The sequence below is a fragment of the Netta rufina genome (genome assembly GCF_964035555.1).
Source record: "Netta rufina genome assembly, chromosome: Z".
Taxonomy (NCBI): domain Eukaryota; kingdom Metazoa; phylum Chordata; class Aves; order Anseriformes; family Anatidae; genus Netta; species Netta rufina.
In genome coordinates, this window is record NC_140126.1 from 29,830,451 (window position 1) to 29,974,629 (window position 144,179).

At 38.7% G+C, this 144,179-nt stretch overlaps 1 protein-coding gene across 7 annotated transcripts; it reads right to left on the reverse strand.

Annotated features, from left to right (window-relative positions):
• Positions 1-15,390: 15,390 nt before the first annotated feature.
• On the reverse strand, positions 15,391-121,230 carry MPDZ (multiple PDZ domain crumbs cell polarity complex component). Of its 7 annotated transcripts, none has more exons than XM_084305242.1 (47): positions 121,177-121,230; positions 112,991-113,065; positions 112,186-112,352; positions 103,480-103,590; positions 102,444-102,583; positions 100,331-100,544; positions 97,977-98,105; positions 95,761-95,964; positions 92,760-92,874; positions 89,556-89,644; positions 87,743-87,938; positions 86,831-86,920; positions 84,695-84,774; positions 81,514-81,660; positions 80,648-80,815; positions 79,444-79,629; positions 73,138-73,347; positions 68,382-68,540; positions 64,037-64,318; positions 63,077-63,200; positions 57,373-57,571; positions 54,386-54,427; positions 49,634-49,738; positions 48,735-48,830; positions 48,072-48,249; positions 45,798-45,908; positions 45,189-45,272; positions 38,367-38,529; positions 37,557-37,753; positions 35,421-35,512; positions 35,072-35,156; positions 34,218-34,298; positions 32,373-32,465; positions 32,199-32,273; positions 31,108-31,279; positions 28,403-28,548; positions 28,003-28,086; positions 27,701-27,894; positions 27,317-27,464; positions 24,076-24,162; positions 22,480-22,573; positions 21,775-21,815; positions 20,621-20,743; positions 19,584-19,688; positions 19,306-19,418; positions 18,383-18,506; positions 15,391-17,534 (listed from the first exon to the last, which is right to left on the reverse strand). In XM_084305242.1, the coding sequence occupies exons 2-47, from the start codon at positions 113,004-113,006 to the stop codon at positions 17,388-17,390; spliced, it is 6,006 nt and encodes a 2,001-aa protein (XP_084161368.1). In that variant the 5' UTR covers positions 113,007-113,065; positions 121,177-121,230; the 3' UTR covers positions 15,391-17,387. The 7 variants fall into 7 exon arrangements, with proteins under 7 accessions (XP_084161368.1, XP_084161367.1, XP_084161365.1 ...); XM_084305241.1 differs by having other exon boundaries at positions 103,480-103,593; XM_084305239.1 differs by having other exon boundaries at positions 97,977-98,093; positions 103,480-103,701.
• Positions 121,231-144,179: the final 22,949 nt, after the last annotated feature.

Consider the following 144,179-nt stretch of genomic DNA (forward strand, 5'->3'; position numbering starts at 1 on the left):
CTAAAGTGAACTCATTAGTGACCATACCAGTTCATCTCATGTAATGGATCACCCAAACTGGACACCTTCTGAAGGAGAATAAGCCTGAAGCTATGTCACAGTAAAATAATTAATGAAATTCAGCAACTATAGGGCATTCAGCTAAAGGAGACATATGACAATCATTCTGAAACAGCTACATGGAAAAATAAAATGAATATCTGGTCTTCAGGAATGACAGTTCCACACTATAAATTCATTATTTGGAAACACACAACTTCTAAATGCAATCTCCAGTTTACCTCTGGTTAGAGTGCCTTGCCAGCTCTTCTGGAATAATCAAGTCATAACTTGACAGCATTGTGGCAGGTAGATCTCAGCCAAGTCGAGCCATTATAAGTAATCTCAACTGGTAACTTTGCCTGTACACAATTGTTTGACTTTCTCAGGATGATCCTTCCGTCAAAACTGAAATAAAATCCTGAATTTCATCACAGTGTCTTGAATAACAGGCAATCCTTAACATATGCCAAAGGTTTTATAGCAATTTACACCCTATTTTTTCCAGATACATAAAAATATCTAGTAAAATTTTGTTTATTTATTTTATTCTATAAGGATATCTGAACTAGTTTCTTTATAAAGTTCATGAATTGATATTTTTAATGGGTTGAAGCATGTAGCTGGACTTAAGAACTTTGGTTTAAAAATACATATTGGGATGCAACAGGGGCACTAGCTCTTGACCCTTGAAGGCCAAGGAGCTGTGATGCCACCCACTGGACTGACAGTTCCTTAAAGCATTTGGACAGTTTGTCAATAACTTGTCCACAACAGTAGTTTCAGGGGACGCATGCAGCATGATTTCTAGAAGGTTTTACTGAGCAGGTGGTAAGGGGTGTGTTACTTTTAGTTGGTTTGGCTACAAAATTAAATTTGTGCTTTACAAAGGAGATCCAACCTGCTTGATTTAATCAGTAATGCAAAGATAGCTGCTTACTCTAGTTTCCTTAATTCTAGTTACAGGTTTTATCTGCTAAAGTAGTAATTATAGTTCTTTGGGGAAAAAAAACAAACAAACAAACAAACAAAAAAACTACTTTTCCCACATAATTTAGTTTAGAAGCCTATCAATAAAGCATAAATTACAAACTACTTCTCTCTAGAACTGAGCTTGGCTTTAAACATTACCCAACTTTCTGATTAACTGCTTCTTGTTTTCCTTTAGCCCCATCTCATATGAATGCCAAAGCATACCTGGTGACAGTTTTTCTGGGGGGGTAGCTGCATTGTGCAAAAGATACCTCCTTTTGTTTTATTTTAGTGGTGTCCTTGCTTGATTTTAACCATACTTTAGGGATCCAAATGCATAAGTCTGACTCTCTGATGCGTGTGGAAGACTAAGTTTGCTGTTTAGGCAAACCAGAAAGGAGATTACATAGCAGATCTCCTCTCTGATTCTTAAGTGATAGGACATGATTTCCCTAGACGACCTGCTGTTGGCAGAAATACCTAGGCAGGAAATTTCTTTTTGGTTCAGTAGAGACCCTGCATACCACAACTTATGTGGTGTTTCACCACCACTTTCACACACTTTCACCCTGTCTTTTTGTGAGCCACAAGATTTTTTTGACATGGATCCTGTCATTTCCAGCTTCCATCTCTCCCCTGCCAAAAACAATCTTCTAATTAAATAATGCCGGACAGTGTACACAAGCAAATGATTAACCACATAATTTTGGTGCAAGCATGTTTAAGACCACATCCACACTGGTGAGGAAGCCAGGTTTAATCATGACTGCTTAAATGTGAGAAGTGGGGGGTTGAGAATTGTTCTTGGCCAGCAAACCATACAATTATGCTGTGTGGTCAGCTTTTCTGGGCCAGGTCTTTTGCCTAGTTTAAGCTTTAATAAAAGAAACAACATTTATACTAAAATGGAGAACCATATCCTTGTTTCCAACCCTCCTTACCTGCTCTGATCTTTCCTTAACAGATGAAGTTTACATCACCCATAATTTCAAGAATTCAGTGTATTCAATGTAGACACAGTCTCAATGACAGGCTTGTCTGTCTTTGGGGACTGAATTCAATTATCAGTGAGGAAGTGTGACTTCCCAAAGATTCAACAGCAAATGAGGTAAAGAAGATTAGTTTGGACCTCCAGTTCAAGGCCATTTTTTGTTCTGTTGCTTCTTGGTTCTTGCATGTGTGTCATTATCACCTGGCCTTATCAATTCACCCAGCAGCTGGCCACTGCAGCCTACCTAACCTTTAAGCTACAGAAATGTTCCTGGGACTTTGATTGATAGTTAATTCCTGTGGCAATAAGTGAATCAAAGAAAACTTTCCTCATGGCGATTAAAGAAACAGTCCCACGTGTAAGTAAAGTCAGACCCAAGGCTAATGTAACAGTATCTGAACCACAAGCTTCAGGCCATTTTATGATCGCAGCTACCCAGGTGTGAATTTGAAAGGTCTCTGATGTAGATTAATAGGCATCACAGGAATGTAAATGATCTCTAAATTTGACACACTGTAGAAATTACTTGGTTTTAGATCTTAAAATATCCTAAAGTGTAATTTTACAAAACACACACACAAAAAAACTTAATTCCCTTCAAAACTGTGTTCTTTAAAAACAAACAAACAAAGAAATTTAATTAGAAGGGAAAACTCATAAATATTTTTAAATTAATATCAAAGATGAAAGCTTATTTACTTGGAAAAATTCTTGCTTCAGATGTCACTGCATGTAAAGCCACGGAAAGAACCAAAGTACCATCCTGCCTTTTGATTTTTCCTAGGCTACCCTGATGTGTTTCTGAAGGTTGTAGGAGGTAGCCTGGTTTGTCTAAGCACATGTGTTATTACTTGCTTCTCTTCTTGATGTAACTACAGGTACTTTACAAAGAATACCATCCAACAGCATGTGCTTTTAAAAACATCTGGCTGGAATCATAAATGGGCAATTCAACCACATTTTACCATCCATAACAATAAGCTAAATGAATGCTGTCTTTTGCCTGAGTATTTGTGTGGTATCCGTTAGTGTTTACTTAGGAATCTTCCCAGCATGGACAATGCCCACACTTTGGGGCACAACCCCATCATTCCTCTAAACCTACACAAAAAAGGTCCCTGTTGCATTTATGGTAGGTCCCCAAAACAAAATCTCTCCCATAAAAAGCTATTGAATTACTCTCTTTCTGCAAGGCACCATTCCCTTCCCCTCTCACCACATGAGAAAACAAAGCACCAGAACAGCCAAGATGTTACAGAAAGGTTACTGTGTTCCTGTCAGAATGTAGCTAAAAGTTGTTTATACATACGTTTTATATATTTCTTGTTCTATCCACTTTCCTGGTGCAAGTTAATGGGTGTGAGAACAATGTCAATACATGCCACTTTGAGAACAATCTTTTATGTAACCCAGATTAAAATTTAACTTGCCTTCTTCACTATTCAGTATGTGCAGCCCATTCAGCAGGATCTGATAAAGATCAGTTTTGCTGAAACTTGTTTTCAGAGTACTTACAAAAACAGCTTCCCTGCCACGGGCACTTGGAGCAAAACGGAATCACTGAACAAACTCTGTAGATTCAGCTGCTTTTGAAAATGAAGAATAAAAGTGGTCTGGGCATGCCTAGTATAGTTTTATATGTGCAATAAATAAAAAAGGCTAAAAGGAGGCTGAAGGATTTGTGGTACAATGTCAGTCACTCTTCTCGCTTTAGTTGTATTGTAACACTAGCCCTCCTTCCAGTCTTGTAGGTAACTGCTTTGCTAGCCTGTCAGCTGTGAATAGCCATCCACTAGTGATGAATGCCTGAAGTGGGATGCATATGTGACTGACAAACCTTACTCAGCTCCATGTTGACATAATTGCCTCTTATCACCAAGAAAATTCATCCCTCCAAGCTGAACAGCCCCTGCCTTCCCCTGCCCTTGCAGATGGGGAACTGGCATAGGAGGGAAAAGGACTGCAGAATCTTCATTTAAATTGTGGAAAAACATATGATCAGCCTTCAGCACTGTTCAATTTATTACGTTTAAACACACACTCCTCTCACAAACTGATGGGGAAAATTTGAATTTCTGTAGAAAGCTGGTACGTAATGATATTCTGGAAGTGGTGTATGTGTAAGCAAGCCTCAAAGACAGCCCATGCATCTTTTGATAACAGGCTGTCATTTCTGCAAGGAACAGCTTACTGGTCAAAAGAGTTCATATATACATCAGCTTAATCTGCTGGGAGTTCTATCTATGAGCTTCAGTCAGCAAACAGCCAAGACTGCAGTCCTTAAAGGCCACGTACCTAAGATGAAGCAAGCCTACAGCAAATAAGCCCCAGTATAAGTTGCATATTTAGAAATTTAATTTAACTTCAGCACCAAGCCACAAAAGCCAGATGCCTTGAGCTGATTATAAATCTAATTTGTCCTCCAAGATAAGTATTTAGGAGATATTACTCTGTCCAGGAGCTTAACACTTTCAAACTTGCATATTTTAGAACCTTGAGATCCACAAACTCTTGAAACATGTTATCAAAGTAGGATGTGGCATTCGGGTGCACAGACCCTGTTAATGAATAACAGAAGAATCTGCAATCACCTCCAGCACAGCATTTTGAAACTAAAGCCAGAAATCCAGAAGACTATGGAATTTTCTTACTTTTCATGGCACCTTGCTTACCTCTGTACATTCCTCAGGACTGCCAGAAAACCTTTTTATGGATGTGCAGACCAAAAGTACATACATGTATGTAAATACAGTTTACAAGAGGAGTGCAAAACCTAGGAAAATGCATAGCACAAGAAGACAATAACTCATGCCTTTTTTCATGACTTTTTGTTGTTGTTAAAAAAAAGCCTCATATGTGGCTTACTGAAAGGCTATCAATAAGCCAGCAGAAGTTGTATCTTTTCACAGCAGAGATTAAGAACACCAGATCTTAGCTTCTTACAGAGGTAGTCCATAGTGATTTATCCACTACCTTAAATTCTTATGGGAAAGCTAAAAATGACAAATAATTTTGCAAAGGCTAGAGCAAACTTTTAGAAAGTAACAGGCATAGATGACTTTTTACCCTCTCTGAAAACAAGTTCTGTTAAGGATATGTTTTTGAAGGTATATTTTTTTGCAGGTCTATATTCCCATGGGCATGTTTTTTGAGGAGAATTTTTACTTCAACACAATAGCATTCATTTTGTGAAGGCCGATATGAAATTTTACGAATTTAATGCACATTTTTTGAAGTTTATTGCCTTCAACAAAGATTAATAATATTAAAAAGAGAGCTGGAATAGGGTAACTGCTATCATTACTTGTATGTTTCTTTGCTTGGGAATGCATTAGTGCAGACACTTTAAATACACTACAAGTTAAAGTAACTTTCTCCTGATTGAACTACTCCCATTAGGCTGCCGATCAGAGCTTAACAAAAACCACTTACTCCACTGGCTGTTAATTTTGGACTGCTTGAGTTGTTTAAATCTATGCATCCAACACAGTTTGAGACTTGAATCTCTAGTGCTATCTAGTGGCTAATACAGAAAATGATTAATGTGTACAAATACAGCTACATAAATCGCAGCATCTATGGGCAAATATTATTCCTCTTTCCACGTCTACCCTGATTTCAAGGTGTAGATGCAGGCTGGTTACTAAAGATAAACACAAGTTTGTCTCACAAAGTTTCAGCACACCCAAGTTCCCTAGCTAAGTACTTAAATTGAAACCAGCAGCTGACTGCATAAGCATCTGTCTTGAAATGCCCAAGTAGAAACAGTGAGGCAGAAATTGTTATCTTGATAGCTGGTAGCTATCCCCAAACCTGCTTATGTTTAAATTGGTGAGCATTTCTCCGCTCCAATTTCAATTCACTTTTGAAATGGAAGTAAAAAATTACTAGGGTAATTCAAGCCAGCATTCACTCTAGAGAAAATTAAACAGGTTGTCAGATGCATGCAAATACCTTTGTCTCCTTGCTGCCTGGGATTTTTCTTGGTTCATCTTCTACTTGACATTGAGAAAGAAACCAATCAAATTCAGAATGGTTGCAACTTTGGGGCTTGCTTAAAGAGCTTTGCTAGTTTGGCCAACAAATTTAAGGTTTAAGCTCAAATATGGCTGCCAGTAATACGTATAGGTGTGTGTGTGTATATATATATACATATATATATATATGAAAATGCTCAAAATACTAGCTGAGTAAAAATAAATTCTATTCCTTTATGTAAAAGGAACAGTATCATGAACAGATCTTTGACATGGGCCTAAATAAAAAACAGTGAGGAAGTCTGAGGTGTTTTCGTACTTCATAGGGTGCTCTTATTCCCACGAACACTTGCACCAGTAACCCCAGACCCAAACTTTTCTTATTTTCAGATAGGATTGCACTTGCCTAAAAGTGAAAACTGGCCTCCACACTGGGCTTATAGAAAAGATGTACATTGACATTTAAAAAAAGTACATTGGGCACAATATCAACCATAACTTAATTAAGAAGAAACAGATAATATCTATGCTGCATTTTTACCTGATGTGAAAATGTAGCAAATATTTCCTTCCTCTGAAAAATCCTTTGGGGCCTATGGTTTAAAAATAGTGTATTGGGTTTGCATGGCAAGGTTTAGTAGCAGGGGGGCTGCAGGTGTGGCCTCTGTGAGAAGTCCAGAAGCTGTTCCATGTTAGGCAAGGGCCAGTTTCAGCCAGGTCCAAAAGGACCTGCTGCTGTCCAGAGCTGGGCCAATAAGCAATGTTGTTTGTGCCTCTGTGAGAGCAGATTTTAGAAAGGGAAAAACAAACAAACTAACAAACTGCTGCACAACAGGAGCTGGGAGAGAGGAATGCGAAGCAGCCTTCCATATAACAAGGTCAGTGCAGAAGGAGGAGGGCAGGAGGTGCTCCAGGCAGGCAGCAGCAGTTCCCCTGCAGGCTGTGGAGAGGCCTCTGGTGGAGCAGGCTGTCCCCCTGCAGCCCATGGGTCCCACATGGAGCAGATCTCCATGCTGCAGCCCCCCATGGGTGGAGGAGCCCCTGGTGGAGCAGGTGGATGTGGCCTGGAGGAGGCTGCGGCCCATGGAGAGGAGCCCACACAGGAGCAGGGGGTCTGAGGGGAGCTGCTGCCCACCCATGGGGGACCCGTGCTGGAGCAGTTTGCTCCTGGGGGATGGATGGACCCCATGGTATGGAGCCGTGTGGAGCAGTGCTTGAGGAGCTGCTGCCTGTGGGCAGTCCCCACAGGCTCAGTTGGGAAAGGATGGCATCCCGTGGGAGGGACGCCACATGGAGCCGGGGCAGAGAGTGACCGTGAAGGAGCGATAGAGATGAAGTGTCAGGGACTGACCACAGCCCCCATTCCCCTGCCCTGCTCAGGGGCAGGAGGTAGAAGAAGATGCATAGGGAGGAGATTGTTTTTTAGTTTGTTTCTCACTGCTCTAGCTTCTTAATAATAGTTAATAAATCACATTAATCTGTTTTGTCCATGACAGTTAATGGTGAGTGATCTCCCTGTCCTTATCTCAACACTTGATCGCTTTTCATCATATTTTCTCATCCTATATCTTTATGAGGGGGAGTGAGAGAGTGGTTGTGGTGGAGCTCATCTGCCCAGCGGTGTAAAACCACCACAGATGGTTAGAGTACCTGTTCTATGTTTTCATATACGAAGAAAAAGTAAAACAGATATATCTGCAGGCTAATAATTAGCACTTGCACAGTACTATTCCCCAAACCTTTCAGTATATGTGTATATATATATATATCTTAATGTGTGTACACCTATATATTTGTGTATATATATATATACAAATTATGTATACATATGTGTATACACACACACACATACACCAACACAAACATACACAAAGCCTTTGACAACTTCCCCTTACACATTACAAAGTCTCCTCCTACACCCCTTCCTCCCCTCCGTTAAAAGAAATGAGGGAAAAAAGGTATGAAGTGCAGACAGAAATGATGTGGTTGCTGGCAAAAGCTGTGAATGGTCTGATTTTTTATGTTGGAAACAAAAGGACAGCAGGTGATGACAGCCAGTAAACTTCTAATGAGTTATTTCTACTAAATGTAAATATCCAGTAAATCTGCATTTAAAGACAAAAGTCCAGTTCTATTTTTTATTCCAGCCCTGGTACCTAGGAAAAATAGAAAGTTTTTTCTCAGAGGGCAGATATAGTCAGGTGTAGTTTAGCGCTAACACAAGCCAAGTTGTTACTTGGAGATAGGGCACAGATTGAAATAAAAATATACTTAATTTTAACAGGAAGCTCAGCTCAGTCCAGGAGGTTTCCACCTTGTCTGGAACAATTCACTATCCTATCCAGGAGAGATTTACACTTAATGGAAATGCTTTGTTACTCAGGTACAAAACATAACACAAAGGCAATTACTGCTGTCATTCATTGTTGTGAACACCTCTGTAAAATCTCCACAGGAGACTGTGTCCACAAACTTTTTTCTGAAGTAATTAATGCAGATGATGCTGTTACATACTTGATTAGAACAAATTCTGACTCTATATTAACAAGAAAGGTGAGAAGATCGCTACTTAGAAAATTGTAAGTATATGATAGAACTAGAGATAAAGGTGGAACAAATGCAGATTCTCTGCATAATCTTTAAATTGCAGCCAAAATGCTCAACAAACCTTTTAAGACTGCACTTAAAGATGGTCAGATTTATGGCACAAACCTATATGACAATGAAAAATAACTGAGGTCCTGCCATGCAGTGCTGTGGAGCATGCTCTCGCTGGGATTTTTTTCTAACCACCTGTCGTGGTTCCGCTCGAGTGGGCAGCCGAGCTCCACCACAGCCGCTCTCTCACTCCCCCTCCTCAAAGAGGAATGGGGAGAAAATATGTGAAAAGGGCTCAAGGATTGAGATAAGGACGAGAAAATCACGCAATAATTATTGTAACGGGCAAAACAGACTCGGCATAAGGAGATAGTAAGATTTATTGCCTACAACTAACAAGCGAGAGAAGTGAGAAAACAAAGGAAAAAAAAACAAAAGCACCTTCCCCCCATCCACCCTCTTCCACCTCCTCCCCCCGAGCGGCGCAGGGGAACGGGGAATGGGGGTTATGGTCAGTCTACAGCACTTCTTCTCTGCCGCTCCTTCTCGGTCACTCTCGTCCCCTGTGCTGTGGGGTCCCACCCACGGGATGCAGTCCTTGATGAACTGATCCGGCGTGGGCTTCCCACAGGCAGCAGCTCTTCCAGAACTGCTCCAGATATGGGTCCGTACCACGGGGTCCATCCCTCAGGAGAAAACTGCTCCAACCTGGCTCCCCTACGGGCAGCAGCTCCTGCCAGATCACCTGCTCCTGCGTGGGCTCCTCTCCACGGGCTACAGGTCCGGCCCAGAATCTGCTCCGGCAGGGGTCTTCCACAGGCGGCAGCCTCCGTCGGTGCAGGGCCACCTGCTCCACCGTGGTCTCCTCCACGGGCTGCAGCATGGAACCCTGCTCCACCGTGGTACTCCATGGGCTGCAGGGGGACATCCTGCTTCACCATGGTCCTCACCACAGGCCACAGGGGACTTCTGCTCCAGCGCCTGGAGCACCTCTCCCCCTCCCTCTACACTGACCTTGGTGCAAGGCTGTTCTCTCACTCCCTTGATTCTCCCGGCTGCTGTGTGGCGCAGCGTTTTTTCCCTGTCTTAAATATGCTCTCACAGAGGCGAAAAACAACATCGCTTATTGGCTCGGATCTGGAAAACAATGGGGCCCTTCCCAAACATGGGGCAGCTTCTAGATCTTTCTCACAGAAACCACCCCTATGGCTCCCTGCTACCAAAACCTTGCCACGTAAACCCACTACACCACCACAAAGCTCAGAGAGGAGGTCTGGCAGAACAGTACCAGAGTTTTGTCTGCTTGGGTCCTAAAATGCTCAATTTCTCATACAGACAGAAATCTGCAGTTATTCTTCTGAAATGCTGTTGGACCTTATTTTCCATTATAGCATGACTTGCAAGAGAAGTTGTGGAGCCTATGCACACTCATTAAATAATTTATCCACGATACGGGGATTCAAGCAGTGAACTATACAGTTATATGCAAAACGAAGAAGCTGCAGAAGTAGCTGTTTTTATCCAGCATTTAAAATCAGCACAAAATAACACTAATGTACTAGACTAGATGTGTCACTTGTCTAATCTCAGTCCTAAACTACTGAAAATGAAGTCTCTGATCTAGATGCTTTGTCTGGATTTGCTTGTATTCCCTAGGAGAATTTTAGCATTAAGAGCAACACTTTCCTCTGCTACTTGTTTTTGTATGTATCCTGCAAAGTCATTAAAAATGACTTATCTGAAACAATGATCAATTCATTTTTTTCATTAAGAAAACATCAGAGAAATAGCACCTTATTAGGTCTTTGCAGGCACTTTACACTTGGGATAAAGTACAAGATCTGGAGAAAGAGATGGTATGCAGTTAATATAAAAGCTTGACAAAAAAAAAAAAAAAAAAAAAAAAGAACACTATCATCACTAACCATCTTCTGATCTTGGTGATGGTAACAAAGGTTAATGCTCATCTCATGAGGCAATCTTTAGTTACCAGCTCTCCTTGGTAATTCCTATCATAAATAGGACTTGGCAGTTAATGCTTGCTGCTTTAATCATTGGAATTGTACTGATATTGATATAACTGATCTGCAACACTCCCTTTTCTACTTCCATCAGACATATTTTCATATTCACATTAACAGAGTAAAAAACATTTGTTTTCAAGCCAAACTGAAATATGTCTATGTCAGTTTTAGTCAAAGATTCTTGCAGAACAACTAGAGAGTAACTCCTCTCTTCTTTACTGGAGATGCTGCTCCCATTGCATTTTTAATCATGTAAATACTCTTAAGTGTTGGATGTGGTGGCTACAGCAACCCTGTAATGAGAAGGTATTTCAAAGTTACAGTCTGCAAAGACTTTTAATGAGCCCCAGCCTAAATACTCATGCGAAGTGCACAACAGGAAACTCTTATAGGGTCTTTCATACATTGTGGTGCCCAAGCTGCACACAGTACTTGAGGTGAGGCTGCACCAGCACAGCACAGCAGAGCACAGCAGAACAATCCCTTCCCTCAACCAGCTAGCAATGCCATGCCTGATGTACCCCAGGGTATGGTTGGCCCTCCTGGCTGCCAGGGCACACTGTTGGCTCAAGTTCAACTTTCTGTTGACCAAAACCCCCAGATCCTTTTCTGCAGGCTGCTCTCCAGCCTTTCATTCCATAGTTTGTACATATAGCCAGGATTGCCACATTCCAGGTTGTTCAGAATATGGCACTTCCTCTCGTTAAATTTCACACGGTTATGATTGCCCAGCCCTCTAATTTGTCAAAATCTCTCTGCAAGACCTCTCCACACTCAAGGTAGTCAACTGCTCCTCCTAGTCGAGTATCATCTGCAAACTTACTTAGTATGTATTTGAGTCCTGCATCCCAACCATTTATAAAAACATCGATTAGAGCTCATCCTAAAATGGAAGTCTGAGGACCCCCACCAGCAACTGGCTGCCAGCCTGATGCAACCACATTTACAATAACCCTTTGAGCCTGACCCATCAGCCATCTGTTCACCCATCTTATCAGAAGGGTAGTGTGAGAAAGAGTAACAAAATCTAAATAGCTGAAATCCAAAATAAATGCATATACTGTTTTCCCTTGATCAACTAGATGGGTAACCTTACTGGAAAAAGAAACTGAGTTTATTAAGCAGGACTTTCCCCTCATGAACCCATGTTGACTATGACCAATGACTGCATTGTCTGTCAAGTGTTTTTCATTCACTCCCAGAATAATCTCCATAATTTTACCAGGCACTATAATGAGACTGACAGGCCTGTAATTACAGGTGTCTTTTTTTCTTACTTTTCTTGAAAACTGGGACAACATTTGCCGGCTTCCAGTTGACTGGGACCTCTTCAGATTCCCAGGACTGTTGAAAAATAATTAAGAGCTACACTTAATGAAGTGTAGTCAAACTGCCAAATGCTGGAATACCAGAAGACATGAAAAAGTGCTGACAACTTTGAAGCCTTCCATCTTAAAAACCTTTCATCCTTTCATTTTTATATCTATGGGTAAAATGGATATGAACATCTAATAGCAAACACTTAAAATACACAGATGACACTTTCATAGGTGATCCAAACACTACCTGGACATAATCACACACACAAAAAAGAAAAATAAAATTAAATATTTACGTATCTGAAGACCAAAAAAAATGAAGAGATCACAAAGTAATTAGACAAGCCAGATTTTTTTTTTTTCTGAGTCAAGTGAAAACCTGCTTGTTTCAGTTTTTAAAACTGATTTGCTACTGCAACTTAATTAAAAAAATCTCAAGCTAAAAATTAATAAAAATTATATTTCAGATTGGATAATTGTTGTATATTGAACAGCTTTTAGGATCAGTAGCTTATCCAATGTTATTTTCCTCTTCTTTATACCGAAATAAGAGGAGCAACATCTGTTTTTCTCTACCTGTTTAAAGTGATCATTTTTGCTTGAAGAAACTTCAATAACATTGAGGGAGATTTTACCATAAGAAAATTACAACTTATGGCAAAAATTTAAGAAGCTTGATCTACTTAGTATACCTAATAATGGAATATGATGCCGGCTCTCCAGTGTTCAAAATGTATCAGTCTAACCTGCTACTGTCAGCATTTTCTGGAATATCAGCTGCATTAGTTTGTAAGCTAACATATAACCCTACAACAATGTCTATGAACTAAAATGCACTAAAGTCAAGATCTATGCAGCTGTTGTGGAAAAGGCATGGTCTCCAATTCTGAAAGATAAAAAACAATTATATATAATTGGTGTTGAATGTGCTGAGGACAACAGTGTTCACAGTTTCAATAGCATCTGTAAAAAAGTAAAAATTTTTGTCTATTCTTAGCAGTTTCAAATGGTGCCTGAAACAGAAGTGCTCCCTACACATGAATATTTTAGATGCTTCAAAGGATTTATTTTTCAAAAGCAAGAAAAGAGATGGGGAGGTGGGGGAAGGTGAGACCACAACCAGCCTCTTTCCAATGTCACTGTCAATTTGAGACAAGACGTGCCTTGCAAAACAATATTAAAAACAGTGAGCTCCTCCATGTTATTTGCAAGTCTCTGTCACTAAAACAAAGCTTCTTTTTGCCACTCAAGAACATCTTTTTATCTTCTCTTTCCCCCCTTTTTTGGGGGGATGTAGGAGGGGAATAAAAGGGGAAGGGGCAAGTGTAGTAGGTATAAGTGGCAAGGTTGGCAAGGTTTTAGTAGCAGGGGGCTGCATGTGTGGCTCCTGAGAGAAGAGTCCACAAACTGCCCCATATTAAGGGCCAGCTCCACATGGCTCCAAAGGGACCCACTGCTGTCCAGAGCTGGGCCAATAAGCAATGTTGTTTGTGCCTCTGTGAGAGCAGATTTTAGAAAGGGAAAAATAAACAAACTGCTGCACAATAGGAGCTGGGATACAGGAATGAGAAGCAGTCTTCCATATAACAAGGTCAGTGCAGCAGGAGGGCAGGAGGTGCTGCAGGCAGGCAGCAGCAGTTCCTCTGCGGCCTGTGGAGAGGCCTCTGGTAGAGCAGGCTGTCCCCCTGCAGCCCATGGGTCCCACATGGAGCAGATCTCCATGCTGCAGCCCCCCCATGGGTGGAGGAGCCCCCGGTGGAGCAGGTGGATGTGGCCTGGAGGAGGCTGTGCCCCATGGAAAGCCCCCGCAGGAGCAGGCCCCGGGCCGGAGCTGCAGCCCATGGAGAGGAGCCCACGCAGGAGCAGGGGTCTGAGGGGAGCTGCCGCCCACCCATGGGGGACCTGTGCTGGAGCAGTTTGCTCCTGGGGGATGGATGGACCCCGTGGTATGGAGCCGTGTGGGAGCAGTGCTTGAAGAGCTGCTGCCTGTGGGCAGCCCCCACAGGCTCAGCTGGGGAAGGACGGCATCCCATGGGAGGGACGCCACATGGAGCCAGTGCAGAGAGTGACCGTGAAGGAGCGATAGAGATGAAGTGTCAGGGACTGACCGCAGCCTCCATTCCCCATTCCCCTGTGCCACTTAGGGGAGGGGGTGGAAGAGGGTGGATGGGGACAGGTTATTTTTAGTTTGTTTTCTTTGTTTCTCGCCCCTCTAGCTTGTTATAATAGGTAATACATTTCTGCAATCTCCCTATGCTGAGTCTGTTCTGCCTGTGATACTAATCACTGAGTGATCTCCCTGTCCTTATCGCAACCCTTGAGCCCTATCCATCATATTTTCTCTCCCCTTCCCTATGAGGACGGGGAGTGAGAGAGTGGTTGTGGTGGTGCTTGGCTGTCCATCTGGGTAAAACCACCACAGCAAGTCTGAGTTTACAGAACACATATCCATCATATATCATTATTTTTAAAAGAGACTGGATAGGATGAAGGGAACATGATCCTGAACAGTTACTAATTTCTGCCTGTTCTCTCAACTTGCAATTAACATTTCCATTGCTTCCACAAACCTAACTGAGAAATAAAATCCAGCAGGGGAATGGGAAAGTAGCCATGCCAATGATATCTAGTCACTGTCAAGGCATTAAATCTGTGCATTCCCATGAGCCAGCTGTCCTCTGTCCAGATGCACAATTACAAAACATGAGTCTCTTTCATTAATACCACCCTAAGATCACTGGCACTGAATAGCTTAGACTTAAGTTAAAAGAAAAGGATGTGTATTTGAACAGACTAGGGCTTGAGCCCTTAAGAACCCAAGCCTTTTAGCTCCAATCTTGTAAAGTCCCAAAGTTAACACGGTTACTTGAACAAAAAGCTAACATAAACAAAATGAGAACTTAGAACAGTACCAGTACTTAGCAGCTTGCAGAACTAAACCCTGTGATAGAGAAGTTGCACTGAATACCAAATGATGAATACCAAACTAATCACCCTAAGCCTGCTAACTTTATTACACCTCATAATGCATTGCACAGCAGACACTAAGTCATGATCATGAAACAGCTGTCCTGTCACAGGGGCTGGGGGAGATCCTGTGCTCTGAACCAGCACCATGGTCACAGCTAAAAGCAAAATTCCAGGCTACTCAGCTCAATGTTTTGATTGCTCGTGTCAAGAACCATGCCCAACAGATGACTTTTTAAACAGATTGAGAAATTATTAAATACTGTCTGTTTTAAACAAGCAAAGCACTCTCTTACTCCTCTCTAAATAGTTCTGGTATCTTGTCTTATTGATGTGCTAAAAGACTGTGAGTGAAGCTAAAATCTGAAAATACAAATAAAGCAGCTTTTACTAGATGGCTCACAAAAAGAGGAATATCATTAACTTCTTGTTATTAATTAAAAAGTTTGGGTTAATCTTTCACAACAAAATGAACAAAGCCAGCACACACCAGAAACGCACCTGCAACTTTATTTCTTCATCACTGAGAGTTTGCTGTTTATTTAATTAAATCCCCCATTTAGACACAACAGTAATAACAAAATATCTGTACACTACTTCTGTTACAAATATAGATACTATTTAAAGCAACCTTACACACTCTAATGTATGCATCTCTCATTCTAACCAAGGAATGAGCACACAAGAACAATTCAGTAACAACAGTCAGTAATGGTACCATCTGTGTACTTTCATTTTTTGCCAATCACAGTAACTTCTGGAACAGTTAATAAGACAAAGCTGTTTGTTTGTTTGTGTTTGTTTTTGTTTGGTTTTAGTTAACTCGCTTAGATCTAGCTACCAACTTGTTAATACTATTTCACAGATGTTCTTAATACTGTTTTTGTTTCTCACTAACACAAATGCTAGTCTTTCACATCTTCCTCTAGTAACGGCCTGCCCACTGCCTGCATTTTCTATTCAGAGAGTTCTCTTAAATGACAAGTGACACACATATATATATAGCAAGAAGGCCGATATTTTTTTTTTAATTTTTATTTTTTTGCTAATCAACATGAAGGGTCTTGCTGCTAGACTATATGTAGCAGCAAGTATATGGCATGCCAATTAGCTAGGTGTCTTTCACCTTCAACATATTTACTGGCATGCCAAAGGGAGACTACAATCAGCCAGTGGTATCAGTAGATATGATTTTGGGATAAAGTTTTAAAGACTCCTTAGTAAACTGAGGATGTTGATAAATTTATTGACAACTCTGCTATCCAAATAACAGCTCCATGGCTGCATCTTTTTTACCAGAAAATATCTTGCATTTGCACTTTTTAAATTAACAACCCCCAAATAATGTTTGTGATCCTCAGCTGTCCTCTTCAGCTCAATGCCGATGCAAAGACTTCCAGTGCTGTCTCACTGCTCCCCTCTTCTCCACTGGAACTGATCTTCAGCCGTCTAACCACCATCAACCCCTGGTTATAGCTCTCCTCAGTCCAGGAAGGACCTTATCTTTGCTGCTATTTATTTTAGAGTGACAAGCAACATTGTAACACTATCATCTTCTGCATTGTATTAACCTAGGCTGTATATTCAGCTAAGTAAGTATGTCCTGAGTGGTTTGTTCACGGCTTTCATTCAAGCAGCAATCAGAAACTTCTGCACTAAGACAGTATTTAGGCTTCCCCATTGCAAGAGGACAACCTTTGCTTACACACATTTCACGCTAGGGAGATTGCTTTCACTCCCACATAGTCTAGAAAAAACTACTGTTATGAAAGAAAAGTTTAATCCTTCTAATACTGCAGCTGCTGGGCACTCTCTCACCAGGATAAGTCTCCACTAGCAAATAATTTTTCCAGCCTGAGAACAAATCCCCACCATCCAAAACACAATTCAAACACAAGCAAAAAACAAAGCTAAACGCAACAAAAAATCCCCTCCCAACTCCTTCTACTTGGTCATTGTAGAGTAATATAAAAAAAAAAACAAAACAAAAAAATACACAAGTAAGTCCATTAATTATGTGCCTCCACATTACATGCTTTTCCTCCCATTCCCTAAATTCCATATTTTGTTAATACTTTCTTTCTCCAATAATCTTATTTCTGTTTTCTGACTCTACCATGCCATCCTGTTGTTGATTCAGTGACTTTATTGTTCTCACATATTTGAAATATTCAAAGCCTCTTAGCAAAGCATTTAAATTTTGTTGTGAGGTTATTAATGAAAACATTTTTTTAGTGGCTTACAAGTATTCATTACAATATTACTAGGAAAAATATTATGTCTTTTCCATAGGTGATGTAACTCCATCTTCAGTGTTTTGACAGAGGGAGAAATATTTCTATTGCATACAAAAATATGGTTAAATGTTATTTTTCTTCAGTGATGTAACATGGTCCTGTGAATCAGGAAGAGCAAGAAGGCTATACAAATTTCAATTCTCTTTTCTAAGCAGAGTGTAAATAATATAGTCTTGTCAATCCTACCCCTTTCAGCAGCTAGTTCATGACAAAACAGTCAAAGTGACTGTTCCTTTCGTCCTTTTCAAAATAGCAACCGCTTCCTCATGGGTCACCCCTTCTAAACTCTGCCCGTTCACAGCAATGATTTGATCTCCCCTCTTCAGGCGTCCATCTTCTGCAGCTGCACCCTGAAACAATACAACATGTAATTGCAGACTCATGCATTTCTTTTTCTCCTTGCCGCACCATCCCAATGGTCTGAATAAGATGGGTATAGTACACAAAACCCCTTAAACATTTTTTGATTGAGAGTGATTTGACTAGAGTCTATCATAGAACAGTCTGCCAGTGCTGCAGTATGTCCTGCATTCTCTAACTTTCACAACACTTAGATCTGGAGGATGGATCTAGAGGATTTTTATTGTACTTTAATCTTGTTGGTCTAGCTAGTGTAACTTCTAGTCTCTGGTACCATAACAGCAAGATTTTCATGACCTGAAATAGCTTCCAGAAACTGGAAATCCAGTAATCAAAACCCACGTATGAACTTTGACTTACAACAAACATTTGGTATTCTTCATTACATTTTTTTTTTAGTCTAACTCAGGGCTGCTCCCTGAGTTAGTAAATTCAGTATGGATTCAGTTCCACCTGAATTTCTCCAAAGGTCCAGATGAGTTCAGTTATTTTATGCTGGTCTACCTTTCAGACTGTAATAAATTGGTCCCTTCTATTACTTGAAGAAAATGAATTCTAAACATAAGGTAGGGGGGCTGTTTTTCGAAGTATGTAAACATTTCCAGTTTTGAGAGTTGAAAAAGACTCTGCCATATGCAAAGTCTCATGCATTTGAAAATTCTAAATCTTCCTGAAACTATATCGTTCAAATGTTGCAAGCACATTTTGATCAGAACTTGCACTGGGCAAGAAAAGCTGTGAGAAATCACTCATCATTTGGCATTGAACTCAGGCCATGCTTTAAGAAAGTGGCTGCTGTGAACTAATAGATGAATTGACTGAACAAATTTACACTTACCTTTGCAAATACTGTCTTCACATAAATTGGTAAGTCTCCATGAGGACTGCCATATCCCCCCACAATACTAAAGCCTAGGCCATCTGGTCCTCTGTCTAGAGTAATGGTCTTGTACTGAGGAGGCCTAATGAAAGGGAAAAAGAGCATTGATATATTGTCTGAACTTATGATTTAACATGTATAACGTTCAACCAAAAACATTTTTCTTTCTAGCTAAGCAATGCACTTCCATTTCCTCTATAACTACAAATGTACCTCAAGTCTCCCTAGCAAACACCTTTAAAAATCCTGGAACCCCTTATGCCTCCTAAAAAAAAAGTCCAAAATTAGCAGCCAATCACTTTGTTGCAAGATTTAATTGTTTCTCTCCTACTCTGAGTTATGATTGTTAATTTGCACGTATGTGTTTATACAGATAACTCATAGATGTATCTCCACACATAAACTTTGACCACATGAATTTTGAAGTTCTATCTTTTAATGTGGGTTTGTGTGCCTAAAGAACCCCATTCCTTCTTTCCCTGTTCCTGGAAAAATGCCTCAGATTTATAACATAATTTGAGGCAATACTTGTTTACGTAGCTGTTCCTTGTAGTATACCAGAAGTGGTAACAATTGTATACCCCAAAAGTTAAATATTTTTGATAGCCTAGAGTTAAAAAAAATACATCACAGAAACCAAAGTACCACTGTGGAAAGAACCTTGCTATGTAAGTCTGAGAACAGCAATTTGGGGTGTATCAACTAATCTCAGGTACCTAGGCTCAGTGAAATGAAGAAAGCTGTATTTAAAATGAAATCAAATAACATTTTAATTCTACTGAAGAGAAAACAAAACAAAACAAAACAATTTGTAAGCATTTTAGATTGAGTTCCACCTTAAGTAACCGGCTACAGAAGCCAGTTATTATGTATTTACTGACCCTAAATCATCCTGAAAAATGCTGGTTGAAGTTAGTCCTGCAAATGTAAGACTGGACGTAGGTGGCTCCTGCTGCTGACCAGTTATGACACTCACATCTCCTCCAGCTACAACCTAAGAACAGAGTTCAGTAAAATGAGTTTAAAAAAAAAAAAAAAAAAAAAAGCCAGTAAAATAAGAACACTGATACTAAAACAATACAACATAGCAACTAATGTTCAGAAAATATTCCCAATGTCACTGGAGGATTTATTTTTTTATTTTTTTATTTTTTTTTACCTGCAACTCAATAGTGCCTGAAGCATTTTTTAAGACACTAACAGCTTGGGAGTGAGTCATGCCCTCAGTAGATGTTCCACATATGCTAACAATCCTGTCCCCGACCTGCAGAAGAAAATGTAGAAAACATAACTATCAATACAAGTTTAGTTACATAGATTTATTTGGCATTTTCTTTCAATAAGTGCAGGTTTGAGTACTTGGAGTTACCTACAATGTATCAGTGACAAAGGGCAGAAAGAAAGAAATTAGGAAGAGTGCATGGTACACTTCTCTCAAAGGTACAACATCATTGTGAACACAAGATAACATCACAACAACATAGTGAAGTGATGGAAAAGTAGAAAATCTGACCTCAAAATCAGCAGATCAATGTTTAAGTTTAGTGTATTCAGTGTAAAAAAATACTTGTTCTTTACAGAATTAATATTCTAGAAGGATATGGAAAATCATCTGAATACAGACAGGTCGAAGTAGTACATTTTCTTAAGAGATTATATATTTAAATTAATCCTGAAATAACACTGTCTATTTTCCAAGGAACATTAGTCAAATTCAACAACCTCTGATATAGATTGAATACAGTACACATGTAAGTGCTCTGTGAGTTAAGACTGCCTACTTTGACTTGGAACCTAAAAAAGAATTTTTCTATCCTAAGACAGGTAAGCACAGAGAACATGAGATATGAAACAGACTGCACATACAGGAATGACCACGAGACTCACCAGTGTAGCTCACTTAAATAATCCATCATTCTGAACTAGCCTTCCTACTTTGAATTTTCACAAGTTTATCAGCTCTATGACCCAAGATTTCTTTAGGACTTCCTTCCCAAGTTAATATACCTTTCAGCAATTACCTTTTACCATGTCACCAATCTGAGTTACTTTATTGTCAATCCAAATAGTAAAAATTCTTGTCACAGCCAGAAGCAATCATGACTGCATCATTAAATCGGTACCTTATTACCTGTCTAGAGTAATTATTGTGCAGAACCCATGCAATCTTTATAACCTTCTTAACGATTAACTTACTCTGAGTTTCTGAGTCTGAGCTGCAACTCCATTTGGATGCATCATGGCGATAAATATAGGAACATCTCCAAGGGGACTTCCTACACCTCCAGCAATGCTCACTCCTAGTGAATCTGCAGGGCCCTATTATTGTCATGAAAAAAAAGATTATTTTTTTTTTTTCTGGAAAGAAAAATACGTATAGAATTGTAGGCTTACCTTGAAAATTAATAAAAATCCTATCGTATGAAAATCAGAATATGCTTGTCTCAAGCCATTTTTAAAAGTTAATATATTTTGGGAAAGCACAGAGTGTACAATACATTGTTCTTCCCATCAGTGAAGGGTGACAATTTACTGACTCAGTTATATGTTTTTTCGTAACCAAACTGAACACTTACAGAAGTCAACATCAAACCCTTAATGTCAGTATATGCCTGGCAAGAAAAACTGTAGAGATGGGATTGATTGTCCTTTATTATCAGTCTCCTACTAAGAACCTCCTACAGATGAGAATTAATCTTTATGCTCCCCCTAGCGTCCCACAACAAAACTAGTTATTCACTGCTGTGCAATGCTCAACTACCTAACCACCAAAATTGCTATCTTAAATCGGTATTCATAGATTCAATGTTAAAAAGAGAATAGTTAAACATAATCTGCGTAATCAAGGAAACTGGATACCAGGCAAAGTCAAATAAATATACGCGCTTTAGACAATCAGAAGCAGTCTGTAACTTAGATCTTATGCTCCTGTTAATGAGAAAGGCAATTGAAACCCAGTTGAAAACCTGGCAGCTGTCATATAAAGGCCTATCCACTAAAAACACATGTCAAACAAATGTGAAATACAAAATAATGGACTTGCAAGTTTAGTACAGTTCCCTTGGCTTCACTACAACTGTGCCTGCATTTAACTCTGTTTGGTAACAGTTACTAATTCTCTCTCCATTTGCTTTAAAAACATGTCACAAAATGTGATGGTGGAAGTCATGTTATTTTACCTAAAAATATGGGTAGTGGAGATCAGTAGAACCAGTAGACAAATAACTTAACAATTGCTACATCGGTTCCTCCCTCTAAATGATTAACTGGGTGGCCAGACTTCTTCCTTTACATACACATAACATTTACAGAACCTTTCTTGATACATATCACTTTATACTATAACTTACCTTTTTTATCTCAACTGTTCTTAATCCCTGTATTTCAGAAGCTGTTGTCAGATAAATTTAAAAAGTTAAATCAGTATAGAAAAGAAACTTTTTCATTAAAGTCATCCAAGCCACTGTGATGATTCTAGCTTTCTACTGTTTCATTACAGACATACATTTTAAAACAGATTTTGAAAGCAGCTGTCATTAAATTAATAGCATTGAAATACTTCTAGAATGGGTGATACAGTCATTCATTCTTTCAATTTAAACAACCGTTGGAGTAAATGCTAAGCAATGCTCATGTAGAATAGAAACTATTTGATAGCGATACTTGGGTCACAAGTAACTGGTGTAAATCTGAGCACTGGAGAGCTATTACACAGCTATTCTAATGTAACGTAGTATCCAGAATTGACCACATACTTTCCAAGAATGAGTAAGACAGCTTGACTGAAGACATACTAAGATAAAACAGAAAATAATTCTCACTCAACTTAGATTCTCAGCATCTAAACTGCTGATGTAACACCTGCTAGTTTATTTTATAAAAAGTGATTCAAAGAGATATATGATGTACTGTATAATAACCACCAGCCCTGCAACAATTTAATGACTAAGGAATCACTTTCAGGCATATAGTATACTATGACTATGTGTTAGAGAAAGCAGATCTCAGCTACCAATACACAGATATAAACTACTGAAAGGGTCAAAAAAACTTACAGATTTTCTTCAGACCACTTTCAAAGACCTCAGGTGCACTTGAACCAGAAGCTGGAAAGCTGAAGGATGAGAGACTGCCACTTCCTTCACTGACCTAAATACAGTATTACACTGGGATTAGAAAGCAGCTTCAGATACCCAATTTGATAAAATTATAACCCATTGTATTCAGTCTATTTTACTGTATCTTGTTACTTTTTCTGTGCCCAGTTAAAGCTGATACACTGAATTTCTATATGTTTCCTGGACACTCTAGAGGGCTCCTTGTTTGAAACATGTCATTAGACTAACAGAGATTGCGTAATTACAGACCCGTGCAACACTTTGCTTCTGACTGTCCCCTTATTTCTAGATATTTCTACATATTTTGTCACTTGAAAGACCTTCTGGTGAGTAAGACAGTCACCATTACCAAGGTAGGGACACAATACAAAAGATAAATCTTTACACATCCCCACATGCATCCTCACATTCATCCAGACACTCCATAAGCGAAAACGAAGATTGGACTCTCCACTCAGTTTCACCTACACAATTTCCAGCTTCCCCTAAACAATTTCCAGAATTTTCACTACAGCCTCAGGACAATGTAAAGGAACAACATAGCTCACAGTGGTTTTAGTTCATTAACTCTTACAGACTCTTCTAAACATTCAACACTGTGAACTTGTTACTTAGTAGCTTAGATTAATATCACACAGAGCTTGTGTATTTTTGTCTGGACTGGCATTATCCTTTTCTGAAGGGATACTGACACTTAGTCCTTAACCAGTCTTAACCTATTCACTTCAAATTTCAGAAAGAAAAAGTCCCAGTTTAATTAGGATTCACCTTAAACTACTTACATCTACGTTCAATCACTGACGATAGTGATGGTGATGTATATCTGGTTTGTAACTACAAAAAGTTCTAAGGTAAGTTGTGAGCTCTCTCATTTCAATAGCTCCTATTGGAAATCCCAATACATACATTGGCACAGAATCACAATGAGAGCTGCTACCACATCAAGGATGCATTCAAATGCAGCAACTGATGTGAGTTATAACATTAAACAATATTAAAACAACAATAAAACAAATAAACTTAGGAAAAGCCTGACCGAAAGGGTAAAGGTTTCCTGTTTCTTGTGACCAAGATTATGTTAAGAGTATGAAAGGTACAGAGAAATTCAGTAAGATTACTGAAACAATACCCTACTGCACTCAGCTCTCTCCAGGTAACAGGTTTAAACTGTACATCAACTTGTTCCGGTAATGAAGACAATCAGCTCTCCCTACTTCGCATGCAAGAGCTCTAAAAGTCATACTAGACAACATAGTAGAGCTTGAAATCTAATCTATTATTTCTACTATCTACTCTACTATAGCTGGAATGAACTCTTGGCTGGATCATGTCTTTAACTGATACAACTAGCTAAAATGAACATGTAAAATGACTACCAAAAAGCTGCAAAGTGCATAAAAGCTCCTACTTCTATTCATCTTGGATCAGGTGCATGGAAAATCACTTTAATGACAAAATTAACTATTTTTATTTGCTTCCACTGTTTAACCACATTTTTTTTCTTCCAGACTAAACAGTTTTACAGTTACAAACCTGGCTGCTCTGGGATGTTCTCCTCTCAGAGTGGAACGGACCAGCTTTTATTCTTCCAACCTCTAGCCTTACCGTACCTAATGAACACTAAAGAAAGAGTCATTTTTAATATATCTCTTGTATCTACAACATTAAAGCCAACAACAATATTTAAGTAACTTATTAGATGGTAGAAGAAGAAGGAAGTATGAACAGAGGGCAAAATATAGCACTAACAACCTTCCAATGAGAACTGAAAAAGACAGAATTCACGGCAGGTCCAGAACCATACCAACTATGATTGAATGATACTATTGAATGATATTCAATACAGAGCTGAGAACTTTTTGGATTAAACAGTATTCTAATACAGATGTGAGGACTACATATGAAGCCTAATTTCATTATCTTTTCTTTAAAGAGTAGTGGTTTTGGCTTCTAAATAGTAATGTCAACATGTACTTTCAAGATGGCATTTTTCAAAGAATAGTAAAAGGGGAGTATTTTCACAATAAGCACTAAAACAGTACAAGACCTCCAAGTATTACTTAGTATTTCTGTTGATATAGCTGACAGTGTGGTATTTAAAGTGGTAGTTGGCAATCTCTCTCCCACTCTTGAAATTAACTGTTAATATGGATCCATACTGATGTAACTAAAGAGATTTTGAGTGGGAGGTTTTCCAAACATCTATCTGTAGTTTAAGTGACTTTTCTGTATCTGACTCACAAGAGGAACTTGGGTGATATGGATTGATTGCACATTGGAATATCTGTTCCAATGTTTCCATTAAGCATTGAGGCATTTCATGTATAGATACCTACCTCAGATGAAAATTCACCATGCAATCAAACATTTAGAAACCAAGATGTTAGGCTTATTTTGATAACAGATAGGTAAGGTGTTATCACAAGAACACTTCAGAAAACTAGAATTCCAAAATGATACAAAAAGAACATCTATCTATTTGCAACATATTTAAATACAGAAATTTCTAAGTATTGTTGCTATTTTGCTTTTCCCTTTTTTCCACTGGGAAGTTGTTACTATGATCTCTGGTACCTACGCAACTAAAGAATTTACTGTTACAGATGTCTGCCTTTATTTATCATACCTTAGCTGTATTACCTTAAGAGAGGTTCAAAAATTTATCAGAAAATTCACAGTAAGAAACAGACCAATATATCAAACTCAACAACATAATATACCCATTCAAACAGGGTTTCTAAACCTTTGTAGCTAGCATATACTAGCATATACTATTGATATTCTCTTAGAGCTAAGAGAGATTTACTACTAAATTACTTTTTATTTTTTTAAATAATACTGACTTCTTCTTGTCCTGGAAAAGACTTGATCAGGGCTCAGACATTAACAGTCTTTCCTGCTGCTTTCCTCCTGTAAAATTACCACATCCTCACATAAAATGCAAGCCCACAAATGAGATTTTAAAGTTATTATATGTGAAAGTGGGAGGTAATACTTTCCATCTGAACTTGTGAGTAAATCACTTCACATTCTGCCTTCTTACTTTTTTTTTTTTTCCTGGAGTCTCCTATTTGATAAATCTAAAGTCAAATGAGGGCGAAAAAAACATATCAACTTTTCACGTATTTGGGGGATACGTAACAAGAAACACTGCAAGAACGGGAGGAATTTTCACACATTCTTGTGGTTTTATGGCAGTTTAAATACATTTGGATTTTACAAAGATTGTAAATAACTTTTTAACAAAATACATTTTAGGCAATTCAAGACAACTCGCTGTAGATCATTCACTCGTGAGTGAAAACCTGAACTAAAAATGATGACTGCCTGTGTGTGAGTGATCATGCTTTTATCCATTTTTACTGTGTGAAAGAAACAGAACCATTAATAATATCTGAGGTCTTTTAGACACCACATTTCTCAGGGCCAGGACAATTATTTAGAAGTACCACTGAGTGGGATGAAGTATCAAAAACTTAAATATACAAATAATAAGTGAGACTATTAATTAAGTATACTTAATTGTATACTCCAAAATTCTTGCCAGCTAACAAAAATGATACAAACTTTCCAAATGAAACGGTGTTTTAGTGATGTTTTAATGGTGTTTTAAGAGGAGATGTAGAAGTGCAGCATATGAGGAAGAAATACTTCATACAAAGTGCAGTATTGAAGAAGAAACCCATTGTCCTTATACAAAATAAAGTATCAGGTAAGAACTGGAAAGTACTATTACGCCAAAGGAGCACATCAACAAGTTCACTATCAGAACACAGATGCAGTTGTGACATTTTCAATTATGGTCACACACTGAAAATATTAAAAAAAAAAAAAAAAAAAAAAAGTGCTCACCCTAGGCAAATAAAAAAATAAAAAAAATAAAAAAAAAAAAAAAGGCTGGAGGAACTATTTAAGACCTGGAAAAATATACCTTTTAAAATAATGCAAAGAAGAATGATTATGTCTACATACCCAAGAGTCAGCAATCAATAAAGGCTGTCAAATTTTTTCCAGTGGAAGGTTTTCATTGGAAAATGCTGACTCAACAGAATCCTGACATGCAACAGAGTATTTCAAAACTCTGTATGGAAAACAGACAAACTGGCTGACCAGTTGGACTTCCTGCCAGACCACAGAAAATGTTGTAGGTATGACTTCATTCTGATTTGGAAATGGAGGAGATCAGATACACAACGTTTACTGAGAACAGGAATTCTCGTTCTGAGAACAGCAGCCAGGAGGTTACTTCAGTTATCTTTGTGAGAAAGTGATTTCTTACCTTAGATGCCTTGCTCACTGAGAAAGGCATTATAAAATCTAATGGATGTAACGTGACACAAGGTAAACACAGAAAAAAAAAAAAAAAAAGAAAAGATGAACACTAATAACTGTTAAAGCAATCACTTTCTGGCACAACTACACTGATGAGCTCTGTATAATTTAAAGGCAATTCTACGTATCTTTCTAAAAATATGAGATAGTTAAACAAATAGGCATTTGTTGCATAAAACACAGTATTAAGTTCTAGGTTGCTCTAGGTATTGGTCTTTTATTATATAAAGATATGGCAGTTTGTGCTACCTCTATTCTCACTTTTATCAGGCAAAATATGAAAATCTGAATGCTCTAGCCTTCAGAAATTTAAATTCAGATCCAAAGCTTGTTCTCCCTGACATCTCAACAACAGTCTGAACACAGGCTGAATAAAACTTAAGCTTTCAAAAATCTGGATCTCATTCTCTTCACTTTTAACCATCTCCTGTTTTCCTGATACCTTTAGCAAAGCTGCAACAGCCTCCTGGTTAGCATTTCGAACATCTTCTCCATTCACAGTCAGTATCTGATCTCCTTGCATCAATCTCCCATCTGTATCTGCTATTCCTCCTTTGACGATGTCTGACACAAACACCCCCGTATCATTTCTGTAAACACACACATGAATTTTGAATTACAATATTGTTTAAGGGTCACTTTTATGGCTTGCAGTTGGGAACCCAATAAATATTGTCTCATTTTCTGATGAGTCATGTTGGGCTAGTTCCTCTAGGAATGGCACAAGAATGACACGTATTGCCTTTACAGGATTTGAGCACAGCACTGCAACAGAAACACATGCATGCCCAAGTCCCAGACATAGACTGTCCATGTATGTTCATACCTTTTCCCAACGATACTCAGGCCAAGGCCTTTACCAGGCTTCTTTTGGAGCTCTATAATGAGTACATCATACATATCTTCCTCCTTGTATTGGGCCTCATCTCTGTACACCGTCAGACGAACTTTTTGGGGAGTCTGTCGGAGAACATTTATTGCTTCATCATGTGTGGCATTCCTGAGGTCAATCCCATTCACCTACAATGAAAGCATACATAGATGAAATGTACAGGACTTTCCAACAGACAAATGAAAGATGTCTAGCTAGCACATGAAAATAAACATTGACCAAAGAAGTAAGTGCACCTCTAATATCTGATCTCCAGCCCACAGTCTCCCATCTTTTGATGCTGCTCCTTCTTCATATACTTCATGGATAATGATTGCTCCCTGTGGGTACACAACAAAAATAAATTGCATACTGAAAGAAAATGCCCCAATCTTTGAAGCAAGAGCTACAGAAAATTCCTGCTAAAATTCATTGTTAACAAAAAGTCAGAATAATGACAAATTACCAAAATATTTAAGAAGTTCACTTACACTTTCAATATCAAAAGTGCTTTTATATTTTTTCTTTTTTTTTCCTGATCTTCAGTAACTTTCTATAAAACTGCCAAAGAACAAATGAAGACAAAATCTCTTCTAACAGATATTTTCATTCCTATACTATTATTTCATGTGAGTAACAGGTATTTTTCCAACCAACCAGCAAAGTGTCTGCTCCTCCAACAATGCTCAGACCAAGACCTGTCCGTCCTTTGGAGATATCAATGGTTGTTTCACAGCCAGGAATAATGGGACAAGTAGCGGGGTCAGAAGCTAGTGTGGCTGGAGTTGAAGATCTGCTTGTATCTAAAACAAAAATTAAACATCCTAGTTACAGGATTAACTAAACATCCTAGGTAAGACAGCTTACTATCAAAAAAGTGACTTTAAAATATTGTTTTGAGGGACCATACTCTACAGTAAGAGCTCAACAATCAACCTACAGGAAACATTTCTAAATTTCCACGTAATACCACTCTCCCTTGCCCTTAGTCAAGTACTGTCCTGTGGTTTTAATAGCAGTTGTCCTGCTTCTAGGTCAACAAGCACCTGGATCACAGTTTTAAGTTTACTGAGATAGTATCACATACAACATGCTGTATTTGTACAACCTACAAACTCTTTTTTTGGATAGCCACAGAAGCTATTGTACACAACAAATGCTATTTCAGAGATAATTTAAATATCTGTACCAGTAACCCTGCAACACAGATCACAGATAAATGAAGTGCATACAATGTATTACATACATGGATGCAAGGATGTCAGTCCTACGCTTTTGTAATGGGCTAAGTCAAGGTCCAGCTACCTAAATATTCTGTCTCAGACTCAGATTTGTACCATGAGAAAGAATGTGAAATACAGTGATGTATTCCAAGTCTACCAGTACTTGGTCAAACAAAGGTTGTACACACACGTCATTATATCTAGGAGCCCTCAACAAGAACTTCTATACACCGCTCATACTTTTAACTGACCATTGACACAGCTTTAGGAAGCCATATGTCTCATGGTATAAATATCATAGAATCGTAGAATGTCTTGGATTGGAAGTGACACAACAATCATCTTATTCCAACCTCTGTGCCATAGGCAGGGATACCTCCCACTAGACCAGCTTGCTCAAAGCCCCACCCAGCCTGGTCTTGAACACTCCCAGGGATAGGACATCCACATCTTCTCTGGGCAACCTTTTCCAGTGCCTTATCACTCTCATACCAACGAATTTCTTCCATATAGCTGATCTACCCTCTTTTAGTTTGAAGGTGTTACTATGTATAAATAATATATATAAAGTTAAAGCCACAATTAATGTAAGTTCCTACAGTGTATACAGTGTTAAAAAGTTCCTTACAACTTACATCCTTATGTATTGATTTATCTGTGATCACAGATAAATTTTTTGAGTAAAAGTTTGCAAATCGTACTAAACTGCTAAGAGCTGTAGACTTCCTCGAGAGTGGAGAGGCCTTGCAGAGACATTAGAGACAAATTATAAGGGCTGGGCAATCACTAACAATATGAAGTTCAACAAGAGCAAGTGACAGATTCTATACCTGGGAATGGACAACCATCACTGTATGCACAGCATGGGGGATGGGAGGCTGGAGAGCAGCCCTGCGGAAAGGGATCTGGAGGCTCCGTTGCACGGTAGGTTGAATATGCACCAGCAGTGTGCCCTTGCAGCCAGGAGGGCCAACCTTAGCCTGGGGTGCATCAAGTATATCATTCCTAGCTGGTCGAGGGAAGAGACTGTCCTGCTGTGCTCTGGCACAGCTTCCCCTCAAATACTGTGCACAGTTTGGGGCACTACAGTACAAAAAGGATGTAAAACTATTAGTATCCAAAGGAAGGCTACAACGATGGTGAAGGGTCTAGAGGGGAAGATGTATGAAGAGCAGATGAAGTTGCCTGGTTTGTTCAGCCTAGAAAAAAATTGTTGGAAGGCTTAATGGTGGCCTACAGTTTCCTCACTGGGGGAAGGCAGAGACAGGTCCTGATTTGTTCTCTCTGGTGACCAGTGGTAAGACCTGAGGGAACGGTGTGAAGCTGTGACAGGGGAGGTTCAGGCTGGGTGTTAGGGAAAGGTTCTTCACAGAGAGGGCGGCTGCACTCTGGTCAGGATACCAAGGCTATTAAAGTTCAAAAAGCATTTGGACAACGCTCTCAGACATATGATCTGATTTTTCGATGGTTCTTTGCAGACCCAGGAGTTGTAGTTGATGTTCTTTTTGGGTCCCTTACATCTCAGGACATTCTATGATATTATGAACTTAGTAGTGATATAATTGTGTATCAATACTACTACTAATAATAGTCAATAGAAACATGACTCAGCAATCCTTGCAGTGATGTACATACGAATTAATTGTGAGGTTTCCATTAGTCAATTAAGCTATTAACTTCTCAGTGGTGTGTTGCTTAACCAATAACTATCATCAATCACTTGCATCTCAAGTCTTCATTGAAAGGGGGAGACTGAAATTCAGCTAGTTCTGAACAGTGAGACCGCCTCATTCATTCTTCTGCTCTAGCAAATATGAGGTGAGTTTTCTCTCTGCTTTAAAGGAAATGGCTCCCACTTCTAGACATCCATGATACAAGCACTTGCTACACACCTTTGGGACGCAAGAGGAAATCCCTCCACCCTTCCAACTCTACTACTGGCCAGTGGGAAAGCAAGAGTCAGGTCTTCAGTTTGGAGCCTTACTGCTTTATTTAGATGGATCTGTAATCTGGAAGTACTAGAAACTGAAGTTCAGGAAACAGTTGAGTGTATACAAAAAGAAATAATTTGTTTACAGGCTAGGTCTATATTTTTATCTCATAGCTCTAGTGAAGCTAGACAAACAAGGAGAACCTTACTTTTGACCGCTTCTGGTTCGGGTGAGCTGGAAGGGGGGGCAGTTGCTGGTGGTTGGATATTCCTCCTCTCTGCTGGGGTAGTGCTGACTGATGCTGTAGTCAGGCTACCTGCCTCTGCTGAGTTGATTGTAAGCCTCACCATGGTTTTGGATGTCTTCAGAAGACTGATAAACTGAAAGATTAAGAGAAAATCTGATGAAGAATATATATAAATACATGTATATATTTGTGTATATGTATGTGCATATGTATGTATGTGTATGTGTATATACACATACATATACATATATATATATGCATGCATATATATGTGTGTGTGTATATATATATATACACGTATATACAGAACATAGCTGGAGTATCACTTATAAAACAAAACTACAGAAAAATAACGGTTCTACAAACTGGAGCTAGAAGTCACCATCCTGCAGGTTTTCTTCACAATGAACAAGGCCAAACATTTATGCTTTGATAATAAACAGTGTCAGAGTTAACTGTGGGACAGATCTGGCTGAAGTTATTCAATTAGCTTCCCTGAAACTCTGTCAAGTTGTTATTTAGAAAGGGAAATAGCGTTCTCCAAAGGGTTGAAGTATCAGGCTTGGAATGTAACACATTGATTGTTACAGACCCTCCCCATGTATAAGCACAGTAAATGACCTAATTTACCACTGATGCAACTTAACATGCATAATACAGACATTTAAATTTTACTGTTTCTCATACTTTTAAAGTGTTACATATGAAAATACATTATTCAGAAATAGTTCATGCCTTTTATCCCACATCTAAGTGCCTCTGATTCATCAGATCTGAACCACAGGGAAAAAACAGCCACATGCAGAGAAATGCACAGAAAGACTATTTATGTAGTGCATTAATACAAAATAGCAACTGAGCTCTAAATGCAGGATTTATCTTATTCTACAGTAGTTTCCTTATCCAGACAAAGCCTCTAGATATTTGGTTCATTAGACAGCTTTGAAAACGAAATCAGAGTACAGTCACAAAAACCTTAGTGGTTCTAGACATATTCATCTCCTATATTTAGTGGTGTGATTTCTATGCTATTCTTGACACTTCAGAAGCACCTTTTCTACTGGATAGCCCACAACAATTTCATCATCCACTGCCAGGATCTGGTCCCCAACTTTGATTCTTCCATCCTGGAAACAAAATAGAAAAAAAAACAGACTATGAGTACTACAGATGCTACTCCAAAAAACGTTTTTCATTCCCTATATGGATTTAAAATGTTCTCACACCTTTGCTGCTGCACCATGATCTGTTAAGCTCTTAATAACTACTCCATTAATTGTGTCTTCTTCACTAATGGCAATTCCCAAACCTCCTTGATCCTGGGATAAATAGAAATATGCAAATGGTTAGGTACTGCATTTACCAAAACGCTAGAATACATTCAGAAATAACTAGTGAAGCTTGCAGACGTAACAAAAGTTTTCATAATGCATCAATGTTTTCCTTTTAAACTAATTATTTCTGAAATAGCAGATTTTTCCAACCTACAAATAGTGCATTGACTACCAAGATAGTTAGCAAGACAAATCTGAAGCAAATCTAAATTCAAACTTATTCTTCTTGAAACTTTGTAGGTCAACTGTGATTCAGTTGTTAAATTCATAAACAGACATAAGAATTACAGTAAATCACAGAATGGCTAAGGTTGGAAGGGACCTCTAGAGGTCATCTGGTCCAAACCTCTGTGCTTAAGTAGGGACACCTAAAGCAGGTTGCCACAACCACGTCCAAGCAGCTTTTGAAGATCTTCAAGAAAGGAGACTCTACAACCTTGCTGGGAAACCTGTACCAGTGCTCCATCACCAGTACAGTAGAGAATTGTATCCTGACATTTAGACTGAATCTCTTGTGTTCCAGTTTGTGCCCAGTGCCTCTACTCTTGGCACTGGGCACCACTGAAAATACCATCGGTCTGTCCTCTTTGCACTCTCACTTCAGGCATTAGTACAAATCAGTAAGATCCTCCCTTCAAGCCTTCTCTTCTGCAGGCTGGACAGTCCTAACTCTTTTAGCCTCTCCTCATAGGAGATGTGCTCCAGTCCTTTGATAATCTTGGTGGCCCTCTGTTGGACTCCTTCCAGTATGTCCAGGTCTCTTGCACTGGGGGACCAAGAACTGGACACAGTGCTGCTGGTACAGCCTCACCAATGCTGAATAGAGGTGAAGAATCACCCATCTTGACCTGCTAGTGGTATTTTGTCTAATACAGCCAAGAATATGGTTAGTTTTCCTAGCAGGAACTCAGAACATTTGGAAACTATAGACTAAGGTAAATAAAACTTCATGATATAGCTTAAATTCTCTATTTGAAACCACAGAAGAAATACGTACAGCAATGGAAAATACAGAGGATGGAAAAATGCATGCTTATCCCTTGAAATTAGCAAATGTTTGGGACAGAGTGAAATTTCCCCAGTGTTTTTAGCTAGAATTAAATCATCTGGATACCATCATTTCTAAGATACTGTGCTGGTTGACAAGGGAAGGCTAGGTGCCTTCCAAGGAGACAAACTTGTGAACCTTAGTGAAGTCTAGTCTCACGTCCACTGAATGCGACTCTTCTTCCCCATGCCAATAAGCAGGAGCTTATTTTTTCTACCCTCATGTGGCAGCTTCACAGTTATGTAACACTTGGCCATTTTTTCTCAGCTGCACAGTTTCAGAAAAATATATATATTATTTTCAGGGGATTTGCTGCTTATACTCTAATGCTAATTAATTTACTTGGAACAATGCAGGCAATGTTTTACCTTAGGCAGCAAACAAACAAACTCTCTGTTCAACTATAGCAACTAGTTACTGAAAATTTTGTCATTAGGTCAAGAGATGACTTATTTCAGAGATACAGATCACGTAGAGAATTTATGTGAAGTTTAAAAGGCAGTCATTACATCAGCAAAGTTTTTGGTTCACTCACAAAAACAAAGAACAAAAGACCCCTAGAAATCTCTATTGTTACTTCTAGTAAGCAAGGGACAAAGTTTGTTTCCCATTAAGTGGGACTCTGTTACAAAAAAATCAAGCTGGTGAACACAAATGTGGCTGGTGTAAATTTAATTTTCAGCACATACCTTAGGGAGTTCCACATACTGAATATTTTTATACGAACTGAAGTCAGAACTAACACTGGAGTTTCCAGCACTGGGATCAATCTGATAATGAAAACACAACTGTGAGCAGCTATTTTCAGCATTTTTCATCAAAATGAACTAGCATGCATACATTTAAAGCGGGACTGGTCATTTTATGGATCCATTTAAACTGCTATAACCCTATTCATGGCAATATTAGATTTACTTCTCAGATAGGTGAACATAAAGTAAAAAAGAAATAGGAACAGTAAATCACAGAATCACAGAATTTCTAGGTTGGAAGAGACCTCAAGATCACCTAGTCCAACCTCTGACCTAACGCTAACAGTCCCCACTAAACCATATCCCTAAGCTCTACATCTAAACGTCTTTTAAAGACTTCAGGGAAGTGGTGGAGTCACCATCCCTGGGGCAGCCTGTTCCAATGTCTAACAACCCTTTCGGTAAAGAAGTTCTTCCTAACATCCAATCTAAAACTCCCCTGGCGCAACAAGGGAGTTTTCTTTAGTAAAAAAAAAAATGCTTATAGTTTAGTTTCAGTCTAACACTGTCACATAGCTAAAAATGTCATTCTCTGGGTTGTACAGTATTGACTTAGCACATTGTCTATTTCCTTTTTGTGACTGATGGAGCAACAAAGCAGGGCCATGTAAAATTCTAACCAAAACAAATAAATACATACATTCAGCAAATGTAGCAGCTGCACTAAAATCTCTTTGTTTTTCCATTGGATTTCTTCTTTTTTTGTAGTATTTGCTAAGTAGACAGAGTACCCCTGTATCTAGAACAGTGTCAGTATCTCAGTCAAACGAAGAAACAAATATTTACTTTACCTCTTGGTTTTGAAGAGTCCCTGAAGTACAAGCCTCTATTGACTTTGTAGGGCAAACGGCCATCTGATTTACTGCATCTTTATTTCTAAAATAGATTCAGTTACAGCATACGGTAAAGCAATGCCATGTTTCTTAGACATGTTCAAGTCTAGCTCTTTTTTCTGCTTTATTTGTGGCAGTGCCAACACAAATATGAAAACAGAAAACTCAAAACATATTAAAAATCTACAAAGAACTGGGTACAAAAGCATACCTATCTCACCAAAATTAAAAAACAGAAACAATCCCTGTGCAAGAACTTGAGCATATTAAACATGTTTTTTTAATAAAACTTTTAAAGACAACTTACCTGATAAAGATTATTTTTACTTTAGATGGTGCACATTTGATTATTGATGAAGCATTCTGGTGAGTCCTTCCATAGAGCATTTGCCCATTTATCTATGTAAAAGAAAGTAGAAATTATTTCTGCAAATATTCCAATTCCCTTAATCTTTTGATCAGGCTTAAAAAATCCACTATCCCACATCAGTGGCTAAAACAGGAAATGTATTAAAATTAAGGAATATGGTGTGTCCAGCTTTTACTTACTTTCTTTAGTAAAAAAAATCCTTATAGTTTAGTTTCAGTCTAACACTGTCACATAGCTAAAAATGTCATTCTCTGGGTTGTACAGTATTGACTTAGCACATCGTCTATTTCCTTTTTGTGACTGATGGAGCAACAAAGCAGGGCCATGTAAAATTCTAACCAAAACAAATAAATACATACATTCAGCAACAAGATTACTACTCTTTATTGAATCACGACTGTGAGCAATGCACTTTATGCAAAGGAGTCTGAATGTTGCTGCATTTACAATCTGAAGATTTGACCTTAGAATCATTGTCTTCATTTAGCTGAGCAGACTCACTGAAAGCCCCTGAAACTCACATGATTCAGATATGGCTGGAGATATCAGTGTGAACTTGCAGAATATGCAAAGCCATAACTGGCTTACATTTTATTATGTTTGTTCCTGCAAATGGAAAGCCACAGTGGATAAGTCCATTTTAAGAATGGGGAAATTATTTGAAAAGGACTGCTTGGACCCACACAAAGGGTAAATAGTACAACATACACCAAGGTAGTACAAACAGAAGCAGAGACGCAGCAAACAGGAAGCAACAGAAGCAAGACACTGAACTGAGTGTTGAGTTTAACAGCAAACCCTCAGCTCCCATGCAAGCTGTACCTACTAGGCACTGTCACAAGATTACTGAGCCCTACCATTTACACTTGAAATGACAATCCAGACACAGTAGTGCTTCCAGTGTTTACCCTGCACTTATGAAGAAACATAGTCAATCTGTCAGCTGGGGGATGAGACATGATCCACCACAGCTGATGAGCAGCAACTCTGGAACCTGAGGAGCAAGCTTAGATGCCCCTTTCAGAAGATCCTAAGAGGATCTCTTAGCATTAGGTTTCAGGTTCACAGTAAGTTTATATGAGAACTGGCTCAGATAGATGTGTTTCAATGTGTTCTAAGGATATTCAGCATCTGCAATAGTAAGGTTTTTGAACTTTAAAGCTTTAACTGAATCAAGAGAACCACCTAGCATATAACATTGGACTCTGCAGATAGCAGGCATGAGGCTAGGTACCTCAAAAAACAGTAACGCAAAACCGCTGACAGGCTGTAGGAGTTCAGTATCACCCTCATGCTTTATTCAGTCCCACCATTCCTTTTCAACTACAGTGCATTATTAGACCTCAACATACAGTTCTGAGGTTACAGAAAAGCAGTTCTGTGATGGCAATGTTAATTACCATAACTACTGCTGCTGGACTGGTGAATGCTGTAACAGAATACATCTGCAAGAACATCAGTTGAACTGTAGCAATATAAAAATAAACATTATGCTCTTAAACATATTGAGAATGTTAGTTGCATAGTCAGTGGTTGTGTTCCTTCGAAAAGCCACTAGAGAACAGCTCAAATTTGTCATGAGATGACAGTCCTTGATACAAATGGATCTGCTCCTATTTCCCCTATTTAATTTCCATTTCATATGTAACACAACGTTAACAGCATTCTTATATTACCACACTTCCACTAGACAAAGAAGTAATTAGAAAGTCTGAAGCACTCCACAGATGGATGGAGTACAGGACTTCAGTGTTTTCATGGTCCACAATGCATTGCTCTTCCATATATCTCCATGACACAGAAACTGCTGGATCCCATCATTTTTATCCACTTTAAACACACAAGCACATGCACTTTTACTCCATACTACTGTAACCAGGAAGAAGAAAAAAATCCCAGCTGCAACTATTTCCCATATACCAGCATATATATTTGGTAGCCAGTGTTGTCAATGTGGGTACCTTGGGAATTTCAAGATCTACTGAAAAACACCTATTTTGCAGCAAGAATCTTATTTTTGTATATATTTTAAGTCAGTATGTTTTGTTGTCAGTATAAATTGCAAGAACTCACCTCTAGCAACTCATCTGCAATCTGTAACCTGCCATCTTTGCCAGCTGCTCCATTTGGATCAATTCCCACTATAAAGACACTCATCCTGGATCGGTCTTTGTTACCAGCAAGACTAAGTCCCAGACCTGTCCTTCCTTTTTCCAGCTCAATCATGTGTAGCTCCCCTGGTAGATTTCCATAGCGCTGCATGATCTTTTCTAAATGTAAAGGTGTGGGCAGCAGAGGTTGGATTTATATTAGAAAGTCTCACAAACCACCCAGACAGTCATGAGCAATGTCCAACAGTATCTGATAGCACAATTCCAAACTAGATGAGAAATTTTTAACTATACACCACACTTTCATTTCAGCTAAGTCTTAGGTGATTTCTAGTTCTATGTTTTCTTTCCAACTTTGGAAAACAATAAATCTTTTCTTAAAAAAAAAAAAAAAAGACTTTTAATGTATAAAAGCAATAATTTTAACTCTCTTTACTCCAAAAACACTTCAAGGAACAGGAATTATGAGATTATATATCACTGCCATCAGTTCCCTAGATTACACTGAAATTCTGCAAATAGTCCTGAGTGAGAAATAGTCTAGACAATGGAGGAACACAGAGATCGAAATGCAATTTAGAAGAACAAATTACTTTTGTATTTTACTTTGTTCCTCTAATCAACCACAACTGAAAGCTGACAACAAAGCTTAACACCCAAACCACAAAACACACAAGAACAAAGTAGTTCAAACTGGACATCCTGTGTCTTCTGCTACAATGTTATTTCAACAATGAATATTTGAAAAAATGATCATCAAGGATAAACTTACTCCAGCTGTAACCGAACTCATCCTCTTTTTCCACATCTTCTTGGACTTTGCTGGAAGATGACTGTGTAACATCACAGCTCATTCCTGAAAATGCTGGAGGAGGGGGCAGAGGCAAGTTACAAAATGAAGTCTTTTCTGGCTCTGAATCTGACTGACTGAATGCCTGTGGAGAATAAGAAAAATACAGTGGCTAAGCAAATGCAGACTCTGCGTAAGGCAACCTAGTATACAAAAATGTCAAAATGTCAAGGACTATAGCTTTGAAGTTTAAATACCAAGCAGCTGGAATTCTAAATGAGTAACACGGCACAGAAAAGCTGCAAGAGATCAAAGATGGAAACAAACGCTATGCGAGGTAAGAGAGAACTTCACTCCAAAATGTGTTGAGAAGCATACAGAACCGACAAGAAAAGCCCAATTCAGTAAAGTTTTATGTGCCACTTCACATGTCAGAAAAAAGTCTCTTGTGAAGACTCAACTTATTTTTTACAATATGCCGTATTTGTAAAAGAATTCTATTGTATTTTATTTTTAAAAGCTGCCACGTGTATTTTTTCTTCTGATATGCTTGGGAAGCCAAATAGGAGAAAAGGGAGCTGAAACAGAGAACTTAGTGTTTTCAATGGAAAGGACAATTTAAAAACAAAATTAAACAGATAACTGAAAAAAATCCACAGTAACTGGACTTTCTCAGTTCTATTTACTGATTTCCTGTAAGTTACATGACGGAGATCACGTAAAGTAAGATAGAAATTAAACCACAAAGAAGAAAGATACTTTTGGCCTTGATGTATGTCATAGATTCATGTTCACAAAAAATTAAAAGTATAAACTACTGCAACATAATGTTCAAATGCCATAAACTAATCTAGCAATCCTCCATTCCTACCAAATGAATACGGGAACATGGACTCTGGTCAGGGATTTGGCTAGGCGTTTTAATTCATACCATTTCACCTGCTCAGGCAAACACACAGGCAAGGAATTCATGCCTGAATATCATCATTCTGAAGCTTATCTACGCCCTAAAGATTTTGTTATTTAGCAAATTGTCTGGTGATAAACAAGAATTTTTTTCAAGAACTAAGGCATTCCAAGTGTTGCACTAGCTTCATAGCCCTGTTCTTATCATTTCAGTTTTCACCTGAAATATTAAATCACCTCTCCTACAAAAAATTTGAGTACAACATCTCAGATGTTGTCTCTGGGAGCCAAAAACACTGAGATGCTTTCCTTATCAGATGCAACAGCACACAGAATAACAGTATACACCTTGGAAGACTTCAATCCTCTTTCAACTGAAGATGTTGAAAAAAACTACAAAGTTAACAACTTTGTGGCACTGAGATTTAAGGAAGTTCCAATTTCACAGGAAAAATTAGTTCTTTTCATTCTCTTTTTACTACAAAGATCTAACAAAAATGAAAATGCCATATTTTGGTTCCCTCATGCTGCTTCTGCTTGAAAAAAAAATATTCTCCTTTCATTCATAAAGTTTGCTCGGAGCTTGATGAAGAAGTCTTTAAATGTCAAATGCCTGGAAAGTATTAATATGGCACACAAGCCAATGATTTACATTAAAATTTCTGATAAATGCCATGTGTGTTTTTTTTGTATCATTGTATCAGCTACGCCGGTCTGTGCTTGAAATCTAAGGCAATGCATATGTTATGTCACTGAACAACTTACAGTTCATGCAAATTATACTCTAAAACAAAAACCTCAATTGAAGCAACAAAATTACAGCAAAGAAATTTTATCCATCAGAATCTGAGAAGGGTGGAAACACCAGTTAATAGCAGAGCAATTATTTTTTCATAATAAAAAGTTCATGTATTCAACATGGAGAAAACTTGGTGGCAGACCTCTGCATTGAGCATGGATAAAAGGGAAAGTAGTTCTAGAAGCACTATGATTTTTCAGAGTGCTTTCTAGAGGTTTAACTAGAAAGCTACATACAGAAAAAACGAGGAAACAGTGTGTGAGCAGACCAGATTGCTAGATCTTACTGTAGTCTCTGTGTTTGAAATAAAAATCAGCATATAAATTTACTGATGTTCTCGGTAAATGACAGTGCTTCCAAGAACTTTGCAGAAATAAAGAAATGACAAAATATGACAAAACCAAACCAACTAACCAACCACCCAACCAACAAACAAAACAAAACAAAAAACCCACTGCTGTCAAGGTCTTCTGGAAGAAGATATATGTGTGGACATATGGCTGTATCCTGATGAGTACTTAGGAACTGCAGCTGCAGCCACTGTGATCTGACTGACAGAAAAAGTTCTTGTTTCTGTATCTGTATGAATGTATACATACATCTGAGTATATCTGATTTTTAGGAAAATGCTGAAATGAAAGTAAAAGCAAGGCTCCCTTGTGAAGAGGGTGAGGAGGGTGTTCCTATGCAATTCAGACGCTGGGGACCAGGTTCTGCCTTCAGGACTCAGCCTGTCACATGTGCATGTCTATCAACAGGAGCTGGCCCCTCAGTTTATGCACACATAAGACTTTTGCTCCCTGAATCAGGCCATACACACACAAAAAAACAAACCTAAAATGCTTTAACTCATGAAATACTTGCAATATGCCATGGCACAGTATTTCATATTACGTTATTTAAAACACAAAGCATCATACAGTGCATGAACCCATTTTGCTATCAGGGTCACTGATCACAGCCAAGCAAATATTAAAAGTGGCAGCAAACTTGGAGCAAGTATCGCACTATCACTTTCAACATAGGAGGCACAGATAAAGAAGAAGCAGTACTTCAGGAGGTATCACAGGCCATGTACAAACACACAGAACACATACAGTATGACCTGCTCACTAGAATCAAAACAAACCTTGAATGGTGTGGGAGCAAAAGGGTTAGTTGGGGAACAACGGAAGGTAACCCTAATTGGATTCGATATCTCCTACAGCAACAGAAAACAGCAATCCGTATGTTACAGTACCTTTGGCAATACGCAGCATTATTAATGACAACTCGATTTCATTTTATTAACTGCAGTAGATTTATTAAGTCCATTTAAAAATGGACAAAATTATGTGGGGGGTTAAGGACCCTGATGCAGCAAGGTTTCTTACTGTACATGAACCTTATTTCACTACTAAGGAAGCTAACAGACATGGCAAAGACCATTATCTCAATGTAGAAACTGCAAAATCTTTTTTTTTTTTCCTCTAAAAATATGTGCAATTTTTTTGCAAATAATTTTGAAAATATAGAAAATACAAGCCATTGCTTATGTTATGTTACTACTCCCTTTCTTTGTAACTGTAACAAAGAGAGATTTCAAAAACATACATGCAATTATATACCAAATATTGTAAAAGTTCAGTGTACATTTGAGATATCTGACAGACTACAACATGGAAAAGAGAGAGGTTACAATCACTCCCAAAATGTATAGCCGGAGAGAACTTCTATTAAATCAGAAATGCATGCACAAAAGAATTAAGCCTTTATTTATTATCGTTAGAGGTTAATTCTGTCCCCAATATAAGTAACATGCAGTAAGCACTAATCACAAAAAAATAGAATCTAACTTTTTTTTCAGATTTCCAAAGATGCAAGTATTATGTTCATGGTGCATTAAAAGAATTTTCAAGAAGCACATTTTCAGCATCATAAAGCAAAAGCAGTCAATGTTTGTTGGTTTTTCACGGAGGGGGCAAAAAAAGTGATATCAAAACTGTAAAGTTTGAACCACATAAAAAGAAAACAAAGTAAATAGAAGCAAAACACCTCAAACTGATGAGAGATTTATACCCAGGTGGATAATTTAATAGATACCACATGGACTGATTTTGTAATTGATAATCCACTTCTTTGGCAGCTCTCATTAACTCAGCTTCAGCGTTTAGGATTAACAGAGCTGACATTTCGTAACTTCTTTAAAACTTTTTTTCTACGTGCACGCATGTGTGTCTTTGCCTTCTTAATTCACTACACCGAATTCCAATCCTTGTTAGCACAGTATTTTACCCAAATTTCTTACAGTAGAACTTAAAAACAGAGACACTAATAGCAAAGAAGCACACATATAATGTTTGGTGAGTTAAAACCAGACAATGAGTCATCATCCAACCTTGTTAGTGTTGAACTGAGAAGAATCAGCAAATGGGTTAGTGCTGCTGAAGACAGCTGGCCTACTGAAAAGATTGTTCTGCGGGAAAGGCAGGGAAGGGTTCTAAAAGGAAAACATAACAGAAACTGAGCAAAATTTTTTTAAATGAAAGCTCTGTGACTCATGAAACAAAATGTGTTAATTTACTAGTTTGTGCTAGCCAAGCACAAGATATCCATTTCATATATTTTGGTGCAGTCAGTTAAAGATAGTATTTGCTCTGTACTTCTAGGGTGTACACCCAAGTATATCAGCTACATTTAGCAGAAAGTAGATGAAAAGCATGAATCTATCTGTTCTAGCCCACAAAATGCTTAAGTGCATTATTCAGCATTATGATCAACATAAAATTTACTTACTGTGATATATGTACAATTTTGCACAAGTATCTCAGTGTATGGGACACTCCTACCAATTAGCTAACTAAAATAGAATTGTGCATTTCTAGATCAGAATGAATGCAATTCTTAGTCATAATGCAGTACAAATTTAGGTTTAGTTTTATTTTGAAAACCACAGATGAGTTCTCATCATCTGATTTATGTCTTGTGGTAACACGTTCAGTGTCCTTTTCAAAATAGAAGGTTGAATAATTTTAGACATCTCTAAACAGAGTTAATAATACAGCTCACTTTTGCAAAAATGTGTGATTTCTTGAATTTAATAAAATGAAATTCTTTGGTCTTCTCATTAAACAATGTGAGGTAGTTCCTCTCATTATTTAATGCAAAAAGTTTTCATATTTAGATGAAATCAAAGGGTGTATTTTGGTCATTTATATTCCTTAAGTAGTTTTTGTATTGTACTCTGTTTTCAGATCAGAAACTTTTTAATAAAGAGGGAACAACTCTGACATTACATAGTATGTTGGAAACATTGTCAAATATATACTTAAAAATAATTTCTATATTACTTGTATCTATGTAGCTATGGCCTAAATGTTTGATGTCTGTACGCTTCATGCTACTGGAAAATAAGAAGCATCCTAAATGGAAAGGAATGTGAAAGGCTTGCAGCATCAACTAGTACATTTACATCATGGTAATTTAGTCCAGATATATGTTGCAGTTTAAAAACTTTCTTAAACTGCTTTTTTCTTTTAAACATTCCTGGAAATGTAAAATGCATTCCTACAGATTTATTCTCAAATATTTTGCAAAGCAAAATGCAATGCAATTTAGTAAGACAACACATTTTGGTTCTACAGTGTCTTCAGAACTGAGGAGGTAGAGTTCTGTATTAACAAGATTTCTTCATTGACAAGCCACTCATTATCAACAGGCAGTTTCCCTACAGTACAAGATTTTCCGTTTACACATGTAATTCACATTTGATGTCACGTTTTGTAAAGAGAAGGTTGGGAAATGTAATTTACCATTGTAATGATCCTATTACACTAACAGTACATTAAGCCACTGCATAAAGTTATAAACTGTATTTTGATTAACTTTATGCAGCTAAAATAAGCATCACAAACATTTTATATACAAGCAGTGAAGTCCTAGTAAAAGAGGAAACACGGGATCAGCCACAGTAATTCAAAATCTTGCCTTTTACCATCTGTATTGATAGCATAACACCTAAAATATAACTGCCAGTTCAAATTATAATCCATGCAACTGCATCACATTATTTTGGTCTGCTTACCAGGACAGAATATGGGGCACTTATTTTTGTCTGAACAGGTATGTTTTAAACAATGTGCATAAAGCATGTCTTCTTCTACAGTCTACAGCAAGCAAAACAAGTGCTAAAATAAACAGTACTTTTCCTTTCACTTCTTTTTGCAAAATAAAACAAGAAGTAACAGAATAATTTTACTTTTTTTTTATTATTATTGTATAACTTGTGTTCAGCAATTTATTAATGTGTCCAGGATACGGAGGTATTGGGAAGCAACCTAGCATCTTGTAAAGCATAATGCTGTAACATAGATTGTCTGGGGCCATAACATGGTGACAGAGTAATTCTTACATGTACTCAGAGGTACACAGAATAGAGCAAGTATGAAACACAGATTTGATAGGTAACTGTTTACTAGGAAAATTATTGAACTAGTTTCTCACAACTTCTCTGCATTATTTGGGCTATTCTGGAATACACTTAGGAACTCTTTAACTACTACAGCAGCCCAAATGAAGTAAAAAAAAAATGGGGAAAGAAACGGACTCATTAGCCACATCACTTGAAAATGACTGCCATGCAGAACCATATTAAGTACAGCTATTGTGTGCAGGCAGTTAACTATTTGGGTGACTGCACATGCATGAAGACAGGAAATTCCCTTATAAGATCTTACTATGAAGTACAGATGCAAGTTTCAAATATGAACACAATAAATATAATGCCATTTACAAAGATCACAATGAAAAGCATGGGTATAGCAAGAGCATATGCAATGTTTCTGCTCACAAATAAACAGAAGTTTGTTAATAAACATTCAAAAATAATGCACAAACTTAATAATAGGAAAGAAAGAGAACAAAGAACTGCAATTAAAAAAGGAGCATTCTCTAAATATGAAAAGTTGTGATAAAGTAATGGTGTAACATCCATCCCAAACAGTGTTCTGAACATTCAGCAGAGGCAATATTGTTCACATCACAGCAAATGCAAAAGCATTACTTTAGTAACTTGAGTATCAATAACCAACATTCAACAGAGCTTTTTCATGCAACTTTACCTTTGACGACTGATGATAAAATGGGTTAGTAGTTTTCTGCCCACAGGGAGCAGAAGCTGATGAAGGGCTATAAAGAGACTCTGGCTAGGGAACAAGAGTTATGAGACAACTAGTAAATAAACATGCAATGTACACCGACTACAATGAGGAAGTTTAGTTTCTAGTGAATGCAAGCAACTATATTAAAGCTCATCAGCTTTTGTCTGCAACGTCCATGCAGCTTAGTGACAGAAAACTTCCGCGTACTTCTAGGTCCTTTCATTAATGTCCAATGAACATTTTAACAGGTGTTGTATTTCTGCATGCGCTCCTCAGACATGCTGTCAATCTCTAAGAGTTGATTTTAATTAGACTCCTACTCTGCCCCCCAACAAATTATCATTCTTGAGTCTTTTCAAAATAGTTTGAGAACGGCGTGCTGGAGGGTAAATCCAAATCCAAATCGATTTCATTCTAAACGGAAATAATACTTAAATCAAATCTTTGTTCCTGAAATAGCTGAGATGGAACTTTCAGGCTTAAATATCCCATTCCCAAACACCACCACGTTGAACATTCCATTCATCTATTACTACACAATATGTCTCTTTTCATATTTTTTATGCTTACCCTTGGTCTGCTTATAATGCTCTGTACCATAAAGACTACAGGATTGCCTGCCTTCCGTATGGCTTCCACAGCTTGTTCATGGCTGGCATCTCTGAGATCAATTCCATCCACCTGTAATTGGAAGGCCTCATCTTAACATTACAAGAAGCTACAAGAATCATGAATCAGCTTTGGGTTTTGGACAGGAAACCTCGTATAAAACCTAAGCCCAAACCTGTTGGTGGAAAAGCTTCCAATGACTTGGCCTTGTTTATGTCCCTCACACACAGGTTTGAGACTTCAAAGAACACTGAAAGGACATGAAATAAATGTCCATGATTTTAAATACAGAGTTTTCAACATTCCTGGTTCAGGTGCCATATTTTTTCCCCACAGGCAATGTAATACAAGAGACATGATAATATGAACAAGTTGCAGCATTTGCCAAATACTGCTGCCTATAAAACCTATCTCAGACTAACCTACCTCCCCAAGATCTTAAATTTCCAAACTGAAACTGGTTAAGCGCTAGAAGGTCTTTCATTATGAGTTATGATGTCTGTACTTTTTTTTTCTTTCTTTCTTTTCTTTTTTTTTTTTATTACTAAAAATACCAATAATGTAAAGCCAGATTCAGCTATTAGATGCAATCCCCAGAAGACAAATTTTCAGGTCAGAATCCATGAGCTTTCTCTCTTCTAAAATAAAACATTTACAAAGGATGGCTAAGGACAAATTTTTGCTTGGTTGCTCCATATCATGCTTTCATATATATCAGTGTCTTGTTATCCAGGTAAAAACCATGTTATGGTGAAATTAGCATCAGTGAAGCATTCTCACAATGACCACAATAAAAGCTAGAAGCTAACACAGAAAGGTTATTTGTTAGTGGTAATTCTTGCACACAGAGTTATAAAATGAGGATTACCCCTACCTCTTTAACTGTCTAACATAATCTTAAACTTAACTATCAAATGTAAAATACAGAGAGAAAGAAAAAGCAGTTGTGAGAGGGTTCTAAACCTACAAGGGACTGAACAATAACACTGCTTCTCTGCAACCTTCCATGTCTGAAATACTGTATGCGCTGGTAGAAAGAAAAGCCAAGAAAACCCTAAATATGCCACAACTTGAGAAACTGAAACCATCCAGTTAGTTAGTCATATTAACAAGACTTTAGTTACATAATTTTGATCACCCACTTTATCTTCTGCAAGCACCATTCTCAGAGACAATCACTGCATTCTTACAAAACCAAGCATTCAGCAATAATGAATAATTATTAACTTTGTAGCCATCAAGCAAAATTTCACCTCCCCATTTGTCGTCCATTGGAAAAATCTTCTATTTTGTCCAAGTAAGTGCTGCCTGCATTAATGTATTATTTCAAGGTCCTATATTTAGATCGTGCAGCAGCCACTTATCTCCAGTTTTAGTATCACTAGGTAAAGAATGTGCAGTCTGACCCAGGGATAGTATTAACATCTCCATCACTCTGCTCATTACGTTCTTACTTATGGACAATCAGATAAAAACATTCAGCAGGATGAAAAGAAGTACAGTTCCTGTGACATGGCATGACAACAGAAACAGGGTCATGTCTTATTTATTGATAACCATCACAGGAAAGACATCCCTTTCAGTACATCCATCCACCCTTAAACATCTTTGAACTAGAATGCAGAAATTGCTGCATAAGCACAGGATTGGATAAGCAGAAGATGATGAATCTAGATCATTTCTTCCCTGCAGCACCACCGGTTACACTATCTTCAGGTATGAACGCAATGCTCTCAACTTCCTTGCAACACCTCCGTATCAAATCCACCTTTCTATATGTCATAAGGAAAAAAAATAGTATCTTCCTTAATTCCTGAAGTGCACAAGAATGATGTGGCCCGAGTACAAATTAAAAGGGAAATAAGCGTAGCATTTATTTGCATGATGTCCTGTTCTCTGGCCATTTCTGTTGCTATCCAGTATGCAAAGGTAAAACTTTTTAGCTTCACCAAACTTAAGCTTTTTCCTACACATGCTGGTTTTATGAGAGGCAGGTAGAACTACTGTTTTTGTAGATCCCTTCTCCCATATCTATGCTTCAGGTTGTAAAATCAACTTAAAACTGCACACAGACATCAGTAGATGGTACTACTGTGTTTGTAACACAGTAGTACACTATGGCTCACGTGGTGACAGCTGTAGCAATTGCAGAGCTGTCTGCCCAAGACCAAACATCCATCTCAGCAACTCCTGAGATGCTGGGGGTACTAGATCCAAAAGGCACTCAGCTGGTACCTCCACAATCCGATCTCCCGTTTTCAGCGTTCCATTTTTGCCAGCTGGGCTGTCCTCCAGGATGTGTTTGATAAAGATCCCTCTCATCACTTCCCCATTACTCAGGCGGCTTCCCATCCCTCGTCCTCCAACAATGCTGATCCCCAGTGACTTGCTAGGCTCTCTCCAAAGTTCAACCCTGTTGTGACAAAACAAGGAGCAAAATAAATGATCTATTGTGATTGTGACGGTGCCAACTGAAGACTCCTGGATTTACAAGATGGTTTAAGAACATTCAGTAATAATTTCTCCTTGCCTAGATTTTTGTCTTTCAGTGAGTGAATCTATTAGATTGCTCAGAAAGTCTGTAATTGTGCCTGCTGTTGTTCACTTTATTTTGGCTTCTAATTAAAACTTTGTATCCTTCTCTTCATCTTTTCTTATTGGCTCCCAGACAGTAAGCCTGTCTGGGCTTACCAAAAATACATAAATAAATAGATAAATAAATAAATAAATAAATTACCAAAGCAATCAAGGAAAGTGTTAGATTGCAGGGATTTAGCCCACCAGCAGTAAAAATCAACAGTGAATTACTCTTGCAATGCACAATATATGCAACAGGTTTCAATTTTTTTGAATTTCAGATTAGATTTAGATTTTATAGTGTACAAGATCTGCACTTACTTTCTGGGCTGGTTCCAGTTACTGAAAGTTGCATTTTGAAGTTCACTTTCTTCTCCCTCCCCCTCTTCACGTTCTGGAAGCTCTGGGATTTCCCTGCTGATGAACATGAGCATGCAATTCATTTAAAAAAAATCCCATATAATCACTGTATTTCTCTGCAAAATTTCACATACAGGATCAGCATTGTATTTGTACACAGAATTCATATCAGTACAGAGATCTGCCTTATGAGAAAACTGTTAGAACACATACTGCATTCAGGGATTCCCCATCCATTTGTCTCTGATTTTACGTTGCCAACAACTGACAGCTACAGAACAAAGACCTGTATTTCAGAACTACAACCAAATGTATTTGCTTATTGTTTCCAAAATGGAAGAAATAACAACATAAAAATTCAAGGACAGTTATTGTTGTTGGACTTTAAGTTAAAGAAGAGAAAAATCGTTAGATGCTGAATATTTTGGCCTGTAAGTAATGAATTTTTGAAGGCAAGGAAGAAGATGGCAAAATTCATTCCTTGCAGTATACATTCAGGATAGACTATCAATACTAAATTCTCATGGTTGAAGCACAGAATATTTGTGGCAATACATAAATCAAATTGCATGGTATTTAAGAGGAATTTTGGATGAGACAGCATGCAATCTCCTCAGTGGAGAGAACAAACACCTATAAAATAGCCTAGTAAAAATGTCAGAAAAAAATTATTAACCAAAGCAAAAACTGTATTTTAAATAGACTTTTTTTTTTTTTTCTTAATGGAGGCTAGCCTGAGGAAAAGTAACCATTTATCAGCTCTTCTAAAAAAAAAAAAAAATTGCCATCCTGAACTATGCGAAGTGTATGCAAAAAGCTAAATCTAAGAGTCCTATGGGATAAAAACTCTTTTGACTCACCTGACTGTATGGGAAGGAAAAAGTTCAATGGGCACAGTTTCCTCTGTCTGTTGTTCCAAACTGGCTCTGTACTCTTCTAAATTTTCTGCTGGCACATATGTAATACTGCAATAAAATGGAACATGATTAAAGTAGTATGAGCACTGGTGGACATACCCTTCATGGGTGTGAGGAATGGATATGAGGATGTCACTCAAGACTACTTCATAACAGGCACTGCCTTCGGAATAAGGAGTTATATACAACCTTTGTGACTTTACAGCAAATAAGCATTTATGCTCAAATTAGACAGCTGAACAGCACTTGATTTTTTGAGAGTTGGCCTCAATATTTTAAGTACATGGTGCTTTAAGAGTGACTAGAGTGTAATAGAGACAATCCTGCTTCAGTCAAAACAGATTCCCCGTGCAAAGACAAACACTGGAAGATCAGCAAAATGTGAAGCACCATTACCATCCTAAAAGCTGGCTGAATATGCTTCTGGAAGTTGGTTTGCAGGTTTTGTGCTTTCTATAGAGGTTTCGTATCTGTTTTAGGTTTCCATGCTTTTGGTTAAAAATACTGCATGGCTTTGGACTCACAAACTTGTTATAGCAAACCAGTTAAGCTGCAGGGAGCAATCCTCTGCTCAGCTCCTTCCTCCCCATCACCATGCACTTCCAGCCAGCTTGGGACAGACAGACAGTTGTGTTTCACCAGCCAAATGACATGCTCCTGAAGCACTGGTGTAACTCAATCATGTGTGAATGCCAGAAACAGAAATGGCACAACAGACTGGGGAGAGAGGAACAAAGAAAAGGAAAAACATTAAGGCATGAAAAGTATTTCTTAAAAAACCTCCTTCTACTTCCAGAAACGACGCTATGAACTAAAAACACAAATAAAAGACATGGCCCTACTTTAGGCTTTTTTGAGTCAAAAACCTTTGACTGTCCCACATGCAGCTTAGCTATCAAAATGTGGTAACAATTAAGACTGTCAGAAAAAGAACACAAAAAACGTGTGTCCTATCATCCATCACCTAGATGCTGAACAGGAGAAACTCTCCGGTTATTTTGAAAGAAATTTCTAAATCATCTATACTGTCACCTGCTTATTTTTCTTTTCCTTGAGATCTGTTTTTCTGCCTTCAATTTTTTTTTTTTAAATACTCAAGTGTTACGTGCTTGACACAAAGTGTTCTCATTCTGAAATGCTGTGGAGTATACACTAGTGAACAAACACACAGCATAAGGTCAATGACCTAATATCTGTGTTTGCTGAGATCATTCCAGGACCAAGAAGTGCGCAAGACATGCAGCAGTTATTCTGAGAAGCCTAGCAGTGAAATGGAGAATGGCAAGAGGGAAGAAAAAAGAGTAATGATGCTTTTAGAAGTTCTTTAGTTTTTGCAAATAATCCCAACTACTTCTCAGCCATCTCCAATTCTAAATGTGGTAAGTTACAGCAAAGTCCTAGTATTATGGTCACAAAATTTTCACAGGGGCAAATGTTACTGGGGAACCACCACCCAGTAACCCCATAAAACTGCCACTATAAAAGCCAAAACACGTGCAAGCCGTGTTTCAAAGAAAGAAAATGCAGTTACAGCCATCAATTCCACTTCAATCAAATTCATTAACTTTTACCCCATAAAAGTAAGCAGAAAATAACATATTTTCCCTTGAAAGGCAGCTGCACTTAAAGAAACCAGAGTTGCCAGCAATGTTTCTGTTGGCTAGATGATCTCAACAGTCTCCTTTATGCTAAAATGTAGCAAGAAGCTGCTGTTCATAGCACAGATAAGAGAATGGCAAATGCCTTAATAGGAAATATATGTGCCCAGACCGCGCCCAGATGCAGAGAGGGATCGCTGACAGCAGAGTCCCCAACATCTTTCATCTCTTGTCCTATCCTTTTGAACAGGGAGCACTGGAAACTAAGAAGGGTTCTAAGGTCCAAGGGTAATGGTAGTCCTTACCTCATCCTGCTTTGCAACGCCAGCATTACCAATCAGCTAAGGGTGGGGCAAACCAGATGTGCTACAGGTTTCTGGGATACCATGCAGATTTTAATTATATGAATGAGTAACTGACATTGTGCTAGGACATTCAAAAGGTGCAGCTCAAATGATGCCTTCCATGCTACTTACAAACATCTCCTGAAAACTGTGTTATGAAGGTAAGCTTCCATTTCTGTGCTCAGCAGAGGAACCAAGAAGGAAAGAGGTTCACTCCACCATTTTAAGATTGTGTGTCTAAAACTGAAAGACTATCACCTAACTGATGCAGACGAATTTATCACTTGGCAGCTCCTTTATCTCTTTGGAAAAATTACATTATTCCTATTCTAGTGCTTAACTATGGTTCTAACTGCTTAATTCTAAGAACTCTAAGGAATATTAAATATGTATTTTTTCTCTTTGTTCTTATCTACAACTAAACACCAATAATTCCAATAATTCCAATAATTCCAATAATAGCCATTTCACAAATATAAGCAAGAACATCTACTTGCATTTTGAAAACAAAAAAGTGAGGGAAAGAAAACCAAATTGCATGGATCAAATGTATGAAAAGATATATTCTGTGTTGGAGTTCATCTTTTTTCTTGCTTGCTAATTTCTGAAGTTCAGTGAGCTGCAAAGCTTTCCTTAACTGCTCCTATAAGCTAAGCTATGTTATTGATGTGACTGTCCATGAGAATCCTTCTCCCCTCTCCATGCTATTGCTTTTAGCAATCCCAAGCACAAATACAGCCTGGGGAGAGAATTGATTGAGAGTAGCCCTAAAGAGATGGATGTGTTGGTTGATGAGAAACTTAACATGAGTCAGCAATGAGTGCTTGTAGTCCAGAAAGCCAACTGTATCCTGGGCTGCATCAAAACCAGTGTGGCCAGCAGGGCGAGAGAGGTGATTCTCCCTTTCTGCTCTGCTCTCGTGAGACTCGATGATCACAAAGCTGGAGCACTTCTCTTCTGAGGACAAGCTGAGGAAATTGGGGTTGTTCAGCCTGGAGAAGAGAAGGCTCTGGAGAGACCTTATAGCAGCCTTCTTGTACCTAAAGGGGGCCTACAGGAAAGCTGGGGAGGGACTCTTTGTCAGGGAGTGTAATAATAGTACAAGGAAGAATGTCTTTAAACTAAAGAGGGGTATATTTACATTAGATATTATGAAGAACTTCTTCACTCAGAGGGTGGTGAGGTGCTGGAACAGGTTGCCCAGAGAAGCTGTGGATGCCCCATCCCTGGAGGTGTTCAAGGCCAGACTGGATGGGGCTTTGAGCAACCAGGTGTAACAGAAGGGGCCCCTGCCCATGGGAGAGGTGTTGGAATTAGATCATCTTTAAGGTCTCTTCCAATCCAAATCATTCTAGGATTCTATGATTATTACTGAAATGAGAAGGAACATGCATCACCCAGCTCTGCTTAAAATTAGAGTTTTAGGGAGTATGTTTGTTAGAATTTCATTTTTGCTAAGTCTCTCTCTTTCCTGGTCCTTTCTTCTGTGAGACATGGCAAGGTCAGATTGCACTAACTGCATTATATTCCACATCTGCCAAGAATCTGTTCTCAGTTTAGTAGTTCATGGGCTGAAAGCCCACAGTGAATCAAATCCATCATTTGCTGGATTGCTATTGCAGCTCGGTTTTTGGAGGTCACAGCAAGGTCTGAAGATATCCATCACCATCCTGAATGCCTCATCATGTGCCAGGAACCAGACTGAGGTGACAAGAGTGCCAGAACATGAAAGGTCCTGGGAGACTCTGGTCAACTATGTTGACCCTTGTGCTTTAAGGTAGAAATAAAAATTCATCAAGGCATCTGAATGGCTCATCCCCAGAAAGGACTAACATCTGCCTTATTAAGTCACTGGGAAGGTAGTAAGAGAAACAATTGCTAAGAAATATGGATGAAGACACAGAAGAGAGGAAACAGGTGAATTGTCTACTATACGCAGGGCTTAATCATTCCCTCTTTTTCATAGCTGCACAGCTTGAAGGAGAAAGTACTCTGGTTTCCTTTTTTGGGAGCTACCACCCCCTCACCAAGATATGTGCTAGCAAAGAAAGCAGCGACAATGGAAACACCATGGTGTACATATGAAAACATCTGTAAACACAAGAATGCATGCAGTACATAGGAACATTTATCACATGCTTGACTGAACAGCCACACAAAACCTTGAAACACCAACAAACCAAGTAACAATGTATGGAGAATGTTCAGCAGAAATAACTGTCATTAATAATTAAGTTCTAATTTGAACCTTTTTATACATGAAGAAAGTAAAATATAAGTGCCACAGAAAATTTGACATTGATTAATCCAGATATCAGTACATTGTACTCAGGACAACTCTAACAGTGAAGCCCTGTAAAAGCACACACTCCCCCCACACACACATGCTCTGAACACATCTGGGGTGGCTGTCATTAGCAGTAATTGTTTTGAATGAAAACGTTTGTATTCTGGTTTTAGAAAATATGCTATAATCTTCAAGTTTTAAACCATTATACACATATATATATATTTATGTGTATATATTATATGTATAAAAAAAAAACAAACACAAAAGCACAAGTATACACACACATTTTTTTATATATACATCCATACATGCACATGCACACACAAAGACAGAGAGAGTATGTACCTATATCTGGATATATCCCTGACATTATTACAGATGTAATAAAAGCATGGCATGGAATGATTTTACAGACAAGTTGCAACACAGAGCCATAATGAGTTTCTGAATCGCCAATACTCACACATAAAAGAGGGCCTGATCATCAGCAGGTGCTGGAGAAGATCTAGAATGTGAAGCATACGATGCAGCATCTTTTTACAACGGTGTTAACAAATGTCACTGTCTCATGCTGAATGTGAGAGGCATACTTATGTAGTTAAAAGTGTGAGCTGCCATTTTTTTTTTTTTTTAACTTTCTCTTTTCTCTTTTTTACCATCTCTACTTCACCTATACTTCCCCCAGAAAGGATCTTTATTACTGTCTACAGCAGTGATTATTAACAAGCATGCAAAATAGAATTGCAATCTGTCTTCTCTTCCTTGATCAGGAAATCATCCCCACACTTTAGGTTAAGGCAGGTGAATTCTAATTCAGATTGGTGATTATCTGACAGATATTAGAAGCAGCTGCCTCTGAGCAGAAAACCTTGTCTATTATTACAGAAATATAAGAACTCCTGGAACGGTGGAGTATATGAAACAGAATGCATTCTGGTAAGGCCACACATCTGGTTTTCCACAAGCAAAGGGAAAAAGAAAAAGAATACATGAAATGGAACTACAGATTGTTGGCTCCTAAACTATAAAAAATTGGATTTCCTTGAATAAAATAAAAAAGCCTTTACACAGCAAGTAAGAATGGCTTCCTGTGCTTTTAGTAAACAACGTTTGCCACTGAAAGACAGGTTTGAAATTAAAATGTTCCTGCTTAATCACTTTTTGGGGTCAACCTGGTACCCCCAAAAAGTTCAGCTTAATAGTTAAGGTGTCAGCTTAATAGTTAAGGTGTCAGGCAGCCCTGTATGGATAAAGGAATAATACAACCACATCTGAGTGGTTGTACACCCTTGTTTCCCTAGCATCACACCAAAAAGATTAAATGCTTGGTTATTAGAAAGGTTGTCCCTTAGATCATGAATCACATTAACTGTGAAACAGTGTTTATATAGCTCTGGACCCCTCTTAGAAAACAGGAATAACTGTCATGAGATAGTGCTCTGTACCCCTGAATTCCTGATTTGGGACACATTTACCCACGCATTTGCATCACAGTATTTTTTCGGAATCTTGTACTTCTCCTAAAAGTGCGAATTACTGAAACGTTTATTTATGGTGATAAAGTAGATTTGTATCAAAACTATGTAGGCCAAAAAATATTGTCCTTATTCTTGCAAGATTCCTTTAGAAGCTAATAAAAGATTTGGAATTTTATTTGTCCGACAGACAAAAGATGGCTTCACTCTAAACTCTTATCATGGGAATGCACCGAAGAACATTAAACGTAAAATGAAAGCTAAAACTCTTAAGTCAGAATGTGAATACCTCAGCTTCTTACAGAAGGAGGTGATGAACTTATCTTTTGGACATCTGAATGTTCACATCTCATGAGATTTTGATATTTCCAATGTATCTGGAAAAAGACTAAGACTATAAAGCAAAACTTATATTCACATAGCACAAATAAAGAGCTATAAAAGGATAATCACAAAAAATGAACACATCTGTGTTGGATCACTTGACTATGGCACTAATAAAAGACTTTGCAGAAAAAATCGTGCTGTGGCATATGCGTATCTAAGCAGATGTACAAACATATTCGTGTGTACATACCAACTGATTTCAGTCATGGAAGTTGGAATTACAATACAGTTTGAAATCTTACAAGAATAATCAATATCAAGTTTTATCAACATTGACTTGCTCATATTCACAAAAGCATTGTCTATAAATGTAATCAGTTGTATGCGCAGAACCCACCATTCAAACAAGCTTGTATGAAGTCCTGATCTTACAAATATGACAGCTATATAGGTTGTATTAAACCTACAACCCACAGTGAAGATACCTTGCCCACCGGTTCTCAGAATGCCAGGTCTCTTCAAAGGTAGTGTATGACTGAGGAAGAAGCAAATGCCCTGCAGTCTGTTTTTAACAGATAGAAACTACACTGTTACACTGGGACTGAACTGACCATTTCCAAGGACACGTTCTTAAAAAAAAAAAAAAAAAAAAAAAAAAGATGTTTTTATTAACAACATCTCTGGTAATTCCATTAGCAGACCTGACCCAGTCCATACTAACATGGGTTTCAGAAAAACAGCTATTAGGTCTTTTTTTTTTTTTTTTTTTTTTTTTAATGCTGTAAACCCAGCACTGACAGGTCTGGAGCACTGGCCACAAGCTCAGGAACACCTCATTTCTAGATTGTGGATATATGGAAAAAGTTAACTCTACAACCATGACAGTTAGAAAGAACTGTACTTTGATGGAAAGTTGAATTTCTGTAAACTGAACTTGAGAAGAAGAAACTTTCTCATTGAACAAGTGGATTTTTCAAGACTCACATTAAATAGGTTTAAAGTATAATAACAATAGGTCTCCAAAGTATAGACATCTATGTACTATGTATGAAGACATCTATGTATGAAGGAGCAAAAGCTCCTTCATACGTATTAATGAAAACCTGGAAGTGTCTTCACAGAACAGCCCATTTCTGCTGTTTATTATAGATGTACTGACATTTTTTAAATATTACTTTTCTGCATTAACATCAGGTATCATACTTTCTGTCTGGCAGTCAAAGAAAAAATCCGTAAGAAAGGTCTCCATCAGATGAAATCACTTGTGCAACTGCCAGACAGTTAACCTTTCAGAAGCACAAATACCTTGAGGAAATCCTTACTTTGTTTAGCAGAATCATACTGTAAATGCAGAACTCTAACAAATCCTATACTTTCAATATGGACAGATAGGGCAGTAATGACGATGGAAACTAATCACAGCAATAAGTTTTCTAAGAACACCCAGAGCCTCCCACACAAGTGATTTTATCTTTCAGACTTACGAAGCTGTAATTCAATAGTGAATTATTTATCTGAAAGGGTAATTTAAAGATAAATCCACACTGTGAAAACAAACAAAATTCTGAATTAAAAAATCTGCATAAGTCTCATCAGATTTTGATTATTAGCCTTTTCCTACCACAACTAATGTTTGAGGTGTACCTACTTGATATCTGGTCCAATAAGCGAATGCCTTCTTAACATAGCTCGGGCCTGTGCATTGGTCAAGTTAGTGGTTGACTCTTCATTAATGGACAGGATGCAGTCTCCCACACCAATCCGTCCATCGCGACTTATCGAGCCTCCATGGATGACACTACGGACTATCATTCCTGAGCCATCTTTATTGGAACTTACTGTCATCCCTACAGTGAAAAAGGCATGAAACATGTAAGAGTTAATATAGTCTCTGAGCCCCAGTTCTGAATGACAAGACAAAGAAATATAACAAGAAGCTGGGAAGGCAGAATACAGCCACTCGACCTGCCAACGTCAGCAAGCCTGAATATTGCCCTTATTCTCCTGGAGTTTCTTTCTTCTAACAGGAGAAAGGAGTTACAAATCACAATCACAGTATCTTGACTTTATCTTATGTTATTTCATGTATCAAGCTCAATATAAGAAAACAAAGAGCAGCGGAAATTCAAAGCAGAAAATAAGCCAACAATCAAATAAGATCTCAACCAAAAAGGTAACAGAATGGCTTCAAAAAACCTGAATTTGTAATTCTGAGTAGTTCAGTGAGTTCATCTGCCACATGTCAGTTTTGTTTATGATGGTTCTTTTTAGGAAAAGAATTAAAATGATTAAAGGATTAACTAGAAGTACAAGGATAATATCAAATATTCTTAATCTTCTGTACAAAATTACGGCAGCCCATTGATTGGGCCCAGAAGAGAATCCTGACTTCTGCAAGAGCATGTGCACTACTGACAAATCTAATCCATTATTTGATTTACACAACAATCCTACCAGTGGTAAAGCAGGACAATACTTCTTGAGGCTTATATGCACCATTTAACTCCTTCTTTTCATGAATGGGAAATGAGACAGAAATGGTCTTCCCCCTACTCATCCATGGGGTATCCACTGGCACTTAGTTGCGCTGCTTGGTTTCATGTCATAGTGATTGTTTTTATATACATGGGTTCTCAGTATAATTTTCAGGGCAGCAATGCTCATGATAACAACACTGTTGACACTTCTAAGAAAAACTGTTCTTCACAAAGGCAAATGAAAGGTACCTGCAGGCCCAACAGAGTTTTCCCCTCAACATCTTTGCTGTGCCAAACTTGTTTTCACTACTTTTTGTGCACTGACCAACAAGAATGTTTTCCCTAACAAGTGGAAGCAACTGAAGCAAGACTGCCTTATACAGGAAGATTTACTAGAGAAAGAAGCAGTGAACACCCCACTTGTGTTTTCCTGGTTTTGCATGTAAACTTCAAGATAGTAAGCAATGGGAGTGAAGTTCTGTCTTCATCATCTCTTACATTCTTTTCCAGACTGAGCAGAAGAAGATGATCTTTAAGGTGAAAGCTACCCAGAGCAAAGCCTTCAAAGATACTGATTATAAGAAAATTCTAACCATTTATATATAAATATGACTACAGAAGACAAAGACTGAACACATTACTCTATGAACTAAAGACTGGGGGAGACAGGCTGAACAACAGAAACTGGCTGAACAGAGTTTAAAAAGCAGCTGTAACCCACAGGCTACCCAGATTCAGCCAAACACATAAACATCTGCCTATGTATCTATATAAGAGAAAAGAAATACTTAAAGAACAACAGTAATAGAGACACTAAACTTGTGGTTTATCAAATTCCTTACAGAAATCCTTACAAAAATCTCTTAGAAATCTCTTAGTGATCTTAGTTCCTCACATTCACTTGCAGTTGAAATCAACACAGTTGTCTAAGGTGTAAGAAGACGACCCTGACTAACTAGGAACTGTCCAATATGTGGACAAAAAGCTTGATATTGGCCAGCAGTGCACACCTGCAACCCGCAAGGGCAACTGCATCCTGGGATTTACCAAAAGAAGTGTGGCCAGTAAGGCGAGGAACATGATTGTCCCCCCTGTTCTGCTCTCATGGAGTACTGCATCCAGGTCTGGGGCCCCCAGCAAAAGAGGGATGTGGACCTGTTAGAGAAAGTCTAGAGGAGGTCACGAAGATGATCAGATGGCTGGAGCACCACTGCTGTGAAGACAGGCAGAGGGAGTTGGGGTTGCTCAGACTGGAGAAGAGAAAGCTCTGGAGAGATGTAATTGTGGTCTTTCAGTGCTAAAAAGGGGTTTATAAAACAAGATGGAGAGAAACTTTTTGCTTCAGCAGATAATGATCAGACAAAGGGAAATGGTTTTAAACCAAAAACGGAGATTTAGATTAGAGGTTAGGAGGAAATTCTTGACACAGAGTCTGGTGAGAAACTGGGACAGGTTGCCAAGAGAAGTTATGGATGCCCCATCACTGGAAATGTTCAAGTCCAAGCTGGATGGGGACCTGGGCAACCTGATCTAGTGATCTAGTTGGTGGCATCCCTGCGCACGTCAGGGCGGTTGGAACTAGGTGATCTTTAAGATCCCTTCCAACCCAGGTCTTTCTATGATTTTATGAATAAGCTTCTTAGACATAGGAATGTAAGCACGGGACTTCACCTGTAGCGCTACATTCAGCTCTGTGGCCCCCAGCACAAGAAGGATATGGAAGTATTAGAACAAGTTCAGAAGACTGCCAAAAGGATGATCAGAGGGCTCAGGGAGCACCTCTCCTTTCAGGACAGGCTAAGGGAGTTGCGGTTACTCAGCGTGGTTAAGAAAAGGTTCCAGCGAGATCTTAAAGCAGCCTTCCAGTCAGGGAAAGTATCGAAAGAACAAGGAGGAATGGTTTAAAAATAAAAAAGGGTATTTTAGATATTATGAAGAAATTCTTTAATCAGAGGGTGGTGAAGCACTGAAACAGGCTGCCCAGAGAAGCTGTGGATGCCCCATCCCTGGGCAAGGCCAGGTTGGATGGGGCTCTGAGTAAGCTGGTCTAGTGGGAGGTGTCCATGCCCATGGGAGGGTGTTGGAATTAGATGATCTTTAAGGTCCTTTCCAATTCAAACCATTCTATGATTCTATGACTTGAAGAGGACAAGGAGTTCTCCAGCCTGTTGTGCCTGTTAATGCCACAATGCACCTCTAGTCAGATGTTAGCCGATCCTGAGCTTAGTTTTTGCAATATGTATGAGTTGATTATGTTCGAACTAGATAAAAGGCGACTGAGCTATCCATTAAAGTTGAAGTTCACTGTTCACTCATATTGAGCGTATGTGTCTTCCTTCCGTCGACAACAAATTGGCGCCCGAACAGGGACCAGTCTGAATGGGATTTGGACACTGCTGGCAGTGATCCTGGGCCACGGTTGGATGGAATAAGGGAGGATCCGGTCCTGCAACGCAGCCCAGGAGGTGGAAGGGACAAGAATCCCCACACCCGCGTCGGGAAGGTGAAAGGGACGTGGAGTCCCCGCACCCGGGAGAGGATCCCGCCGGTCACGCGTCGCCGAGGTCTGAAAGGTGAAAGGGACCAGAGTCCCCGCACCTGCAGCTCGGAAGGTAGAAGGGAGTCCCCGCACTCGGGATGAGCCTATAAAGGGTCCCGCCGGAGAAGCGCCGCCAAGGTCTTTGCAAAGGCTGCAACTGTATATATAAAGGTATGAAAGACAAGCGGCGTATGATTTGCTCAAATGCTTTTTAGAAAAGCGGAGCATTTTAGATATAGATTGTAGGAAAAGATTTGCCAGGGTTATTAGCATATGCAGTAGCGCAGGATTGTTTTATCAATCCTGATACAGTTTTTGAACAAACAGAGTGGCGTAAATTTGGGGACAAATTGTTTGATGAAGTTATTAATGAAAATAAGGCTGCTAAAAAATTATTGAAGCCTTGGAGAACAGTCACTAACGCTTTAGCTACACATCAGGCTGAGCAGAGAGTCACTGCTGCCGCTACAGAGCGACTGGGATTGCCGGGAAGTGCTGGAGATAACGCTGCCTCGGGGCTACGGGGCAATGGGAGCCTCCCCCCCCTCAGTCACCGCCACGAGCAGCGCTGCGCTTGGAGTTCACCGTGTGGCGAGTCGGCACAGAGCAGAGGGACGGACATCAGGACCCTGCAGCCTGTCTGACGTAACCATGGAAGCAGCGGCGGCTGTGCTGCTTCTCTCTGGCATGTTTTTGATCTGTGGAGACCGTGCATGGCAAGGAGTACCAGCCAATGCTTTTGGAGGACCGTGTTACCTAGGGCGACTCACACTTTTCGCTCCAGATTTACACTCGTGGCAGAACTCGACAAGGAGCAGAAGAATTAAACGAGAACTAAAAACTTTGGGTTCTGACTGTAATGATGATGTAGAATTGTGGGGTCCAGCAGAAAGATTCTTTGCTTCTTTAGTGCCTGGTGTGGGAACTGCACACGCTTTGACTAACATTAATAAGCTTGCTTGTTGGGCTGTTAAACAATCAAATGTAACAACACAAGTTCTTTCTGAAATGTCACAAGATATGGAGAGTCTAAGACATGCTGTATTGCAAAATAGGGCCGCTATTGATTTCTTGTTGCTGGCTCAGGGACATGGGTGTGAAGATGTAGAAGGAATGTGTGGCTTTAATCTTTCCGACCATGGTTAGTCAATTCACGACCAGTTGAAATGGTTAAGGGATCATACACAAAAAATTGTAGTACAAGATAGTTGGTTTGAAGGTTGGCTTAAATCTGTTTTTGGGAACATGGGTGGATGGGTTTTGTTAGTTAAAGAGGGACTTCGCTTTCTACTTATAATTATATTGATTATAGTTGCTGCACGTATAATCTTTAACTGCCTAACTAAGAAACTGGAGCAACTCACAGAGAAGGTATTTGTAGCGCAAAATAAAAACGGGGGAATTGTGGAGGAATGGTTAAGTGAAATAGGACATGTGGATGTTGGGCAGTTAGGAGGCAATGGGCTAGTGAAGTACCGTACTCAACTCACATGAGTCTGGGCACGCACGCAGCTGGCTGAGAGCCAATCAGGCTCAAGGACACGATGCCCTTGAGCGATTGGGAAAGTCCCTAAGGCGGGACAGTGGCTAAAAGAAGAAGGAACTAACTGAAAAGAGCGGGAAGTGTTAGCCAATCCTGAGCTTAGTTTTTGCAATATGTATGAGTTGATTATGTTCGAACTAGATAAAAGGCGACTGAGCTATCCATTAAAGTTGAAGTTCACTGTTCACTCATATTGAGCATATGTGTCTTCCTTCCGTCGACAATAGTCAGAATGCTCAGGATGTTGCAGATTGAAGGTCTTTAAAAACCTGAAATTCTCTAGAAAATGATGACATCTTTAAGTCACAAATACTACCTATTAAATTAATTAATTATCTGATTTGCAAAAATACTGGAATTCATGATACATGTAAAAATCAGTATCAAGGAAGTGAATGGCTTGTTTAGATCCTTTTGACTAGCTTCAGAAAACAAGACGATTTCACTTTTACATGTATTTGAATCTGCAACTCTTTGACCACAGGTGGTTTTTTTGTTTTGTTTTGTTTTGTTTTAATCTCAAAACACAGCACTTGTTGGCCCTATCTTGTTTTTCCACTGCATTATGCACAGAAAATAAAAAAAACAATGTATGAAAACTGTACTGTTAACATTTAGGATTGACTAACTTCCTTTATAGAAAAAATCCTTAGTGAGAGTGGGCACCTTATTTGCTGTTAAAGGTGACAGACAGCAACTGGATTGACTAATCTTCACTGGTAGAACAGGAAACACAGCAGAAAAACAGAAAGGACGTTCCCGAACAATTTACAAAAAATATTAGGTACTTTACCTAGACTTGAATTGCCTTTTGCAATAGTGATGGTCTTCTCATATATATTTTTGACTGAATTTGGGGTTGTGGAACTTCCCTCCACAGATACTGAGCAGCTCTTTTCCATTGAGAGTACTTGATCCTAACACAAAGGAAAATAACATCAGTTCAGAATGCCAATATAGAAATATGACTAGACACAGACCTTAACTCATCTTACCTTTTACCAAGCTATAATTAATACAGATTCCTTATACAGTCACTAGAAAAGTCAGATCAAAGATCAAACTCATACATGTGCATTCACTATGTAACTTAGAATATATTGCAAAATACATTGTTAATTTAGGGACACCAGTTACACTCTTAAAATAGGTGGGATGAATTCAAGGGCTCACTGACTCATTCACCAGAGATGCCTCTCAATTTGCCAATACTAAAGTAACAAAGCTAATATAAAATTGCAACTCTTTTAAGAATTTCTTAAGTAATCACTGAATTGAAGGAAGTCATAGCAACTGTCATATAAAGAAAAACTGTATTTGCACACACTGGCACCACAGGCTAGTATGAAAGTTGAACTGTGCAATCTTGCATGAGCACCGGCATATAACTTCTTCCATATGTCCAGATCTGCAGAAGTTAACAGAAAAGCCTTGCTCTAGACCTCTGGTCTGCCCAATGAGTATACCATGCTCCAGCAGCGTCTTGTACTGTGAGTATGAGCACAATTTTAAACACCCACTGCATCTCCAGTCTCTGGGAGATTACTATCTTGAAGCTATAAATTATCTCCTGTTTTGGCTACGTTGACTAAATTCTAAAGTTTGATGTCAGCACACATTTATTTGACTTTCAGCATTACAAGCAAAGAACTATATGTGGGTGTTAGCCAGCATCAACCTCAGCAGAAGATTCTATCATTTAATAATGCCTTTACACGGCTTGTTTGTTTTTCATTATTAAAAAAATATTTACTTTTCCAGTGCCATCAAGCTGCATGGTAGTAGCAAGGCCTGTACTTTGTGCAAATTCTGTTGTCTGAGATGCAGCCCAAGCTTCTGTGTTTTCATTTTCATTTTGGTTGATAACCGAAACATCCAGAGGCAGATCCTTTTTAGTAAACGCAGCTGCAGTTTCCAGGTTTTTGCCTGAAACAGATTTTTGCTCTCTCACTCTTTCACTCAGATCCATGTTGTACAGATTCTTGTTGGATATATGGTAATCAGCTGCCACATTTAAAAATTCGTCTCCAACAGCCTGTTAAAAACAGGAGACAATAAACAACCATTATTATTTTGTAGTATAATTAAAATGTATATTTCATGCTAAAATCTTTAAGTAGAAATTAATGTCATGGAACTGTTGTGGTTTTGGCTGGAATAGAATTAACGTTCTTTGTAGTGGTTCACATAATGCTGCGTTTTGGATTTTTAATGAAAATAGTGGTGATAACCCTCTCATCTTTTAGCTGCTGCAGAGCAGTGCTCACACAGAGCCAAGGCCTTTTCAGCTCCTTGTGCTGCCCTGCCACCAAGGAGTCTGGGGACACACCAGGAGCTGGGAGGGGACAGAGCTGACCAAAGACATATTCCATACCACATTATATCATGCTCAGCAATAAAAGAGGTAAAGAGGAAGGAAGAGGGGTGGGAGGGGATGTTCGCAGTGATGGTGTTTGACTTCCCAAGAAACTGTAACGGAGGCCGCATCTGGAGTACTAAGCCCAGCTCTAGGCTCCCCAGTAAAACAGGGACATGGAACTACTGGAGCGAGTCCAGAGCAGGGCTACTAAGATGACAGGGGACCAGAGCACCTGTCATATGAGGATAGGCTGAGAGAACTGGGCTTGTTTAGCTTGGAAAAGAGAAAGCTGAGGGGAGATCTCATCAATGCATATAAATATTTGAAGAGAGAGCGTCAAGAGGATGGAACTAGACAGTTTTCAGTTGTGCCCACGCAAAAGGACGAGGGGCAGTGGGCACAAACTGAAGCATATGGAGTTCCAGCTGAATATGAGAGGGCATTTCTTTACTGTGAGGGTGACAGAACATGGGAACGGGTTCTCCAGAGAGGTTGTGAAGTCTCCTTCTCTGTAGGTATTCAAAACCCGCCTGTATGCCATCCTGAGCTACATGGTGTAGGTGGTCCTGTTTGGCAGGGGGATTGGACTAGATGATCTTCAGAGGTCCTTTCCAGCCTCAGCCGTTCTGTGAAATTGTGTGATGAGCCCTTCTTTCCTGGAAGTGACTGAACACCTGCCTGCCAATGGGAAGAGGAGAATGAATTTCTTATTTGAGTTCTCACAATTTTTGCCTTTCCAATTCTCTCCCCCATTCCACCTGGGGACAGTGAGCAATCAACTGCATGGTGCTGAGCAGCCTGCTAGGGTTAAACCATACCAAGAATTCAAGAATTTCAAAGTATTTGTTGTTACATCATTATCTTCAGTAGAATGCTACAGGCATTCTTCTACAGAATTTACTTGATTCTTCAGACTTCTATTTTATAACAGAAATCAATGAATATGAAGTTACTGCTGAGGGCCAAATTCTAATACTGTATCATTCAGGAAATCTTCACTAACTTCAGCAGAGTGGTGTCCACTCAGACATCCTCAAATCAGACACAAGCACTACCATCAACTTACTAGAACTAAAGCATACAATTGTCTTCCTAAGGTGGAAGAAATTCGCAAGATTGAAGTCTTTATTTTCAAATCACTTTGCACACTACAAGTAACTTCAAGCAGCTTATAAAATAATCACACAATCTGATTATCTGTTTAACTGAGAAGAAACATATATCTATGCCCCTTCCATACAAAGAAGAAATAGTAAAAACTTAGTCAAATCTCAGCAAATAAATGAACATGGAAGTTTCATAGTGTGACAGCTCTGCAATACAATGATGCAGTTACAGAAGTTTAGCAATCAGTACTTATTGCTGGTGCTTTATTCAAAGCATCATTAAAGGACAAATTTCTTTATATGAAATTTATTTAGATTTCCAAGATCCCAAGGTCTCCCATGGCAAATATTTTTAAGGGATTTCAACAATCACTAGCTTCTGGAAAAATATCCAAACATTCTCTAGACCAGCTTTCAAAGTAATTAATTTTAGAAACATGTAGGCCATTAGATATTAAGGAGATATATCAAACACTAAGAGGTTGGATGTACAGGTTCTTTATCAATATTAGGGAATTTTCTCTTAAATGCAGTAAATGTAGTCACGAGAATTTCTACCTCTATCTGTTTCAGTTTTTATCTACTGGTCCTATTAATCTTCTACTTTTTCATAAAGTGGGAATAAAAACATGATTCACCAATTTATTTTGGAGTACATATTCACACGATTTCAAGAGGTTTTGCAACATTTTGTATCAACAGTCTTAAAACTGTTTTTTTTCCCCCTCATTATTTACGAGGTGCATACATGCTTGTTTTGTACCCAGACATCATCAAAAAAGGTTCACCTGTAAACAATTGGTTTAAGTGACATCTGAGAAGATAATTGAGCAAGGCCTAAATACAGCTAATCTGCATGATGTAATCAATGAAATAATTTCCTACCTTTTGGAGAACAGAACACCAAGACTATAATCTATTTAAATGGTTTCATAAGGTTACAAAGAGACCTGTGACACCTACTTTTAACTATGTTTTGTATTAATTTCCAAATCAGTGAGATGTATTCATTACAAAGACCCATACAGTGTTTAACATTTACTCCGTATGCCATGCATGTGTATTAAAGTAGCAGTATATGCACGTTTATAATTTGTTCATTTAAGGAAAGCCAACGCTTTGATTTTTGAAGACAAAATTTCAGGAATTTTTAACAACATCTATGTGGTACATCTTTAGAGCATTTTGATTAGTTTGACTTAGAATATCTTTTCATCACTTATTTTTGACATAATTTGACAGCGAAGGCATTCAGAATCAGCATTTCAACTGTCCTTGTAGTCAGAAATAAGTGAAATACCTCTGCATTCCTTGTTACACCTAATAGCACTTTTTTCATTTTTACTGCATTTCAATTGCTTCTGAAGTTTTCTTTTACCAACCAGTGTCCTTGCAATGTTAACTTTGTGAAGCCATTCATAATCGCACAGTGTAAAATATTACTTGTAGAGAACTTAACACTCCCTTCATACTTGTGCATGAAGAAGAGCAGTGAAATGTCATGACCATAATGTTTAAAAATGAACAAACAAACAAACAAAAAAAGAAAATAAAGCCATCTTTAAGTTAAAACCAAAAATAACTTAATGATTCCTAGAGCAGCAACATGAAATATAATGTAAATCTAACCTTTGTCTCATAAAATGCTTCTCAGCATGCAAAATGCATAATCCATTTAAGTAACAATTACGGAGTTAAACAATGCAATCTGTCCCATGGGGACAGCAGCGATGTGCTCTTCTGTGGATTGGGAGAAGCCATTAGAAGATGAATTTAGCTTTCCAAAACAATGCCTTGTATGGGCCAAATATAAAATGGATAAAGAGACCGTGGCTCAGGCATGAAGAAAAAAGCAGAAGCTACTCTTTTGAAGATCAGAGATTGTAAGCCTGGGAAGAAATCCCTACAATGTTTGGTTCAAAAACGGTGAGTGCTAGGAGAAATGACTCTAAAGACTCTGGATTAGTGAAATACATCTATGGATTGACAAGATAAAGGATAATGAAAAAACATGGAGAGAAACAAAGCCAACTTTGATTCAATCATAAGGGTATGTGACCAGCAAGAATTAAGATACTGGTCTTTGTAATATTCTTGAGAAATTTAAAAAAGAAATTAGTAGCAACCAGAAGTTTGATATGCTTCATATTTAATTACAGTATAATTATGAACAATTTATGCAAGAACAAAGTAATCTGATTAACAAGTACTCTAACTACAAAGAAATAAAAATACAAAGCTTAGGATGAAAACTTACTAAATCTAGAATTTTGTAGAACGATGCAGTTATTTTGTGTTACCACTCTTTAATATGTTCTGAAGTATTACCGGTTACGTTTTTTTTTTGTAGTAGACTGTTCACCACAGCTTTAACATTACAAGTATCTCACAGTATTCTACCTGGCTATACAAAACGTAGCCCAAGTTTTCAATCTTCCACCTGCCTCTCTCTTCCACACAGACAACTGGAAGACAACAGCATTATCTTAAATAAAACTGTAATTTAAAATGGTAACAAATGGTTGTGCAGATGGAACGAGGACAACATCTAGTAATACAGCTGCATACAGAACACTGAGCCTTTTCACATTCATAAGCAAGTTTTATTATCAATAAAATCATCCTTATTTTACCTTGGGAGTTGACGAGGGAAGGGAGAGACTGTAGTTCAGCTCATCACTACAGGCGCTGCCATGCAGAGCTAACATTGAAGCCTGGAAGGTGTCACTCTCTGGAGAATACTGAGATTCAAAGGTGGATTCATCCGCTAGATCTGCCTCTCCAGAGTCCACCTAACAACAGAAGCAATTTAATCAGCCAGGCTGTCTGTAACCTTCACGCAACATAAGCCCCAAACACATGTACCTCAGTCGCCTCTGACTGACTGACACTTCGCTTTTTTTCCCCTCTGAGTTTTACAGTGAAGTTAGATTTGTACAGCACAGTAGGAAAAACTTCTTCTTCCAGTTACAAGAGATGTTACTTCATCTTCAGAGATGGCAAGGAACATCTGAATTAAAATTGGAGTCTGAACTGGAACAAATTGTAGGGCTGAAATAGGCTAGTGCCTGCTAATAGAAATATGAGGTGTTGGCAACTACTATTTTCTTTTAGATTAATTCTTTTACAATAATTAAGGCTGTAAAAAAAATGAGCTTGACTAAGTGACACAAAAGACAAGAAACTGCAACTCTTTCCAAAACATTTATAAAAAGTCAGATGTCATATTTCTTATAATTTTAAAAATATTTTTTATTATCTTACATATGAAATAAGATTTTAAAAAGAGTTCCAAACTTGAGTAGTCTTTTTCTTTTAGGGGTATTCTTGTTCTTCAATGCAATATAATACACAAGTCTTGAAAAGAATTTTCAAATACTATAATAAAATTAGGTCCTAAAGAACTCAGTTCATGGTGCTTCATATTCTATACTGTGACTATACTTTTATCTCCCTTGGCAGAGCTCAAGGGAACATTGTATGCTAACAAAAATAGCCAGTGGAGTTCATAACCATGACCATACTGTAAACTTATATGAAGCAACTAAGTGTAAACATCCATCTGCAGAGATAGGATCTAAGTGTTGTTTTGCAGCTTTTGAGGTTAATCACGAAATGAATTTATTCATTGTCAGATGGACAACAACAATAGCAAAACTCTACAGTGACTTCAAAAGATTGATTCTTTTCTTAGGTACAAATGATCTGGTTTTTACTGTCTCAACCCCTAAAGGCTTAACAAATAATTCAAACTATTCCTTTGGTGTAATTCACTCTCAGCCCATCTTTTGGAAAATACACATCAGTGATACTAAAGCTAAGCTCTAAATAAGGATTGTGTAAAAAGGGGAAAGACTAGAAGAATCTGAGCATAGATTTATCTATTAAAACCAGTTCCTTGTGAATGCACTCTGCAAACATTTTGACTTGATGATTGCATATTCATTTTCATATTTTGCATATTTCACTGTCAGTTGACATAGCTGACAATTTTAACCGTATAATTATCTGCTATATTCATTCAGCTCACTTTTAAGTTGTTTTTTTTTTTTTTTATATGAATCACACATAGAAGTCAAAAAGTTAAGTCCTTAAGATTTAGTCTGATCTTTTCTACCCATCTTTAATTAAAGGATATTTTCAATACATAACCTTGTTTCTTCATACTTCTTTCTCCTTTATAAATAAAGTAAGGCAAATCCTATTATATTGAAATAACTAGCAGTTTAACTAGTTCATCAAGATAACAAACTGAAGAAAAAAAAAGTATTGTTAAAAAGCATATTATTAAAAACAATTTGTCATTTGCAAACGTGAAAAAATATCAAACACACTGCAATCAGTAATTCAGAGATTTTTCCTTGGAAGGGTCCATTTCAGGTTTTTGTTTTGTTTAATTTGTTCCTTAAATTAATTAAGTTATGGTGTTTAGTGTTTACCTACTCATATCCCCAGAAAATGGGGGCCAAACAATTAAAAACAACATAAGTCCCAGATCAGTATGAATAATCATGAGAACGTATGTTTGGATATTTTTTTTTCTGTTTGTTTATTTGTTCTAGATTCCTATTTCCTTTGACATTTTTCTTTAAATTCTTAATTGTAACTTATGGGCCATGTAAGGCAGTGAACTTTCGGGTAAGTTACATTCTTTGTACAAGTCTTTGTACATTTTGGTTTGCAAATCTCATAATCACTGATTGATGCTGAAGTTTAAAGAATACTATCACGAAAAAAGCATTGGTAGCTTTTGAAGATGGACAGCATTCTTTGTAAGGCTGGCTTACATGTAAAAAGAGTTCCCAAAACTTTTTTCAAGGCAGCTAGGAAAGTAGAGTCATATAATATGAAACACAGGCAAAAAGATTTATTTACCAAATGAGCACATGAACATTGCTCTACACAAGCTAAGATTTTCAAAGGGATGCACTGTGGAAGCAAGGAGACATGGGTGGCCATGATCTTTTGAAAATCTCAGCAAAATTTTTTATTTTTTATTTTTATTTTTTTTTCCCCCATGCAAACTGCCAAAATCTCTAAATGCCAGTTTCCACCATGTGGGAATTCATCTCAACTATAGTGAATGAGTAACGTGGTGATAGTAAACACTAAAAGATAAGCATGAACAGTGACAACGCAACCTTTTTTCATTATGAAATGCAAAGACTTAAGAAATCTTTTTTAAGTTGGGCCACTAACCAGAGCTAGATCAGCATGGAAGAGGGCTGCATCAGCTGGCCCCTCCTCCTCAAATGACTGGGCAGTGTAGAAAAAGCAATCTTCCTTAGCAGAGACATAGCCCTCTTCTGGTGAAAGCTGCAGAAAGAACGAAGCTCTGAGTTGGATTGAGTGGCCAGCACACAGGGTGTTCAAAGTGCATGTGAGGGAGGTTTAGAGAGGCAAATCAATTCCAAATGCATCAGAGTTCATTTCAATCACAGTTATACTGTTGAATAGGTAAAGAGATGTGTTTTTTTTTTTTTTCAAAATTATCTGAATTGATTCAGCTTCACATGTCACTTTAGATACTCAAGTAAAAAAAGTACCTATCCAGCTATACCACAGAACCTACAGGTTAGTCTAAATTAATTCTCAATTTCTGCTCTTACTAAGCATTTACTAGAACTGCCGGAGCTGCTTCAAGGGACAGAGCCTAACAGTACAGGCCTACACAACCTCCCAGGCTGCCGAATATTCCTGATCAAAGGAGCACTGAATCCACTGCCTGTATTTTAAGGTGTATCTGCCAGGTCTAACAGGCTCAAAAGGACAAAACATAATTCTCACTGCAAATCAGCACCTTTTTCCAACATAATTTGATGTTAGGTTCACTCAGCTGGTATTGTAAAGAAGCCAGTGACTACTCAAAATGTTTACTTAACTGGTAAAATCATACACGACATATTAAAGTAGAAACGCAGAATGTTTACAAAATTCCAGGAACAGAAACAGAACAACCATGAAGGTTCTCTTTCAGAATGCCCTTTTAAGTAAGACAACGTTGATTTGCAAGACATTTTAGTGTGTGACACACAGTTTGCCCTATAGAAATAAATCTCACAAAGAAAGTTTAAAAAGTGCCCTCTTTACTATGAGGAGAGTTTCTATGAATTTAAACATTAGCTATTCCCTCCTACCTACTTCACATGCACTGAAAATGAAAATTTGGTTATCTGCATTCACAAGGATTACAAAGATTGTCATTGTGTAAAAAGCAAAAATGAACTGCAAAAAATCACTTGGCCTTACAAATACAGTAAGACTGATCTTTCTACATATAATACCAATTGCATTCTACTGACTTGAATTTATAGACACCAGGGACACTAGTCCATGCTCCCACTTTGGTAGGGATAATTCAGGAAGATACTCTCAGTGGTAGCTGTGACATAGATTTTTTTAAATTCACTGACCTGAGATGTCACTAAGGAAGTATACACAGTTTAGAAATCACAGGAATCTTTCATTAGTTGTATCCTTACATAATCTTGAAATAGATGTATATTGTCCTGGCCAATCCTCTATATTCTCTTTTATTTGTAAATCATGACACTTCCAGATGCAAGAGGAAGAGATGTGGAACAGATGCTGTGCAAATAAGCACTCTTACCAGCCCTCAGAATGCAGAGTACATTATTAAAATATAACCGCATGGATGCAGAACTGCACAGCATCCATACTGACACACTATCTCCATAACCCTAGGTCTTCCATATCTGGAGTTTGTTACCACTGAAAAAGACACATACAATCCAAATCTTAAGATCAATCATCTCCCTCTTAAAACTCATTATGTATTTTTGCCCCAGAATGGCTAAAGGAACGCAATTATTCAACCTCATTCTCCTAATTGCTAGAGACTCCTTTCTAAAATCAAGCCCAGAATTATTTATGGCTTTACCAAAATAACCAGCAGGTGCTGAGATACCTTAAGACTATTTACCATTCTTTAAATTAAGTACATAGTCTGTACAGAAAGACTGTATATGTGCTACACATATAGCAGACCAGACCTTATGAAGTAGTGCAGTAGGCAAATTCCAAACAATGTATAACTGTCTTTATGTCACCACCTTGCACATTCAGAAAATCTTGTAACATGTACAAAACTATGTCTAGCAGTTTGCAGTCCAGAAAGACTGTGTTGGTTGTAAGATGCTTCACTGTTTCTCTGCTAGGAGACTGGCGTGCTAGGTCCTGAAATCACCACACCTGTCATGCACTACACAGGCCATTCCTGCATGCAAGGAATCTCATACACACAGTCTTCTGGATTTCATGTGTCACCTGGCTGTATTCCAAAGCAAAGAAAGTGTACACAGAAGTCAGGATCATTATGTACCAGCTTAAATGACATGAAAATTATCCACAGCACTCCCAAATCCTTACAGGCAGTGGTTTGGCAACTCCTATTTTAACTGTTCCTGTTGGGGCTCCTTTCAGTGCTTGCACTGCTTCCTCCAGGCTGCCATTTTCCAGGTTGATATCATTGACAAACATAAGCCGATCTCCAGGAAGAAGTCTGCCATCTTGCTCAGCCACACCACCGGGAACTAATGAGCGAATTACAATTACAGTGTTTGCTGGGTCAACAGGATCCTAATTGAGTAAAAGGAAGAAAGACATTTCATTTTATTTACTCTATCTTGGTAGGCTTATTTTATGTATGCACTTTTAATGATCCACAATGCAGCCCTGCTCCAGATGAACCCTCAGCAGGAACACATACCCCTGTCCATACAACTGTATGCTTCCTTCTGTTTTCTATTCCTAAATGTGAAAACCTTTTCTACGTGATGTTCCATCACAAATCTCCAGCATAAAACACTGTTAAACTGCTGAGTGCAGTATGTATAGTAATGAGTAATCACACCAAAAATGTAAATACTTCCTACTGCTATGACACTGTGCAGACCTCATCCTCTCTTACACTTAGCTGTTCGTGAATAAAGATGGACAGTTCAGACTGGGGAAAGTTAACAATCTCTAGCGGAACAAACAGCTTATTTCAAGAACCACCATGGTACCAGATCTTGCTCAGCTGGTAAAGCACATTTAAAGAGTAAAGTCCTCGTGTCTGCCTAACCAAATACTTTATGAGACGGGAACATATCAACACAGCAACAAGGCACAACAAAGTCGATCTTCCTTTCAGAAAGAAAACTGTTTTCAAATCTCCATCCTCCAATGCACTGATATTTTTATAAATAAGCTAACATCAAGCTCTCTGAACAGGAAAGTATAATTCTGTTGTAACAATCATAACAGGTACACAAACTTTCATAACTCTTTTAGAAATTACATTCACAAGGAAGATCATTAGATGTTAATGCTTCCAACACATGGCAATTCACTTGTGTGCATGCATATTAAAATACGAGATACATGTAACAATGTACCAACTTTACTGATAGCAAAGGAAAGAGAAAAACAAACATCTACAAACTGGAAAGCAATTGCAACAATTTCCGTGCCAGAATGTACATCTGAAAGGATGCATGTCGTAAAGGCAGCAACCAAAACCGCAGGAATTAGAGACCTCTGAAAGCTAATGTGAGAGAGAGTGTTTGAGAGAGGGAGTGAGAGAGAGAAGACCCTTAATTATGGCAATTAATGCAACAAAGGGAATGCCATGAGGAAACAAAACTTTACAAGTTGAAATACAGCTAGCACTGCTGGACATCGTGCTTGGACCTGAATACTGACACTTTCCTCACTATTTTAACAAGTATTTATACCACCACTTGAGATAATACTGCATGACATTTTTGGAAAAAAATCAGCTTTCTAGTGCATGTGATTCTTATGTCCCTCAAAGTCTTCCCTGGGGTAAGGAATAATGTACTCTCCCACAGGCCTACCACTGTATGAAACATCAGAAATGCAAAATCAACCTTCACTTTATCCACTGTCCATGGAAAATTAATTAAAAAATGGATGGAAAAAGCAAAACACAAGCATAAATCTTACTGTAAACTTAGTTTATTGTTCACAGTCTTAGATGAAAATAGAACTTCTGGAAACAAACTGAAATGTTTTAACCCTATCTCAAAGGTGAGAACACAGGACACAAGTATTATAATATCAAATAAAAAAAAAAAAAAGGTAAGTGAGTTTGAGAAAGCTTCCTAGGCCTGTAGGATATAACCAAACTCACAGTAAAACGTATACAACAATTTAAGGTATTTCCAACAACTCTTAAAAAACATAATGTTTTAAGTAACCACATACACAACCACATTTTGTATCTACACTTCAGAAAAGGCTGAAGCAAAAATATGCTTTAGTGTGTGCTAATATGGACTCCAAATACTCAGGCTCAGCTATAGTGTCTAATTTAAGAGCATTAAGAGTAACACAATAAATCATAACTGCTGTTTCGTAATATGAGTACTTGACTATGCCTATATCCTTCAGATTGAGGCCTGTCTGGATGCCTACCTGGGCAACCTGCCCTAGGGAACCTGCTTGGGGAGTGGGGTTGGACCCGATGATCTCTAGAGGTCCCTACCAACCCCTATAATTCTGTGATTCTGTGATTACTAAACTACACTGTTCTTCACAGTTATCAGTGTGCAAGTGCAAAAATACCTCTGGGGCATAGATTATTCTTAAGCAACACACCATGGAATAACTTCCACCTTTAAGCGACCTCCAGATGCAAAGTACAATGTGTATATCTCTGTCGTGGTTTCAGTTAGAACAGAATTAATTTTCTTCCTAGTAGCTGGTGGAATGCTGTGTTTTGGCTTAGGATGAGAAGAGTGCTGATAACACCCCGAAGTTTTAATTGTTGCAGAGCAGTGCTTACACCAAGCCAAGGATATCTCAGCCTTTTGCTCTGTCCTGCCAACAGGCAGGCTGGGGGTGCAGTAAGAGCTGGGAGGGAACAGACCCAGGACAGGTGACCCAAACTAGCCAAAGGGGTATTCCATACCATCTGACGGCATGCTAAACAATATATAGGGGTGGCTAGCCGGGGGGAGGGGGCCGGACTGCTCGGGGTTAGGCTGGGCATCGGTCAGCGGGTGGTGAGCAATTGCATTGTGCATCACTTGTTTGTACATATTATTATTAGTAGTACTATTATCATCATTGTATTATTATTATTATTGTTATTATTATTTTCCTGTCTTATTAAACTGTCTTTATCTCAACTCACGGGCTTCACTTTCCATTTCTCTCCCCCGTCCCAGAGAGGGAGGGGGGAGGGTGAGCGAACGGCTGCGTGGTGTTTAGCTGCCGGCCGGGTTAAACCACGACAATCTCCTAGGGCAAAGATTCAGCAGAGACCTGCTAGACCACCAAACACTCAGGCAAAAGCCTGTGCTGACCAGAGGGAAAGTTAGTTGACTTTGATCAGAGATTAAAAAATATCCACTGTGACAACTGGAAACACAGGAGGAACATTTGTTGTATCCTGACCAAGCGGAGGCAGGAGACAGGCACTCAGCTGCTCTGACACAGGGACACAATATGAATCACACCTTGAGATGTCTGGGAATTTTCAAGTCAAACACAAAATGAATGAGAATGTCTAGGCACGTCCTAGATAGCAGCTAAGCAAGGGATTTCGGAATTACAGTTCTGGATTTTGATAAATCCTGCTTTAAGAATGTAAGTCCTTTATTGGATCTTTCTCTTAGCAAGGGCACCCTCGCTGCAGATGCAAAATACATGGCAAGATGCCTGAGTATTCTAAGATGTGTACATCACTCGTTACACCTGAGGCACTAGAGGTTCAGCTTTCTCAAGAGCCTAGTATTTTACTGATTATTTATTTTTCTGGATAAGTAAAATCATTACCATGAGAACCTGTAAAATCACAAAATCATAGAATGATTTGGATTGAAAGGGACCTATAAAGATCATTTAGTTCCAACCTCCCTGCTACAGGCAACGACTTCTTTTGCTAGAATAAATTTCCCAAAGCCCCATCCAACCCAACACTGTACACTTACAATAATGAGGTATCCGTAGCTTCTTTGGGCAACCTGTTCCAGCATCTCACCATCGTCATGGAAAAATCTCTTCCTTATATCCAATCTAAATCTACCCTCTTTCAGTTCTTTTTAGAACCATTCTCCCTTGTCTTTTCAATATAGGCCCTGCTAAAAAGTCTTTATCTTTCTTACGACCCCTTTTATGTTTGGAAAAGCCACAAGAAGGTCACTGTGGAGCTTCTTCTCAAGGCTGAATGTTCCCAGCTCTCTCAGCCTTTCTTCTCAAGAGAGGTACTCTCAGCTTCATGTCATCCACAAATGCTGAGGGCGTACTCCATCCAACCAGCTATGCTGTTGATGAAGATATTAAATAGTACTGACACCTGCACAGACCCTTGACGGAGACCATTCATAAGAGTTCTCCACATGAACACGGAGCTGATGACTGTAGCTCTTTGGACACCATTACCCAGCATATTCTTTATCCATCTAACAACCCACCCATCAGAAGCATATCCCTCCAACTCAGGAGCAAGAATGCAGTGGGAGATGACATCAAAGGTCTCAGAGAAGTTCCAGTAGCTTTTTGTTTGTACACTGTTGCAATCACTCCATCATAGGAGGCCACTGGATTAGTCAGGCAGCATGATTTTCACTTGATCAAGCCATGTCGGCAGTCTCTGATCATCTCCCTGTCTTCCACATTTTGACAAAGCTTCCAGGAGGATATGTTCCATGATCTTACAAGGTACTAAGGTGAGGCTGACTCAACAGTAGTTTCCAACATCCTCCTTATTACTCTTTTTTAAAGATGGGTGCAATATTCCCTTTTTTTCCAGTCACTTGGGACTTTGCCTGAATGCCATGAGGGAAAGTGGCTTAGTGACTTCAACAGCCAATACTCTGCAGACCCTGGGATGCACCTGATCAGGTCCTGTGGTCTTGCAGTATGTTCCTGTGGTATGTTCAGGTTCCCCAAGTAGTCTCAAACCTGATCTTCTCTTACAATAGCTGGGTCTCCCTAACCCCCACCCCCCACCCCTACTGCGCCTCCAAGTCCTTGCCTTGAGGTTCAGGGATTTGAGAGATGTGGAAGCAGTGATTTACCAGAGAAAATGAGGAAAAACAATGCTAAGTACCTCAGTCTTCTCCATGTCAGTTGTCACTAGTTCTGCCATCTGCACCAGGGGGTAAATTCTCTATAATTACCTTTTTTTCTGGCTAATGTAGCTGTAAATGTAGAAGTATGATAAGCCTTTCTTATCATACTTCACTCTCCTTGACAAATTCAACTCCAACTCTGCAGTAGTTTTCCCGATCCTACTCCTACATATCCAGGTAGCGTCCCTATATTCTTCCCAGGATACAGGCTTCAGGCTCTACTGCCTATGCATTTCTTTCTTTCACTTTCATTTGACCAGGAGGGTCTTTACTCAGTCATACTGGTCTCCTGCCCTTCTTGCCTGATTTCTTACACATAAGAATCAAGACCTATTATCTTTAGAGAACTGCCAGCCCTGTTCTCCACCTTAATCCCTGAGGGAAGTTTACTTACCATGAAGTCACCCCCACTCAAACAACTCGAAGTTCACTCTCCTAAAATTCAGGGTCTTGATTTTACTCTTCACCTGTCCCAGAGCCCTTAGGATCATGAATTCCAGCAGGGCATGGTCACCACACCCCAGGCTACCACCAATTTTTATCTCTCTAATTAGTTTATTTGCATTGGTAAGCAACAAGTATCTTAATGCTACTCCTCTGATTAGGCTATCTACCTCCTGCATTAAGAAGTTACCCAAAAGTCTCCTGAACTGCTTACAGCTTGCTGTGTTGCTTTTCTAGTAGATGTCAGGGTGACCAAAGTACACCAGCAGGACTACAGCCTGCAAGCACAACACTTCCTGTAGCTGAAGTAAGCATGCTTCTTCAGCAGGTTCCCCTTGCTAAGGTGGCTTGCAGCAAACTCCAAACACAAGGCTTCCTTTGTTGGCTTTCCCTTTATTTTTTACCCATAACCCCTCAAATTGCTCATCACTGTTTTTCAAAGGCAGCTCTGTGCAGTCAATCCTTTTTTTTTTTTTTTTAAAAAAATAAAAATCAAAACAAACAAGCCAACAAAAAAAAGACACTGAGGGCAACCCCTCCCTCTTCCCTCCTTGCCAGTTCCTTCTGAGCAGTTTATAGCCATCAACCACAGCATTCCTGTAACATGATTCATCCCACCAAGTTCAAGTCACAGTGATAATAAGTGATCAAAACTTTCTAACTGCATGGTGGCTTCCAACTCCTCCTGTTTTTCACCCATACTATATGTACTGGTATAGAGGTGCTTCAGTCAGGCTATTGCAACCTTTTAAGATGTGTACACCCAAATTCCTCTGAGGCATTTCACACGTTTTCCTGTTGATTTCTAATACACGAGCAACTCCTGGCTCTTCTCTATTAGTCAAAACTGAATCCCTTTCCCTCTTAGTCTAGTTTAAAGATGACCTCATAAGTCTGGCCAGCTTGTTGGGAAAGACCCTCTTGCCAGACTTGGCCACATGAATCCTATCATTATTCTTACCACAGTAATACAAATAGGTAATGTAGCTAGTGCGATGCCTGCTGGTAGTGACATCCATTCAGCTTTACTACATTGCCTGGCTTCCACTAACGTTTACCACTAAAATACTTATTTAGATCTTATTGCAAGATCCCAACAATACAGAGCATTGAGTTCCCTACTCAAAGAAAGGAGCATAGAAGTTACCTGGTAGTCCAGTATGCTAAATCCAAGACCCATACTCCCCTTCTCCAGGTCTATGTGCTGTACTTCTGTTTCCCACATTGCCAAAGAAGAGCTCTGCACCTCTTCCATACTCTGAGACTCGTCAGCCATTTCCAGAGTTGTTCCCTCTGTGTCTGAGGAGCCAATGAAACCAAGTTCGACATGAGCCTGGGAAAAAACAGTGTATGTTCACCAACTCCATAGAATGTAAATGTTTGCGAATTTGTAGAGACTAAATTCTGTTCACAAAAAGTAAGATAAAAACTAAGTGGTGTTTCTCTAAACACGAAAAAAGTGCAAACAGAGTTAACAAAATTATGTTAAGTCTAGCACAGAATTCACATATTCTTGTAACAAAATATCTATGATGCAAGTATACGAAAACACTCCTTGGAAACAGTATTTACAAAGCAGAACTTCCATCAAACTAAAAACTTCAGAAAGCCTCATTAGTGTATGTATCCAAATATAAAGGAAATATCTGTTATTAAATGGTATGTCTAAAAATGCCTTGATCTAAATATAGTAGCACTGACAGGAGTCAGAACATTTGAAAAAAGAGGACACAGACACATAAGGACATATGTACATACACACAAGCGTACATGTTTTTTTCTCTTCCCTCAGTTTCATAGCAAAGCTTAACAACAGTAAATTCAATTCTGTGTCTTGCCCAGAAGTCAGAACTAACTGAGCTTCTTTTCATACAAATGCTATTGTTTTGTTACACTGTAGGCCATTCCTACATGTTTAACACATCAGACAGCCCAGAGCTTCGAACTTAAGAGTGACAGAAGTTTGTTTGTCAGGGAGTGCATGCTCAGGCTTGCTCAACTCAAACACAGAAACCTAGCTTCAAACTTACATGAAATATAAAGATTCTGAAGACAACACAGTTCAATTTGCTATATCCCCACAGCCCACATGCAGAACAAAAATTAAGTATTTGGGTAGAAAGCCCTGTGTCTCCAATTTTTGCCAACGTCCCAACAGTATGTATATCTTCTGGTTGGCCTAAAGTACAGTTGATGAATAGAATTTGCCTTTTCCTATTTATTTGGTCCCAAGTCCTAAAATATTAAAAGAGACTTCTAATCTTGTACAAGATCTTTACATGTTTTTTCTCAAGAAGTTGTTTTCTTAGTAATTTTTATTAAAAAATACTTATATATATGCATATATATACCTTTTCTGTGAGCTGAACCTCCGATAGACTTATACCATCCAGCACTTCTGGATGACTGATAGGGGGAGCTACTGGACGACAACATACCATTGTCACCTTAATTGGCAGTTCTTTCAAGATATTCACCACATCCTTGTGGTTTTCTCCGAGCAGAGAGATCTCATTCACCTCAAGAATGAAAGAATGCACAGTGTTTAGCAGAAGAATAATGAACACAAATGGAAAAAAAGAAACAAAAAAAACCAAAACACTTAATTGTCTGATTTTTATGAAAACATCAATAGATTTTCAGCCCTCAGTTTCTACTCAATTTGATGCTCAGAATCAGTGCAAGGATATGTTTTGAGCTGAATGGAGAGTCTCATAGATTATATGATGCCATCTTACTAAACACCTTAGAACCCCTGTGTAAAATTCAGAACATAGAAGTATGAAAACAAACAACACTAGCAGATTTGCATAGGAACTGGCATACTAAGCCTGAAAACAGATACATCATATTGATTTCTTGCATTCATGTGAACAAAACTCGAATCTTAATTCTAAAAAAACAATTTAGAAACGTAAACAGGTGTTTATTCCCTTCACTGTACAGGGGTATTTCTAGATGCTTTTCCTGGGTATTCTTTTTTCGTGACTTCAATTGTATCTGAAACATCAGCTATGAGCTGAGAAATGCAGCTGTGCAGATGCAGTCACGTAAGTATGCAGTAAGCACACATGAATTGTGTACACAAACACTTCTGGTAATGGGTGGTATGCTGTTAAGATATCCTACATTCCCAAAGTTGTAACCTGTGAGAAGCAAGTCACTTCTCAAGAATTCTACTGAAAGCAGACTAAAATAAAGCAGAAATTTTTCTTACTTCCAGAAGCTCATCTCCACTAAACAGCTTGCCACTTCGTCCAACTGGCCCTTCTGGTAGGATAGATCTGATAAAATGATGCCCCACTGTAGCTTCAAGGCTTATCCCTAGCCCACTGCTTTCGCTGAATTTGCTAACTACAGCCACCTAAAACAGATTAAAAAAAAAAAAAGAAGTTACTTTTTGTCATATTGAAAGCTATATGTGCTACCTTCAGATTCAATTTACATATAGTGAAATGAGAATTCCTGTAGGGATAAACTAGAAATACTGACATGTATAATGCAGGCTTGAAACTGCAAACAAATGTGTCAAGTTACTAATTTAAGCTTTTCAGTAGCATTGAGTGAAATAACAGAAGCAGCTTAAAAGAAAGAATCCAACGTCCCAACAGGATGACGAGCACTGAGAGGATAAAACGAATAGCAGATAAAAACTAAAATCTACAGACCACAATCAGTGTAATCTACACAATCACTGGCTATTAAGACTATGCTGGAAAAAAAACTATCACTGTGGATTTACAGAGTGTCATCCAGGAACCATAACAAACAAAAAAAACATATCTGAAATAACATGATCATGTTGCCCCCTGTGTGTGGATAAAGAAAGATATCAAAACAGACTTCAGGGGATTGGGGCAGTTACTGGATGGAGTGAATGTGTAGGTGGTGTTTTTCTCCATCTCTTTAGTGGTGGGGAGAGATACTGAGTGTACCTGGAAGGCTGAACTAATCAGTATGTGGCTGAGAGTCTGGTGCAGCTGCAGCATTTTTTTGTTGTTGTTGTTGTTGTTTTTTCGTTTTGTTTTGTTTTTTGATCATGGGGAGGTTTACTTGGCACTTGGCCTGACAGCTGCTGTTGTGTCCCACTTGTCTCAAAGGGGGAAATGGACTCTAGCCTAGCAACTGGCAGGACTCGTAGAGAAGGCTTTAAGCTAGGTACAAAGGGGAACTGGGGGGGGAAATAAGACTTGACAGAGATGAGCCTGGGGGAGCAGTCCCAGGGTTGGGGGTGAGGGCAATTGCATAACTGAAGTCCATCTACATCAGTGGCGGTTGGGAGCTGTCTTGGGCAGAGTGACCATTCCATGATAGAGTTCTCTATTCTTGGTGAAGTCAGAAGAGGGGGGTCAGTACAACTGCTACCTTAGACTTTCAGAGGGCAGACTTTGAATTGTTCAGGACACTGGGAGGGAGAGTCCCTTGGGAGTCAGTCCTGAAGGGTAGAGGGGTCCAGGAAGGTTGGACGCTCCTCAGCACGGAAGTCTTAAAGACAAAGGAGCAGGCTGTCCCCATGTGCCATGAGTCAGCAGGGAAGACCAGCATGGCTGAACAGGGAACTTTCGCTTTGTGTCTGGGAGAAAGAGAGTTTTTGTCCAGTGGAAGAAGGGACAGGCAACTCAGGGAGAGTATAAGGAAGCTGCCAGCATATGCAGAGAAAAAATGAGGATGGCCAAAGCCCAGTACAAGGTCAACCTGGCCACCACGGTCAACTAAAAGAGGAAATGTTTTTATAAATATATTAATGACAAGAGGATGGCCAAAGAGAATCTCCATTCTTTACTGGATGCAGGGAGGAACATGACTACTGAGGTTCTCAATGCCTTCTTTCCATCTGTCTTTACTAGCCAGACCACTTATTCTCGGAATATTCAGCCTTCCGACCTGAAAGTCTGTGATGGGGAGCAGAAGAAACTCCCACAGTTCAGGTGGAAATAGAGACCTGCTGCTCCACCTGGACTGTCCCAAGTGCATGGGACCAGATGGGATCCACCTGAGAGTCCTGAGAGAGTTGGGAGATGTGACTGCTGGGCCACTTTCCACCACCTATCACTGGTCATGGTCATTCAGGGAGGTCCTGGATGACTGGAGATGTGCTAATGTGACGCCCATCTACAAGAAGGGTTGTAATGAGGACCCAGAGAACTACAGGCCTGTCAGCCTGACCTCAGGGCCAGGAAAGGTGATGGATCAGGTCATCCTGAATGCAGTCATGCAGAGTATGCAGGACCACCGAGGGATCATGCCCAGTCAGCATGGGTTCATGAAAGGCAAGTCCTGCCTGACCAATTTCATCTCCTTCTACGGCTAGGTGACCTGCCTGGTGGATGAGGGAAAGGCTGCTGGTGTAGTCTACCTAGACTTCAGCAAGGCCTTTGACACAGTCTCCCACAATATTCTCCTGGAGAAGCTGGCAGCCCATGGCTTGGACAGGGACACTCTTTGCTGGGTTAAAAGCTGTCTGGAGCACTGGGTCCAGAGAGGTGATGGTGAATGGAGTGGAATCCAGCCGGTGACCAATTACCAGTGGTGTTCCCCAGGGATCAGTGTTGGGGCCCATCCTCTTTAATATCTTTATTGATGACTTGGATGAAGGAATTGAGTGCTCCCTTAGTAAGCTGCAGACAACACCAAGTTGGGGGAAAATGTCGATTTGCTGGAGGATAGGAAGGCCCTGCAGAGGGACCTGGACAGGATGGGTCTATGGTGGTTTTACCTTGCTAGGCAACTGAACTCCACCACAACCGCTCTTTCACTCTCCCTCCTCAGAAGAATTTCCCTCAGAAGAGGAGGGAAAGAAGAAAAAGAAAGAAACAACTCACGGGTTGAGAAAAGGATAATTTAGTTAAAAGTAAAAATAAGTACTAAGGAAGAGACTAAAAAGAGACTAAAGCTTTTGCAGAAACTAAAGCTTTGGCACATCACTTTGAAATAAAGTCCTAAACTCAGGTACTGCTTTACAGCTGTATCTACAGTAAATGTTGTATGTGTTGTTTCTACTGCTGTATCAAACAATCCATTCAGTATGCAGAATGGGTAAGAGATTTCAGGCACTAGCTTGAAATTCTGCCTAATCAAGGGAGCTTTGAAATTTACCTTAAATATTATTTTTTCTCTAATACATGCTTATCCCCATGAAGGCAGGAAATCTGTGAAACAATATCCGTCGGCACAGTAACCTAAGACAATTGTGATCATTTTACCAGAATCACTACAGAAAAATATTGTAAATTTTGCATATGGGTATAAAGTAAAAACCTCCCAACAGATTAATGAGTGTATATATTATCTTTATAAATAAATGCACAAATATAATATGCACATATTTTATCTGTATGCTAACAACATAATACGTGGACCAATTCAAGGACACTTAATAATAATTAAAGTTTACTTACCACTATTTCATAATCTGAACCCATAATCCTCTGCCACTTTGCCTTTGTAGCCGCTTCTTCTGTAGTAGTTAGCTGAAAATCTATAAGTTACGTCTGAGATTACTATGACAAAAAATAAAACTTCTGTCTAAACCTATTTCTGGTAAAGTTTACGCACCACACAAGATTACACATTCACTCCATAACGCTAGCACTCTCCTATATATGACTAAAATTTTGACATGTTCTTTATTACTGGGTTTGGGCTTACCAGTACTAAAACCTGCCAAATCATATTTGATCCCAGCCCCAAAGCTAAGTGTGCTTTGAAAGACATGAAGTTCGGTCAAAAAGTCTGTCTTAACGGACAGATTTAAACCAGCCTAGGTGTTGAGTGACATTAATGCAACCTTACCTGAGAAAGGAATTAAGTGGGCATGAAATAAAGAAGCTACATAGATGCCCCACAGATTTGTTAAATTAGACTGGTGGGCTGGTCAGACTGATTCAGTGGGATGGCTGAAATATTTACAGATGCAATACTGAATCCTGCTCCTTTTGGACAGAACCTACATTTTACAAAGCGTATCCAAATGGAGTAAGTTTCTAAACAAAATGTTGAGGTTTTATATTTTCAAAACTCTGAGCATGACCATAAAAGATCTTTTAAACCTGTAGGCCCTAGAGGGCAGTGGAAGAACATAAGTTGTAGCTCCTTTTTAAAATATAAAAAATAAAATAGATTCAGATAGATGCACACATATAATGAGAAATAACTAGCAGTGGAAGAGCTGCAATGAAATTCCTGTTGGAATAGAAGGAGGGGAGAAAAGTCATGATGCTGTGAAAAATACAGTGACAAGCTAGGCAGCAAACTGCAGCAACTCTTAACTCAATTGAATGTTTATCTGCAATCTGAATAAAACAGAAAAATGATTTTCTCCTACTCACTTTTCCCTCATTTGAACTGTTTGGATTTAAAGGCAGGAAACAAACAAACAGAAGGAACAAACAGTATTTAGATAAAACAGCACAGCAAATTTAGTGGAACCCTATATATTTAAGGTCCACAGTCCATGCTGTGCATACAGCAAGTATCAAAATAAACTTTGTAACTGAACGCTAATCATAGACAAAGCCTAAAATCTTTATTCAAAGATTACGTTCTGAACTCCCACTGGTTTTCTGTAAGAATTTAAGGTGACTGACAGCCTCAGACAGTGTCACAAATCTAGACATTGCTCAGAAACAACGAAAATAAAGCCAGCTGCTTAGGTACTGTGCAGCATTCAAATATAACAGTACTTCCTTCAAAGCAGAGACCCTGCAGTATCTGAAGGGAAGGTATTAAAAACAAAGTTTTCAGCTATCTAGAATAATGGAAAGCAGCATTTATGAAAAGATATATCAAGAAGATATCTACTAGATAATTCACAGAGATGGATGCTTTTCAGCTTCTCTAGCTATGAAATCAAGGAGATATTAGAAAACACATCAAGTGCTGTCTCAATCTGGAAAATATACATCCACAGAGGAAATTTGAAATGAGGCACAATGCCCTAACATCTCAAGGGGAAAAGGAAATACCCATTATAAAATAATAACTTCCATAAAAGATACGGGAAAGTCAGAGCATGTCAGTGCTCCAGAACTGTCTGAATTTCAAACACTAACAGAAAGCACAGATTGAAATGAATGCAAGCTTGGGAATTTGTGAGAGAGATACTTATCACAAAAGATAAAAGTCCTCAAACTTTAGCTAGATAGCTGCAAGGAATTGGAAAGATAGGGCATGCTGAGTTGGAAAGAGAAAGCATATTGGGGAATAAGGAGGCCAAAAGGTTTAATGAAAAAGTTCAAGTGGAAATACACAACTACAATAAAAAGAAACACAAGCATGTAGAAAGCAGAATGCTTTGTGTGACATCTTTTGACAAATAAATGCAGTTGTTTTCAGACACACCTCAGTAGTAGTGAAAGACAGTATTCGACTTACAGCACTCAGGAGTACACACACAGTACACACTTTCATGTATGATTACTTCCACTTTCTAGTTGCATAGCACACAGATGATTGAAAGGCACATAAAACAATTGACCTTTGCATAAGCACAGCAAAGTGTCATTTCACAGAATAAAATATTAAACATTGTGAACCTGTTTCTTGTTGTTTAATGTCCTCTCCAATGTTTATTGCACTGGGACTGCATGGCAATGATGGAGATCCCTGTTCTGTTTCACTGTTATCTGGAAAAAGAAGAAAAAACAACTTTCAGCTTTCAGTTTTATGCATTGCCATTTTCACCAACTTCACAGGCATGTCTCAGAGCACTGAGAGGATGTTACACAGGGAACACAATAGTACATTTTTCAAAATCTTATGCAAATTAAGGATTATGCCTTAATCTATGAGCTGAAATATATTTTCTGGACTGGTATCAGCAGAGGTAAGTAGATGAATAAGTCTGTCTATCATTCAGCCTCCATGTGGATATTCTCTCAAGATCTGGCACACATACTTCAAGATGTGCACAGTTAAGATTAAGCTTCACTAATTGGATCTCAGTGGCAAAACTAATATTCACCATGGCTTCTGAACTTTGTGTACAAATGTAATAAATACCCCATCAGATTATTAATGACCTCTACATATAACCCATTCCTCTCATACCTCCAACTTGTGACACAGACATGTAAGTAAAAAGAACTGAGACTTGCTTTTCCCAACATGGAGGGTATCTCTTTGCTTGCTCTTCAATGCCACTCTCGCGCTTCAGCACTAATAACATACTCACTGCCTTCTTACCTTTCAAAGGTCTGCAGGATCAAAGTCTTCAAGGAATTCAGCCAAGAGTGCAGTGCAGAGCTTTCAAGGTTTGCTTTGAAAATGTAGAAAATAATACTACTGTTTCTAAAAGATTCATCAAATCATAGTAGACCAAATTCTGCCCTCATGCTCTGCCATCGGGAATAACTGTCCAGAATGAAACTGACCAATTTTATTTCTAGTTTGTAATTGAGAAGAAAAATATTTCAAGCCAAATTTAAAGCAAAGCCAGATTTAATTACCTTTGGCTGTGCCACTATCCATTGTTGGTAACAGTAAGTCCCTTTCAACAGCAGCATTGAACTCCTCCTGGGGCTGAATATGATTTTCCTGCTTAATCCCTCTTCTAATCAAAGTGAGCCGAACTGTTTGTCCTGTATGTCGCAAAACATCAACTGCTTGCTGGTTGGTAAAACCCTGAAGATTTGTTCCATCCACCTGCAGGATTGAGTAGTTTATTAGCCAGCAAGAAAACAACCAGAAAAAAAAAATGTCCAGGGAAAAATAATGTCACGATCATACCGCATCTGTAAGAGCAAAAAGCAAGTAGAAGGACAAGAACAAAAACCTGGAAGACATATTGATGTTCGGCACGCTAGGCATTTTACCCAAAAGCTGTACCAACCTGTACCACAGCAAAGTGAGTACCTGCCATGATGGGACTATGCAGATAAACTCTGTGAGGTGGAAGAGGACACAAGCAAGAGCACAAGCAAGTGCTGTGCGAGGTGCTCTGGATCAGGCAGGCAGGCAAGCTGCACAAACATCTCCACCTCCGAGCAGAAGACACATGGCAAATAAACCAACACAGCCATGGCTGGAACAGCTTGTGAAAGGGGCATGAGGAGGGACACATTCATTCATTGTCATAGGGAGAACTACAGAGCATAGCAATTCTGGAGTCAGGTAATCTCAGATGCAGGAAAGTCTGAACACTATAAAGTCCAATTACTCTATCAGTGGTCCAGATGTTATTTATGGTCCAGAATTTTAATATTTTAAGAAATAGAAATTTGGCCTCTTCTGTTTGAAGTCATCCTGTTACCTCATTAATTCAGTTTTGCTTTCTGAAACTCAAGAAATGTTTTGGCATTCTCATTTTCATTCCATTGTCCCTAGTACACACAACATTTCATTCTCCTCTCTGCAAGCTCCGTATTACCCTATTCTTTCTACATCTCATGCCTTGGAATCTGTAATTTTTGAAAAACTTCGAAGCAATGTTACATCCCCTTGGCCCATTAATTGTTTAGGCCTATGTATATAGCACACATATCCCATTATTTTAATTCCTCTTGCATGAAGAATGGCTCCTCTTATATCCTTAGTCATTTCCTTGCCCTTCTTTGAACTACTTCCAACTCTGGTGCCCTTCTAAATAAAAAGTAATTAAAATAAGCTGGGAGTATTTATTTTTTCCACCACAATTAAGGAAAACATATTTTTAAAACATTTATTATCCTTTTGCCTACAGTCATCTCAAATCTTTTTCTCCTTCTGCATCTGAAGTAGCAAAAGAAATCAAATTTCGCATTGATTTGTTTCAGCCATTTGAACTCAGCATTTAAAACATTATAAAAACCATACATACTTTCACAGACAAACATGAAGGCATATTCATACTAGGAGAGAGATCGTAATTTGTTAGTGCTGCCTTCACACAAATGCAAGTACAGATCTAAGACAGACTTAGATCTAAGATCTAAGCGTGGTTCCTTCATTTATGACCAAATTTTCATCAAAAAAGCAACATTTTATGCATGAAAATATTTTCTTCTTTCTCTGACCATTTAAAATTTTAATACCTTACTTGAAAAATAATTTTGAAAACAGTTGCTTAACTTGTATTAAACTTTGAAACTCTGCCTTATCAGTTTCAAAGCTCCTAAAAGGTAGCAAAATCAGAAACGTAATTTAATTGAATTCTCAGTCAAAAGACAACTCACCATCTCAACGCCAATCTTAAACGTTTTAAGTATTACATGAGCGCTCCTTCACAACTTGTATAAGTACAGAGCTTGGCAGAAAAGTATTTTTATTTCTTTGTTTACTTACAACTATAATTTGATCTCCCACGTGGATTCTGCCATCATGTTCAACAGCACTGCCTTTTGTAATGCTTTTCACAAAGATACCAGAAGGTTCTGGGATGGAAAGACAGAGTAAATAAATTTATTACAGAAACATTTTAAATAATGCAATAATCACCTACTAATGTCACCAGCCAAAGGAAAAAAAGAAAGAAAACCCAATCTTGAGGTAAAACAAGGAAAGAATCATCATGAATGTACATGCTTCCAGTAAAACATTCCTAAAGAATAAGTCTAATTAATGTCAGCTTGCATTACAGCCAATTTTACTCAAAATCTTACTACTCCAAATTTACGTTGTTTACTGCAAAGGAACAAAAAGTATTCTACTTTAATCTAATCTAAATGTTAAAAACAACACTGACAAAAAAAAGTCTTTCTTACACTTGGTTAGATTTAGAATTGCAGCGCAGAAAGTTCAGGTTGAGTGTACTAACCTAGTAAATTCTGTATTTTCTATGTACTTCATAATTGCTTAAGAAGCTGTATGCTTAGATAAACAAACGGAGAAAATTATAAACTGGCAGGACTACAATGTTTGTTTGAACCAGCTCTTAACCACAGCTCTAAGACTATTTCATTCAATAGCAAAATAGGCACAAAAGCAAAACAAAAAAAAATCCAACCAACCAAACAAACAAACAAAAAAAACACACATATTTTAGACAACTACTGATTTTAAATCTGAAGGTACAAGCCGCATATAAAAACATCTACAGAAGAAAAAAAAAATCAATTTGAGAAAAAGCACTGTGCAATTTGAAATAACTTCAGCTAAGGAAAGGGAAAATATCTGGATTTCCAACATTGTTATTCACATTATTATACATAAAGAAAAATATTAGCATGAACTGCCATGAAATCAGGTCTGATGGTCACAAGCCTGTTTTGTTTGTTTCGGAAACTTTAACAGAATCCCATTCCACTCAACAAATGTTCCGGCTCTCACTAACAAGTAGAATCACAGAATAGGTTGCCCAAAGCCCCATCCAGCCCGGTCTTGAACAACTCCAGGGATAGGGCATCCACAACTTCTCCAGGCTGTGCCAGTGCCTCACCATCCTCTGAGTGAAGGACTTCTTCCTAATATCTAAAATACTGTTTTTTAGTTTAAAACCTTTCTTCCTTGTCCTACTATTACACTCCCTGACAAATAGTCCCTCCCCAGCTTTCCTGTAAGCCCCCTTAAGCCCTTAGGTAATGGAAGGCCTCCATAAGGTCTCACCAGAGCCTTCTCTTCTCCAGGCTGAACAACCCCAACTCCCACAGCCTGTCTTCACATGAAAGGTGTTCTAGACCTCTGACCATCCTCATGGCTATCTTCTGGACTCGATGCAACAGGTCCATGTCCTCCTTGTGCTGGGGGCCCCAGAGCTGAACGCAGTACTCCAGGTGAGGTCTCACAAGAGCAGAGCAGAGGGGGAGAATCCCCTCCCTCTCCCTGCCAGCCATGCTGCTTTTGATGCAGCCCCGCATACAGTTTGCTTTCTGGGCTGCAAGTGCACACTGCCGGCTCATGCTGAGTTTCTCAACAACAACACCCCCAGGTTTTTCTCCTCAGGGCTGCTCTCAATCCACTTTCCACTCAGCCTGTATTTGTGTTTGGCATTGCCTCAGCCCAGATGCAGGACATCGCACTCAGAGTACTTCCAATGGGAAGATAAAGCATGAAAAAATGGGTTCTAAGAGCTGTCAAGATACACCAGTGTCTACACAGACATGAAGACTCATTTTTTACTTGGCCTTGATATGACAAATCTTAGCAAGGAGTAGATTATCTTGAGTGTCATCACGCAGCACTTGCAGGGCAAGCAGGTGATCAGGCCCAGTCAGCATGGGTTTATGAAAGGCATGTCCTGCATGATGAACCTGATCTCCTTCTATGACAAAGTGACACGCTGGGTGGACGAGGGAAAGGCTGTGGATGTGGTCTACCTTGACTTCAGCAAGGCTTTTGACACTGTTTCCCACAGCATTCTCCTCAAGAAACTGGCTGCTCGTGGCTTGGACTGGCGCACGCTTCGTTGGGTTAGAAACTGGCTGGATAGCTGGGCCCAAAGAGTTGTGGTGAATGCAGTCAAATCCAGTTGGAGGCCAGTCACTAGTGGCATCCCTTAAGGGCTCAGTACTGGGGCCAGTCCTCTTTAATATCTTTATTGATGATTTGGATGAGGGGATCGAGTGCACCCTCAGTAAGTTCGCAGATGACACCAAGGTAGGTGCATGTGTTAATCTGCTCGAGGGTAGGAAGGCTCTGCAGGAGGATCTGGATGGACTGAGGCCAACTGTACAAAGTTCAGCAAGGCCAAGTGCCGGGTCCTGCACCTGGGGCATAACAACCCCAAGCAGAGCTATAGGCTGGGAGATGAGTGGTTAGAAAGCTGCCTGGCAGAGAAGAACCTGGGAGTGATGGTGGATAGTCGGCTGAATATGAGCCAGCGGTGTGCTCAGGTGGCCAAGAAGGCCAACGGCATCCTGGCTTGTATCAGGAACACTGTGACCAGCAGGGCTAGGGAGGTGATCGTCCCCCTGTACTCAGCTCTGGTGAGGCCGCACCTCGAGTACTGTGTTCAGTTTTGGGCCCCTCGCTACAAGAAGGACATCGAGGTGCTTGAGCGGGTGCAGAGAAGGGCGACGAAGCTGGTGAGGGGCCTGGAGAACAAGTCCTACGAGGAGCGGCTGAGGGAGCTGGGCTTGTTCAGCCTGGAGAAGAGGAGGCTCAGGGGCGACCTTATCGCTCTCTATAGGTACCTCAAGGGAGGCTGTAGCGAGGTGGGGGTTGGTCTGTTCTCCCACGTGCCTGGTGACAGGACGAGGGGGAATGGGCTTAAGTTGAGCCAGGGGAGTTTTAGGTTAGATGTTAGGAAGAACTTCTTTACTGAAAGGGTTGTTAGACATTGCAACAGGCTGCCCAGGGAAGTGGTGGAGTCACCATCCCTGGAAGTCTTCAAAAGACGTTTAGATGTAGAGCTTAGCGACATGGTTTAGTGGGGACTGCTAGCGTTAGGTCAGAGGTTGGACTCGATGATCTTGAGGTCTCTTCCAACCTAGAAATTCTGTGATTCTGTGAGATACTATAGCAAAACTAAATTACATGCATTCAAATTTAAAGCAACTACACCATAGTACATAATAAATTGTTTAGTAGATCACAGAAATCTATCATTACCTGATGTTTTGTCTCCAATGTAACCAGCAATAGTTATTCCTAATCCCTGGATGTTTTTAGTGAGTTCTACATTAAATTTCTCCCCATCTTCACAATTATCAACAGAAGCATCCACCTAATAAGAAAAGTATAGTTAGAAAGAAAGTGTGTTGTTTTTTAAAAAAGGTCCACCACACACTTTCATGTCATTAACATTGATCTGTAAAGTTAGACATAAATTTAAAAAAAAAAAAAAAAAAAAAAGAGTACCAACTTTGCTTCTGCTCTTATTTGGTATTCAGCAGAGATATACACATAGATAACATTCCTAACTGTAAAGTAATGCAGACCATGCCTTCTCCATCCCAGTGCCCCTGGGATACTACTCTCCAGCCAATAAAGTCATGTGATGAGAGAAATGACTGGTGGAAGTTGAACAAATTTAACAATAAACATCTTGTACAGTAAGTTACACAAACCGTGCATAAATACTATTATACATACCTTACTGCCCTTCTGGTACTTCCTAAGAACCAATTTTGGACTGTTGTGTTCTTAAAAAATTATAATAATCAAAATTATATTATGTATTCTATTTGTTTTAATTCTTGTTGAATAAGTATAGCTATTTTTCCCTATGCATACCAAGCTTAAAACTTAACAAAAGCTGTTTCTACTGAGGAAATTATTTTTCTTGTTTTTGAAAGACTTAAAATTTCTTTTTTAGCAAGTAGCAATTATCCTTCCAGCTAGCTAAACAATGACAACCTTCAATAACACCTACTACAGCACTCTGAATTTCAATAACAAAGAATTTTAGGGTAAAGAATTCATTTACTTATTGTTAATGAAAATATCTATTACAGGAGGATACATATTAAATTCCCATTTTAACAATATTGCTTTTGTATTAACAGAAAAAATAATCAACACTAAAAACTTATTTTTCCAATAAATTTTAATCTTTCAGCTGTCTAAAATGTGTACTTACTAGCCAATTCCATAGCTACTACGGATACATATATGATTTCACATAGAACCATAGAATCATTTAGATTGGAACATAAAAACCTTCAATTTCATTGTATTTATATGGACATCAGTACTTACACACGTATTTGAAATGAGCATTTATAAATATAGTATAAATCTATGATGAAATTGCTATACTCTGTTTTTTTTTTGCTTCTTCTACATGACAAAAAAACAACAGCTAATATCTGTAAAGTGCCAATATGGAAACCAAGCAGATATCATCTAAACCCACATTGACTATTTGAGTAAAATAAAAGCTACTTGAGAAAAAAAAAAAAAAAAAAAAGTGCGGGTGGGGAGAGAAAGAATACTTCAAGAGAGCTACAATGCTAAAAATCTGCTCCAATTTCAGTAACATCATCACTTTTTACAGGAAATATATCTACATTGAACAGGATGAGAAATGCCAATTTTGGAGAAGCATTCTGCTCTTACTGAATGTCAAGGGCCTCACATATTCTTTAGCCACCATATATTTTCTAGAAAGAAACAGACAAACAAAGCTGTATCAGTCATCATCTTCACTCGATTCATGTTTAACACCCAAATCCATATTACGGAGGTTGCAGTATCATTAACTGAATGTTCACTCCATGAATGAGACTTTGTGCAGGCAAACATAGGTTAAAAACAGTGTGCCTTCTGCCAGAAGTGGCATACGAGTGACAGGGTATTTTTAAACAACGGAAATGAAAAGGAAGGTGGCAAAAAAAGACAGTTTTTGCTTCTTGTGGGCTTTGAAGTTTTTTCTTGTTACTAGAAATTCCACAATCCTGCAACTGGCCCTTAAAATCTCATCACATAGCCTCAGAAAGGCAAACAAAATACACACAGACAAATTATCATATTCAGCTTTCCTTCAGAAATTGCTACATCACAGGTCATGCACTGATCCTTTTATCTGAAATATAGGCAGGGTCTCATGCCTCAGTACTGTAGAGACACAAAACCACCACTCTCTCCTCTCAGATACTCAGAAAAGACTCAGTGTGCATGTTAACAGTAATTTTCTTAGTTAGCCTGATAAACACAACAGATGGGATGAACACATCTGTTTCTTTCCCACATATACCACTACAAGGAACAAAGGCAAAACACTGGTAATCATGCAAGAAATTGTTAAAGGCTTCTTATTAGGGATATACCTGAAATGCACTTTGTAGAATACGTCTAGAAAAAACAACAGGAAAAAGAAAATGAAAAATTCTTTGCAATGCATAAATGTTATCTACTTGTAGGCCCCAAAGCATACGACACAATACTACTGTTCCTTACTTCCCTGAAAACAGGCTTTGCAGCAAATGTGGGAATGACCTATATCATTGAGGTTCTGAGGGGACAAAGCTAATGCTGAGAGCTGTAGCTGGGAGTTGTAGAGGAGTCATAGCTAGTCTGAGGAGTAACAACACTACAGAGTATAATCATCAGCAAGGGAATAATGGTAGCAGCTGGTTTTCTTTGGAAAATGACTAGTAAATGAGCAATGTCAGGTGATGCAGGAAAGAGGCAGCTTCTGTGTGGTGGCTGGCACAGAGAAGAACTGTCTGATGGACGGCTGCAATGATATAGAAATAAGTGCTCCTGGAGAGTAAAAGGGTAAGTGGACAGAGAAATGCTGAAGAAACAGCATGCTATGTCTCAAGAAAATATTACACGGACTCTGCTATTCCTGAAGTATCACTGCATAATTATAAGCAAGTCAAAGGGTAAATCAACCCAGACATATGACCTTAATAACTTCTAATCCCAAGCCCGGATCCCAGAAGACCTCAAGCATGTAGCTCCTTGCACTGTGGACTGACAGCATTTAACGCTTCCCACAGTATAAGATAAAAAAAAAATAACACTACTACATATGAAAATGTTGAATTCTGAGAACATAAGCATGAAAGACATTTGAACAGCTGTAAAAAGAAAATGAAGTCTAAAGTAAAAGTTTAGCAAAAGTTAAGTGTATTTATTATATATTAACTTATATATTGCTTACCTGCTTCTCTGGTGTCGAGATAGGTATTGGAGTACCTGGTGGGACTGCTGGTGGAGGTGGCTCCTCAACAGGACCTCTTGCAATTACCAGTTTCACTCGATTTCCACACTGCCTTAGAACTTGCGCCACCTGCTCACTGCTCATTCCAGCCAAGTCAGTATCACCAATTTTCAAGATGTGGTCTCCACTACACAGTCTCCCATGCTGGAAGAAGAGTAATAATGAAAAAAATTAGTAAAATCCTGCAACTTCTTCCATAAATCATACAAATAGAAAATGACTACATGGTCTTAGTTACTTTTAATATATATGAAGTAGGTGACTTTTTTTGAATGCCACATCAACACCCTGACAGTATGGAGAAGACAAATATGTTGCCTAAGAGCATATTACTTTTACTAAAAATTTCCCCAGAAATATCCTGGACATCATTTTTTCAAGGAAAGTCACTGGGATGTGAAAAAAATACACATAGTTATGGTTACTACCTACTAATATTTAACAGCTGTATGTAGTTTAGAGAATTTCAGGTTTCATTTCCAAACACAGCTTAAAAATGTACACTCAGATTTATGCTTGTTTAAAAAATGGCCCACAAGATTAACCATAACTTCAAAATAAAATACATTTCTCTCTTAGCGTGATTCACGTAGTTATATCACCTTACACTCATAGCTATTTAGGTTTACTCTCCTATTTATTTTACCAATAGAAAAGCTTCACAGAAATTTAGCCCACAGGAAAAGCATTAATGTCTGGAAAATTAATCTATCTGCTCATGGACAGGTTTGAAATGGCCTGTGATGACCAATTTCACTTCTGAGCCCTTCAGGCATGAACAAAGGCAGTCTCACGGGCTGTGTCAAGAAGCAGACACATGAGCCCAGATGCCTGTTTCAACCTCAAGTAAGTGAAGCTGATGCATCATTCTTTCTAACAGTTGTAGTGGGTTTACGTGGCAAGGTTTTGGTAGCAGGGGGCCATAGGGGCGGTTTCTGTGAGAAGGATCTAGAAGCTGCCCCATGTTTGGTAAGGGCCCCACTGCTGACCAGAGCCGAGCCAATAAGCAATGTTGTTTTGCGCCTCTGTGAGAGCATATTTAAGACAGGGAAAAAACGCTGCGCCACACAGCAGCTGGGAGAGTGAGAGGAGTGAGGAACAGCCTTGCAGGCGCCAAGGTCAGTGCAGAAGGAGGGGGAGAGGTGCTCCAGGCGCCGGAGCAGAAGTCCCCTGCAGCCTGTGGTGAGGATCATGGTGAAGCAGGATGTCCCCCTGCAGCCCATGGAGTACCACGGTGGAACAGGGTTCCACGCTGCAGCCCGTGGAGGAGACCACGCAGGAGCAGGTGACCTGGCAGGAGCTGCTGCCCATAGGGGACCCATGTTGGAGCATTTTGCTCCTGAGAGATGGACCCCGTGGTACAGACCCATATCTGGAGCAGTTCTGGAAGAGCTGCTGCCTGTGGGAAGGCCACGCCGGATCAGTTCATCAAGGACTGCATCCCGTGGGTGGGACCCCACAGCACAGGGGACGAGAGTGACCGAGAAGGAGCGGCAGAGAAGAAGTGCTGTAGACTGACCATAACCCCCATTCCCCCATTCCTCTGCACCGCTCGGGGGGAGGAGGTGGAAGAGGGTGGAAGAGGTGGGGGAAGGTTTTCGGTTTCTTTCCTTTGTTTCTCACTTCTCTAGCTTGTTAGTAATAAGCAATAAATCTTACTGTCTCCCTATGCCGAGTTTGTTTTGCCCATTACAATAATTACTGCATGATCTCCTTGTCCTTATCTCAACCATTGAGCCCTTTTCACATATTTTCTCCCTGTTCCTCTTTGAGGAGGAGGAGTGAGAGAGCGGCTGTGGTGGAGCTCGGCTGCCCACTCGAGCGGAACCACCACAACTGTATGGGCAGAGGAGGTAAACAGACTGGTCCCTCCTTAGATCACAACAAGTATATTCATGAAAGAATTAGGAATCTAAAGGCATCGGCACCACACAGATATAACGTAACAGTTTGGAAAAAGTCATTTGGAGCCTAACCCAACTGGTACAATAAAATGCACTCCACTAAACACTACATTAATGAGGATAGATTTCATTACTTGCTCTCTCATTTTTATATTTAGAGGAAAAAAGCTAGCATTATTCAGCATGAATATAAAAGTAAAGTTTAACTTCACACTATACAGAATGGTAAACAGAAGGTTAAGTTGAATTTACCTGATCAGCTACCCCTCCTGGGAGGATGGTTTTAACAATCACTCCAGTTGACTTTCCTCCAACAATCCCAAATCCCAAACCTGAGCCATCATTCACCAACTCAATGGTCTCCACGTGCTGCCAGTGAACCTCAAAGGAATAAACATTACATTTGCATGTGATTAAAATAAGTACGTATGTATTAAAATTTGCAAAGTATTTTCTCTTCTTTCTTGGGTGAGTTTTTAAATAAAGACACGTAGACTACAGGCAGGTATGTGGGACCTTTTCAACTGTTATTATTACATGTAAGATTACATAATATTTAGTAATAAATTGCTCATCTCTAACAGCTGTACCTCCTCTTGAAAGAATCAGATGTGTGTAGAGAAGAAAGCAGAATAGAACAAAATAGAACAGTTGGAAGAGACATTCAAAGATCATCTAGTCCAACTGCCAGACCGCTTCAGGGCCAACCAGAGGTTAAAACACATTAATGAGGGTATTATCCAAATGCCTCTTGAACAACAACAGGCTTGGGGCATCAACCATCTTTCGATGAAGCCTATTCCAATGTTTGACCACCCTCACAGTGAAGATTTTATTCATAATGTCCAGTCTGAAACTTCCCTGGAGCAGCTTTGTGCCATTCCCACATACTCTGACATCAGTTAAGTGTGTTTAGCCTTTCAACCTGATTGCTGAAAGAATGTATGCAACAACCTATGATTGTCCACCTCCATGACTCATTTCAGTCAGTAAGAAAAATAGCACTTCTGGGAAATCTTGCAGAAATGTAAAATAAAATCTTCAGATGTGTACATGTTCATGCTGGCAATTATAACAAAGCACAGCAGAAAGCATAAACCCCATTCAGAGGTTGAGACTGAAAGCAGCGTTAGACATTGTGAGCTATACATTAGCAGAAGTGTAATGAACAACAGTTTCTGCGTTGTCTGACGTCAACAGCATTGGAATGAAATAACTTTGACTATAGGCTTCATTTTTGTGGCAGACATAAATGCTCTAAAAGAAAGACAAATAGTAGTTCATATGGTACAGTACTGAGCAGATGAGTAGAGTTTTCATGATATTGTTTAGTGTAAGAACAAATCACATCATAAACTCGTCTAAAATTTAAAACCACAGTTGGTACTCCACCAGGCAGGACCTCAAAAATAAGTCACTAGTTTGGAGTAAATCAAGGTGCTGCAAATTTAAAGCCCTGTAGTATTTGTTTGGGTATCCACAGTCTTAACATAAACCAAGGACAATAAAGCAATGCCCTAAGGAAAAAGAATGCCTTAAGATAAGCTGCTTTCCACCAGCAACTGAAAGCTTAATGAACAAGACAAATAGAAAAGATATGCATAAGAAAAAACAGAAGGACCTAGGACAGGTTTAAAAGGAACATTTTTTTCAAGAGGCAGATGCTGTTCAGAAAATACAGAGGTAGTCACATAAAGAAAATAAGTATGTAACAGGAAAATTGCAAGAATGTAGGCCTTTTCTATGTGCTGACAGGGAAGGTTAAGCTCATCAGCAACATCTCCGTAAAACTAATTTCAGAATTACTATTTTCTTATGTCACCAAATGTTTTACGTTAATGGATAAAATGAACACTAAAATGGTTTCTTTTTTCCAGGCTGATCATTCCATATACCGCCAACTTTAGACCACCCTGAAGAAGAGACAGATAACTGAACAATGAAACACACAGGAACCAAAGATAGGTTGTATAACCCCAGGGGAAGCAAAAACGTATCAGCCATTACATGAGGAAGACACCAGGAAGAGAAAAGCATGCGTAATATTACCATGCTTCTGAGCTAACTTCTCTTCAACTAGATGTGCAAAAGCTTTCAAAAGAAAGAAAATGTAGCAGAACTGCTTTCTATAGGTCCTATAGTGCATACCCAGGCATGGCATTTTGATGGCTCCCTGTTGCTTTATGTGAGAGTAACTGCTAAAAAGACAACTGAGGAGTAAACAGAGAAGCACCCTTTCAGCTGGTAGTGCAAATCAGACTGTAATTCCTCAAAAATGTCTGCACACCCAAGCAGAAGTAAAGAAAGAAAAAGATCCTGTTTACTACTAACTCAAAATTGAGCTTTACAATGTAAGACAAATAGGTTCTATTTGCACTGGTGGACAGAGTTTGGTGATGGGAAGAATGAATATGGCCAACATCGAGATACAAGCAGCAAGGCTTAATATTTTCTACTCTTTGTATGGGACAAAGTGAAACAAATATGTGGAAGAAAAATCTCTAGAACTGTGAAGGAAATATACATACAAGTTACAAAAAGTGTCTCAATACAGAAAGCACATACATGCCCAAAACGGAATAAACATACGTTTGGGGTATACTCACCGGGTTGGAATGGGCTGAAACTGTGCTAGCAGCAGAAGGAGACCGGGAAACTACAGGACTTATGAGCTGAGGGAAACTGCCTCTGGCCACGACTAGCTGGACGTTATCTTTTGCTTTCTGTAGGATGCTGATAGCCTGTTGATGTGTAATTGTCTGATCAAGGGCTTGTCCATTAATAGCAAGGATTTGATCTGCTTCCTTCAGCTTTCCATCTCTGTCACATATGTATAAACAGGGAAGGGGGATGACAAAAACAAAAAAATCAAGAGAGTGTTGCCAGAGAAATTACAGTATTTTGACAATTTTCCAATACTTTTAATATCCTGTTCTGTATTCACCCACTTTTTAATCTTTCCCTGCAGTTTTGCTGAAAGGAGCTGATGTGGCACCCTGATGATTGCTTCCTTTGAAGCTAATCCTACTGCCACTCTCCCCTGGCTGCTACCCCCTAGCTAGCCTTCTTCTCCGTGTACCCCCATCTGAGACTAAGCACATTAGGCCTCAGTCATTCCCAACCATAACCAACCATAGCCTGGGAACTTATGTTTATTCTTGACTTTGAGTCTCTTGCTTAACAGACCAAGTGCTTTATTTTGTTCAGTGCGCCCATTCTGAATATTTATTGAACTGAAGAATGGAACACATTTCCATCAAGATGTTACGGAAACTAATTTTGCTTTGCACAACCCCCCCCCCCTCCTCCTTTTGGGGGGGGGAGGGGGGGGTAAGCTGAGAGAGAAACAGAAAGAAAATGATACAAAAGATCCCTTTTAAATGAGAAAAAAAAATAAGGTTTGAATAAATTACAGAATAATACTTCACTTCCTGACAAAGGAAATACTGCTGTAGAATTACATACTGAGCCTTTCCCCAGACCTACTTCAAAGGAACTGTATGAAGCCTAAACAGACAAGTTATCCTCTACCTTTTCCACCCTTCTATTACTTCCACAACAAACCAGCAAGAACTCTGAAGTCATGCCTTTAGTATCCCGAAGTGGCAGTACTTTACAAAGCAAACAGCAGCAACAAAAATAAGGCTCCCTATTATATCAGCTTCTACACCTGTAGTGTAGAAGCCAAGGTACTCAGTATCTTTCAGGAAAAACACTATTCTGCCTTAACCAATAATATTTTACTTGTGAACTTGAACTGTTTTTCAGAGTGCTTTGGAAGATTTATTATTGCTGGGCCCTTTCTGATATATGAGTCCTGTAACAGTTGTTGAATAGTTCTCTTCTTGCCAGCAAGTCAGGCAGGACTTGATTCACTGAAGATAGGTCTCAACTCCTTGGAATATGAGGAGCAAAAGTCACTTGGAAGGGAGTGGGGGGCTAAGGGGAAATGAGGAGAAGGGAAAAGAGGGATTTAGGCAATTTAAAAAGATACTGTAATGACATATAGCAGCAAAATGATCCAGCCATCCCCCATGACATGCAGAGTACACCACGAAGCACCTCTGACCAGGATCCCAATCAGCAAATCTGAACAGAGTGATATACCCCACTGAGTCTGCCATGAACCAGTATCGCTGCCATTCACCAATGAGTTTGCTCACTAGGAATCAGTGGAATCAGAACTAAAGTCTAAACCATACTGTCAACAAGCTATTGTTATCACCGAGTTTCTGATAACACCAAGTACTTCTTTTTAATAGTCCACAGACTTCAGGTCAAGCCTCGCTTGAGTTAAAAGATAGATTTCTTACACGTGTATAACAGAGCCCTACTCCACAACCAACCCTTTTAATTGCAATGGATTTCTTAGGATAAAGTTATTTTTTCAGTGTAATCAAGGATGCCAACACCTGTATTTTAGTTTTTAAAGCCATGACATAGAACTGTAGCCTCTCTCTTTTCCCTGTTGAAAGGGAGAGACTACAAGAAAACCACAAAGAAATTACTTCTGAGTAAAATTCAAGCACAAATCATACAGCACTCTATTCCAAAATTACAAAAGCTGCTCTTGTGAGTTATTTTAAACCTGGTAGGACACATGGCATATAATAAAAGCAAAGAACACTCTTGTACGACAAATACAATAGCAATAACACCACTAAATCACAGCGTCATGTTAACATTTGGTACAGAAAAATATTCCAGTAGTATTCTTACCGATGTGCCACACTTCCCTCCTGGATTTCTTGCACAAATATTCCCAGTTCTCCCCTGTTTTCACTCTTGAGTCCCACAACACTGAAGCCCAGACCACCACTTACAGGTTTAATTAGCTCAATTGTCTCAACAAGACGACCCTGTTTGGCAGAAGAAAAGTGGATGAATATTAAAAATGTCAAAAAGCAGCATTAATGAGTGTGGTAAACAGCTTGGTAAATAAGTTTCCAACTTTATTTCTAGAGCTGTGCAAGGCTACACAAGCTGATAACTGAAATATAGTTCTTCAGTGCTCCTTTCTAGCTATCATATAGAAAGCTAGCAATTACAAAAGATTTGAGAGACAAAGGTTTCTTTAGAAAGGGTTCCTTAGATCAGAAGAGGAAAACCAGAAAAAAATCAGCTAAATGAGTGCAGGATCATTAGTGACAAGACTAAGATACAAAGGTCTACAAAGTTGGCCTGTACCCTCTGAAATTTTGATGCCAAAAAGAAATGAGGATGAATTCCAAAAAGAGGAAAAAGTAGAACTGTGCAAAAGTGTTTCCAGAAGAACAGCTGAGGGCTTCCTATAGCAAGCTCTATTAAAGGTTAATTAGAAAAATGCTAAAATACATGCCTGTCTATTCTCAGCCCCAGCCACTGAAGGGACTCACACTACTTTTGTCTACCACAGAAAAGTAGTAAGATTACAGAACAATGCACAGTAAGCCCAAAAAGGAATTTTTTGTCTTATTTCCAATGAAGCAGCACACCTAGGCTTCATAAATGATGTAGACAAAAACATGCTTTGACAAAGCATCTCCTGCATGCACACATCAGTCCTGCAATGAGCCCAGAAAGATAATGGCATGCAGATCTATGAGTGTCACACTGCCCAACTAAAGACAGTATCAGCAGCAACAACATCAAGGATAGTTTTCCAATCCTGCTTTCTCATTACTAGTTGTTCCTCACATGAAGAGATTATCTTAGTTTTTTACAGCAAGTATGCTATTGTTTGCCACATTTTAGGGTCAACAGAAGACATGTTTACCTGGGACATATTTCTGACCAGCTGCTCAAAGTCATCACTAGAGGATTTCCCATTAATCTGAGGAGTGATGGATCTCATTGATGCTTCTAGCACGTTAGCTGGGCTGCCGTTCTGCTGAGCCAACAAACATGACTCATTATGTGGTAAGGACCCCGCATTCACACCATGGTGGAGAAGCTGGGGCAATTCACCAGTGGAATGTATGGAAGGAGTGATATTTACCTGAAAGAGATTGATAACAACACAGATTTATTCACATACCAGAGATACTCCTGCTTACCACAAAGCACAATGAATAGGTGCTAGCTTGTTAAAAATATTTAAAATCACAATTTGCAATTTTAGAACAACAATTTAAAAAGATAAATTATCCTTAGTATTTATAGTTGACAAGTTGTGAATTATGAGCTAAAACATGAAATAAATTTATGAAAATAATCTAAAATTATTTTGCACACTCTCCCTAAAATTCTTTTGTTCACATCAGCATAGCAGCTTGAATAACTCAAATCACTGTAGTGGTAAACAAGTCTGAACAAGCTTTTTCTACACTGCCAGGTTTTTAAAAATCAAATTGTTCAATTATTTTACAAGGAAGAAAAGTATGCGCATTTTGATAAAAAAATAAAAAATAAAAAGAAAGAAAAAAGAAAGAAACCTCACCTACTATGCAGGAAACAATGGTCCAAATAAAATTTATGCCAGTCAGGTTTTCTGCACTGCTATACACTGAGGCTGCCACTGTGACACCCTACATGAGCTACAATTATATACAAAATTACTGAGCAACTCTAAAATCACCAGGCCGATCTGAAAGCTGCAGTTGTACCTTTACACAGACAGCTGTGACAATACCTTTCTCTTAGAGAAGAAAAGAAAATAAGAGAAGTCCCCATCTTGCCCAGACAGAGTAAATTACCCACTTTCAAGCAGGTCTTGGCTGACCAATCTAATGCATGGCTGGGGGTGGGAGAATGGAGACATCACTTCACACAAATGAATGTACAATGCTCAGGAGAAGCAGCCCTCAGCTGCCTCTTATCCCACTCGCCTGATGGTTGTCCGTCAGCATGCACTTTTTTACTCCAGACCCATCTGTGTCACACTTGCCTGGCATGCTGACCTCTACTCAGGACCACAATACCCTGTCCTCAAATACTTTTAATAGTTTCACAGTGCAAAAATTGCAGCAGTCTCTACCACAACAGACATTGTTTCCCCTTCTTCAAAGCCTTATTTTTATATATCAAGCATCAAGAAAATTTCCTTAATCTGGGAACTTATTCTAAAATGGCTACTGTGCCAGCCAGTCTTAACTATTTAAACAGGCTACCCCTTTCAAATTTATCTTATCATTCTCCTAACAGCCCAGACACACCAAAAAAAAAGTCAGTACCGTTCTCCATCACACAATTCCTTCTCATCCAAGTGCTTTAGGAAAATATAATAGAACAAATGTCATTTGCTGAATACCCTATCTGCCTGGAAAGTTCAACAAGTTACAGAAGAATTAATACAAGGCAGCACTAGAAAGAAAAGCCCTCAATAACACTTAGCCTGCTCTGCCATAACAAAATGGGAAAGAAGAAAAACATGATGTTTATCACAAGCATTAATCAGTCATGGATACATGTTCATTTTCTAAATCACTCTTCTCATAGCATAAAATAGCACTTAACTGCCCTTCCTGCTGAAGGTTATCATCCTCAAAACTTGCTTGGTGAAAGGAGTCACAAAAGAACTCCGGCAAAGCCAGCAAGGTTAGCCTAGACAAGGAACAGCACAGTATGACCAAAACCAACTGATTCTGCCACATACAGTGGTGAGAACTCATAAAACCGCTTTGATGCAACCTTTGGAGTGATAACCTCAAACTAAGTAGGCAAGGCTCAGCAGTTGTGAGTGGTAATGACTCCAGCCAACGTGATTAAACTTGGAGAAAAAAATGTATTAAATGCCTTACATTTCATTTAGCACCTTTCTCAACACAACACTATTCCATCTTGGGACCCTTTTAATATGGCATGAACTTAAGTTTCATCAGTCAGGATGGCAGGAAGGGGAAGGGTCACTGGCTTTATCATTAGTCCTAAGAAACCCTAGCGTCTGTGAAAACTGCCTTTGAATGGTGTGCATAGTCATAAGACAAAAGAACAAAAAGAAACAAAATTATAATTATGCTAGGAGCAAAATTTGAGACTATAAATAAAGCTAGAACCCCTCTGCTTTAGAACAGGAAGAGCCATGCAGGCTAAAACAAATGAACAAAAAGGGTAAGAAATAGAATATTATGGCATAGGAGCTTGCTGAAGCTGAGGAATTGCTGCCGTGCCCACCTCACTGTCTGAAACCCTACCTTTCTTCATTAATTTCACTTTGAATCTCTCCATATTACCATATGATATGTGAACTATTATCATCAAGAGAATCCCAGCCTGTGAAACCTCTCACCATATAGAGCAGCATTGTCCTCCCTGTAGCAGGAACACTCCTTTACACACACAAATATAGGAAGCAATATAAAACTCTGGAAAAATCATGCCATGCACAAAAAAAAAATGAGATCAAGCAAAGCACAGCACTCCTAAGGCATGGCACTTTTACAATAGTATGAATAATGTAAATAACGTTTATATCTTGGTATTGTCTTGCTCAAACACAGAATAAAGCACTTATTTTTCTGTATGCAAAAACAGCAAATAGAAAAATGGAGCTACATCTCAAAAATAAAAGGCTATTGAGTACAACACATTCCCTTTACTGTGAATTGTATAATATATGTTTTCTATGAATCTAGAGTTCTTCTCATGCATTGAGCATCCAGTACAGCACAGCCATCAGTATATACAGGAGCTCTGTGCACATCCTGCAGAAAGTTCTGTGAACATTCTGATAGAACTGCATAGCAAAGTATTGCTTTAGGAAGGTCATTTCACTGTTGGCAATCCTCAAACAACAGACCACAACGGACACATTAACTTCCATCTGACCGTATTACTAGTATCACCATTTTCTTCTCTAGATAAGTTTGAAGTTCTTAAATGTGTGTTTTTCATTAAAATATGGCATTTTCCTTCGGAATTTATTTTTTCCTCTTTGTTAGAAAACTCTCACATCTACTTGCTAGAAAAAAATGTAGCAACAGGCCACAGATTCATGTTTTAGCATCACATTGTATGTTTTCACAGACCAAATCCTGTTCAAACTGAAAATACGGACCTACCTTGTCAGCCTGGCACCTTGTCCTTTCTGTACATTTCTGTGAGCTACGTGGTACACTGCTGCAAAGGTGTGGGAACCAACTGAACCCCTGTATTCATTCTGCCTTCCAAACTAGTGTTGAGATGGAAATTGTTCAGGATTTTCTAAGACATTTTTCCATAAATGCTTATTAACTCTATTACTTTAAAGACACTGGATAGTCTTTATTTGCATGACGGTTAATGTATCACTGAAAAGAAGAGCTGCACACTATATAAAACATGGAAAGTTAAAAAGCACCTCCAATTAATATCAGTTTAAATAAAGCTTTGAAAAAGTTCATCTCAAACCTTCAGTAATACCTAGAAATAATACCTACATTAAAGAATACCTACAATGCAGTATCAAACACTACCTCTTCTCTAACAATTGATAGTAACACTTCATTTTAATCATTTTCTTTTTAAATAAACAGTTACATGTTCAATAGAGGATGTGCTTAACATGGGAAACCTACCTCACATAACGTGGCTTCTGCTTCTGGCTTGTGATGAGAAGTCTAAGAAAATCATCTACCAAACTGTTAACAGAATGAAGTTCTGCATACATGCGTGTGTAAAAAACCTTGTATTTAAGAATTTGTCTACCCTTCTCTCCTGAAACACACCCACGCACACTTTAAAATAATTTCTATTTGAAAATGACATTTACAATGACCCTAAAGATAGAATATTAGAATCCCCACACAAACTAAGAACAGGAACATCATGATTCCTTGGTTTTCCTCTCTTCACTCCACCTCTTCAAATACAGGCTTACAGCATGTAAAAATTCAGCAGAACTGGTGTATGTCATTGTTAATCACAGAAGTATATGTCATTTCTGGGGGTGCAATAAGTCACAAGTAGAAATCTTAGGAAGATGATGCTCTTGTCATTTCAAGAAATAGTTTCCATAGCATATGAGTTGTAATACTTTGCAATAATAAAATAATAATAAAATCACTATACTATACTACTTCTGTATTGAGAAGTTCCTTTATAGCAATGTGTTTATTTAAGTAATGTATGAAAGAACGTTGCTTTGTTTTATAATTTGGCTTATGGTAATTGTCCTTGATTGGCCTCTTTCTTACTTTACACAACATCAACAATATATGGACATAATTTGGCATAAGAGGAAAACAAAATTCACAAATACCATTGAGCATGATAAAACCTACACTACAGTTGCGCAGATAGATGCTAAATGCATTCAGACAGCACTTATATTTGGTTGTTCAAAATGTCTTTGATAAAAAAAAAAAGTAATGTCTGTGAGCATATCAGCATTTAAAGCAATGCAATAATCACTGCTAGGTCTCAGCTGTCAAAAGAACAAACTCCTGGTGTTTCTACTTTTTAAAGTCCCCAGCCTCAGAGACCGCATGCAACATAAGGCAGTATTTCAACCAGTATGAAAGTGTGCTGTGTAGCAAATGTGGCAGTAGGAGCAACAGTGGTAACAGAATTGGTGAAGCACAAGTCAGCCGCACAGTAGGCCTGCATGGGAGGTCACAGGCAAGGATCAGCTGCCAGGCTCCATGCAGGAGCCTCCCTGCCTGCTCCAAATTCCTCTCCAAAAGAGAAGGCAGCACGCACAAAAACACTGTGAGGGCAGCACCGAAATCTCCTCCCAAGTCTCCTCTGGAACAAGCAGCAGCTATTCATAAGGCACCCTGCTCCCTGGTAATGCTTCAAAGCAATTCTGGTAAATGCTCCTTCACCTCCCTGAGAAAGGGCTCCATCCTCGGGAGGTACAGAGCAGACACCAAATTAGCTTTTCATATGAGTGTATGAACTACTTTGTTTCAAATAACAGAACAAATGGCGCAGTTGTAGGAAGGAGCTCAGAATAATAACTAGAAGTCCTTGTATGCTGTGCAAATCACAGCGCTAAGCGACCATTCACAGGCACTATGAAAGATGCAGTTTCTCCATCTTGCTCCTTTCCTAAATTTGTCTTGCAGTGCTGGGCACCCAGCTATCACATGCAAATTAGTAGGTGGCTGCACTGCAGGCAGAATTCTTCCTTTACTGAATTATTGTGTATAAAAAACTATGACTGAGCTCACAAAGAAAAAAAAATCTTTTTTAGAGGAATGTAGCCTAGCCAAGGAAAGGATTTTTTGTTCTGGTAAAACACTGAGCTGAGTGAAGGAGAGAGGTAGAAGAGAGGCAGAGTAGATAAGTGAGAGGCAGAAAGGAATAGAATAGAGTTAGAGGTGCCATAGAAGGGCTGCCAGTGCTGTCTGGGTGTTTTCTTTAATACATTTTATATGCTAAAGAAAACATTCTTAAGAGATTCTGAACTGGAAAGTTCAAAACATCACAGTCACAGTTTTTCTTTTCTGTCACTCCTTTATCTGCAAACAAGATTGCTCTTCACAATCAGAAAGCAAGCATTCACCACGGAATAAGGATACTAAGAGGGAGAAAGGAAAAAAAAAGTGTTTGCTTCAGCACTCCTCAACTCAAGGGACTGGTGAAGTCAGGATAACAATTCTCAACAAAACATTGCTTCAGTGTTCCTAGACTCAAGTTCTTAATTCTGCAATGACAGATCTGCAGCGTAAACAAAAACTGTTCGCTTATCTAAGAAAAAAACAACCTTTAGAGCACCTATCAATAGGCACCAAAGCTTCATATTTGCTGACTTCGGGACTGTGCCTCATCAATATCCATCTGAAGCAACATACTGTTCATTCCGCACAACTCCACTAAACACAAATGCAAACTCAAGAGGTTCTCGTTAAGCACACAACAACAATAGAAGAGGATCAGTTTCAATTAATATGCAGAAGCTTTAAGAAAACGGGACAGCAAATCTGAAACACCTGCTTGCATGTTGACACTCTTTTTCAGATCTCTGGGTGCTCAAGAGATCACTTTTCTGTCAAAAAAAAACAAAACAAAACAAAACAAAACAAAACAAAACACGGGAAGCTTAATATTTTAGACCATAAAAAGGTGAGAATACTCACAGGAATGCAAAAAGTACTTGTATGCTAAAACTGTGTATTTACATCTTAAATCTTGATAGAACATGACTGATGTTTACAAGATTTGCCAGGACATTTTCAAGACTCACTACACAAACAGAAGATGGTCTCACAATCAACCCTGCACCTTCCAGATACCATGCCACATGACAGAAATATATCCAACCCTCAGAAATTTTTATGTGGCCACTACAGGCCCACAAGTACGTCTCACTTAATGATCTACTTCTACTGGGATTCTTGCAACAAATCAGTTTAATTTAGAAAGTAAATTGCCATCATTGCTCCTATGCTCCCATCCTCTCCTCCAAGCCAATACTTCACTGACAGATGCCCTTCTCCTGAGAACTTTGCAGTAGTCTTCTAACTCTTCAAAAACTCATCAGCTAATTAGAAACACATTAACAATTTAACAGACTGTCACACTTTACCTTGAGAAGACAGAGACCACGTTTCAACTTCAGGACAGCTTATTGTGCAGGATCAAGAGAATTTAACCATCTTAGGCTGCAATGGGTAGACTGCTACAACTAGCTCAGCACCACTTGACAAGTTTCAAAGATAGCTCTGACTGCAAGTGCTTGGGAAACAATGTGTCTCCATCCTCTGTCTAGCAGGGCTCAGCCAAAAAGCCTGGTCAATACTCACCTGCCTTGCAGTTTTCACCAACTACTAATTTAAGAGTTCCAAGAGCACAGTGCCTTTCCAGCCATCAAAATAAATAAATAAATAAATAAAACTATAGGGTGGCCTTGAACAAATTTGGGGCTTGAAAATGCCAAGAAATCAAGAAATTTAATTTTCTAACTTGACTGCCTATTACACTTATTCTTCCCCTTGTTTCAATATTATTTATAAACATTTAAATAAAGCAAAGAGGAAACAGACTATCTCATGTTATACTGCAGGGAAGAAATGATTACGTAGAGAAAATATTGGATACTTTCTTTGAGGTGACCCAAATCCACACATGGGAACTCACATTTGCATGTGCAGGCATTCATATGAGTGCATATTAAAAAAAAATCACATACATGCACAAGTGGTTCCCCTGTCAGCTAGATTGGGTACTACGTATATATTGCGCTACATGCACAGAACACTGAAGCTACTGCACAGATAGACCTGCGAGGCTGGGGCTGCTGGTGAAACTATTACTTGATTTAAAAAAAAAAAAATGCTCATCTGAAATAACCTATGGACTATCAGTTGCATCTCACTTAGATGACTGTATTTAGAAACAGAAGCAACCTTCAACTTCAAAACTAATGACTAGAAGTAAAAATTTCATCTGCCTTTTAAGCAAATTCCCTCTAATGTTTCAGGCACACCTTATTTTTGGACTGTTTGTTTCCACTGTCATCACCACATAAGTATCCATGTATTTTTGTGTACCACTTTCCAAATAACAGAGTGAACAAATCATCAGAGCAGCATTCCTTCTATATTTTTTAATCACTCCAATATTATCAAATCAGCACGTACCAAAAATGCAAATTTCAAAAAACACTGTCACACGTGGCACAATAGGCACCACTCTAACGTATTTCTTGATTATGTAAAATAGCATCAAGATGATCTACAAGAAACAGCAAAGGGCCAGACTCTGCCCTTCTACCATGCAGTTGTATTAGCCTCAGGAAGACAAGGACTCTTCACCAGCTACAGCCTGGCCAGAGACCAGATGCAGCTATATATTGATGATATGGTCAAAACACAGGGGCTGCTTACTCCTACTTCAGCATTTCTGCATACTAGTCACACAATCACCCATCTTGCAGAATTCAACAGGAAAAACTATTTGCAGAGCTAGATATGTAGTTTAGTTACTGAACTACATTTTATATTTAAGTTTTTATTTCCATGTCATCAGAGCAAGATGACAATAATAAATTCAATAAAAATAAGATGCCCCTTTTCTCTTCCTCACCAAAGGAAGGCATAAAAGTCATACTTTTACTTAAACTCCTGAGCAAGGAGAAAGGAGGCAGAAACTCTCACTTTTTCTTAATCTCTTACTCCAATGTCAAGAAAAATATATCTTCATCTCTTTATGAAGCCAACATTTCCACAGCTTCACTTACATATTCTCATTTTAGCAGGTTAAGATATAAGGAATCAATAGAAGGTTCATAGGAAAGACAAAAAAAAAAAAGTGAGACCACAAACAAAACATACTGCTTCCTTTTGAAGGACAGACAGAAAGCTGTACATTAACTTACTACCCAGTACCACTATTTCCCTACAGTGCACATCGTATCTTACAAGTACGTACGTAAAAAGTGCGTGCATACACTACGGGCCACGATAAAACCCAGAAAAGTCACTTGGTATATCCTCCTCCATTCTCTGAAGCTTTGGATCAGACCTTTAATTTAATGATTTCACTACACAACATGCAAAGAGATACACTTATTTTTGCACCTTCAATTTTTCTCTTATGTCTGGGTGGTTGCTTTTCCTACCTGATCTCTCAGCTGTTGAACAGAAGTCTGAAGGTTGAGAATTTGATTAAAAAGAGGACTCTGCAGCACCGATTTTAATAAGCTCAGTTTTTCCTCATTTGCAATGTCACCTCGATCGCGTAGCTTTGCCTGTAAGCGCTCTACAGCCTGGAGAGCCCGATGCGTATCTGTAGAGATAATTCACTCCAAGTCAGTGTAAATTTAGGAACAGAGACATAGGAAGCACACAATGGATTTTAATAAATCCCTCTTCTGTTCAAACTACAGAGGACTTCAGTGGTTCAGTTCTGAACACAAAAAACATCCCAAACACGTCTTAATGAATCAGGAAGTCAGAGGCAGAGCACAAGACAGAGAGCAAAGAAAATTACACTTCTTTCCACTATAAACTGGGTTGCAAAAGTGAAAGAGCCTTCATTAAAATTCATTTACAAGAACTGTAGCAACTGTACATAAGTGTACATAAGTGTACAGGCAACTGTAAATAAGAAGTGACACAAATATCTCTAAAAGGAAACATTTGTCTTTTCCATATGAACTTCTAAAATTCTACTACAGACTAAAACAAAACAAGTTGAAAAAGATAAATACACTAAACAAATGATGTGTTTTCCTATGGTAAAAATATTATGTATGTATAATTATATGGGCAAGTTTTTTTGTTTTTTTGTTTGTTTGTTTGTTTGTTTTTTTACAAAACCTACCTCGGCTGTATAGAATATATGGAGTATACACCAACATCCTACATCTATTAAGCACACTTAATTTAGCTAAAAAAATACAGTGATACAAATAAAAAGATTACCAATTGTTTCCAACATTTTTTCAGCTTCTCAGCTTCTACTCCAATATGGTAAGTGGTAGCAAATACAGTATTTTCCTGCAAAATATCAGACAAGGAAAACTGTCACATTTATAGACTATTAAGTACTGAGTTCTGAAGGAGAAGAAAAAAGTTTGACTTCTGAAAGCAATATACAACCTCCCAAAATAACAACCCACAAAAACTACATCTCCTTGAATAATTAGAATAACCTCATAGGTGACCACATTCTGAGTTACTTTACAGCTTAAAACCTTCCTGAAAATTGCTTTTAGGAATATACTTTGTAATATTTTTACATTTCCATATCAAAGGCTCTGTCTGTATACAGCTCCACAACATCTCCTGAATTGCTCTAATCAGAAGCTATGAATCACAGCTGTCACTGACACTTTACAGCATTTCATTGCTTTCCTTTTCAGTGATTCATAAAAGCATTACCCCTGGGTTCAGTTTTCAAGCCCTATGTTGACAATTTCAGTTGCATGAGTTGCAGCTTACCTTTTAAAGTCACCTTTAAAAAGAAAAGTCACTGAAGCCATGACATGTTAATGCTATCCAGGCCTGTCACACTACAACCTCCACTATTAACATACACTGGTATTAAAAGTTATATATGAATGACGGCCAATTTTTGCAAACATAAGTTTCCAGGCAGGAAGCTCTGTCCTGGGAAGAATAAATTTCTGAAACTGGTCTGGTTTTGGGGCGTTGGTGGGTTTTCGTTAGGGTTTTTGTTAGGGTTTTTGCTTTGTTTTGTTTTTTAATAGCATGTCTGATGTTGTTCAGAAATTTGTAATGTTGGATTAGTGCTAGAGTCCCTCCATGCATCCACAACAATGATGGAGATGGGTAACTAAAGGGAAGTGAGGAGTTCAAACTTCATTGCAGATACATGAAATCAGCTGTGCCTTTCTTCATATTATCCTCCAAAACAGTACCTTTGTTTTCTTGAGAATAGGAAAGCAGTTTAAGACAACATCCCAATTTCAGTCTGGTGAGCAAATCACCACACAGAGAACAGTGATCAGTAAACACTCAGGAAAAGTGACTTTTTCTTCGTACATAAAAAGGAAAATCAAGAAAGGGTGATACTGACAGATCTCTGGGGGTGAGAGCCTAACTAAAATTCAAGAGTAGAAATAGAACTTGTAGAAGCTGAGCAGGATAAGCATGAGTCAATCCTCACAATAACAGCGAGAAAAAAGTTTTCAACATGGATTCAGTTAGAAGGATCACAAACCAAGACAAATATTTTGACAAGCACGTATCATTTGCAGTTTGTATAGAAAACTCAATTCAAGTGGATTTAGAATGTTTTCAGGTTCCCTTGCCAAGACTTCCCTAGTTTCAATATGCCTGAAACTTCATATCAGTTTATTTGTGTCTGAATTTACTAATACATTGCCAGAGAAACACTGATCATCATTTTTAGGACAATACACTACTTAGAGAGAGGCACGAAATTCAAGCCTTCATGAATGTTTTCTCACTTAACAAGGTAATCCCAGCACATGACTACCAGATCTGAAAACAAAACCAAAGAATATCTTACGTTTTCACCTTGTAACCCTTCAAAATCAAGACAAAAAAAAAAATGTCTATTTCACATGGGATAAGGCTATTTAAAAATCAAGAAAGAAGCTGGATTCCCCAAACTTTAAGCACTGATAGCTTTTACTTCAAAATTAAAAAAACAACTATCGCATCCTCTATTCAGAGCCCCTATTTACAAACAGAGCCATTTATGTCCTGTTTATGTCCTCCTCTCAGTGGCAATGCCAACTAAAGCAGATTTTCCCTGTTTCACCATTCCAGCTCTTTCTGTACAACTGCTCAAGCAGCTGTGTTGTGGATGCAGAGAACTGCATCAAAAAAAAAAAAAAAGAAATTACTTCTGTCACATCTGTCCCATGACCCTTTTATTATGCTATTGCATGCACATGCACACTGCTATAATACCTTTAACTCTAACCTTTTGATGAACTAATCATGAAAATTACAAGTTTACTGTTCTGCTTTAGGTCCCTTAGAATCTCAGGAAGAGAAGCAGCTGTAAAGAGCAAACATCTTTTGAGGCTGCAGGATCTTGCTTTACATTATGTTTCAACTTGCCTAAAATATCATTCTTAGTGTGCTGTGAAAAGCATGTTTTACAGGCGACAGAATGGACAAGGTCACCACTGTGTTTGTGCAATCCTAGAATAATGATCTCTGATGATTTGTAATGGAAGCTTTCTAAAAATGGACACTTATTAACAGAAGTCACTAAACAGACTCTAGAGATAGAGATGATCCTATTTAATCTGCAATGAAAAAAAGTGCTTAGCTCTGCTAAGGCACTCATGATATACTTTATATTTACCTTATGCACTAGAGGTAGGAATACTGCTCCAGAGCTACTTTAGTGTCAGCAAATCATTATTTTTTTTTAAACTCACCCTTTATTTTATTTCTCCTTAATTATCCTTATTGCGTGTTTATATTGGCAGAAATTGCCTCCTCAGCTGACCCGCTTAATGCCTTTGTTGACTGCAGCACCAAAAGGGATCGAGACTGAAACTGCCGTCAGGATGTTTTCCTTCAGGACACTTCCTCTGACGCAGAAGCAAGGCACTGAGGCGCACCAGTATTTCTGTGTCTCACAGTCCAAGATGACCCCTCTTTGCTCTGTGCACACTCGTGCACATGGCGAAAAACCATGTGACCATGATCCTGCTGTGTCCCATCCACGCTAGCAAGCGGGATTTGTCAGCACCAGCTTAGTGGCACATCAATGTAGCCCAAGTACAAGAGCAGCAAGCACTGCACAGACATCTATAATCACCAACCACCACCCACTGCAGCAGCAACTGCTGGCATTTAAAGCAGCTTGATTCTAGGTATTTCAGTAAAAATGCACTGGAACAAATCTTGTCCAGGGAGAAGTGTGGAGGGAGGGATGCACAGTTTTATTTGTTGAAAGAAGTATAGCCATCATTTGCTACAGAGAGTGTTTTTATAACACAATATTCTAGAGACACAAATGAGATATTTCTGATTGTCTTACTTTCCATTCTCCTGGCTGTCTGTATCAGAGGAGTCTGAAGCCCAAACTTACCCTCCTATAAATGACACAAATGTTGTTCGTGACTCAACGAGCTTAGTAGCTTAATTCAAAGTGGCTTTAACTATTTGTGTGTTTCAGAGCAAAAGTTCATTAATCTCTTCACAGTAATAAGAACACTGACTGAATGAATTGCACTTTTTTATTGGCTACTTGAAGTACTGCTAAATGAGTAGCAAGTTAATCGCACTTCAATGTTTTTAAAAGGTATGGGTATCTGACAGATCCAGCTTAAAAAAAAAAGACATCTCTCTTCCCTCCTGTTTTTTAAGAAAGTAAAAAGCACACGCAATTTTAGCCAGGTACACAATGAAAGATATGTAACCTTCTACTAAGCATGCACAGAAGATAAAAGATGGTCCCTTTCATATACTCATTAATACACTTGCCCTTCTAAAATTTGAAATCCCCAACTAACACACAAAAATGTGTGTTATGTACCTCTACACTCTTGCAGCTACCCTTCTTCTGTAAGGTATGTTTTCTGTTGCCAGAAAAGAGCCGACATGCTGCAGTCTTGATTTCTTAGAACATACTCCTAAAACACTAAAATCCATAGGTATAAGAATTTTAAAAACCAGACATTAAATTTATATTTACCACCTCCTCTTCACTGCAACTATGCAAACTATTTAGTGAAACAGACAGAATATTCACCAAAAAAAATTAGTCACTTTTAATTATTACTCTTTCACGATCATGTAGTTTCAACAAGGAAACTTACTCTTTTTCATTGATGGGTACTCCATCTACAATTTCATAAATCCATTTCAGAAAATACCTCAAAAACTAACACTCATAGCACGGGATTAACAAACATGCAGTGACAAAGGTAGAAAACATGGTAATAGGCTTTGACTTATAGCTCTTCCATTACTTTAAGTGCTCTCAGGATACAAAGGAAACACCTATCTTGAGAGCGATCTCTAGGCACAAAGTTTGCCTAGGAGCTGCATGAGATTAAAAACCAAATCTGATTCAATTAAACAACATGGTAATCACCACCTATATTCTGTAGCTGCTAAAAAGAGCATTTCAAAACTCCTAATCTAAATTTCAACACCTGGGCTTGAATTTGGCTGAGGTATATATATCCTTCTGTACTTGATTGTTATCCTCTGTCTTTCCTTTCCCCTGCTTTCTGTCACTCAGACGGGCATGTTAGCCCTGCTTGGCACAAGAATGAAAACCAAACCACACAGGAAATGGAAGATACTAATTACCGCTAAACCTTCGGTATTGCCTGCAGTTTAAAGGAGCTCTTCTCTTTCACCCAGCTACTTCTGCCACACTGGCTACTATCCCTGTGGAGAAAATTAAGGTGATGCCTGAACTCCTGGAAGACAAGACTTGTCAATATAAAGGCAGCTGAAACTATCCAAGGTAAACTGAAAGGTCTCGCACTTCCTATTCATTCTTCCACTGTCGTGAAGGGAGCTCACTTTCAAGGACTATGAGCAATATTAGATGGGACTGACCACTGCAGCTTGACAGGTATAGCCTTCATTACTCATAATGAAAGTGATATACATACCTGAGCATGGACTGAGTGGATGTGGAAATAAATGCAGGAGAGCAGTGACAAACAGGGGAAGAGGGGTAAAAGAAACAAAAAGTGGAAATGAATAGAGATGTGAAAAAAGGCTAGCCCAGTACTTCACTGACAGGTCACCAACATGCAGGTAACAACAACCACCTGTTTCACAAGTCAAGGAACTGCATGCTCAGACTGCATGCTTCTGTATGACAGAAGAGGAACTGATTCAATAAAAGAAAAAGCAATTTGTAAGGACTAAATACAGGTAAAATTAATGTGCTCTGTTCCACAAGAAACAAAGCAGATTTCCACTGACTACCGGGAATGTAACAAGAGAAATGTGAAATTTACACTTAAAAGCTTTATTAATGCAAAAATTTTTCTGAAACATTCAAAGCAGGGAAAAAAAAAAAAAAAAAAAGTGGTTCACAAATAGATAGCCTACATTAAGACTATAAGCAGTTTGGTTTGAAAAGTGACGCTCCCTGAAATTTAGCAAAATACTGAATATATCAAAAACACGTAAAAGGATGATAGTAGCAGCTCTACATGTCAGAGGAAAGTCCTTTGAAAGAGCTAAGGAACGTCTTTTGAACCAACTCTGAAAATTAAATTTTGAACACTCAACTGATTTTAGCCTTCTGTACACATCACACTAATGTTTTAAGGAAACTTACAGTGCTTTCAGATAAATGCAGAATCTTTTCCTTTCTGTTGAATTAATAATGTTCTGTAACTCAGTAAGAACCTCTACATGAATGTAATATTCATGTTAGTTGATGCATAAGTTACCATTACAACCTGGAACTGGGCCTAAACTACACTTTGTGCTTCTACCTTCTGCTTAAACTTATGCGATGTAGGATATTCAGAAATATTCAGTAAGAGTACTGAAAAAAAATAACAGAGCAGGGAAACTTTTTTTATGGTAAGTAAAGTAACAAATAGATAATCTGTTTACAAATATATATACATATATTTCAGTAAACAGTTTAAATTGGCATTAATTGAAAACACTTGCTTCAAACACCAGAAGTATAGGATTAGCTTCTGAAACTGAAAAGCAATTTTTAAGAATATGCAGAATATATGTGACACTACATATCCTGAGTCAGTATAAAATCCAGGCATGGTTACTGTTGCCTATTTACTTCTTTAGTATACAGATTTGATTAACATATTCATTAAATTCAGTTAAGCTTAATTAAATGCAGTTCCAACAACAGCTGCATTTCTTAATGTATACTGGACTCTTCACAGAGGTGAAAAAAGTACTCATAAATGAATAAACAAGAAGCATCATTGATGAATTGCCACTGATCTTCAATGAAGAGTTGTCATCTTCCTTTAAAGCTGAAGACACTATAGAACTTCTATTATATTTTCTGAAAATTAAGGGAGAGTAATGCAGGAAGTCATTACATCATGTAACCAGTCTACTGTACAAGGTGGTTCAGATGTAAGGACTTGCTCTGAAAACCCTATTAAAAGAAATACTTCAATCTGTCTAGGCCAATTATTTCATAAGCAGCAGCAACAGTACTCCAAAGCAATTTGTGTGTGAGAAGAGGGCACTAAACACTCAATGGCACAGTTATGTATTGACTTGCTGTGTATGTCAATGGCAAAACAAAATTGTTCTTACCAATGATGATACACCATACTGTCGGCATAGTATTGTTCTGGCTTAAACTGCTTCATCAGGATGCTTCAATAGAAAGCAGATTTTAAAACTTACTTCATACCACTTATGGAACTTTAAATTTTCATATAGGAAACACGAACCAGACAATTTCAAAGGCCTTTATTTTGGTTTTCAAGGCACTGATTAAAATGTTATCAATTAAAACCATTTACAGTGATCTGAGTACCTGCAAAGTTGTATGACATTAATTTCCACAGAATTCACAGACACAGTGCCAGACAGAAAATAAAGATCATCTATTAGTATGTAAGTAGTGCAGCTCTTTTTTCCATACTGCCGATAGCAATCTAGCTTTACTAATACACTTTTATGTGACAAGAGGGAAGAACACATCCTGTTCCGGAAGAAAAAAATTCTTGGTAGCACAAAGGAAGTTAGAAACACTAGCCATAATCAGTACATGTTGCATGCATGCTCTGTTAATGCAATATAGAAATAAAAAAAAAATATACGTAATCTAAAAATGGATAACAACTTAAAAAAAATAAGATGATGTTCTCTGCCACTAAAACACTGCTTGCTAATGTCTGTGCTGATATGCCCTTAGATATTTTAATTCTGCATTCTTTGTCTTCTAATGTTACATTATTTTCCATTTCCATATAAACATCACAAATATTCTACTTTCCGTTTCACTAGTTTAAACTCTTCCCTCCCAACAAGTTGTTATCTTGGAAAATGCACTGCTGATATGGAAACCACAAGGCATTACACAACAGACTCCCACAACAGCTGAAGCCAGGCCCTTTAATTTGATCAAGATACAGACAGCTCTGCTTGGGCAAAGGACTCCAGCTATCCTTTCCAGTACTATAGCCAGTAATGATATTTTCTGTTCAACAGCTTACGCTAATAAAGTCTCGTGTGTGTGAAAGGGAGCAAAAATATACAGGGATGAGGCACTGTTTTTAAAGCTGAAAGAAAAGAGAAAGGGAAAAAGAGAAAATAACATTGCTTAGCCAAGTTATAAATCAAATCCATTAAATGTGGTACAAGTTCAAAGGGTCAGCTTTGTGAAGGTTTGCCTTTGTCATTCTTCCCAATCATTCTTCCCAGTAACCCAGGAATGTACAGGATGCAGGGGAGGGGCACCACACAAGAAACAGACCGTCCCACAGAGCAAACCCTTCTCTTCGCACGACCAGACCCACCAAAAGGCAAAAAACTAACTCTCAGCCTTGCACCTCTCACCCCACCCCACGGAAAGGACCGTGTTTCACGCAGACCCGGCGGGGCCTCGGAAAGCTCTGTCGGGCTCCAGCTCCGCGAACCAGCGCAGCAGCAGATACAGGCACCCTGCATCCGAGCCCCAGGGCTCCGGCTCGGGTACAAGCCGGCCGCTCGGCCCCGTTCTCGCTTCCAGAGAGCAGCCAACTCCCCTCTTCTTTCCCACCCCCCCCCACCCCCCCCCACCCCAAGACCTGGCTTCGACCCCCGGCGCCCCCTGGCAGGGGAAAATAAAAAAACAATAATAAAGAAAGAAAGAGATGTGGGAGAGGCACGGGGGCGGCGGGCGGACCTTCCCGCAGCCGGCGGGGGGGACGCGGCTCTTGTTTACATGCCGACTGCCCGCCAGGCCGGCACGGCGCGGCCGGGGACCGGGGGCAGCAACAGGCTCAGCCCGGCACGGCCCCGCGGCCTCTCTCCTCCTCCCAGCCGCCCCCCGCAACCCGGCGAGCCGAAATCCCCACGGTCACGCTCCGGGAAATAAATACGTTTCACGGGGCCCCGCACGGCCCCGGCACCACCACGGGTCCCCACAAAGGCGGGCGGCCCGGCCCGGCCCGGCCCGGCCCGGCCCGGCCCGGCGCCCCGCTTACCCGCCCGGCTCCGCTCTCTGCCTTCGCCCTGCCCGCCCCCGAGTAACGGCGCCGGCCGCACTGCGCCGCGGGGCAGCCGCTGAGGCACGCCCCGGCGGCCTGAAACCTAATCCTGACCGCCGCCCCCGCGGCTCGGATCGCCTCGGCTCGGCAGGGCTCGGGGGGAGCCGGGGGGTCTTCTGCCCGGGGCCCTGCCAGCGGTTTCCCGGCCGTAGGCGAGGCTCCGAAGGGGGCCGGTTGGCTCAGCGCACACCCTTCGCCAGGATGGGACCGAGCGGCTGGGCTTGCCCTCCCCTCTTGTCCCTTTTTGTTTTTGTTGTTTGTAAAAAGCGGGCACTCGCCCGTGAGCTTCTCGGGTTGTGGCGTGCGCCGTGCCTCCTGCTGCAGGTCAGCCGGGCCCAGCCTCATGCAGGCGCAGCGCAGATCACGAAGCTACCTACCCCTGCTTGCACCCCAAAGAACCACCGTCATCCCCGCTGGGTCAGCAAGATGAGTCTGGGGTTGAGTGGAGGGAAAGGGGAAACGTTTGGAAATAAAGCGTGAAATTAGCCAAAATGCTGAATGAGGTCATAAGGCTAACAAAAAGGTGATTTTCCCTCTTTTTCAGCAACTAAAATAAGGTGCTGTGTATCTTTCACGTAAGTATAAACACCGTGAGAGTAATGCACATAATGAAGAAACGGTCGGTAAGACAGTAAAAAATAATTCTGAAAAAAAAAATTAAAAAGTGCAATTATTTCACTTGATTTCTTAAGTTTGCATGCTTGGACATCACATCATCAAGACCATCGGCTCCACTGCTCCTTGCCAAGAGATAATGCCATGTTGCAAATGCAGATGGCGGCTCTGCTGCAATGAGACTCTGTGGTGAAAAGAGCCCAGGGTCTGCAGCTGCTTGGCGCCCAGCTCTCCCGCCTCCCTTCTCGCTTTGGCTTGGTTCTTTCTGCAAATGGATTTGAGTGTGTTACGATATTCAAGCAATATTTTTTGTTGTTGTTTTGTATCAAAAAACAATTAAAGAATATAATTGTTTTGGAGATAAGGTAGAATACCAACCTATTTATCCGAGAGAGGATCGATGAGTGCAATACCGGTATTGGCGCTTTAAAAAGCAGAACATTTCTCATGTAAATTTAAAGAAACACCACTCTTTGTACGTGTAATGTTTTTATTATTGTTGTTATTATTTGACAGATTAACTTATGAAAAAAAAATTGACCCTCAAGACAATGTTTTTCATGTATTACAGCTGGCAGATTGAAGGACTCCAAATGATTAGCGACCTGTTTCTCTGATACATATTCAAATCTGCATGTAATTATATGTTTAACAATCATTCTTCCACTTCTTGGCTATGAAAAAAAAAATCATTTTCAATATTTAATTCACAGGTTATATTGCTCAATCCAGTGTGTGCTGGTGAGCATATTGCCCATCAGATCAAATATTGGAGCTCTGTTTGCTATTGCTATAACAGTGAATACCCTATAAATTGCCCCATCTACTTTCCATGTTACATTAGCCTTTTTTTGACTGTAGAGTGAAATCTTATGTATAAGGCACAATTTGCATGTATCATTATTTAACAAATGATCCACAGTCAAATAGATAAATGCAAAACCAGACAGCTATTGTTATTTATTCTGTTGTTCTGGCTTTAACCACAGCATCTCAATGAAATCAAATACAGTGAAGTCTGTAAGTTTATTTGGAGCTAAAATGATCAGAATTAGGTGCAGTGGTATTTTACTCCTGATGCATAACAACAACAGCTATGTAACAGTTCCTCACAGCAATCTGTGTTGTATGGGATATACCTTCCAGATAATTTTTTAACATGCAATCTGCTGTTCTCAGGTAGAATTTCAATTACATTCAGATCTTGTCAAATCCCTTGAAGTATATGATAAGTAGGTTATACCTACTTTAAAGTTATACCTACTTTATACCTATACTTACTTTGTTCAAAACATCATGCTACCTTAGGCCTTGCCTGTTCTAAAAGTATTTTCATGGGCTTAATTATACTCACATAACTGTACCTGCAAAGCTAGCCTTCTCGGTAAATGTACTGTACTGTGAATAACCATCATAGTAAAATAATGAGCTCTCATTTACAATAGTCGATGACACTTATGAAGAGTCATGCAGATATAGATCTAGCAAAATAGCAAAGAAAACCATTTGGGGTTAGACTACAGTACTAGTCTGGCAGATATGCCTACTAATAGGTTTAGAAAAATAACTAGACAGACTGAAACAATTATTATTATTTACTTCTTTATTATTTTTTATCAAAAGTGTTACAAAGTAGGGCAAAAAGTAATTTTAGTGATTCCACAGTAAGGAAACCATTTTACCTCTTTAGTCCTTCCCCAGGAAAATAAATAAATAAATAAACAAATAAATAAATAAATAAAATAAAAAGTCTCAAACTATTAAAGATTTCTCAAGGTAGGTTAGGTGATGTACACCTAACACACAAAATTAAGTTTGTGTTATAGCTGCATTAGCATAAGTAGAGCAGCCATTATTATGCAATTTTGAGGGATGCTGTCCTCAATATGTGAGGGAAGAGAATCTAATTTGTATTTCAAGCCTAAATGTGTTCACAATTTTTTTAAAGCAAATACACAAACAAAAGATATATCTACATACATATATCAATGTGATTTTAAAGTAAAACTGCAAACAGTTTTTTAAACTTTTTAAAACAGAAACTTTCTTCAAAATACCATTACTACAACAAAATCTGTAACGTTTTATTTTGTCAGAAAGATCTCTTAAGGAGAAGATGAATGGGACCTAAAAAAACATTCAATGTTCTTTTATATTAATCTCCAGCAATATTTAATTTCTCTGGCGGATTTAAGACATACTCATGGTGGAAGTATGAATATTGGATGAGATAACTATTTGACTTAATTCTGTAGTCATTGGTTATATCTTGCTGGTAAAATAGCAGAGGTTAATATTAACAAGGCACTGCTTAGATTAGAAGACATGAAGGATAAGTGAACTCCAAAAAATGTCTTTACAAAAAAACAAGGATATGTGTCCATTAAGTCACAAGTTACTGTATTTCCTAATACAATAAAATAAAATAAATGCATTCACAAAAGCAATTGTCTGTTTTTATCACACTGGATTGTGTATCAAAACATTTTGTTTGTTTGTTTTGTGTTTCTTGTTTGTTTGATTTTTGTTTTTATTTAATGGTATTTTTGTATGGTATTTTTGTATTGGATGTCCAGCTGCAGGATGGATAGAATATGTATTTTAGATACATAGAGGAAATGTGAGAGGAAGAACTCTGAAATATTTATATATGTTATGTTTAGGCTTGAAAAATCCTATCTCTGAACTTAAGTATATATATACATAATAGTACAATAAACCTTTTTTATAAGCACTAGCTTAAATAACAATTGAATACATTTCTGCTTTTATAACCTTACTGTTCAGTACTAACAGTACTTATTTGATTAATGTTTATGCACATGTACTTATGCATACATATATACAATATTACACTTCTGAGCAGAGCATTTATTCAAAATTTAGGTTAAACACCACTAATAACCTTCCTTGTCAGAAAATGCTAATTATTCCTATATATTAAATCTTATTCCCCGATGTGTACACCAAAAGTAATCCATTGCATTAAGCAGAATTAAACTAGAAAACAATCTGAGATCAAAGGCAACTGTGATTCTAATTGCTATAACTGCTAGACTAAAGTTTTAGTATGTAAAGTTTTATGTTAAGTACGTAGTTATGCATTCTAACTTTATCTGTCCAAATAAAGCTGGATCAGCACCTTTCCTCTTATTTTTCATGGAACTCATTAGAATACAATACTTCTTTACTACATTTTCAAGAAATTATACTAGAAGAAACACACAATCAAGTTAAACATAACATTTTTCTCCTCTGTTACCTCAACATAAAAGTTACACTTCAAAAGTCAGACAGCAACAAGTAAGTATGCAGTAGGAGGTAACACCATGCATGTTGTTATGCAAAGTTAAAATTAGGAACTTTCTCTTAAGTTTAGCACTTGAATTTTTTTCAAGTTTTGGATTATTATGCTGGTAGGTACAGAATATTAGTTTCACTTACTGGAGCATATATGCTGGCAAGAATGGTGTGTAGATTTACATTTTACAGGTTTTTAGTGAAATTGTCTCCCCTGGGGACATACTTCATAACTGTTATTGCTATTGGAGGTTACACATGTGCGTAGAAGAGAAAGTATGCCCCTTAAGGTAGACCGGAGCAAAAAAAAATCATAAAAGGTATGTTAATTATTTATGACTACAAAACAAAATACTTGAAATTATGGCAAATTAAAAGGGCATTTATTTACACACAAACAGGATTGTTTAAAACCACAGGCCTTGCCCATAGCAGAGGAGTGAAGCCAAGTAAGTGACAAAGCTTATAAACATTATCATAGATTTCTCAGACACAAAATACCTACAAGGAGAGTCTGGTTTGTTCAGATTAAGACTTTTTTTTTTTTTTTCTTAATATTATGTCTCGTTGAAGGTAAGCACATATTTGGCACACCTCACTCTCAGAGAATCTAATTTAAATGTTATTTATTTATTTATTTTTATTAAGTGCTTCAAGGGACACAGTCCAGAGCACCATGTAACCAGGTGTAGTCACCAATACAACAGTTGTTTCAGTATTTGGAAAATAAAATAAAATAAAATAAAAATAAAAAAGTGAAATATCTTTAATAAATTCTGTGTTAGAAAAATAGATAATTCTTACATGAGAGTACTCTGAGCTTTAAAATCAGAATGGGAAGAACTGACCTGACCAGTTTAGGAGTATGCAGTTAATCATGTTGCTGTTATGTATTGAATTGTATTGTATTGTATTGTAATTGTATATGTAATATACATTGTATATTGTATAAGTAATAGAATTGTATGCAGTTAACCATGTCGCTGTTATGTATTGTACCTCTTCCCTAAGTGTTGAGACATTAGAACAATGATATAAATTTATTTGAGAAAATGCCACATGATCAACCAGTTGGTTTTACAGACAGCTAAACTACAGCATGCTAAATAGGAGGGAGCCACATTTACAGGAAGAAAAGGAAATATTTATCTGGCATGTTGATTTATTTTCAGAATAAATCCTCTTGAAGATGAATTGATGGAACTAAACTAAAGCAAACCAGTATGCATAGATCAATTTGTCACATGGCTCTGCAGTTCATCACACAAAAGTACCATCCTGTTTGTGGTACTGCCCAAATACTTTGTATTTTCCTCCATATACACTACTGAGCTAATCAGCATGTTTGAGATTCTGTCCTGGTCTTTTTCTTATTTGCTTCTGATCCAAACTGTGAAATTAGAGAGCTGTTTCTGTTCAGATTTACTTTAGTGGTTTTCAAAGTTAAAGGCACAGGGAAAATAAAGGTTGGCATTTACAGTCTTGAGGCTTGGGTTCCCAGGAAGAGTGAAAATATTACCTGTTTGGGATAAACAGCTTCCTACCTATTGGACTACCAAAATGGTGTCTTCCAGTTCCAGGCATGAACCAGCATCAGAGCTGTAGTCTGTTCAAGAGGGCAGTGAATGACCACAGAATTTACAGGCAGTTTTGCCAAGTAGTTTTGTGTATGGAGGAACTTGGCAAACAACTGCTCCATGACCTTCCAGAAGGTGCTTTTCCGATGAGGATGCTTCCACATGACTCTTTCAGTTTTAAGTTACATGTAGAGACTAAGCCAAAATGTGTATCTGTGTCCTTCTTTCACTTTGTTTATGATGTAGCTGCACATTGGATTTATACTAAAAATAGTGTGACTAGGTTTATTAAATGTCAGCTGACACCTCCAAAGGAAATAGTTATAGTCTCTTGAATCACAGAATCACAGAATCACAGAATCACAGAATTTCTAGGTTGGAAGAGACCTCAAGATCATCGAGTCCAACCTCTGACCTAACGCTAGCAGTCTCCACTAAACCATATCCCTAAGCTCTACATCTAAACGTCTTTTGAAGACTTCCAGGGATGGTGACTCCACCACTTCCCTGGGCGGCCTGTTCCAATGCCTCACAACCCTTTCAGTGAAGAAGTTCTTCCTAACATCTAACCTAAAACTCCCCTGGCTCAACTTAAGCCCATTCCCCCTCGTCCTGTCACCAGGCACGTGGGAGAACAGACCAACCCCCACCTCGTTACAGCCTCCCTTGAGGTACCTATAGAGAGCGATAAGGTCGCCCCTGAGCCTCCTCTTCTCCAGGCTGAACAAGCCCAGCTCCCTCAGCCGCTCCTCGTAGGACTTGTTCTCCAGGCCCCTCACCAGCTTCGTCGCCCTTCTCTGCACCCGCTCAAGCACCTCGATGTCCTTCTGGTAGCGAGGGGCCCAAAACTGAACACAGTACTCGAGGTGCGGCCTCACCAGAGCTGAGTACAGGGGGACGATCACCTCCCTAGCCCTGCTGGTCACACTGTTCCTGATACAAGCCAGGATGCCGTTGGCCTTCTTGGCCACCTGAGCACACTGCTGGCTCATATTCAGCCGACTATCCACCATCACTCCCAGGTCCTTCTCTGCCTGGCAGCTCTCCAACCATTCCTCTCCCAGCCTATAGCTCTGCTTGGGGTTATTGTGCCCCAGGTGCAGGACCCGGCACTTGGCCTTGTTGAACTTCATGCAGTTGACCTCAGCCCATCGGTGCAGCCTATCCAGATCCTCCTGCAGAGCTTTCCTACCCTCAAGCAGATCGACACATGCGCATAGCTTGGTGTCATCTGCACACTTACTGAGGGTGCACTCAATGCCCTCATCCAGATCATCGATGAAGATATTAAAGAGGACCGGCCCCAGCACCGGGAAAGGACTAGGAAAAAAATGTTTCAGGTGCCCCAGCACTAGGAAAAAAATTTTTTTTTTTCCAGCACTAGGAAAAAAATAATGGTTAATTAGCAATTAACCATGTCATCCCATGCCAATGATATTTTGTCTAGCAAGATCAGCACCTGTAAAGACAGGCAGAGCGGGGTAACCTTTCCCATATTGAGAACATCTATTCTGTGAGCGGGATGAAAGGATGAAACTTCTGGTGCTCTGTGCTGCAGACTCTTGGCCCAGATGTGAATGAGCATGCCTATTACTGGCCAAGTTTTTAAGATCTTAGGCAGGTTCACTAATGCAAAAATCCTTACTATTTTCTTTGATTGGTACCAGACTTGCCTTCCCATGTACATGCTCAGCCAATACAGAGGCATTCATGGTTTCTGCACACCACCAAGAATATAATAAGAAAAGAATGAAAAAGGAATACCACTTGGAAAGAGTTTTGAACTAACTGAAAAACTGGAAAAGGGTGGCATTTCTGGAATAAGCCCATTTTTACAAGTACCTGACAACTGTATGGTCAATTTTGCATCATTCGTAAACAGGACTTTAGTATTAAGTGAAAATCACTTTAGCAAATGAAGCGGATATGAATTTAGACCAATGGAACTCTCACTAGCATTAAAAGAGCTGTGTTACTCTGGTAAACTGATTCAGTAAATCCCTTTTTTCTGTTAAAGTACACCTCTTCAGTTAGGTCATCTGCTTCTCATATATAAGGGTTCCTTCTCACAGTGGTATGGCTATGAGGAGCTTTTAAAGAACTTGATATGCAACATGTGAAAATTTGCCCTTAGCCACTCAGTAAATGCCAGACTTACATCATAACTAAAAATAAGAATGAATATTCTATATAAAAACACACAGTTGTGGTAACTCCTCAATTTCAACAGTAAAATGCTCTCCTATATATATATATATATATTTTTTTTTTTGGTTAAAATTGTTTATTTTCTAACTAGATTGTGTTGCCACTGTCATTAGCTAAGTCTCTCTCTCTCTCTCTCTCTTTTTTATTTTTATTTTTTTTTTCCAGTCTTTAAGAATTCATACGGTGTGCAGAGCACAGGGCAAGATCTCAAAGCACTCATAAACTTCCCTCCTCCAATCTTCTGTCTTGAGCCAACGTCAAGTTAGCAACCAGACAGAGTCTCAGAATGTGTTATGCAAAGACAGGCTCAGATGAGATGCAATTTTTTTTTCATCGTATGGTTGCCTTTTTATTTTTGTTGCCAAGGGGACAAACTGAGAGGAAATGGATTTAACAACTGCAAAGTGATGAATTTTAAAGCTGCTGTTACTAATATTTGAACTCTAAATCTAATTTGTATGCAGGAGGAATGAAGAATAACAATGTCATTTCAGAAAAAAATAATAATAAAAAAAATAATAAACCAGACTTTCCCTCCTGTGTTCCTCACATGTCCATATCATTTGATAACCTGAGCTTTTAAATCTAAGTGCCCAGGCAACACCCGAAACAAGGGGAGGTAAAGGGTGCAAAAACACTGAGCCCATTGTGTCTTTTAACCCTATATTACCTTAACATGCATAGACATTCTTAAAGATCCAAAATGCACATCTGCTTTGTAAAAAGCTATTCGAACAGCAGAAAGGAGCTACTGCAGACAATGAGAGACATTTCTACACTTTCTGCTCCCCATTGAATGTTTTTTCAATAGGAAAAACTTGAGGGAAGCTGGTAGAAGAACAGCTCTTGTAGTTTTTAGGACTCCCGTGCATAAACCAGCTGGGACTCTGTAGACCGCTAGCATGGAGCCCCTCACCACCACCACAAAACATGGAGCCCTTCATCCAGTTTAAGTGGCTTAGAGAAGCCTTTTGTCCTCCCTCCTCCAGGTTACTGTATTTGTGTCTTCCTTTCTGGGACCTAATGCATCACAATTGGTGTGGACTGCAAGAACCTTGCTGATGCCTTCACACAGCTGTGCCTGTGTGGTGGTTTTACCAGACCCAGTACAGCCTACAAGGTCACCTGCACTGCAGAAGTCTTTTGTTGTTGCTTTTTCTAATAACACCACTCTCTATTCCAGTGTTATGAATTAAATATTAAACTAGATGTTGAAATATCCTCAGGAAAATAAAAAGAAATAAATAAATAAGTTTCTAAAGAATTTCCTGGAGTTGAAGAGATCAAAAAGTCTTTCTCTGGATATATGTAAGTACCTAAAGAAGGTTACTGGTAATTTTACACCCCACACTCAGACTTTCCAAAGTCTGCTACCTGAGACCTCACTCCTTGAAATCTATTAACGTTGTTTGGGACATTTCATCTACCTGGATGACTGTTTCCTGATACACTTGTGGTCTACCTTCTGGTAAGGTCTGCTAGGAATCCAAACATACTTCTATCTCATTTTGAGGTCTGAAGCCAGGCTTTTCCTTCCTAACCAGGTACCATAATGACCAAAGGATACTATGCTTCTCCTTCACTGTTTTAAAGCAAGAATCAGGCAATTAGATAAATCAATACATTTCAAAACCCTCTTGGAAGGGATTTAAGCTCACATTTATTGCAAAAATAAGCTGGACTATCCTAACTACAGTTACTCTTAGGCACAGTTCCTACATTTGACACTGAGTGTTACACTTTGCAGACTGCATACACGGTGTCACATACATTACATTTAAAAGCAGAATTCTTAAACCACGCTTACTACATAAATGTCACATCAGTGTACTTGATCAAGAAAACCCTCAGTCCAAACACAGGGAGGAATGAAAATTGAGTTAAGGTCTGCTATGCAATAGGCATAGAGCCTGTACACTGAATTATTCTGTGTGTAAGTGGACATCTCTACTACAGGTGGAGGAGAGCAACTTGTTATTTCAGGTATCAGCTACTCAGAAAACTTCATTATTTGAAAATCATATATGACAAGAAGTGCCTCGGTCCCACAAGGGAGAAATATTTCAATACCTGTGTCTATATTCTTCATAGCTGAGGCAACTGCTGTCCTAGTGTCCTTTAGTAAGACACCATATACTTTCTGCCCATATCTTAGGACTTTCAGCAAAGCCCTAAAAGCTATGAAAGGGACTAGGCATGCAAATACATTTGCAAACTTGAACCGAGCTGGACTAATCACATTTTGTTTGGATTCAGGTCCACATTCTTACCAGCTTTTTTTTTTTTTTTTTTTTTTTTTTTTAATCTCAAGTCTCAGGAAAGGGTCCAAATATGTCTGTCATTAATACATGCATAACCTCCCAAACTTTGGGAGCGTCTTGACTTTAATACTTTTGTGTGATTTGTAAGGGGAAAGTTCAAAGTATTTCAAACAGGCAAATTCATCCTCAGAACAGTGTTATAGGACTTACTCTGCAATTTTCTTGAGGGACAGCAAGCTTATACCCATACCCAGCTATAAATAGTTGTGGAAAATAAACAGATAAAAAATACACTTACCAGTATTGCCTTCAGACTCCCAGCTGCATCAAGCTTCCACTAGACCCAGTACAAAGCATCATCAGTCAGAGAAGGGAGCATGTACCATATACAGCAACAGTAACAGTTACACTTTTCTTACAAGGGTATTTTCCTTTAAAGTGTGGCAGAATGTGAGAACATAAACTTTTTGTAACCCAGAGGTATTGAAGGTACTCATTAAGACCAAGCAGAATTGCAAACTCTAGAAATTAAGGAATTTGAACATCTGTTAAAACTCAAGGAAGTGTTTCTTCAGTGAGTGAAATAATAAATCTGATAGACTTCCATTGTAGAATTTTGGGGATAATCAACAAAAGAGATTTATACTTCAAATTAGTTTGGCATATGGCTCAAAAAAGGTTTTCTTAATTTCTATTCAAAACTGTAAATAAATCAGGTGAACACCCAACAAACACTAAGAGAAGTTTAAGGACTACTTCTATCAAGTGTCTGATGAGGAAAGACATTAAGTATAATGGAGTGTATCTCAACTGTAACTTATGGAACCTATAACTGTAACTTATGGAACAGTTTCTTTTGGTAGAACTTATGGTAGCAGTTTCTTTGCAGAATTGGTCTCCAAGTGACCTGTGGGACCAGTCCTGACTTCTTGTCAGTGGTGCTGTTGCTATCTCAAATATACCTATGGGTAATTATGCCCTGCTGTGCAGAGATAGGCAGTATTGGCAGAATAAAGGCAATATTGGCAGTATAGGCAGAATACCTTTGGACATTCAGAGATATTTGGGGCACCTGAAACATTAGATCTGCATTAGTGCAATACTCTGACACTGCTTATTTGCTATGGGCAGCAAAGCATATTAGTCCGGGCAGACACTGTCCTAGTATGACCACACTGCTTCTGACACCCATGTGGCTCCATCGTGATGCACAAAAGTACCAAACATACATTACAGGCAATAAACAATATATAGTGCATGCAGGCAATTAACATACCACCACTATCTTACAATACAGTAAAATGTAAGCAAGGATTTTAAAAAGATTAAAATTAAATGTATACAAATTAGCTCACTGGTGCAGCATCAGACATTTTCACCCAACAAACACCATAATACCTGGTACAATCTTTGCTTACAGGAAGTCCACCTGATTGAGGGAAACTGTAGAGCAGAGAGTGATACAAAGAAGGAAAATGGGGAACAGTAGTTCATTGCCTTGTCCAATGCAACCACTAGGAGCTCTCAAATTAAACTAGAAGGTAAAAATTAGAATAATGTAAATCTTTGTACAATTTGTGGAACTCCCTGCCACAGGAAAGAAGTTTTCAGGGAATGATTAGAAAAAAAAATATATATATATGGATAAAAAACTATTCAAAACTTAAATATAAAGACATGAAAAGCCATAAGACAGAAAATATTGATTACTTTTAAAATCATAATTTTCTCAAACTCTTCATTAGGACCAGTCATGTAATACCTGAGTGCCTTCCTGGAAGAAGTGCACTAGCTAACTAGAAAGTAGAATCTATTAAAATAGATTCCAGTGATCTTGGCAAAAGAAGACCCTACGTAAAATCTGATGCCCCATACTTTCCAGACTAAGTTAGACTGGCTTTACTAAAATTTCTTTCATGATCACAATATCAGTGAATTGACAAGTTTATTCTGGAACACGCTTTGTTTAAGGACAGTATTTCAAAGGTAGATGCCAAGTCTACTGCCGTGAAGAATGTGATAGGTTTGTCAAGATGGTATAGCTGGCAAAATTTTACAACATTTAAGGTATAAGCTGGAAAAATTAGTCATATAGGTATAAAAGTGAGATATCTAATTATAAGCAAAGTTTCTGAAAATATCTGTAACAAGTTACCAGTATGCTCACCTTTGTCTCCTTTTTCAAAGAGCAAGCTGTGTTGCAGAATTCTCACACTTTGAAAATGAAAGGTTTAGTTAAGCTGTTTAGGGTTCAAAAGTTGAATTAAGCTGTCTAGGGGTATTAAGTTCTCATTTCAAATATTTAGGTTTTCTAGTTACAGCAGCATTTTCGTAATAACTTAAATAAAATCACTATTTTCAGCCCTGGATGTCAGTTTAGATTTTCCGTTACCACAGCCTTAGGATTTATTGAATGATATACAAGAATTATTTTGTACTAAAAAATGCAGAAAGAATGTATTTCCCATAAATTAACACTGCAAAAGAGCTATGTATTAAAACTAGAATTTGTAAAGTACTTGGTTGGATGACCCCAGCTAAAAGCTACTTTTCATATTGTTACTATCTATAGCAAATATAAATCAGTCTATAAAAGAAAAGAAAAGAAAAAAGAAACAAAAGAAACAAAAACACAGTTTAAAATATTTTTAAATAATAACCATTTATTATAAATGAGTTTATATTCCTAATGCATTGTTCTAAAGCCACATTGAGAACATACCATGTAACGATGGGTCAAGATGGGTTAGACTGGGTCAAGTTCTTGTGATCTTTTATTGTTTTAAAAAGCTTATATCACAACAGTAAAGGGAAAGCATTTAACTTAGTTATTGGTCAGCAGTTTCCCTTAGCAAACAATAGTGAGTGATGTATCCTTATAATAACCAAAGCATAAAAGGATAAATGTAATGCAATTATGAATTTTAATTTACAAAGAATCTGAAATCTGCTCACATACAATCCTGTCCAAAGCTACTGGTAATCAAGGTATTTAACAGTATTATCAAATCCTAAATTACATTTTTAATCACTTGTCAAGAATAATGCTCCTTCACCTCAAACTTCATAATTTCTTACTGTTTTGATAAAGTCCTAAACCTGAGATTAAAAAATACATATATAAATCAAATTTAATAAACATAACACTGTACTACTTCCAATCCGACCGCAGGTAAAACATATATCAACCATTTCTAAGGGTTACCCTGTTAAGTCTAACACACTAAAATGTGTTATGTTAATGTTTTGCATTAATGAGGTCAATTAAATGATGATCATAGCTAAAAATCAAGCAACAGCTGCTAAATACTTTACACCTTTCATTTCCAAGTGGACTTTTCAACAGACCACACCAAAAATCCTTTGAAATAGAGAGCATACAAATTTCTTGCTAAATCTTAGAGGATCTAGTTTCTTTGTCTTTTTTTCTCTCAATTCCTGGCACAATGACCATTGTGTCTCTCTTTTCTGGTCAAGATGAGGAATGTTATTCTGCAGTCAGGGGACTCTCAATCAAAATCAGATAGAACATTTCTAACATTGGATATATATATATCAGCATGTTCATTTCTAATAGGATTCCATTTCATTTCATGATGTGTTCGGCCAGCTATAAATTAAAAACTCCTCCATGAAGTGTTAAAATAGCTTTAGTCAGAGGTGATTGCAGGAGAGAGATGGTTGTTTTTCTGTCCTCATACAGATGCTGGGTTGCAGGATGTCTGTGCTGTCAGAGTGATAATGGAGCATTTCTCATGTAATAGGAGGGCGATTTTAAACCGTGACTTGGAAATTTTCTGCCTACCATTACTTTTGTGGTCTAACCTTTTTGTCATTGCAATCACTTGAGTTTAGCAGTGCGTTATCCTGCATCATCACCGATCTCTTTCAATATATGACTAAGGGGTACTGAAATACCAACCCAAATTTGTTGGTGTACCAAAAACGTTAACCAAAATAACCAAATTGTAACCTGTTGATAGGTTGAAATGAAAATGCATTTCCTGAAAATATATCCTATTATTACCAAGATGTCAGTACAATAGCACAGTTGGTTTTGTAAGTAGAAAAAGAAAAAGAAAAAGAAAAAAAAAATAAAAATAAAAAAAGAAAAAGAGAAAGAGAAAGAGAAAGAGAAAGAGAAAGAGAAAGAGAAAGAAAAAGAAAAAGAAAAAGAAAAAGAAAAAGAAAAAGAAAAAGAAAAAGAAAAAGAAAAAGAAAAAGAAAAAGAAAAAGAAAAAGAAAAAGAAAAAGAAAAAGAAAAAGAAAAAGAAAAAGAAAAAGAAAAAGAAAAAGAAAAAGAAAAAGAAAAAGAAAAAGAAAAAGGAAGGGAGGGAAGGGGAGGCGAGGCGAGGGGAGGGGAGGGGGGAGGGAGGGGAGGGGAGGGGGGGAGGGAGGGGAGGGGAGGCGAGGGGAAGGGGAGGGGAGGGGAGGCGAGGGGAAGGGGAGGGGAGGGGAGGGGAGGCGAGGGGAAGGGGAGGGGAGGGGAGGGGAGGCGAGGGGAAGGGGAGGGGAGGGGAGGCGAGGGGAAGGGGAGGGGAGGGGAGGCGAGGGGAAGGGGAGGGGAGGGGAGGCGAGGGGAAGGGGAGGGGAGGGGAGGGGAGGGGAGGCGAGGGGAGGCAGGGGAGGGGAGGGGAGGCGAGGGAAGGGGAGGGGAAGGGAAAGGAGGCGAGGGGAGGTGAGGGGACGGGACGGGACGGGACTGGACGGGAGGGTAGGAGTTGCAGGGAGTGAAAGTTTCTCTAACACACCTAACAAGCTAGTCATTTCTTAACTCAAATACAACACAAAATAATTTAAAATATTATTATACCAGTAGATGTCAGTACAATCATTGTGCTTGACTACAAGATAGTAGAGTGTATTTTTCTTGTTCAGTGCTGCAGCCAAATGAAACTATACTGATGAAGATTAGTATATCATGAAATAGATTGATTTATAGCATCAAGAGTTTGAAGAGATTTTCAGTGTTAAACAATTTCAAAGGTATTTTTATCTTTACTTGAACACAACTATAATTTTGCATTTTCTTTCCCCAATCATTTGTATGCAAAATAATGAATTCCTAGCATCTAAAGAAACAGTTTTGGGCCAAAATTTGGTATTAGAAATCCAGCCAGAGGTTACACATGATCACTGATAACTGTAGTTTTCTTTGACCATTGCAACACAAGTCCAGACTTGAGAGGACAATAACTTTTGTTCCATTAAACCTGTATTACAAAATTTTCCTTGACTTTCAAGGGAATGGGAAAGTTGAAATAAAACTTGAAGTTGTCAATAAGCAGAGACCCAGGAACTGGTTACCCTCAACATAAAGAGGAGGTAGGAATGGCACAATAATAGCCTTAACAAGTGCTGAACTAGACTGTCTTTACACCAGATCCCTTCCTTGAGGGAATGACAAACCTTCATTATCAGCTTTGGTCTGGGAAGATTTTTTTCCCAGAGTATTCTCACAACATTTCACCTCCTCTCATTCCCTTTTTAATCTCATGCTCCTTGAGTTGAAATCTTGACTAATCCTCCAGGAATCCCAAAGAGCTGCAGAATTAACACTACAGGAAGCATCAAAATAAACTGAAATCTACCTTTGGTACAACATTCCCTACTCATTACACCAATTCTGCTATACTTCTACCTGGTAGCCTAATAGCTTCAACAGCATACCACACACACATGCACACACACACACACACACACACACACACACACACACACACACACACACACAAACAAACAAACAAAGTATATTTTCTTATGTATACAAGGCATGCATATTTGAGAATACATGACCCTGGTGTTTAAAACAGGCTAGATCCTGGATATGAACATTAGAAAATGGTAATACTCAGACCAAAACAGGCCAGTAGCACCCACTGCAATTTAGAAACTAAAATAAAGTGGGCCTAAAATAAAGTGGACCTCCAAAGTTAGCTGTTTCAGCTGCCACAAGCAAATCATTGTTTTCCAGGACTTTCAAGTGACACCTAGGCAAACAGATCACTGATCAGAAACAGAGAGATATTAATTTACATAGTATCAAATTGTAGCTTATATTCATGCCTGTTACATTTGTGTATTTGACATGCTTATCCTCACCACACTCCACAGAAATATAGAAATAAGCCTAAAGAAATGGACGTTTTGGCTACCCTGGCTTCCAGATACATGGATGTCACTGGCTATGCTTCTTTTACACGTTGACATTTCCTTTCCATGGAAGACAGGGAGGAAAGGGCTGGGGGGAGTGGGAGAGAGCATGGTGGGTGCCTGGGCATCCTGGACAGTCAGGCCTTAATGCTTGGACTGCACTGAGCCTAAGGAGGACAAGTAAGCCAAGGAGGCAGCACAGGGTCTCATTTCCATGTGGTGCCATCCTTTCTCCCTTCCAGTGACTATTAATCAATCAGCATTGTAACAGATTTCTTGTACTAGTTTGGCTAGTTTGGATTTATGTGCTTGTAACTTCCTGATGTGGGACTTCGATATCATTAAGATGACTGTTTGCTTTAGGACATTTTGGGAGAGCTGTTGAAAAGAGCACTTGCACTTAAAGTTTGGCAGTGATTGGTTTCTTGCTCTGTTCCTCCAAGTCCTGCAAATACAGTTTCCTTGATTTTTCAACTATCCTTGTATAGGAGACAAATGGATCCACAGGATGTGAGACTGAAAATACAAATTCCTGGCTTCTATCTCTGGATTTGAACTGCTCTGACAGCTGTCTGCCCTCCTGATACTTTGCCATCTGAGGGTAGCAAAGTGTTTTACACACTGGAGCTAAACACAACAAATGTTACAGGAGGCCCAGTTAAGCCTTTTTTTCTCATAGGGAGGAATTCATGCCAATGATGAAATCCAAGCTAAGCAGAAAGAATTTGCTTTAGTTTGAACCCCCACCTAACCCCCACACACACACATATTTCACATTCCTGCTATACTTCTATACATACCTCTGTCTTTTTTTTCACACACACACACACACACAAATACATATATAGGCAGATAGTTTACCAGGACCAGATATATTGAACTGGTAGATTTATAATCACATTAAAGAGTGAAATAGCTGATAATGCTATTCTTCTATATTTCACATTTTCATATGCCAAGACTGTGATTCTTTATTGTTTCCTGCAATAACTGCTGGTAGTCCTAACACCCAAAGCAGAGCACAAGGTTAGATTCTTCAGGATGATTTAGGTGTTAGTGATGTCATTAACTACTGACAAAGAAATGCAAAACTCACCCCAAGAAATAAAGTCCTTGACTGACATGCAGGATGAAAACAGTTGAGACGGGCCACTGAAACCAAAAAAGCAAAAGCAGAAAGAAGAAAAAATGTCTATTAAATGACACTTTTAAAAGAAATCTTTATCTAGATAAAGCCATTATGGGCAAATTGCTCTACTTCCTTAGGGTTTAGAAGCTCATACAAGATTTTTCAAGGTGGAATGTGGTTTGGAGCACAATGAAATTAAAGAATTTCACCAAGACCTGTCTCCTCCCACTGATTTCTGCTATCTGTCTTGGCTATGAACAAGTATCATTTTACTACAATGAGGTGATTTGATGAATGATTCGAGAAATGAACATTGTGCTCTAAAGAGGCCACTGTAATCAGCAACAGGTCTGTTCTTGACTAATATTCTTCTTGGCTTCATGAATCATAGCAAGTTTAACATCTCTTCATCAAACTTAACAGACTGTATTATTTACAATCTCCACAGTTCTCATGAAAGTCAATAATCAGTCCCACATTGTTGATCATTACCAGACAGCTGGCATTAAGATGTATAAAATACATAATACCCAGTACAGGAGGATGATTACAGAGCTTGGAATGAATATGCCTCAGTGACATTAAGTTCTCTGACCAGCTATGTGAGCAAAAAGAAGAGAGTTGAAATCAGGCCTTCAGGAAACTGTGCTTAACATGCAGACTGGGAAATGTGGTTAGGATCAAAGATGGAGAAGAACAGATATTTGGTATTAAGGGAAGGACAAGCCTCTTAAAATCAACATAAACCAGAGAGCAAATGGAACATGGCGTGTAGTGCTGTAAAGGCTTTGACCTATTTCTTGGGTACTTTGATCAATCACACAGCAATAAGTACTGTATGAGAAGGGATTGTCTCTGTGAAAGAGAGACAAACTTTCTACTTGTTCCTTTCTGAAGAATCAAATGTCTAAGCAGCCATTTTTATTTTGACAAAATACAGGGGAAAACTTTGTCCCTTCAGTAACCAAGCTCCTGCTAAAAGGAGAGAGAAAGATTTTTGACCACCATGCAGAAGATACATTTCACAAAATATAGCATAACAAATACAGATTTTCGGGAAGAGAGGGTTGTATTTAGTTAAGTGCTATTGTATTTTACTCGGACTTCAAAAAGTGATAGAAGGACTTGGACTTTAAAAAGTAATAGCAGACTGCCCATCTCAAATTGCTAGGCTGCATAATCATTCAGACTTTGCTAATATTTGCTGGTTGAGTGCCGCCTTTGTCGCTTCTTTGCCATACAAGCAAGATCTTCATGCTGTTCCATGTGCAAGAACTTTCAAGGCTTTAATAACTCTTCAGTGGCTTGACCTTACCACTAGGTCACAGAATTCACCCCAGCAAGGAAATGATAAAGTCCAAAAGAAACACAGAACGTTCCTGGATAGGGTCTAACTGACACGCAGCTCCTCTGTTCACCTCAGAAGTGCCTACTTTCCTTCACACATCCGTGCAGACCCTAAAACAGCTGTCCTGACCCTGGTCACTAGAGGGGCATCCATCTAGGCATGGGTGAGCTGACCTTCAACCATGATCCTCTTCAGCTTGTGGAGGGTATCCCGACAATCAGCTATGAAAAATGATAGCTCACCAGATGGTGGCATCACTTAACAACAAAAGAAACTTGGCTAAACCCTGCTTCATCCTACCTACTTTCCAGAAATTCAGCAAGCACCAGTTGTACCCCAACAGACTAATTCTGCTCTTCCATGAGGCATTGAGACACTGTTGGACTCTAGTTACTATAACTATGCAATGAGTAGTGGATGCAACTTGATGATCATCACTAGCTTACTGGAAGCTGGAGTGAGCAGCTGTGTGTTTCCTTAACCTCTATACCCTGTGCTGGTGTTTCAGAAAGTAAAGGGAAGGATTAACTGCATAACAAAGGCAGCACCTCTTCACTATTTTTTTTTCTTTTTTTTTTTTTTTCTTTTCCTCCCTGTGGAATACTGCTAGTCCTTACTGAAGGGCATCTTCAGTAGTGTGAGTTATGAGAAATACCTACAAATGCAACATAAAAAGTAGCCTGCCCTAATAAAGCTCTTCAAAGCAACAGAAATAAACAGGTCTGCTGGTGGCACCAGCAATTGTTCAGTGGTTTGCCTCAGTGGTACGGTGGCTTATTGCAGAGGCAATAGATTTATAATGCTAGGAGGCTGGTATTGAAGATCAAATCCACAAAGCATTTAAACAAATAACTCCTTGCCAGAAACTCTCAGAGAATTGTGCACTTGGCCTTCAGACAGGGCAACAGAAAAAAAAACCATCATCTGAGAAAAGAACAAGGGCAGCAAATACAATGAGGAGTCTACCCTGTTGCAGCTTTCTCCACTCCTTTTTCTAGACACTACCAAGTGCCTAGCAAATCAGGGCTGGCTTCCACAAGGGTAGGAGAAATTACCTTAGTCAAAGTCCAATTTGCTGTTGCATTACTTGATGGTATCTGCAGCATTGTGCTGCCATGGGCCCAACAGCTTGACATCAACAAAAGGCTCACAACATTTCTAAATATCTGGAATTGGTTAATGTGCACCAGGAAATTGTGACTCTGCATTGATGGAAGCAGAACTCTAAGTTTTTCTGTTGATGTTTACCAGACCCATAAGATTTTTATTTATTTTTAAATTAAAAGAAAAAAATCCACAACCTCTGACTTGTAAGACAGATTACATGTGCATGTTTTATATCCATGGTAGAACCAGCTCAGTATTTTAATTTTCAAAGAGAATAATGTCTAACATCCAAAGAAGACCTAATTATTAGTAGAATAAACTGGTACTTTCAAAATACAGTAAGAAGAGTCTTCATAGAATTTTGAGGAAGAGGAGTTTTTTGTTGTTGTTGTTGTTGCTGCTAATAAAAACTGCAGATACAACTAAATATTGAAAATATGGAAGGTATTTGGAAACGTACGCAGATGCAAATTTTGTCTTTGTGTCTTTGATGATCTAATTGAAATGTGAAAATCAGAATATTACAGAGTCAGAGATGAGGTAGTAATAGAAATCTGGGTGTGAATTCTGTGATTCAGATGTGTGCCTTTGTACATTCCCAACCACTTTTAAGGACACCCCCACCTTTATGTAAATGATGAATTCTGAAAATGTGCACCATATGATTTACAGAATGACAGTGCCCTAGTTTTGCATAAATTAAACAGCAGATCCTGATAACTAGGCTTTCCCATTTACATTATGCCTGAGTTCCAAATCCATGGGATATAAATGAGAGCAGCATATGGTCCAGAAATGGGAAAGCTGTGGGACTTTCATGTACACACCATGGGAGCAAATGGCTGTCCCACAGATGGTGGAGTATTTAGATGCATCTCCTGTATGATGGATGCCAATGCGCAGGAGGATGAAGCCATGAGCAGCCTCTAGAGGTCTCTGCTGGCTGGTATGCCAAGGACAGATGCTAGATCAACACAAAAGGTTTGCAAGGATAACTCCTCTTTTTATATCTTGGCTTTCCATTTTCAGTGCTTGTAAGTGGAAATTTATGGCATAGATGAATAATCTTTCAATTAAAGCAGTACTATAGTTATAACTTGTTTGGGAGAGCACTAATAATAAAAAACAATTCTGTTTCAAATTAAAACAAACAAACAAACAAAATCAAATTAAAAAAACAATTTTGTTTTGAATTAATTGCTTCAGATTTTTATTTTTATTTTCCATGAGCAATGCAAGGAAAAAACACTTTTTTTTTTTTTTTTTTCCTGCTCCTGGCCTGGGGCTGTGAAGAAAAATTTACGAGGCAGTGTGGAAGATATAGAAAGATAGGAGAAACTACTTCCATGTTGCATAGTATTCCATAGGCATGAGCTGTATACAACAGTATTAACACTGAATGGGGTAGGCATTTAGACACAGCCAACAGGGAGAATATCATTAGAAGGAAAGTCAGAAATATCTTTACATGAAGATTAAATTAATCCAGTAGTATATTTTGAAATAAGAACCTCTATTATTAGGAGAACACTTTTAATACATTGAAAAAAAAAATAAATGTTTTATTTCAAAACCTACTGAATCCTTTGTCAGCTATAAATAAATGAGTAAGGCCACAGGGCCCCTAGCATATTGGTGCACATGTCATCCTTTGTAAACCAAACTTATATATAAATGTGTGGAAAGACTATCACAAGAAACATATATGAAAACATTTGTGTCAAAGAAAAGTGTTGCAAGGTACTCTGATCATAAGAAATTCCTCTCCCGAGCTCTTCTCCCATGGTTGACCATGTTGATTGCCTCACATCCACCCACCCACCCCATTCTCATACAGCCATGCTCCTTAACTCTTCAGATGCATTCATGATTATTTTATAGTGTTGCTAGCAGACTTTCTACTGCAGGCTGGGAACTTGATATCCTTCTGATATTGCCCATTTGGGCTGTGAAAAGCAGGTTTCAGCATGTGTTTTGGGGAAGGCAAGTGGTGGGTTCTAGCACAGTAGATGAGAGGATTGATCCTTTTCTGCTATCAGAATGGGGTTTTCAGGGTTAGAGCCAGGGTAACCAAAAGGAGAGTGGTGTTAGCCCAGCCAGACATAGTGCAAAGTTAGGGCAGCAGCAGTATGTGTGGGTAATTTTATAGAAGCTTGATGCTGCTAGAGATACCCTCTGCTGTTGCTGCTTTGGACCCTAACTCCTCTACCACAGCACTGCAGAAAGTATGTTTGTTCACACTTTCACCTTCTTGCACTTTTCTGCCTCCATCTCAAAAACAGTTTTCTTTTATGGTATGGTTAAAGTGAGTCAGTGTACACCCTCACACAACATGCCCTTCAAAAAATTATACTGATACTTTGTACAGGTAAGAGGCAAGAAAGCACAGGGATTTATCAGGACTTTTTTTTTTTAACCTTTGTACTGGTATATCTAAAATCACACTTTGTCCTCAAGGTATCATAAGAAAATAATAGGTATAAGGAAAAAAAATGTTAGCTTTTCTGCATTTAATAACATATACCAGATACAGTTCTGGGATCTCTCCAGGAGGTTCAGTGAAAAGATGGAAAACAAACAAACAAACAAACAAACAAAAAAGAGGAGCTTTTTATCTGTAGCCATTCTGTAAATCAATAACAGACTGTACATATATTGTATGCTATAATAACCTTATTTCTTCATTTTATAGTTTTTTCCCTTTGTCTTTCCTTTAGCTATTTGTCGGAATTTTTATTCCATTTGAGTTTACAATTAACTTTATAAAGAGCATTCTCCTTCATCTTTTCTGCTCCAAATATTTGTTTTTCTAATTCTACTTCATTTTTTCCCCTCCCAAACAGTGATGAATCATTTTTCTTCACAGTCTTTCATCAGTCTTTTCTCAGAAGTGTTTTGAGACTTAGCAGAGGGTTTTTTGTTGTTGTTGTTGTTGTTTTTTCTGTGAAAGTCTTGTCACCATTTCAGTTTCATTTTTTGAAAGCAAATGAGTTCAGTCTCTTCTGTCTTCTACTCTTTTTTGTTCAAAATCTTACTTTTTTTTTTTTTTTTTTTTTACCATTAAATACTTTGCTAGACACTGTGTATTGAGAACAATAGCTATTCACAGACTGAAATAGAAAATTAAAATCAATTCCTATACACAGAACTCTCATTAAGAAGCCCATTGGTATGCAGCAGATACCATCAACAGCCATAGGTACCATGTACATGTCTGTGTGACATTTTATAACATGCCATAG

What these genes read in the sequence shown, in the direction of transcription:
- MPDZ (XM_084305237.1), bottom strand. An exon ending in CTGGAGATCAGATATTAGAG is followed by an intron (nt 27,895 to 28,002) that starts GTGCACTTACTT and finishes CTTTCATTGTAG; the next exon opens with GTGAATGGGATTGACCTCAG. An exon ending in GAACAGTTGAGATAAAAAAG is followed by an intron (nt 20,744 to 21,774) that starts GTAAGTTATAGT and finishes TGACAATAATAG; the next exon opens with GGCCCTGCAGATTCACTAGG.